Source organism: Argopecten irradians, chromosome 11 (genome assembly GCF_041381155.1).
Source record: "Argopecten irradians isolate NY chromosome 11, Ai_NY, whole genome shotgun sequence".
Classification (NCBI taxonomy): Eukaryota; Metazoa; Mollusca; class Bivalvia; order Pectinida; family Pectinidae; genus Argopecten; species Argopecten irradians.
In genome coordinates this window covers 14,790,582-14,923,174 of record NC_091144.1, presented here as the reverse complement: position 1 = coordinate 14,923,174, position 132,593 = coordinate 14,790,582, and the positions used below count along the sequence as shown (strand labels likewise).

The window sequence follows — 132,593 nt, the reverse complement described above, 5'->3', positions numbered from 1 at the left end:
ATTACAAAAACATATATAATTGATAAATGGGTACATTTATTTTGTCATATAATGTAATCACAATTGGTACGTTACGTCTGTCTAAATTGTCTTCATGATTACATTGATTAACGTTAAGCCTGCATTATGTATGGGATATGATTACCATGCAATAACTTACTACAAATAACACGGTAAATCTCAACGTCCGGCACGTGCAGTGCATCTCTGATATATAAATGCTGCTAAAGCGTATCGATTGTGATACCTGTGTATTGTTTGATCTTAACATGGGCCATTTTTACCCATTATTGCACAGAGAACACATATTTCTTTCTGTTATTACAGCTAGGCGTCCGCCATATTGTTTCTTGGTTTCTATGACAGATCATGATCAGCGTCGATAAAATGTTTTAATACAAGGGAGGCAACTCGTATAAAGATTTCTAAAATTCTGAAAAATATGTTATGGCTTCATATCGGTTTGAAAAGTTGTGTCCAATCCACGTGTGTATAGAATAAATTGCATTACAGTAAGATATCAAGATAAGATATATAACGTTATAGACAGTGGAGATGAATGATACATTTTAATGCCCTGAAATTAGAAATATTGAAAGAAAGAATTTAATTGCAATGCCACCTGCATGTAATTTGATTTCAAGACAGCGTGATCTCAATTTAAAAAAATCATAATGTCTAAAAAAGTATAATTTCTCAAAAAGTAATCTGCATTTATCAGAAAAAATATCATCCATTTTGATATAAACATGTATTAAGTTAATATATATATATCATTTATACATCTATGATACTTCATCTCCATGTTACTATTAAGCACATGTTTGTATTTTAATTTTGTCATCCATCATGTACTCATATAACAGGTTTTCTCTCATGCTTCCGGTGTAATAGTGGTTGGTCTAGGGCAATTATATATATAGCTACCCATGCAATACAGCCTTTTGATGTCACAGCGTCAACAAAATTATCATAATCCAGCTGTAAATAAAATTTTAACATCTTGTTCAGAAACTGGACTGGTTTTACAAATTTGTAACAAATAAAATTTTGGCTACATTTTTAAGACAGAAAAGGATGAAATTTTGCAAATGATTTCCCCACTTCCAGTTTGAGCGCACCAAAAATATTTTCTAAAAAGTTATACTTTACCTACATATTTGTGATAATAAAATGTGATTATTTATACTCTTCAGAAAATAATACAGTTTTATGACATAAAACATTATTTTGATACCTTTTTGGATAAAAAAGGGAACCCTGTCATACACCTCTACTGCGCAACTTTAATAATTTGGCCACAGCGCAGGCCCTTATGACCTTTTGAATTTTTAAACGTTTTTCAAGGGTTTGCATTAATATTGCTACATGTAACATTTAATTTTACATTGTAATTATCTTCATAAATATTTGCTTTTTGAAAATTATAATTGACACCCTGATATCCATATTGCTCGAGTTTTTTTTTAAGATTTATTCTGATACCTGATTATTAAATACTCTGAATTTTTATGTTGTACAATTTATATTTTGGTTGCATGATTTTTAAAGCTGAACTAAAGAGTTCTACACACAAGGGCTCGCCATGCCTCACCCCACATTGCACTTATTATTGAAGGTTCAAAATCATGAAAACGTAGAGAGTCAAATATAAAATAGAAATCCAGGGAATAAAAAAAAAAAAAAAAAAAATCAAAATCAATCAATTAAAGTAGTCCAGGAATATTATCTATTCAATCTGCCATTAATCTAATACAATTTCTAATTTATCTTCCTTTTTGTGTATCACACTATATAGTGTTGTTTTATTTGATTTTTTTTAAAATCAACATATGGGCCTCCAATTCCATATATATAATCTGGATTTTCCTTCATTAGGAATACTTGTAATCATACAACGTCTTTGTGAAATTGTAAATTGACCATCTGTATGTGCCTGATTTATAGAACGTATAAAAAGTGTGAATATCTACTCTTTTTTTTTTCTTTGCAAAATTCTACAGTACATGTATAACAATCTATACCAGGTGACTCATCATCTTTCGTATTTTTAATTGTGAAAAGACACTCACAGTATTTCAGTTGACTTTCTTATTGTTGACTTTGTGCATCTGATAATTTGTTTGTAAATGGATATGTTTATTCAAAGAAAGTATGCAGATATTATTACTATGTGTAGAGGTTTTCATAATAAAGTTTTTGTTTGTGTGACATATCTGCAAAATCAGTAACCTCTTCACTATTTTCTTTGATATGTTTAGGAATAAGTTCTTTTGAAAGTGTCTTTTCTCTAGATTACCAAAGTATTTGGTACCTTCTACTTTCCATCTTTGATTTGGCTTTAAAAATAATGCCACCAATTTTAATTTGTTCCACTTACCTATGTTCTGCTTTTTGTAGTTTCTCTACTTTTGTTTCTAGCTGTTAATTTTTCTTCCATCTCACTAACTTTCCGAGCTAAATAAGCAGTTAAGTCATTCCCCTTACAGTAAATTTTACAGTTTCCCAAAACAAAGACTCACTCATTCTAAAAGTTAAGAAGTTTCTGTCTTCTACTCCAGAGTTTCTGCATACTGATATATTATCCCTTTACTAAATCTTAGATATATATATATATATATATATATATATATATATTTAAAAATCTTAGATATATATATATATATATATATATATATATATATATGGAAACTTATAAATTAAGCTCATTGAAAATATTTGGTTGGAAATACATTAAATGAGCTGATATCAATTAACACCGTTACTGAAGATAGGAAGTTAGAATTGTACCTACTGTCCAGCTATTTGGAATATTAATTTCGTGGCTACCTAGATAAAACATGCTATTTTTAATCATTTCAAAGCTTTAGCTTGTATTTTTTTTTTAATTTGTCATTATTTACATCGTAGGGTCATATTTGCTGAGTCACTTACAGAAATCGTGTCACATTCAATTAATGGTATCATCTGTCAACTAAGTACATGTACCTTCCAAGCTTAAGCAATTTTTAATCTGTTTATGTTTGTTTAATGAGAAAAGCTTAAAAAATGTCTATACTGCAACTATGATTCTAAAATTGTGCCTGCTGCCGTTTGCATGATCGTAAAATGCGACTCAATCTTGGATCTCAATTCTAGTGGCTACCTAGATAACAATATATTTGGTTTTTGTCTCGGAGAGAGTTTCTTTCTCAGGAGGACTCTCATGTCACTACGGACCAATTATTTTCAAGATAATTCCCCCCTCTTACAGTCAACATGGTATTGTTTGCCAGAGATAAGCTCATGAAACAAACAGAGGATGCTTAGTGATCAGATAATAAAGTTCATTGAATATGACCTTGGGTATGCAAGTGGCCTAGCCAGTAAGACCCTAGGGTGTAATCATCTTAGGCAGGACAAGTAAAGATCAAAATACAATACTAAACATCAACTTCAAGCTAAAAAACCTGAGTTATTATCTTAATTAACTAAAACAGAACAAAAGTTTAACTAGGTCACTGTGACCAACTTATTTCATTTTTCATCAGTTTTTCTGAACTGAAGTTACAAACCAAGATTTGCAGGCAAAAATGCAAAAAATAGTATCTCTATTCTAACATTTCATTAATTAGAACTTATACAATAAAAAAATAATGTTCACCCTTTGACCTCTAAAATTACCATAAGACTAGAAAAAATCGAATGTTCTGATTTGCATTATATGCAGCTGACCCTAATGTATTATCATGCAAAATGTTTTGCTTATTACTGAGTGGCCGTAAAACGGCCCAAAAATGACACCCCTCTTTTTGTTTGTAAACTGGTTGAATCCCCGTAGCGCATTCTCACAAACGTGTGCAAACAAATTTATTTCACAACACGACGATAAAAACATAATGACATCAAGTGAACAATATGCACCCGGTTGTCTTACAATCTAAAGTATGGAGGTCGACAACTTCGCTAGCCAAGGGTTATTCAGCACGATACTCTCACTTCTCATGTCAAAACTGAAGTTCCCGCACTGCGTCTTTTACTGCTGAAAAAATTGCAGCACCCTTTGAAATAGACATGTGACAGATTCAAAATACCAAAGATTATATGTAAGTCACTTTTCCTTTCTTTTTGGAGATCAACATATATTCAAATACTTCATTTAGCTGGTCTAAACATTTAATAATTGTCTAAATAGTAAATATGACTTCACTAGATGCTGTTTTGACAGACATGGCCTGTCGCCGCAATGGTCACTGTCGTCAGTTCGGTTCAATTTGTTGCCATATGAAAACTGCATTTCCATTGGTTTGTTGAGCATAGGCGCATCCAATCAGAATTTGAAAGCATAAACTTTTGTTTTGACGTTTTGACGTAATATCTGCCAAGGATTCCAGGAGAGGGATATATCCTACTGAATACCAGTGGCTGGAGAATGGAGGTGTTTTTTTTTTTTTTTTTTTTTTGAAATTTCCATGATGGCGTCTAAGACGGCTACCTAGGTCAATCAGAAATGAAAAAAACTGAAACACTATTATCTCATTTTGAGCTTTCTAGAATACAACTGGTAATAAAGGAAGTACAATTTGTTCATGTAAAATGCAGCATATAATCATTACTGCAAAACGATTAAAAATATTTTACTTTCATAAAATACAAGTCTATACAAACTGAATACCAAGCGCAATGTTTAACTAATATAGTGATATGATTATCCCTTATATCTTTTGTAGATAATCTGAAATATTTATCGATTCAAGATCGCGGACCAAAATGGCCGCTAAAAACATTTTTGAATTACTGTATTTAAATAGAGCCCTGACGCCAACTTACATTGAATTTATTATTTTCAAAATATGTAACATACCATCCATATATTACTTTAACCTTAGTGTTTGACATTCAACCCGCGTAGACTTATATTTTAAGGTAATGTTCATTTTTAATCGATTTTTAGTAATTGGCACTATGCTGTCCACCACTTTGGAATTTCGGTTTAGCAAATATACAGTGTATGCTGTTTCTGTTATAACGAGTCGTGCCCTAGAAATCTTTAAGATCAGAACAATAAAAAAAAAACATAAATGTTGGTCTAATGTGCTTTTTTGGAGCAATTTTTGAAATAATTCAATATTTGGCGACCATTTTGAAAAACCATCTTGAAAATCTCAAAACGCTCAAACACCCGCATGGATCTTATAATAGAAATATACCAATAATTTATTATCAGCTGTATAAGTAAGTGTCCTTTTTCAAGTTGTTTTGTCTCGTATTGTGTGAGAAGTACATGATAGATCTCTCATGGATATTAAAATGTAGTTCAATGTAAGGTCTCTCTACCTCTACATAATGGACGACATCCTCGATTTCCAAAAGTTATCTCTAAACCTCTTAGTCTGGGGCCTTAGGGAAATCCGTGTGCATTTTCTGATGAAAGTGAGCGACTATGTGCTATCTATTTTACATGTGTCAGTATTGCAGAAAATGTATGCCTTGTCTCCGAACCCCGCGACGGTTAGATTTTTGTGACCTCATCAACATTTAACAGGTGAATCTGATACAAAATTTTGCATTAACTACTAAAAAATGATAAATATGATATTTAATGACAACATAATTATTGAACAATTTGTGTCACAGGAACCCTAAATATTAAATTTAGTGATGCTTAAAAGAACATTAAGGGACAAATTAGCATAAAAAAGTCATTTCTGCACTTCAGAATTGATTTGTGTGTTTTTTGCAAAAATGCTCTCAAATGAGTAAAAATATATATTTTTTCCCATTACGTTCTGTTTTTAACACATCCATCTGATGTATGTGAAGAAATTGGGTCAAACTTTGTGACCAAAGTGACCAAATTATAACTTTAAGTTTTTGAAAATCAAAAAATCTTTGCCCTACCCCCAAAAGTCTGTCTCCGATGATGTCCATCGTCTGTCATGCAACGTAAACCATTTATGTTATACTCTTAGCTTCTTCAAAACCACTGAAGTAAATTCTATGTATTTTCACAGACCTTTTACAGCCTAAAGCTCATCAAAGACCTTGTTAAACTATATGGTTCAAATTCCCCAGGGAGCGGAGCAGAGCTGAATGGGAGTGGGGGTGGGGGGGGGGGGGGGGGGAAATGGTAAGTAAGGAAGTAGTCAAATTCTTGAAAAGACGAAATTTAAGGTTTGTAATTTTCGTCTTTTCGGGGCTAAAAGACGAAAAGACGAAAAAAAAGACGAGATTTTTTGAAGGCGGAAAAGACGAAAATTAAAGGCGCTAATTAGCGTGCTTCAATTTCGTCTTTTCGTGTTTGACTTTTTCGTCTTTTCATCTTTTCGCCGCGAAAAAGACGAAATTTAAATTTGTTAATTTTCGTCTTTTTCGGGGCGAAAAGACGAAAAGACGAGAATTAAGATATTTAATTTTCGTCTTTTCGGGGCGAAAAGACGAAATGGCATAAAATCAGCCACCGTACTAATTAGCGTGTATCACTTTCGTCTTTTCGTGTTTGACTTTTCGTCTTTCGTCTTTTCGCCGCGGAAAAGACGAAATTTAAATTTGGTTAAATTTCGTCTTTTCGGGGCGAAAAGACGAAAAGACGAAAAGACGAAAATTAAGGTTTACTTAATTCTCGTCTTTTCGGGGCGAAAAGACGAAAAGACGAATTGGCACAAAATCAGCCACCGTAGGGAAAGAAAAAAAATATGCACTGCATCGATGGGATTAAATGGTGTACCATAGGGGAGAGAGAACTGTACACATTTTGGCACATAAAAGAATAGACTGGTTCCCTTCCCTTAGTTCTCTACTCTCCGCCAGGCTGCGCTCCGCTCACTAGGGACCGGTTAGCGGGTAACCATGATGATTTTTTTGATTGGTCAATCTACATATCCGGTTCGCTGGGTACCACTTTTTTTAGACGTGGGGAAACCCCTTACGCACGAAGCGGCCGGATCTTAACGTGAAAGAATAATTTAATCTATCTTGATACAATATATATAAACAAAATTAAATAAGATCTTAAGTGTTTGAAATCATTATCTGGGTTGCTAACAGAGTTAAGAGTGTTTCATGAGGAAGGGGGGACGACGTTTAATGACGTTATTATTCTCGTTAACGTGAAGTAGCCGTCTCCATGATGACATAACATTCTCAGAAATGATGCGTACTACTCTGGAGTTGGCATTCCCACTTCGAAGATGGCTACCCCAACCGGTCCTCAGTGGAAGCGTAACGCAAGGTAGGTAACAGAGGCGGGCACCTTCAGAATAAAAGAAAAATATGAATTTTTAAGGATGTTTGTAAAGATCATATATCTGTCCGAAAGTCTGGTCCGTGCCGTATATGAGAAGTGGTCCGTAATAAAAAAAGGGTAGATATAAAAAACAGTAATTTTAAACTATTACAACAAATGTTAAATTCGTAGGTTAGAAAAAGAGATGAAAAACAAGTTAATATTTTTTATAGTATATTTTAAATTTAAATATTTTTTTCGGCATCTTTTACGGGTAGTCCATGCCGCAAACCGGCGCAGCAGTCAAGCAATGTAAAACACAGGCCGAGAGAGATCAAGAGAACGCGTCGCTTGATATTTTGTAAACGAATGAACCGCCCTACACTCATGCAAGGGAAAGAGTAAGATTGAAGTCTGGGCTTAAAACTCGAGAAACAATTGAAAAAGGCCTTGCGTATGAGGGTTATCGAGGGTGCCAAATTACGTTTATTGATAAGGAACCCGTGTCCGGAAGCAGACGACGATCACAAAACGACTATCGACTCCATGAAAACAGTGAGCCACATCGTACAGACTGTTACGTGTAGGACATTTGGGGGATGGTTCAAGAAGAAATATCCAGTTTTGGAGACATGGGAGACGAGTATTGGTCGTAGCTACGGGTATTTTTGTGCCGCAGGCTTGTCCAGCATTCAAGAATTGGTGCTATCAGCCACTTCATCTATTTGAATACCACCACCATTTAACACTATATGGCCCTATCTGCTTAAACTGGATGAAGTAGCAACCATGTGTACATAGTACACATAATATCGGTTCTTAAACTAAAATTTCCGCTTCCACATTGAAAAATTAGTTAAGATTTCAGTCCGAATACCCCCTCATAATATAAGGTCTTATACTTGTAGAAACTAGATGAACTACATCAGTATTTGTATCATAGGATTTATAATAAGTCTCATAATACGTCCTTGCTTTTATCCTTGATAATTTTTATAATATTGACCCATTGATTGCAGAACTGCCCAAAAAAATGTACAGCTGGTAAAGTGAACGAAAAATGTAAAAGTGTTAAAATCAAACTTATTAGCGGTTGAGTAGGATAACTATTTTCCAAGTAAAAAAAGGTATAATATTTATTTCTTCATATTTTGTTTTCATATCCAATAGGTACTAATGCACCGTCTATGTCAATTCATAAATTGAACAATATCCCGGACATGAAAAACACCAAGTGAAGGAATCCCAGGTATGCTAACACAAAACATGCATCAGGTATTAAAATACATCCGAAATTATAGCAAATACTAAACAAATATGCTATATAAAATGACAGTTACAAGCAATATTCCCTGTATACATGTATCGAGATGAATATGTACAATACAATATGCGAAATACAGTCCATGCAGGTATTGATTCTACAGTGTTGTCCATGGCATGTACATTCGGGAACATTTATACATGTATATCAGCGCAAAAAAAACATAAAGCAGTGTCTGTATCTCAAGATTCCGGTTTGTGGCCCATTATGAGTGATATTAGATTTTAAGACACTAAAAAAAATCCCCCCGACCCAAAATATTTTGCCAATGTAACACTAAACAGACATTTTTTTTTTGGCCTAGATCTATCATTATGCATGTAACAGTGTAAGATTTTTACATAATTCTGTATGGTCTGTGTCGATAAAAAGTCTTTTGTCCACATATTTGTGCACAGTTAATTTATTCCCAACTGAGATTCGATCTGCAGAGAAATGATGTGTGTTTTCGGACTTTAATTTGCCACGATTTAAGATTTTGGTTATAAAATCTTGGCTGCTGAAAAATAACTCCAAGGTGAGGAATTTTTTGGTTTATTGGTTATTTTAAACATTGTTTTTGACCATTGATTATTAAGAAATACTTTTTGATGAACTCACGTTCATAATCATTTATAAATACAATGTCAAAGAATATGAACTACACACAGAACTAATAATAATAAACTATGTTTCCTTTTCCAGCAATGATTTAATGCTGTGGTGTAGGAGGAAAGACAGATTAAAAGTATTCTTTACGTCACTCAACATACCACCCGTATAGTGAACCAACGTAAAGATCCCGACAAAAAGAAATTGGACCAGTAAATTGTGGACTTGTAGTGGCAGGAGAAATTCCTTAGAAAATTCTACTCCAGAAGAGATCAGATTGACAGAGTATGTTGGAAGATATAACAATATCTTTTTCCTGCCCTGTATAAGCCAGTTGATTTATCCAACTATAATTAATATTAGTAAGTTGATCATTGCGCTTGATATCCAAGGTCAAACTGTACATGTTAAACTTGGGGCTGATAAATATCATTGCACGCAAATGCAAAAAAAAAAAATAAGCGCGAGCAGGAGATTAACCTTCAGGAAGATAAAATATTCCCATAATATTATATGTCAGAGGGTTTGTTTGTTTTATCTGAAAATAAAATTTTGTTAGAAAAATAGAAAATGTATGTTGACACATTCCATGAAATACAAACATCATATTTACGATGAGTGTATACATTATATTGCTTGGGACTAAACTTGTATACTATATATATACTCCCTCATTAGGTACAACTGTACCATAGTATAAGGATAAATGGTGGCATACTAATTGAGCTGAGGTAACGTGATAAATTGTAACAATCAAGATGATTTGTCCTACGAGGGGAGAACATTGGTGATGGAAGGCCTTACAGACAGTGTGGATTGAGCTTCGGCTAAAGAGATGAAGTGGTAGTTCCGTTGTGACGATTTTATTCAGGTTTGTAAATATAATGCCATTTTTAAAAGTTTTTTTAAAGCAATTTGTTGAGTGTTGTCTATTTTTAGGGGTGGAGGGTGGAGAAATATCTCTATCATTGCGCGAGGACACTGTTAAAAAATAAAAGAGATATAAATGATTGGTAGGAAGTGGGGGGGTGTACATTGTGGGAGGAGGGGTTTGGGTTTTTCTTTGTGTTGGGGGGGGGGGGGGGGTGGGAGTAAATTAAAATTTTATTATTAATGTTATTTATCAGAAAAATCTGAAGGGATTCTGTCCTCAGATTTCAGATGTAGGATTCCCTATGGACGCTTAAGTTTGGGCAATGTGGGCATATTGGGACTGGATCTATCAACAAGATGCCCGAAAGTGCAGCCCCATCCTTAGCGAGATATGATATTTTAAAGTTCTTTGGTGGTTGCCAAGATCCCTCAAAGATAGCTTTTTTATGTTAAATTATTGTAATAAAACCAAACAAAGCTGATTGGTACCCCAAATAAAGCATAAAGGTGTTTAATAACAAATGAAGCGTGTTTATTTTAAACATAAAACATTATATGGGTCTGTATATAAACATATAGATACCCTAAGTATCTGTATGAAACGTGTAGTATAATTTCCATTAAGTAACCTTAACCCATCAGCAGTGGGCAGTCCCATCAGTCCTATAAACTCCTAGCAGCTTATTTTGTACTTTACAAAATAAACGTGGTCAGCTATACACAGGAGATTGACTGTTAAAATGGGCAGTCCTGTAATCGACGACAATAAATTCTTTATTCGTTATAAATAGAATGAAAAATCACCATCAAAGATAGTTAGTATAAAGATGTAAATATAAGCAATGATCGTCTTTCAGTTGGCCTTCATAGCCAAAATGAATTCTAACTGGACAGAGGCAAATTCAACATGAAGAGTTGGCAAGGCGCGCACCAAGAATTTCCCTCTGTGCATTTATATAGCCTATAGTAATTGCCAACTGGAAAGACGCTCAATGCTTAATTATAAGAGTCTCCACGTAAGCATTAGTGATGTCATAATGATCACATGTTTGATTAACATTAATCTATAAATCAGAATAACTTAAATATTCAGGGTCACTGTTCAATGATTGGTGCACAAATCTGGCTACACCATACTTTTCAGACAAAAGAGCTGAAAGTTTCAATTAAAATACAAGCATTAACATGACTCAAAGTTATCTATCAAAACTATTACCTCCCTTCAGTAGGCTATATAATAATCCTTAATTTTAAGAAGCAATGAAAACTTACTTCTTCCCTTACTTTTAAGAATGTGGGGAAAGAAAGCTTAATACTTTACATACTTAATTAAGACATCAGTGTAGTTTTCTCAAAGATGACCATTTCCGTGAACATTTGGCACCAGATTCTATTTGAATAAACTGGTGGCTACCTTTGTGAAAATGCTAACCATTTCTGTTTTGAATGTCAGATTTATGCTACTGCGAACAAATATGCTCCAATTTTAAATGACCTCAATATAAAGTAAATTTGAATTTATTACCTTATGGAAATGAAAACTTGGCTTTAGAAGTACATGTTAATTGTCATGTATTAACTTGTGCAACCATTTATAAAGTCCAGCAGAAGATTTTAAACACAATATAATTGTTTATCTTGTACGTTATATATTAATTTTCACATATGTCATTACCTGTAAATATTTCATGCTGATAGAACTACATGTATTTTGCAGGTTCCTGGGCTTACCGGAGTGCATTTGCTACCTATAGTATAAACAATGATGAACATGTGTGATGTCTATTGTTTACTCAACCGTTTATTTTGCCTAACTACATATAAGCATATTATATGTAGCTTACAGAATACGATAAATAATAGGAACGTTTTACAAGTTAATGCAATCTGATTAAAATCATATCTTCGATTACGTACTGGAGCGTAGAGTATCAGAGCGTAATCGAAGATATGATTTTAATCAGATTGAAGTTAATGAAACATGGCCTTGCCTAATATGTACACATTAGATCTAAGGCAACGTTTCGGTAGTGCATATGTATGAAACAGAAATAGGGGTAGGGTGTGTGCATGTAGGAATATACAAGTGTATGAATGTGTGAACAAAGGAAATATAACAGGATGTTGTAAAACATGACTTAATGTCTTCCTTTAAATTAAAATCACTTTTATGAAGACAGCAACTGGACATATTTGTCTGAGGATGGCGATTCTTTAAGATAACTTTATCGCTAACTTTTTCTATTATTTTATTTTTTGCTTACAAAAATGACATAGAATTACTACTTTCGTTTTTCGGAAACATCTTATTGCCGCCTGTGGCAAATATTACTAAAAATAATGTCTCTTGGTGGAAAAACCAACGAAAGCAAGCTTTTTATTAACGTTTTTGAATTTTGAATAGCATTTTCATTGGCAATCAAATTACGTTAGAACAGGTGAAAGGAAGCTGGTACATCTTGATGTTAATACAAAGTTGTCGGCTATGTAAGAAATTTACATGTAAAAGAAATTGATGCTACTCATAAATATCATGCATACAGTTTCCTTAGCTATGCTATATTCTTGATAGATTATAGCTCTTAATATTCAAATTCATTTTGCGACTTGTAAAATCACAAATATACAGTTAGTTAGCGTCAAAAACATACGTTCAGCAGTCATATCATAAGAATTTGACGTCATGTCCATAATATATATTGAAGCATATGAACATACACTTCTATACTAATGTAAATGCTATTATTGAGAGAGCATCAAAGGAGATTTTCCAGTAGGACAGGTTTGTGACGAGCCCCTTAGTTAGATTCCTATATTCTGAACGCCTTGTCAGAAATGGAATATCGTATTCTACTCATGATTGTTTATTGCTTATACATTGTTGAAACAGTAGAACAAAATATATACTAATAATGGAAACTATCAAAACCACATGAAACTGTCACATTTGTCCAAATATATACCGCTAACAACTTGACCGGACGTCTAGAATGGCACGAAAATGACTTAAAGGAAATGGTCGCCGGATCCGGAAACAATAAAGCTCGATAATGTCTACTTCAAACAAAAAATATTTAAAAATCGGTTTTATGTCCAACATGTATTTTTATGATTTTGATATGTTTGGATGTCATCAATGGTCTGTATTATAAATTAAAAACATCATAAAGTGCTTTATCTTTTGAATATAGTGGAAATATATTACCATCACTTTATTTTGAGCAAGGAGTCGGACATTATTATTATGACGTCATACTGACCACTGGTCGCGTCTCCAAGGAAAAAGGCATTGTTTTTCTGATGCCCACGAATGTTTGTTATATTTTTATAAAGTTTTTTTTCTACTGAAATTAATAAAGAATTCTCTATGTGTTTCGTACAGTAATTATTAATTTTTCACCGTGCGAATTTGACGGAATTAGTTTCTTTAATTATTTAATTACAAACCATCTGCTGATATTTAATCCCATCTGCATTTGGCATCAGGAAGTTGCAAAATATAACTTATTAATATATAATTCATATATTTGATATAGCTCATTAATCTTAGAATATGCTAGAGTAACTTTTATTGTCTTTTCTGCCGGTGCATATATATGGTAGTGCACCAGGTGCGGGCTTAGCTTATTACTAGTCTTTGTAGATACGCCTAAGATATGATAACATTATCCAAATAGTAGTTACCAAAAATATTTGTTTTGATAAGTTCATACTATTGTTTTTGTTTACAGAAAATTATTGTCAGCACAGTACATTGGAGGATTTTAAAAAGAATACTAGATTCTAAATATTTGTTGGGATACAAATATATATATCCGCGCGTTCTATTTAGTGCTTTTGTTATATTTTGTTTTACTGTATTATTTACTTATCCAGTCATATATATAAAACTAATATGATCGATATTTCAAACTTGTATACCATGTACCTTACAACAGAGCTGGGTTATCCTTAATCCTCTACATGTAAAGTTGAGTAGGGTATCGATATTTGGAATGGACCGCGAAGCGGTCCATGAAACAAATATCGATACCCTTCTCAACTTTATCCTTCGATAGAACCACCAGAAAGAGACTTTAATCCTTATATTTACAGTCTGAACTATTATTTTCATAGCTCAAAAATTTACCCTTAATAGTGTTTATGGCATTTATAAGACTAAAATTGAATTATATCGTTTGGTTCCGACAGGCATTTGGAACAGCCACTTGAAGTGGCGGAAATTCCCCGCCAATTTATCAATGAAACATACCAATAAAATGAGTTCCGTCTGATGAAGCATATATCTGGGGTTTTCCCGGTATGGAAACTATAAATCATTTTATTTATCTGTTGTTAAAAAACACCATGGTGCAAAGCAGTTTGGTTTTTAATCTTTTGCTTCGTATGATTTCACACGCTTACACAATTCATGACGTGGCAGGATATTTAACGTAGTTGTGACGCGGTGTCCGATTCAAACCGCCTGTGTCAAGGAGGTGTGACAAACAGAGAGTTTCTTCAATTTTGTGATCACTTGAGTTCTACTTAATCAGTTTCACGTTTGAAATTTCTTGAATACACGGATGTTTACATAGTTTCATGTCATTATTTCCGGATTTTTGGAGATTTTCAAATGTATCGGACGTCGTTTCGAGGAACATGTACAAACACAGGTAGGCCCACTACTGTAAACGTTTACTGTACCGCTCTCAAAATGTTAACTATATTCATATTGTTGTTTCAAACACTTCAATAAATATTAGAGGTATCTATTACAATGTATTGTAAAGCTACAATTGTAGGATTCCGTTTCATTGATATTTCGAAACACCCAAACGTACCTACCATCGCCGATTCACAGTAGATTCTAGATAACGTACAGGACTTGTCTGTCCGCCGAGGTGAACAAAAATGCTTTGTCGTGCTAGGTCGTTTTGGTTAAACTTATCCACCTCAAATACTGATGTTGTTTCTGACATATCTTATCCATTTCGCGTACAACCAAAGATGTTAAAAATACGAATAGAATGAAGAATCTAGGCTACATGTGGTAGAGAACAACACAGACTCACCGACACACAACATGTAATACATTGCGACGTCATCGGAATGTGCAAAACTGTACATTGTACAACATTGTTTATTTATCATACGCACGGAAGCATTGGTAAAGAGGTACGTAGTAACATAAACATGTAACTTTTTCTACATTTGTATTTACACACGTACATGTATATGTGTTAAAACCTATTTTGATACATGTACCATGTTCATCGAACGTAACGTTCGGTTACTGAAAATATACCAAAAGTTTCTGATTTGGACCATAAATTCATCCGCGCGGCTCAAATTGCGCGTGAAAACGTCGTGACATACTCAATCTATCGAGAAATAAAGTTGAGTAGCCTTTGGTTGAAATCAACAGGGTTTATATACTATCAATTCACCACTGACTGTAAATTGGTTTCATCCGTCTTAAGAATTGATGTTCTCCTATTACATATCATTTCTTTGCCCCCCCCCCCCCCATGTACTTTTCCCTTCACTGTTGTCTCAAACTTTCATCTGTCACCCTTACTCCCCTTTTCTCATGCAGGCAATCAATTACCTCAATACCTCTGACCAATATAAGTATAACTGGTAAAAATTCCCAAAAAATCCCATAAGGGGAAAGTGGTTAATTTTACCTATTTATAAAGCCATCTACACCGCCGGTAAATGTGTCCCGTATGGGCCGCCGTAGATAGGAAGAGTTCCACAAAGGAGGCGGAAAAGAGCTACAATGTTGGCATGAGTGGACACATAACAATTCACATAAACAAAAGCGCTGATTATTGACAATCGTGCATCATTAGCAGATTTATGATAGTGTGAGCTAAGTTCATGATTATTTTAAGTAGTATTATACATAGTACCATGTACTTCACAGATGTCTATAAGTGTTGAAATGGTTAGCGATCGGTGACGGTAACCTACCCGACGGAAGTACAATTTGACGACGACATAATATTGTATTTATGTTAAATAAAACATATCTGAATTTCGATATTTTGTCAGTGTATGCTTTAATTTATCTTTAATGAGTAATGGTTCTGTCATTACGATGTATTTAAGTTTTAAAAGTTTGCCAGTTTTGATAACCCTGTTTCATTGACGAAAAAAGTATGGAAGCCTGTTTGTACTAGCGCGATATTGATCAAAATTTCCATTTTACACATACATTTTGTATTTCCGATAAAATTCAATATTTCATACTTATTCCGAAGAGTGGTTTGGATTTTTGTGACCTCATTATTGTTTTTGTTTTGAACTGTGTATTTTATATGTACTATTTTCTTTTATTTTTGTAATTATTTTACTTTATTGCCATTTCATTTCTTAATACGTGTCATAGCTCTACATATAACAGATACTAATGGTCAGTTAGTTCCATGTATTTATTTATCTGGGGCCAGTTGTTCAAACGTCTATTAAAAGTTAATCGAGGATTAAACCTTCATTAAACCGTCATTAACTTGATGACGTCATTTCCAGAAAATATGATGTTGCACAAACGTCCATTAAAGTTAACGGAGCATAAAGCTCTAATTAAGCTTTATTAAAATCTGCGACATTTAATGGACCTATGGGGCTCCTTTAAACCACAATTAAATATTAATTTGTAATGGTAAAACTTTTGTATAAACTCTTTTAGCGGAGTTCGGTTACCAAATTCACAAAGACGGTAAAACAATGTCCAATCAGAGCATTTATATATTTGAGGAAATATTTAGAAATGAAACTGGAAGAAGCAGAATTAAAAAGTGAACTTGCCGGGTTGGGGATGTACATGTATGTTTCCAATTAATCTATGTATATGATAATCAACTTCTACATGTTCTTTATGGATACATATTGAAAAATGACTTTACAGTGAAAACTAGTCATCATGTTATAGACTTTTACACCTTCTTATTAATAACAGAAACAACAATATCAAGCAAATGAAATAAATATTGTAACAAACAAATGTCAAAGGGCATATAAATGTAGCTCTGAATAAGTAGCAAATACACACAGTGATGAATAAAGTCAATATACAGTAAAACTTCCTTAACTGAGACGAATTTGCTTGATACGCATTTTTATTTATTACGGAGTAAATTCAAATCTTGGGTTTATGGCTCCTCTTTATTTATACTTCTTTGAGAAATGTATAGCGGATTTCCTTATAACGAATTATCTTTTGATAGGAGTGATATCGTGGTCCCTTCAAGAAAATGTTTGCTCTATAACAATTTTTTCCCAGAAAGTGTTGGATGTAGCATTGTTTAAAGTGAAACTTGGGGTTTAAAGAGGGAGTTAATTTATAGAAAATCAAATACGATCAAACAAGTGTACAATTAATTGTCGATAATGGAAAATCTGTCAAAGAAGACATTGTTGCTGGCTTCGGAATTAGTGAGTTAGCTTGATAACTATGTTGATCCGGGGTGCAATCGGCCTATGACTTTAACTAACTTATAGTTTCAGAAACTCTATATCAAATTTTTGTTATAACGAATTATTTCCTCTGGTCCCAAGTCTGATTGTAATAAGATTTGGATTAAAGTTTATTTTAAAGTATAGATGAAAATTGAACTTCGCTTTTCTACACACATGTATATATGGAAGTCAACGTATAATGTAACCAGTGGGTTCCCGCCAAAAATATAAACTGTTCTTATTTTTTTTAGAATATCACTTTATACAACGTCAACGTAATGTTGTAGACCACAACCAATCCCCATGACACAAACCATAATATACATGCATATATGAGGCTGTATTATTTGAAGGTAAGCTATTGGTACAAGGACAATACTGCCACATCACTCCGCTAATTACATTTTAAACAATTTGACGTCATATATAGGTTCCACTTCTTAATCATTTTAGTTCTTTATATACATGCTGTATTCGCCGTAATTGGCGCCCCCTCCCCTCTTCTGGAGGAATTGATTTGTTTGTCTGTTTGTTTGTTTGCTTGCTTGTTTGTTTTATTAAATTAACGTCCTATTAACAGCTAAGATCATGTAGGGATGACCTCCCATGTATGCTGTGTGTTGTGTGTATGAAGAAAGAGCATGGTGGCACGCTTTGGGAGACAAAAAATTTAGACTTGTAAATTCCGTTTTCCACTACGATACTCTACGTTACGCTTCAATACATAAATCGAAGTATGACGTCATTGCCAATTTTTCATTGGACTTCAAATCTAGGCCAGGGGTCCATGCTGAGGTGACCCCGAACGGCGGTATCGTTAGATCTTGTATTGAAGCGTAAACGTAGAGTATCGTAGTGGGAGCGGAATTACAAGTCTAATTTTAATTAGATTGCTTTGGGAGACTGTTGTATATTCGTGTTGTATAGTGGAAGTCTTGGCCTTTTTATAGTGCTATATCACTGAAGCATTCCGCCGAAGACATTATACTGACGGGTGAACCAGTCGTCCCACTCCCTTAATGCTGAAGTTAATATAAATGCCCCCATCATCCAATGAATTTAACGATGTGATTGGTAGTTTGAACGATCCGAAAAGCAATTCTGGACGCTTGAACGCAGTTCACTGTACAACTGTGTGATGCTTACAGGCATCGTATTCCATGAACTTGTGAGTCTTCCACATGTGAATCATTACGTACTAATGCGTAATCAAAGGAAAGAAGGCGTATGTATGTTTACTGTGACAGATTAATGTGCCATGAGTGTGGAAAGAGTAAAAATGGGCGCTAATTACAGTGGATATGGTCATTAATAAATAGATATTCTGTAGTTGATGTTCATTTTTATGTGATTTTAGTTATCACGCCACTGAGGTCAATTATTATAAACAATGACAACACAAAGATGTTCGAAGTTTATGTGCGAAAGGCTGGGAAAGATACAACCTTGGTATTAGACTACATTCATCAACGAAATGCCTTTGGCCAAAGTATAAAATATAGCAATGTCATTATGTAATTTAACCTTTTGGTCCATTGAGCCTTTTGAAATTATCAAAATCCAGCATTTCCCTCTTTAAGTCATTGTCCATATACCACAATTATAAACCAAAATTATTGCAGAAATAAATGTCAGTTCTGACATATGACAGTATTACATCACTTGCACCAAAACCTTAACCTGCCTACTTCGGCCAATTGGGCCTCTTGAAATTATCCAAATCCAGCATTGTCCTTCTTTAAATGCTTGTCCATACTTATCATAACAATTTTAATCCAAGTATATTGTAGAAATTAATGTCAGTTGTTAAAAATAGCAGTATATATTACAACACATAACCAAAACCTTAACATGGGATTTCTAACACCGACGCCGACACTGACACCAAAGTGATTCCGTAAGCTCCGAGTAGCGAGCTAACAATGTAATGGGACATTATATAGTTGCCATGGTTATATTTTGTAGTGTGTTTGAATTTATTTTTTTTGTGCAAAGATGAAAATGGTATAAGTGATATAAATGCATTATAAACCTACAAGAGAGTAAATCTGAAAGCACTGCTGGTTTTTCATCATTTTTTCACCAATTCGTCAGTTTTGACCTTTATTTGACCTTCATAATAAAATGATTTTTACAGAAACAAATATCATAACAAAGTTTAATCTATCTTTATTGTAATATTGCAAGTATATACTGTATACATATAAATACTTTCCATGAAAGAATAATTTTATTACCCTACCCCCTTAATCTACAGTGCTTATCTGCGAGGCTATATAGGTCTTAGAAAAGCTGATATTTTTCAATTTTCCCCTTTTGGGATTATTTGGGAATTTTAATACATCATTTACTACATATCAGGGAGTAAGAAAAATGCATAGTTGGTGTATTTTATTGCAATACTCATTGTTATTGTATAAACAATATGTTAATTAAAAAAGTCATTCACACCTTTTATTGAAAACTACTGTATATTCTAGTATGCTTTTCGCTTATCTAAGTTGTATGCAAGCCGTGTATCCCAAACATAATGTTACTACTTTATTATTGCTGAAATTCCTCATTGCTTTGTGATATATGCCAATCACCCGACTCAAATGTGAACACAAATGCAAACATTTTTCATAGTACATGTATGGTGGCAAATTATGGTTACATTATAAAAATGATAAGTTTACTAAGTGAACTTATACTTTCTTTCTTCCATAACTCCGAGTTTTCTTTTATTTTCTTGTTGCTTTTATTAACCCATATGGATATTGAGTCAAACCCTGGCCCGGGCTTTGGCGCGCTTTCAATATTTCATCTGAATATTAAAAGTATTAGAAATAAGTTGAATTATATTGAAGATATAGCAGGAGAATATGATGTTCTATGTTTTACTGAAAGTCATTTAGATGAAAATGTCCGTTCCGATGATATTCTTATAACGGGTTTCCATGCACCCTTTAGACGTGACAGAACCTCTTCGGGATGTGGCGTCATTGTGTATGTTAACAAATTGTTGAAAGTAAGCAGTCTAAAAAACCTAGAATTCCATGGAGATGAAGTAATTTGCATACAAATCACTTTGCAGCAGGTCACTTTTATTATTTTTTACTGTATATAGATCGGAAAATTATGTGTCGCCGTTTTGGGATAATCTGCTATTTTCTATACAAAATGCTCTCGATTTGTCATCGAACCTTATGTTGACAGGCGATTTTAATGTAGATTTGCTAACAGTTGCTCCAAACCATGTTTTCTTGGATATTATGAGTTATTTTAGTCTAACAAACGTAATAGTTGAACCTACACGTATCGGTCATACTAGATCTATTTTGCTTGACCCAGTTATTCTTAGTGAGTCTATATCCTACATTGACTCTTCTGTAATAAATATTGATAGATCAGTTAGTGATCACGAAGGTTGTATTGTTTGTATTACATTACCATGTGTTTTTAAATCCGTTTATAGGCGGAAAGTCTGGTTTTATAAAAGAGCCGATTTAGCAAAGTTGAATAATCTTATATCGCAATACGACTGGAATGACTCTTTGCTAAGTAGTGGTTCTGTAGACAATGCTTGTGAAACTTTTACAAATGTTTTTTAGACTTTGTTCCATCGTGTATACTATCAAAAACTGTTATTATTAGGCCCTGCGACAAACTATATGACTTCTGAACTAAGGAGAAACATTCGAATTCGAGACAAGTTACATACGATAGCTAGAAAATCAAACCGTCCTGAAGACATTCAAAATTTTAAAAGACAACGAAATAAAGTTAATTATATGAAAAAGTACAGTCGGTTAGTTTTTTATGAAAATATTCACGGTATCATTGATAATTACTTCTCTTCCGACCCAAAGGCTTACTGGAAGTTAATTAAACGTCTTCTAAACTCTAGTGGAACATCACAGTCCATACCAACTCTAGTAGACCCAGTCACTGAAAATATAATAACAAGTGATGATGATAAATCAAATTTATTAAACGATTATTTCTGTAGCATTACTAGGCTTGAGGAAAACAACACTCCTATACCTATTATTGATCAAAGAACAAATAAACATGCTTGTATTGTCTTTTGTGATATTTCAAACGCATTTGATCGGGTGTGGCATAACGGGTTGTTCGTAAAGTTAAAATCCTATGGTTAAAGCACTATTTATATCAAAGGAAGCAAAAAGTTTGTGTAAATGAGTCGTTTTCGAGATTAGGTACCATTGATGCTGGGGTTCCACAAGGGTCTATTCTAGGTCCTTTATTGTTTTTGATATATATAAACGATATTGCAGATGTCTTTGTGTCTGCGTCCCGCCTTTTTGCAGATGATACTTCTCTTCAATGCTCATCTTCTTCCTGTCTTGAAATTCAGACCATCTTAAACAATGACCTAGAATCTTTGAACATTTGGGCAAACATTTGGTTGGTATCTTTAAATCCCGATAAAACTGATGTTCTTTTTATCTCTAACAGTAATTATATTGACGAAATTGTAGAATAGAATTAGAATTTGATGGAAATAATATGGATTTTACAGATCAGCATAAGCATTTGGGTGTTATTATCAGCTCTAGTGTCAAGTGGGGGATCATGTGGAAGCAATATATATGTCGGTAATGAAGAAAATAAATGTTATGAGAAAATTGAAATTTTTATAAAACCGAGATGCTTTGTTACTATCGTACTTTCATCTTACCTGTATTAGAATATGCATGCGAGTTATGGGATGGCTGCTCAAATTCTAAGTCAGAAAAGTTAGAAAAAGCTCAACGCGAAGCTGCTAGAATTATAACGGGTCTTCCATCTTACTCTAGTATAGATTCTTTAAATTTTGAAACTGGTTTAGAATCCGTATCTTCCAGACGGAAAAGAAAACAAACTCCATCTTCTTTACAAAATGCACACACTTCAGACTCCAGACCATCTTTCTTCTTTACTTCCTTCCACTGTAAATGAGCAGGCTGGCTATCAGTTGAGAAACAGAGATGACGACTACAGAATACCCTTTTTCAGACTTCCATCAACCATTTCTTCCTTTCTACACTTCGTTCTTGGAATGACCTTGACAGTACTATAAAGTCATCAGTCTCGCTAGGTATCTTTAAAAATTCACTGAAACCTGAGGTTGTATCTTCTCCTTCTTACTTTGGCTTTGGGGATCGCAAATTAAATATTATACATACGAAGCTTAGACACCAGTGCAGTGCTCTTAATTATGACTTATTCCGGGTAAACCTTGTGAAAACCCCATGCTGTAGTTGTGGGCATATTTGCGAAAATGTTTATCACTTCTTTTTCAAATGTAGTCGATGTAGTATAGAGAAAAATATACTTTTGGAACGCCTAAATGACATGAATTTAGATGTAGCTTGCGACTTAGATCTGCTTTTATTTGGAAATGAAAATTTATCAAGCCACTCAAACTCTGAAATATTTCTACAGGTGCAAAATTTCATTAAAAGATTTTGAAACCAAGTCTACTGCAAAATATACGTAACTTTAATTTCATTTTGTTCGATATCTCATAAAAAATGATTTATGCTTGTATTATTGTAATTCTGAACCAATGTTAATGTTATAAAAGTTTTAATATAGAGGTGGCCCAGTTGGTACTAAGAGGAATGTTTATGGAAACATGGAAGGACCGGTGTGACAAAGACAGAAGGATAATCAGGAACGAGACGAACATTTTGTAATGTGAGACAGACACGAATGAGACTACAGTCAAATTGTGGCCACTTTTATTTTTCATCTTTTATATTTTATAGTTCCATTCTCAGTCATGTATTGTTGATTTACTTAATTGTGTAATACTTATATACTAGTATTGATAGCATAAGTTACAACCCTCTCCCCCTCCCCACCTCTCTCTCTCTCTCCTCCTTCTCCCTTCTCTTTCTCGCTCTCTCTCTGGACAAATTGCGTATACTTTTATATTTTGTACCATATTGTGGAAAGGGTATGTATATAAGTTGTAATAACTTGTACCCAATCCGTTTGTTAATTAATGCAATAAAATATATTTAAACTAACTAAACTAACTAAAAGTTTGCCTTTACCGACAGGACCCAGTTTCACAAACATTCTTTGATTTAAGAAAACTTATGGGAATTTCAAGACAAATTGTCGAATCTGGACCAGACATGTATTGCTTCAGTGATGCCCAGAATTCGTGTTTGTATGATAATGGTAGTATTCACGAAGCTTGAAAGACAAAATAGGGCACGTGTGCTGTGTTGATTTCCTCTGGTGGTTTGGTGCAGTTGAAGGTTCAAAATAGATACGTAGATCATAGTGTAGAACATCAATTGTTCCTGTGTAGATTGTGTCATGGTTTAGAGTTTTCAAAAAACTATTTCGTGGATTAATAGAATCTTTTCCCTACCTTGAGGGTAGGGCAGGGAAATCTCTACCATCGGAGGAGATACACGACTGTCTAACCCGAGGCTTGCCGAGGTTTATACCGCCGTGAATCTCCTCTGATGGTAGAGACTTCCCAGTCCTACTCTCTAGGTGGGGAATGATCCTTTTTCTACCCCTGTAACTTCCCCAAAAATGTTAAAATCTACAAATGCGCGATTTAAAAAGATGTAAACAAATAGATCAACTTGCAGATTTCTATTTTACTTTATCAAAAACGTTATAAACTTGTTTCACTGTAAAAACAACAATGTAAATCATTCCATCAACGAAAATATGTGAAGGTAGGTGGAATTCCGATAATCATTAGGTTAAAGTTCAATACGCACGTTAACTACGAGTTCAAGTTCGAATGTGATATTGATTGTTCAAATGGACTGCACATGTTAGTTGTTATTTGCATATAACGTTTTACAACTTCCGGTTTATCACATGAATATGTTCTACTCGTGCAGACTATCTTGCCCTGAGTAAGACAGAGAAATCTTACCCCCACCGGGAGTGCACATATCTCTGTCCGATGGGTTAGAAAAAAAACCTGTTGTCTTACCCAAGGCTTGCCGAGAATTTTACAATATTTTCCCCGAAAGTAGAAAGTCCCTATCATTCGTAACCACATGAAAGAGTATATTTCTCTCATATCGTGACGTTTTGTAACAGAAATGACATCCAATCATTTTGAAAAATGTTCGAAGAAAACCGCGACTGTCAGTCATTTCTCTATGATATATGCATATGGCGTGAAATCTTTAATACGGATCTCCTTGTCTGTCTTCTTTATAGTAAAAGAACCTCGGTTCTGAAAATAACGTTGAAATGGTACCGAGAAAATATTAATTTTGTTGAATCTGTGACGTTAGGAGGATCTACTGTATTCGTAGCTAAGTAATACAGTCTCATACGACACGATTGTATTTCATGGAATAAACCAGTATTACACACAGGTATGAAAGCAATACAATACAAACGAAATACACTAAATCCTTTCACAAAGGTTTCTTGCAAATAACTTACATGTACACGACTATGAGTGTTCATTTTATATAAGATTTTATAAAACAAGTCTATTAAGAAGATTTCATTTTTGCGAGACTTGGCTAGCATAACTGAAAATTCCGACACGAATTTCATAAAATTTCATATGAAATGAACACAAATCTAAGATACTTTTTTCACTCAACCACAACAACCTACATTTCAAAGAACTCAAACGTCACAATGTGCTGCAAAATCCAACGGATGCGGCAATTTTGTCCCGCTGTCCTCGAATCATGACGTCGCAGTGGATTTCCTGTCCAGCACGAAAAATGAAAATCGCTCCAGGTTATATAACACTAGTAACATATGCAGCAATATTACAGGGGCGAAGTCACTAGATGATTAAGTGATCAAACAAATTGTTATAAGAAGAAAGTGTTTGCATATTAGGCATTATAAAACTATAAATTAACACTTGATTTTACTACCATTAGCATTACATACAAAGGAAATTAATATTTCTAGCATCTAAGAACAAGGTTATTTTAAATATTTCAAAGGCATTCATTTTGTGTTAAGTGTGGGCTACTGCATCTGCATGCGTCAAAGTTTGAGATATCTTTATCCATTACCATTTGTTCCTATTATGATATGAGGTAACGATCTTACCATATTGTACATTTTCAAAATTACGTGTACGTACAGGTAACCTCATCTTGAATAATACTAAGGCATACTGACTTACAAAATGTATCATCAATAGAAAACTATGAGCTATGAGTTGTACATATTTTTTTCGTTTGTCAAAACAAAGCTTTTTGTGGAACGAAAATACCCAAAAGGAGAAATCAACACGATAAGACGGGTGTGCATGTAGATAAGCAAAGGCTGTAGTAATCATTTAATTAACAATAGTTCGATTCCGTGTTACGTTTGCGACATTAACTGATTAAGGCTTACTTGAAATGCTCAGCAGTCCCTATAAAAGACGTACTTCATATTACTCATAGTCATTCATCCTTAATTTGATTTTGTAAGCATCATTTAATGAGAGTTTTTTTCTGCCAACATCTGGCTTGAATATTGTTGTCGACATTGCAGAAATGTTGTCCCTATATAGTTATTAAACGAATATGTATTGGCTTATATTGCAGATTAATCTGCAAATTCAGATAACGTGGCCAGAAGGCGAGTAAGTCTTTCACATGGTGAGGTATCATTCGTCTGTAGTCCTTTAACATTCTTTGGAAACATATTTTGTAACAATACTGTAGTGATCTTCCACGGCCAGGAGGGACAGTGATCTCCATAGTAAATGTAAAAGTTTTTAATTAATTTAGCCAATGAAAACATTGTCAGAAAGAGGGCACGCTTTGCATAATGATTGACCAAGACCGTCTAGAATATAGAATGGACGTATCGATTTCAGTTTACTATTACCAATGCGAAGTTATCGATGCATTACGTACTGTGTTGCTTTGTAGCTAACCAAAAGACAATCGACATAATGTTGAAGAATGTAAAATTATTTTCTATTTGACATAAATATGGGATCTTAAATAGTGTTCAATTCATATGGGAGTTTATGAAACGAATCTAAAAAGTTTTTACTTTGCGATCCTTGGCGAGCAAAAATTAAAATTTTCGAGGGGAGTTTCATAAAATCGCATATGAAATGAACACAAATCTAAGATTATTTTTATCAATAACTACAACAACCTACATTTCGAAAAATCTCATGTCAAAATGTATTGCGAAAATCAAGCGGAGACCACCATTCGTCCCGCCGTCCTTGAAATCTTGACGTCATTTAATTGTTTCTGTCTTGACGTCACAATGAATTTCCAGCCAATGAAAACCGCGGAGAGGTCATATTACACTAGTGACATATGCAATCATATTACACGGGCAAAATTACTGGGAATCAGGCGGATCATGTGATAATATACATATGTAATATTGCCACATTGTCAAACAAGAATTGTTTCTTGATTATTGGAAGCATTTTATTACCTTTATTATTTAAAGAAGAATGCAAAACAATATGTAATATTGAAGTTCGATTTATTTTATTCAACAAGTAGATAAAAGTAACGTTGTTTACATGAAAGACATGATAATATACCATGAACATAAATATTTACAGCAAATAATACACTATGTACAAACAAGATCTATCAACCTCTGAATTGGGTTTATACATAATATCCACAAAGTATACACATGTAGTTATTTGTCCTTTGAAGGCTGAAGTAATGTAAATGGAGATTACAATTCCTTTTTAATTGAAAGCCCATTAATGGTGCTGTCAACACTACAACCAAACCACGTATTTTGCAGTCTACAATGTCTAACAGAGTCCAAGATAATCTCATAGTTGTAGAAAACTGTTAACAACAGTTACAAACAGATATTCTTTCATTACCAGCATCGTCATCACAGTACTTTGTACACGAAGATGAGCCCGCTCTTTTTAAATGCGTAGTTGGGGACGACGCGCCTTTCGACCTTGGTCCACTTTCCTGCTGCCTCCAGTTTATCCATGAGTGGCTCTAGTCTGTCTTTATACTCGGGTACGTTGTAGATGTATTCCTCCCTCATTACGATCACCACACAACCACCTGTAGAACACAAAGAAGACCTTTGTTAGCCATATTTTTTGAATTCACGAAATTATAGATATTATCGAAGCATTGTAAGTTTCCCATATAGACGTTCGTAGAACTTAAAAACTTTAATTTGGTGGCGGTGATTCACTTGCGCATACATGTACCGCTGTTTTTATGCTCGTTTTGTAAACTATTTTGAGGCTTAACTTTAATAATTTTCTAATGTTATGACGAATAACGTGTACTCTAAATAATAATCATATTTCAGTCTGCATTCCATTGATGACCATTGATGATATTTTCTATGCGATCGTTATGCCATTGTATCAGCTAACGTTACAAACGCCGACGTCATGTTTTCCGTTATTGGCAGGTAAACATATATCTAAGACAATGGGAATACCCGTTACAAACGACAATAAATTATTTACATATAATTATTAATGTATGTACATATGCCACCTGGATTTAATAAAACACATGCTTATTATAATTTCTGCTATTGTTTCTGTAGAGACATGTGTGTAGCCTTATGAATCAAAATCTCACCTGGTTTTACGATACGGATGATTTCATAGAGCGCCTCACAAGGGATATGGCCATCACCCATTCCGCCTGATGACGTGACGCAGTTGTAATAACCTAGATATCATATAAAATGTTAAGATTATCTATTTATGTAATTACGGGATATTGTCAATGCCTATTTAAATCTGCACGCAAGCAAGGAAATGAAGGAGTTAGAAACTAAATCCTTGCCATGTCTGAGTGTTACCAGGAAGTATCTCTCAGACGCAGAATAGCGAAAGAGATATCAGTTGGACTTTTTGTTCGTAAATTTGTATAGTAATTACTATAAACTTGTACCATAATTACAATAAACGTGTACCTAAACTTGTACCGTAATTACAATAAATTTGTATCGTAATTACAATAAACTTGTACCGTAATTACAATAAACGTGTACCGTAATTACAATAAACGTGTACTGTAATTACAAGAAACTTGTACCGTAATTACAATTAACTTGTACCATAATAACAATATTAACTTGTAGCGTAATTACAATAAACTGGTACCGAAATTACAATAAATTTTGTAATTTAATAACTTTAAATAATGTGCATACCGTCTTCGACTGGGAGTTTCTCTTCTGAGAGGTATTCACAAAGAAATCTGGTGTATATATTCTTTGACTTTGCTACTTCTAACATTCCCTCCGATGGGTCCAGTGCGTGGATATCATTAAAGCCCTTTTTATAAAGCTACAAAGGAAATTATACTGTGATAGTTTTATCTTCTCAACATTTAAAGACAGTGAACACGATATGAAAATAGAATACCTCAGATGTCATGATATTGAGTCGAAACTGTTTTTACCACTTTGTTAGGATTCAATTTGAACTGTAAACCTGAAAACAGGCATATGTGAAGTGTTTTTTAAATATCGCATTATAAATGTATCGTATATGTCTTTTCTAATAATGATTATATATATAAATTTTAAATCCGTTTAGACATGAATGTGAAAATTGGCGTCTCTCCATTTAACTATCTAAAAGGATATTAATAAACCAAGCAGATGAAATGTATTTTCACCACGGCGATAGAAGCACCGACTGAATCATTAACGCGTTTAGACATGGATGTTAAAAAAATGAAGTTTATTGGATGTTGTGTAAAAGATAATATATGGGTTGATGCAATATTAATTAAAATTTTATAATGAACGTTTTAATTTTCATGCCATACAATAAAGCCTCAGGCGGCGTGAGTGTATTGCCCTAGACCAGCCAGTATTACACCCGTAGGTATGAAAGAAATCTTTATCCATTACCATTTGTTCCTATTATGATACGAGGTAACGATCTTACCATACTGAGTTATCATCAATAGAAAACTACATAGCTTTGAGTTATACATATTATTTTCGTTTGTCAAAACAAAGCTTTTTGTGGAACGAAAATACACAAAAGGAGAAATCAACACGATAAGACGGGTGTGCATGTAGATAAGTAAAGGCAGTAGTCATCATTTAATTAACAATAGTTCGATTCCGTGTTACGTTTGCGACTTTAACTGATTAAGGGTTACTTAAAATTGACGTTTCTCCATTTAACTATCTAAAAGGATATTAATAAACCAAGCAGATGAAATGTATTTTCACCACGGCGATAGAAGCACCGACTGAATCATAAACGCGTTTAGACATGGATGTTAAAAAAATGAAGTTTATTGGATGTTGTGTAAAAGATAATATATGGGTTGATGCAATATTAATTAAAATTTTATAATGAACGTTTTAATTTTCTCCATATGTATTATATTAACCAGCTGTGACTGAGCCACTGATTTTGAATTTTGATGAAGAAACTTGTTATTGGTTTTCTCTCATTCCTTTACTATTGACATCTATTAAGATTCTCTATCTCATTATCCCCGTGATTTTACTCAGCCTTGACACATAAAAATAAGAGATTTCCCAGATACAAAGATCATGTTATGGAAAATATTTGTACAGTGAGGACATGAATACCTATAAAGTTGAAAGGAACTACTTACAAGTATATGGTTAATCGTATACAGAGTTCACAAATATAGGTGACAGTATAAAAAAACATCGTGTATTTATGTAAAAAAATGTATATGTGACATTAAATACTAGCCAATACCATCTGATGAAAACAAAACATTTTTATATGCCATGCACAGCCTGGTATCAATATTAAAAGTATTGTTTGAATGGCAATTTCTAATTTCTTTGTGGTAAACATTTTTAATAACACGTACCTGCTCTCCTACTGTTCCAGTTCCGGCTGCAACGTCGAGAATGCGGACATTTTGTCTGTCTGTTTCATTAAAACAGTGTGAGCATGTCTCTGCGGCCATCATGGGACCGTTGTATCTTCCAGGAGCCAGGTCCTAAATTTAGAATAATCAGTTCGTATAGCTATAGAGACGAAAGTGTTTTATTTGATAGGTTTTACATTCTGGTGCTATGGAAACACATACATAGTTTTCACATAATGTTGATCAATTGACTTTATTTTTTTATTTTTAAGTCAATGACAGTTAATTTAACGATGTCGTTAACTGCTGTTGAAAATAATACTTAACGACTTTCTAATTAATCGTTAACTTTAATCACTTGAGAACCCTGGATTAAGTATTTAACGAGTCGTCAAATATGGCCGCAAGGATGGTGGTGCCTCCTCTAACACGAAAATGTTAAATGGGAAATCGTATTCAACTCAATAGAGTCTAAGATCTACTAAATATTTATTCTGTTCTTTTAATCTGCCATTTCAAACTTAAAAGAACTACATTTTCACTACCATTAGTTTCATGTTTAAAGAAATTAACCTATTAACAAAATTAGTAAAATTGAGAAAAAATATATATGTGTGTTTCGACAGAAATAATTTTGTGAATTTCAACTATATGTCTTACCTTTTCATACTGATGTGCCCACTTGGAGTAGTACTCCTTGATTTCATGTTTCTCCATGTTGCCATTGAAAACCTTGGCGTTGGTGTGGTAGGCTGTGTGATCGTCTGAGCTTAGGGTCTCCATTTCGTTCTACAAGGTAGTGAGTGTGTAGATTTAGGAACAGGATTACGTCTGCAAACATATAAAAGTTTACATATTGTAGTAATGCATTACTTATGTTGCATTTTATAAGCTACCGTATGCAACGCGCTTCTATCAACTGCTATTAGCAACAGGTATGGATGTTCCTGATTTGAATTTGTCTATACCTTGCAATATTATGAAGGTTATGTACTGTTCACTATGAAATTTTGAACCTTATTAATACATTTGCAGTTAAAATGTACAGCCTAATAATCGATATTATTGAATATGTACGAAACAATAGCTTTCATCTCGAAATAAAAAAATAAAACTATCAAAGCATGCTCATGAAGATTCTTTAAAGTGAATAGTCGGGCAAAGAAAACCAGGCTAAATGCGTTCATTGGCCTTCCAAAAGTTCTCGCATATTAACACGACGGTCAAGTTCTGCTTACCTTTCCCAGTTCTGACCATTGAAATAAAGAAAAGTTGAAAGCATTGAAAGCGAGACTGCGTGGAAATGTAACCACGGACATAGTCAGCCGGGAGGAAATTTTAGTATTTAGTATTAATTAATTTCTTCGCACGCAGACATATTTTGACGAGAAGTTTTATTTTTCTATTTCATAAGAAATTATACTGGATACATTCACACCATTTTTACCGACTTGCCCGACTGTTCACTTTAATTAAACTTACGTCTGAACATCTCAACATATCGGTCAAAATTAAAAAATAATAATTAAAAGAAAACAAATCAATTCTAAAATAAAAATATAGGAAAAGTTAATCATTTTTGAAAATCAAACATGAAAGCTTGAGAAATGAATCAACAACATGCATCTAGCATTGAACTTAAAATTTCCTAAATCAATACCTGAAGTTTAAAGGTTGAAAGCGACTGATGAAAACTGAGCCAACAGGTGTCGTCTGCTGTAAAGTTGCTAGGATGTGTTCAGCTTGGTATCTACTGGATCTTGTGAAGACAAACCAAACCTGTCGCCTTTTTATAGTCCAACTAAAATCCGGTTTCAACCGGACTCGAACCTTTTATCTCAAACGACCCAAATTATGCAAAAGGAGCGTTTCAAAATGTATTTTGAGGAATACTCATTAGCTAATTTTTATATTTGAACTAAAGTGTTTAAATGAAAAAGAATTAATTAAAAGATGAAATAATACCTAAAGAAATATTAATTCTAAAATACTTTAAGCAAAACTTTGAATGAACAGTGAAACTGTTGTCATCATTAGTATCTTTTCGTTTTTTATGATTTAATTCTTAATTAGTATTTATATGATATGTTTTAATTGATTTTCGCCATTTAGTATTTATTTTATAGTTTTGATAGAAATTAAATATATCTATTTACACCTATCTTTCTATTCATTGTATCGTAGATAATACAATCTAGATCACCACAGCCTGTACGCCTATACGATAGAGAGTACAATGATATGAGCACAGTCATTCATAAACAAGCCGTAAGTAGACAATAACAGACAAAATGCTATGAAAGTACAACATTTGACGTATAATGATACATGAACTTTTGACCGCTACGAACTCTCTTGTCAGTCTAACACCTTAATATGTCTGTATTGATTTCTCTGTCAGTACCCGTATGTCGTAACAGTCACCCTTTTATTCTAGATATTTGAAGTTTTTGTGGTCACTGCGAACATGTAATCAGAATGATTCTATTTAAGACCTAGTTATTTCTATTAAATGGTATATATATTTCACCTTCCGATACCAGGAAAAGAAAATAACTTTAACTCAATGTTAATTGTGAAGGATCTTACCTAATACAGTGATATGTATCCTTCCGAATCTGTAATCTTCTAAAACACAAGTTAGGCAGTCACCTTGTTATTTATTAACACTGTAAACATCTGTTGCATGTATTGACCAATCAAATTGCAGAAAATTGCCCAACCCATTTTACCACGTGTGAGGCTAGTATGGTGAAATAACAACACTTTGTTGTCAGAATATACCCTGTAAGTAGTGTATATATATTTCACGTTAGCTGCTTGTCACACAAATACATATATTTAGAGTTATTTAATATATGCAATATGAGTTGGAAATGGAAATGGATGGAAATCTTAATTTTCGGATTTTTAATCATCGATTGTTTTCGTTTTTCTTCTTAAATGTGTTAAACGCATTTGATTAATTTTAGTTTTGTCAATATTAGGTTTAAGTCGACTATCAGTTTTAGCTTTAAGTATTAGACGAAGGACGAAACAGCAGAATGATGCAATTCGAATTTTAAAAACGCGAGCAACAACATGAAATTCTTGTTGATTTAGTCAATATACCTTTAAACCAATAAAATGAAATGAAATGTCCCCACTGTCATATTAGATATATTTGATATATTCATATTCAATACATGGTAATGTAACGCTATTAAAGTCAACACTACTGATGGCGATCATATGCACTATAAATTAAAGGTTGATATTTGGATATGACTTTGAGCATGTGGAATAGTGTGTATTTTATGTTGGGAGATTCTTGTTGTTATGAACTAATGATTTGATTTTCTTATTACGCAATATCCTAAGAGAGCATATCACCTATATACCGTATAGCATTACAGAATCATACATACATTCGTGGTCAAGATGGTTAAAAGTATTTTTTATATAAGTTTTCATTGTTAGCTGATTAGACAGTGTTTCCAGTAATATATACGATAATGTATATTTATGGTTTTACAACACGGAAACAACGACTGTGTCTACACAATTAATAGTTTATGTTATTTTGTTTGTCGAAGACCAACTGAATTCTAATCAAGTTGGACAAACTCTCATATTTCTTACATAACAATTTAATGTGGTATGCTGAAATCAGATTGAAAGCTATTTTATATTATATAGCAGTTTGAGTAATGTCTGTAAACACAAATTATGCAAAATCACAGTTGAGGAACCATACCACGATAGAGGGTAAAATACGTAACTTCTCCTTTTAATCCTCTTTCAGAGTCTATTTAAATAATGTCCGCTTTTATCTTGACGATAAAGCTATGCCCCTTTCATTCAAAAACGTAAAGTCATGCATCATGTCGGTAAAGGTTAACTTACTCATTAAGCACTTACCCAGTGACATAACAATCTGTGTATCTTGACAGAGCAGAAAAATAGGTATGGTGGCCTGTATTACTGTATATTCATCGTTTTCACTACGTTTACTGAAATTAATCATATTTGATAACAATCGAATAGTATTTTGTATACTTATGTGTTTATGTGCAATATTCCCAAAAAGTATTAAATTGAAATTTGAAAACAAATTGTATGATAATAGATTATGTGTTTTTCTAGATATCATTTTTGTAATTTAAAAAATGAAATTGTCCTCATTAATTTCAGTCAGACTGTACTGACAAAGATCAACTGATCATGCATCACCAGTAAAAATTATGACATTCATAATTTAAGAAATGGTAAAAACAAATGTATTTGAATTACAATGTCACTTGTCTAAACTGGATGTAACCAGAGCCAGCGTATATAGCCAGTATCAACAGGTTTCCGGATTATACAGGTTTTAATTACTACAAACTAAAAAGAAAAATGCCAAATTATTGATCCGGAATACACAGAGACTGGTTAAGAAAAATGATAGTTTTGACAAGTTATGCTGTATTGGTCAAAACTTTTAGTTCAGAAGGGTAAGCGATGGACTAGTAATGGAGTGTACATCCTCGAAACTCCAGGGCTTCTGATCTCTTACGATATCTACCCCCTGGACTACTTCATAGTAAAATGGGAGACAACAGAACAGAACAGGTAATTTGGTCCTTTGGTGCACATCAACAGAGCCGTATAACGGTACACTATGGTTGGCTCTGTGGCTTTGATGTTAGGCGTCACTCTCTCTGTAGTCTTCAAAGGAAATCTTTGCGGGCCTGTGATTGGTTCAGCTGTTTTCCGCTGAGGTGCCTCTAATTTTACTATGAGATAATCCAGAGGTGTAGAGATCGTAAGTGATCGGCACCCCTAGAGTATCGAGGATGTAGAGTGTGATGCATTGGTACACTTCCAATGAATGTTTTTTAAAGAAAATCGCATCTGACAATCATGCAACATTGATAGCAGGTACTCTTTCACCAATCACACCACTATCCTTAAAGATGCTCCACCGCTGACAAATGGTATTTTTAAAAACAGGACCAGACGAATTAGTATTTTTCTTCAGTTATAAAAGTTACTTACTTTGCACCATTACCACCCTTGAAAAGTTGGAGCTTCTAATTTTACTTCAAGTTAAAAATATGAAAAATAATTAATTGCATCCCGAAAAAATTTCGTGGCACTATATCCTAAATGGAAGGAAGTAATGTTTACGCATGCATCAAAGGCGAAGTAAATTATCTTATGTTATTTTTTGTGTTAATTAGGCATATATATACACGATTAAACACCAATTATTGTTCAAATGATTAATACCATTTATGCTCTGTCGGTGGTGGAGCATCTTTAATCGAAACGCAATACCATACTCACCTTTGCATCGCTCTGTTTGGTAAATCCAAAACCCACATTGTTGGCTTTAGAACTGTCCAGTATTTTCTACATAAAACTTTTTCGGGAGGTGTACCATCAAAACGAATGTTATCTATATCCATTGTCTTTTGGTACCCAGATCTCCAAATTTTTCCAGTTGCTGAAATGAAAATTGATTTTGAATTTGATTAATAAACATGAATTAGCATTTCCACCTCTATACATACATTCCTTGATAAAATAACGGTGTCTAGGTTGTTATAGTAACGGGCATAAGTAAAACCCTGACCCTCATTAAGATCTTTCAGTAAACGTATGTTACATATAACGAGTAAAACATGAAAATACTGCATGTGAAACATCACCATATTATTCATTATCAACATTTTTTTGTTTGTTTATGAATAAACGCATCTGTTATATTGATGTCTCTGAACCTGCGATGACTAATTAATGCCTTATAGGTTTGTTTTGTTACATAATAAATGTTTTAACTTTTGATTATAAATAGTGGTTTCAAAATACTGATCCACTTGAAATTTATTCTGCCAATCGATTCTTATTGATGGCGGTCCTACAGGTAGGACGTTGGAATCGTACTTGTATCCCCTAATGCATGATCGTAAAAGGCGACTAAATTTGGTAGGTAAGCCCAGTCAACCAATTCACAATTATTGTCTTCTGGGGTTTGAAGTTGGTTCGCTTAGGTGTATATAAAACAGGCCAGAATATAAATAACGAACCCTAATATCATCAGCCTGATAAAACATAACGTCAGAATTCGGCACATGTCATCAAATGGCCATACACAAATACAAAAAATGTAGCATAGTTCTATACCGAGTGGGTATGTTGATACAATGTATTTCTTCACGAATTAGAAATATCTTTATCATAAGTTAATGTTAAAGATGAAGCAATACATGTAACACTTATAGAATATGCCATAATATTACTATCCCTTCCTACAAAATTCAGCCATACTTTATACTGCAGTAAAACACGTTTATAATAAACACACTTATAACAAACTCATGGTTTAAAAAATCCAATTTTCATTCCCCGGAAAGGTGACTGTAATATATTTGTACATAACGAAATATGTTTATAACGAAGTGATTTCGTTGGTTTCTAGAGGTTCGTTATAAACATGTTTTACTTGACTATGTTTATCCAATCATATATTTAAGGAATAGGTTTTGAGGTTATTGGGGTTGATAATGGTTAAATTATGTACCTCGGCGAACAAAAACCTCAACAAAATAAACATCTATTCCTTATATTTACAGTTTCAAGTAAATTATTATTATTAATTCCACGGCAGTTGCATATTTTTTATTAAAATACACATATTTTTTTCTCTCCCGTCATCGTCAACGAATTCGATTGAACAGCTGATTGGAATCGAGTCATTCATATGTTCCCGCCAAAAGTGGGGTCATGATCCCACGTTGCTACGCCATCGACTATTCACGTAACAATAGAATCGCCGCGCGTGTTGTGCTAACATTATACACTGATAATGATAATACTAGAAAGCATGGTTATTGAGTCCATGTCAGTGCAAAATGTAAATATTGAAAGTTAAGTCCGTTATCTGCATTGTACTCCTGAACACTGATTATTTCACGTATACTCTCCACCTGACCAACCTATCGCCCCATTGTTTATTGAATTCATATTTTTTGTTTATTTTCTTTTTATTTCATAACTGGCATTTTAAAACTTTTCAAAATTTTATATTTGTAAAGGTTTATTTATTTTTTTGTTTTTCATTTTTGTCGCCTTTTGTTCAATTTGGATTTGACTTAGATCTTGTTTGTGACGCAATTCAGATATCTTGATAAACAACATCACTGGGCATTTCTAATTAACTTTTTTCAAGTGATTATCAACTTTAATGAGATCATTTTGTCTTTTGAGATGGACCCTTAGTGGTCATCGTTATCAATATACGTAGGTTCCTTTATGGGACTGTTGGGTCACATGGCATATGCTTTCGTAATCGTGTCCTCTATATGTTAAAGCGAGGTTAAGATTACCGAATTTAGACTGCCGTAAAACAAATAATAGATTATACTGTACACACTTACTCATAGTTATCTCATTTGACCTTAATCTAATTTTCATTAAAGTTTTCGTAAATATGACTCTTATTTACAAAATTAGTTCTGTTAATGTAGAACTGCATTTAGAGTCAGAACATTATTCTATTATTTCTTAACAAAAATGTCAGATTTAAAACTGACACATGTTTTAATTCTAATTAGACAATGTTGTATTTATAGATGTCCGAGAATACATTACAAGCAATGATACTAGATATAGGTTTTAGACAAATATTCTATTCCTTTTTCAACTTTAAATTAATTTCGATTTAATGTGTTTGATATCAGATCCTGTTTTAATTAGATAGCCATAGTGATTGGAATTTTAGTTATCTACCACAGACGCCTTTCTAATTTTCTTTCTGTCACTTTTTGTTGTGGGTAATTAATTATGATAATTTCTTTTAATTCCACACTTAGCATGATGTCCAATAGATGATAGAATAACGACATCAACAGTGGAAAGGTCTCAGCAATAATTATACTACTACTCTAGTATACTTGAACGGGACATTTTGCACAAAATTTTAGTTAATTTTCATTTCAATTTTATTTTATAGAACAATGAATAGTGTTTTCATTTTCGGGACAAGATCTTAAAATAGCCATAGCCTTGACATAGAAAACATGACTTAAAATCTTGGCTCTGATCCAAAAACCTTCATTCGAGTACAATCTGTCAGCAAAAATACCTGACCGTATTTATGGTTTGATAGCACATCGTACCACACAACTTTGAAGCGGCGAAGGAAGGAATTGGACAACAAATATGACAGTATTGCATCATAATCGTAACAACAAAGACTTATAGAAGATTAATTGAATATATATATATATAAAGAAGTAGCGTAGCAGCTGTCAAACTGCTAAGCGTTTTCAAGATAAGTCAGGTATAAAATATCTGAAAGGTCTTGTGTGAAAGGGATTTAGAGTATAGAGTTGGCTGCGAAATGAAATAATAATAGTAATCAATATCCCCATACAGTAGGTAGTATTTTATAACGAAAAATCGTTTAGTTTTTTGCTTTCATGATATATTTTCATGATTCTATGTCTTTTCCCTTCTATATGGACGTGAATATAAATGTATACGTTATATTTTATGACATGATAAGTGCCCTTAACAATATCACTACAATGTAAGAAGAAAGCAAACATGTTTTATTTGTCCCATACTCAACCTATGTTATCTGAGAGAGAGACAGAGTTGTACGTCATCCGAGATTATATACCTAACACACTTACGCCACCTATCGGAAAGGCTAAGAACGATAAATGTGACTGACCGGCCGCAGGTAGTTTCAGTCTCAATGGACACAAGGTTGTGTTAGAGTCGGACATGTGCACTTAATCTGTGTTTGTCTGATAGAAGGTTAGAAGATTGTATACTCAGCGATTTTTAGATTTAGTCTTAACCTTGATGTATTTTTCATCCTAGATAGGATGCACATTTTAAGGTCAGATAAGTAATTATGAAAACAATTATTAAGTTGAATATTCTTTATGAAAAGTAGTACCAGCAAAACCTCTACGAGGACATGATATCTATTTTATTCTATACTTAACATAATCTGATCAAAATGATACATTTCAGTACTGACAAAGGTTTTCTCTATGTTTAGTACCACATATTTACGAATGTGACATGCTGATTTTAAATTTCAAGGTTAAACGTTGACCTGAGCTAATCCTAGCCGAATCCAGCCATATCAAAACATAGTAGTCAACTCAAAGTCTTATTTGCAATTCGAAATCTATCTTTAAATTGCCCAAAATTGCTAAAAAGCGTAAGGGTTACGTATTATGTTTATGTTGTGCCATTTACCACCATAGCTTTAGAATCGAATCGTTGTCAGTTCTTGAGAACTATCAACAAATTTTAAGTAGCATTATCAAACTCGTCCTCTTAAAGGTCCTTAATCTGTAAAGTCTCAAGACAATATTCACTGATACGTTTGTTCCGGAAAAAGCACGCATTTGCGAAACTTCCTGCGACAATCCCTGCATACTGCATGAGAAATTGCTTGTGACATGAGAATCCAGATGCATCCTTATATTATAATTTTTACCAATATGATACTGGATTGTGTAAAACATGAAATCATTAACTACCACAACGGTACAGGCCTTTCTTGGAATGGTTTTATAGAGTGATGTATCTGGATTCTATATGCAAAAATATTTACTGCGTTGAACACTCTGTGAAAAGTAAATAAGCAGTATGACTGGACATAGGATCCATAGTATCAAAAGACCAATTTATCGATAGTACTTATTTCTACCAAAGTGTCCTTAACACGCAGTCGTTATTTTTGCATACTATGATAACCCAATATAATTGCACAGTATATCATAATCACATACCTACCTGAATTAGCCGACTCCCCGTTCATCCCCAAAATATTTCAAATTTAGCCTTCTCTGTTTTATTTCAAATTTCGAAATGTAATCTCGTTCGTAGGTTTTTGAGTTCCAATTATGAGATTGTAATTTGTAAATTTCTATTTTTTACCAATAATGTTAAAACTATTTTTGTGTTCGTAATATCAATGAAATATGTTCCGATGAACTTATAATGATATAAAAACTTAACTAAAGAAACAGAACATAGAACGATATCATAAAATCAGAATCCTTTTATAATCAGCTTGTTGCTCGATACGTGTGTGTCGAGCACAAGCTATTGTATGAAAAGGAAGATAACGAATTGTTCACTGTATTTATAGACGATACTCACAGCGCCATCTATCAGATTAAGATAGTAACGCGGTCAGATACATTACAGTACATACAGGCCTATAGATAAAAAAATTAACGCATATACACGTATTCATCCGGAGTTGTTGTACTTGTAAGGACACCACACAAACATCGAGCAATCCTTCATAATTATGTGTTGTTACTGGGCCACACCCTATACATAGAAAGATCGGTTGGTGCCTGGCCTTATTTTTACAAGGCCAGCTTGGCGTTATTTTCGCTTACCTTTGCTAAAAAAATAAAGAAATTTCAAATAATATTTCCTTATGATAATACATCTATTAAATAAACGGCATCCCGTTTTTATCAGGGGTATGCCAAGATTTAAGATCCTATTGTTTAATTTGTATTTCATAGAAATCTGAGCAAACACAGCTGCCTTACTGATTTGAATGTTCACATGTATATAACTTTAATCTTTAGCAGGACAAAAAGGTAGGTGTGTGATGACTGAGGAGTATAAAAAATATCTGAACCGGGGAGATAGCAAAATTTTGTTGACATTAGGAATGCAATTTCATAACTAACCACCAAAACCTATCTGCCACGATAGATATAGAAGTGCATTGACAAACTTTGAGGACGAATTCAACTTTATCTGTAATATTATATAGTGAATATTAAATGGTATTTTAGCAAATCAATTCATTACCGTAACATGATTCAGAAACTTGTTTAAAGAAAAATATTAAAATTGTTTTGATTTTTAAATTATTATACTTGCTTTCTGACAATCACAGTTACAATTATCAATAATTTTTTACACGTGTATTTGCATTCTTTGTCAATTAAAAGAGTTTAGAAATGAAGGATTTTAGTCAAAATCGAGTGATGTTTCGTTATAACCATTCAATATTTGAACATTACCGCAATCAAACTAAATCATGCATCAAATTATCCGTATAAGCTCATTATGTTCAGATACAAAAATGAACTAGTGTTTTATGTTCTAGGAAATAAAAGGGACAATGTAATATATTGCAAACGATGTAATGGTTACTATTCAATTCATTTGAATTTTGGTCACTGTTTAAATTGTACTATACCTAAGTATGTTTTTGGTAATGTCATTATTCCAACGAGGCATATGTCACTGAGACCTTAAGTCTATATGAATGTTATTATCGGGGTCAAAGAAGTAATATTAACAGGATATCCAGATGACACGTGATCCAACCAAACGTAAGTCTGTTGGATACGAATTACTTCAAATGAAATATGGGACAAAGTAATTCAAAACGTTTGGACAAAAATGTCAAATTTACGAGGCGATCTGCCCCTTTATCAAGACACACAGAACGAACACGATTACATAATATGATACGAACTGTAATTTGGGAAAATGAAAATAGACAAATATTTTGCAGCACAATGGGGTGCAATTAACCCTTCGGCGAGTGACAGCCTGTAGTGTACATTTATAGTTCAATATGTGCTGTCACTACACCATGGTTAACGTTGTTGTCCGCTTTAAGTGTTACGTCCGGAACTCCGTATTCGGTTTTCGGGTTTTACTGTTAGAATAAATTAGTTGTTAGATCACCGCCATTTGCATGAGTTGTGTTTTGAGTGTCGACGGAACCCAAGACATTACACAGCCGAAGGCCAGATCTACCAACATGTAGCCATGATCTTCGACATAACACTAAGATGTGCGATGACTAGAAAATGTGCCATGTGTGACGTTAAATTTGTAGCGAAATTTATATGTAGTGCATTTAATTATCGGTAACATATGTTTTTCTTACATAAATTTGTGTCTGTTTACTACTGAATTTCATCGTGAAACACATATATACGGTATTGTGCATATCATATGATATTTGAGTCTCAACACATTAGATCATATTACAATATTACAATAACAACCTACATTACGAAGTATCTCAACATCAAAATGCATTATAAAAATCCAGCAGAGGGCGCCTAACGTCACGTCATTAAGAAATAAAAACATTCGACACTAGAGGTAATCCAAACCTCTAACCATAATGATATCAGTCACTTATTTTGATTCAAATTCGTAACTTTATAGCAACAATACCACTCAAATGGCATGACATTAAATTTTACAACCAGCATTAGAGGATGACAGTGGCTAGTGTCACCCCGAGGATATTACTGTCACCCGAGGGTGACAGTGATATTCCGAGGGGTGACCCTAGACACTGTCACCATCTGATGCAGGTAGTTTTTATTTCATTATACCAAAAGTCTAGTATCAAAACTAGTTTTTAAGTATTTACAATCTATTGAAACACTTTAACTTATTTTAGCAAAAGTCAAAAACTCGCGGTCGGCATGGAAATAGCATATCAGCTTCTACTCAGTAGCGCTTATTACAATTGTATTGTAAAATAGAATACTCACAATAGGCATTCAGTAAGATAATCTTGTTTTCTTGTCTCTTGCGTTTGTTAAAACATTAACGTTTTTGTAAATTTAAAAGAATTTGTGTGTCTCCCCTCGTGTGTTGTCATTATTAACAACGTCACGAAAACGCTTGTAATCGTGTGTCTTCCGTTCACCTAATCACCGACGGGATTATTAAAAATCAACATATATCACTTGGACGGTAAGCGAAAATTTGTAAACGGAAAGCTCCGTACTTATCTTATTAAAAAAGAGATATTGATAAACATAATAAGTTGGCAAAACTATTAATGAACAGCTTCAGATAAATTTTGAAGCGTCGCTTCAAAAAATAAAGATGGCGTCGAATAAAGGATAGAGTGCGCATCTTTATCTTTACCAAATATTTCTCGACCAATCATAATGCAGAATTCTCACTTGAGGTATTATAAAATGTTATAACCATGGTTACTATATCACGATTTCAATATATGTCATTTGCATGATAATTCATTTTGGAGTTTGAAAACTCAAAAAACTGTAAGTAGGGAGAGGGCTTCATATAAGTTGGAAAACTTGCGCCCAATCCCATTGTATATAAAATTACACAATAAAATATGTTAAAATCTAAAATTTGGAGTTTGAAGATATCGGTAACGATAACAAAAAGTAAAAAAAAAGTAATGTATTGTTGCATATATTTTGATATATACTACACCAATAAAACTCGACAATCTGTTCTTTATCAATATATGCAAACCGTGCAAATCTATATCCAGTAAAAGTTTCATTATTAATATTCAATATTTGAACAATACCGCCATCAAACTAAATCATGCATCAGCTCATTTTGTTCGGGCACAAAATTGAAATTGTGTTTTATGTGTTCTAGGAAATAAAAGGGCCAATGTTATATATATTGCAAACGATGTGATGCTTGATATTCCATTCATTTGAATTTGGGTCACTGTTTAAATTGTACTATACCTAACTATGTTTCTGTTTCTGTCATTATTCCAACGAGACATGTCACTGAGACCTTGAGTCTATATGCGTGTAATTTCCGGGGTTAAAGAAATTATATCAACAGGAATATATGGGATAGAGAAGTAATTCTAACCGTGTGGATAAAAAATGTCAAATTTTCGAGACACTGCCCTTTATCAAGACAAACAGAACGAAAACGATTACATGATATTATACGAACAGTTATATGGGTCAATAACAATAGACAAATATTTAGCAGCACAATGGAGTGCAATTGACCCTTCAACCAGTGGCAGTCGAAGGCAGGATCTACCAACATGTAGCTATGATGTTCGGCAGAACACTACGACATGTGCGGTGACTAGAAAATGTGACACGCGTAACGTGATATATAGTGCATGTAATTATCGGTAACATATGTATGTCTTACATGATTGGTGTCTGTTCACTGCTCAATTTCTGCGTTAAATACATATATACAATAGTGTTCATACATGTATTATATGATAATTGAGTCTCAACACATTAGATTCTATTACAACAACAACCTACATTACGAAGAATCTCAACATCAAAATACGTTACAAACAAATCCAGCAGAGGGCCACTGACACCACGTCATTAAAAAAGTTCTAATCAAGAAGTTATCAAAACCTTAAACTATAATGATATCAGTCACTATTCCTTTTTATTTTGATTCAAATTCGTAACTTTAAAGCAACAATACCACTTAAATGCCTTGACATTAAATTTTATACTATATGGTGACAGTGCCTAGTGTCACTCCGAGGATGTCACCGTCATCCGAGGTGTAGGTCATACTACATCCTGCGTTTGTGAAAGCTCGATTAAATTTGGTTTTGTCCCGTCGTCTGTTTACAACATAAGCAACGTCATGAAGACGCTTATAATCGCATGTCTTCTGTTCACCTAATCACCGACGGGTTCATAAATACCAATAAATAACGCCTGGACGGTAAGCGAAAAGGTGTAAACGGAAAGCTCCGTACTTAAATTCTGAAGTGTCGTATAAAAAAAACAAAGATGGCGTCCAAAAAAGAAAACGACTTTTTTTAATGGTTAATATTATGCATTATTATATGGCTGTATGCTTTGCTCGCTCCTGATTGGCTGAAACTACCCTTTCCCGCCACGATACAACACGATATCCACCAGAAAATTCCGAACTACGCATTGTGACATCATCCCAGGTTGATAATATAATTTTAGGCAAAGACTATCTGAGAGCGCATCAGTTAATCCATTCTTTCGTTTGTTGTATTTTTAAATGTGCAATTAAATAGAAATATGTCTGGTAGATCTAAATAAAGGATTTCCAACGGCGAAAGAGTAATCTCCCCTGACCCATCAGTCTTATCGATATTGACATGTGTTTTATTTTTATAGCTTATTGGCTACGCTGAATAACTGTACTGCTTGAAACCATTTATAGAACTATTACTTATTAGAATAATAGCTTTGCTGAATTACTGGTATTGAGTTTATAACAAGAAAAACAATATTGAACATAGAAAACTTCTACTTTCACTTTCTGAAAAAATACGTAACTGCGGTTACAAACTAAATAACGTATATTGCGCGATGCTGGATCTTCTGTTGACTTCCTGTTTCCGGTTTTTGAGAAAGTTTTCCAACTCTCCATATATTGGATGATTTACATAGAATAACGTTACCGAGACACCTCTATCATAGGAGATCGCTGCGCCTTCTATAAGATTTAACCCCCAGGTCGTACCCAAATATAGAAATCTTGTATTGTGACATTATGTAAAATGACGTCACTATCACTTCACATATTGATATAAGATTCCAATGGGTCCAGGTCGTACTCTAATATAGCGTAAAAAAATCCGTGACGTCAAATATCTATTGTGACGTCATCATGCAGCGAGATGTGTCGATGAGCTGCAGGTTTACTGGAATCAATGTGAGCCTTCCAATATTTGTGAGTACATTTTTGTCAGATTTTTCAAATAATAAGTAAAATGTAAAACGCGCAGTTTTCTCTTTTCTATTGATATTATTAACCTTCACTTTTCTCTTCGAAATTATTCAAGAAGACTATTGAGTATCGGGAAAGGGGTTGCTAAATATCATGAAGAGGAAATACATGTTCAAATACATGACTAATTTGGCAAAACTGTTACTAAATAGCTCCAGATAAATTTTGAAGCGTCGCTTCAAAAAACAAAGATGGCGTCGAAAAAAGAAAAGAGTGCGCAACTTTTTCAGGCCGTTAATATTTTGCACTGTCTCGACCAATCAGAATGCAGGATTCTCACTTGAGGTATAATGATATATAAATACTACCTGCATTAGAGGGTGACACTAGGCACTGTCATCCTCTAATGCAGGTAGTATTTATTTTATTATACCAAAAGTCTAGCAACAAAACTAGTTTTCAAATGTTTGCAATCTATTGAAACATTGTAACTGATTTTAGCAAAAGTCGAACAGTCACCGGCGGCAGTAGAAAAGCATATCAGCTTCTACTCAGTAGCGCTAACTATCATTGCATTATAAAAAAAGAATACTCACAATAAGCATTTAGTGAAAATTCTTGTTGTATTGTTTCTTGCGGTTGTTCAAATCTTCACTTTTTTGTAAATCTCAATAAATTTTGGTTTCATCCCATCGTCTGTTTACAACATTAGCAACGTCACGAAGACGCTTGAAATCGCATGTCTTCCGTTCACCTAATCACCGACGGGTTCTTAAAAACCCACATATAGCGCTGGACGGTAAGCGAAAAGGTGTAAACGGAAAGCTCCGTCCTTAATATGATAAAAATATATTGATAAATAGACTAATTTGGCAAAACTATTGCTAAATAGCTCTAGATAAATTTTGAAGTGTCGCTTCAAAAAACAAAGATGGCGTCGAAAAAAGAAACGAGTGCGCATCTTTTTCGGACGGTTAATATTTTGCACTGTCAAAAATACACTATCACCCGTTGCTATGGGGTTGCTGCGAACGTGTCTATTGTTTCCTATTGTTCTAATGTTACCCGCCGTGTGATAGTGTAAAATTCCTAATATCATAATGCTCGGGTGTGACACCGAATTTTCAGTTATCTATGTCGACATCTAAACTAAAATATGTCGAAATCTGGTCTTGAAAGTGGAAATCAAAGGCACCTCTTTCATGGAGCACTGTGCATATGCAGCAAGCCACCATGCAGCAGAGATCGACGTTGATTTTGTTATTGAGGTAAGTTTTTTTTTTATTTCAAAAATTAAGAATTGTGCTAAATATTTTGAATATTAACTTGATATAGTGTTGGACCTAAAAAGTGAACCCTGTTGTACACCTCGGTATGGCAACATTAAATCCTCCCTAGCACAGGCCCCTGGGGCCTTTTGAAGTTTTTAAAGGTATCTTACAGGTTCTCTGTCATAGTACTGGGTTTTGTTAAATTGGTTCGTGGGCAAAATTCAATGGTTAGTGTAACAGGTCCTTTACGAAAATTGGGACCTAGGACCTAAATCGGTATACTTCTAAGTTTTCTGTACGAAACATGCTTGAATGATACTGGCTGATAAATAGTATATGATTTTGTTCTTAAGAAATACTCTTCATATATTGAAAGGTCTCAAGGCTTAATTTCATGGCCCTGGGGTCTGAATTTTCCCTAGAAGAGAGAGTCAAATTTTCCATAGCTTATACAGGGAAACACGTTCAAGAGCATTATTTGCTCAATTTTCATAGGAAATAAAACTGATGTAATGGAATCAAATAATCATTGATTAAAAGGTTAAATTGAAATCATCTCTGATTGATTTCAACGGCATTGTAGGCCAATATATATATGCTTATTTATGTCTTTGTTTAAGGGCAATGGGCTTCTTGTTTTACGATAACGTCATTTATAAATATTTTAATACATTGTTCTGATAACTGGTTAATAATAGTCTATCTAATAATCCAAAATGTTATAGTCGTTTTGTTTCTGTTTCAGTTTACACATTTTGAGAATTGACAAAAACATAGAAAAAAAATCAAATAGCAATTTTATTAGTGGTTTCGTCCATCGTTGTTTACAACATTAGTATAACGTCACGAAGACGCTTTTATGTATGTTTCACCTCACTGACGAACATTGATAAAGCAAACAATTGTAAACGGAAAGCTCCTTACTGGTAAAAAAACAAAGTTCCTTTTGTATAGTTTACTGAGTTTCTCGTATTGATAAATAATCGCGTGATGTACGCCCCATCTCGCCTAGAATATCTAGAGTGCCAGGTCGATACAATATCATCACTTTCGGCTTGTGTAATTTCCTACTGTAGCAGTAATAAGCCGAACGAAAAGGTTATTTAATTTTACAGTAAAAGCACAATATACATACATGATATGTACACACCTATTACGAGCTCATTGATCTAATGAATGTATAAACGAGGTACAATTTGACTTTTTATTTTATGTTTCGAGTTCAAAAACTAAAGCACAAATCAAACAACAAGATTGCAATAAATTTTTTTACAACTTAACAATGACATGTTGAACCCTCACCAGAAGACACATTAGTGACACTAATACATGTAGTAGTAAATGAAAGAATAAAATGTGTAGGCTAAGGCTGAATCAGGATGGACATAGAATTGGTGAAGAATGTTAACGAGAATATTGTATTTTCTCTAGTACTTTTTATGTGTTTTTGCCATCGTCGGAGGTCCGCAGTTCATACTACGCTACGCTTCATGTATCACCGATAGATGCAGTAGCTAAGTGCAGAATACCGTGTGTTACCAACAGTGGGTTTTTTATGGAAGACAGAGCGACTTTCAAGAAGTAAAATATTTATGCTTAACCTGCGTCAAACGCGCAATGAAGTTGCAATACATGATAATATATACCTTGAAATGAATATAAAAACAAGGAACGTTATTGAAGTCATATGCCATAAACAAAGCTCCTAATTGCGAAATATACGGTATACTAAGCCGCTTTAACCAACATTTGACTTGTGTTACTAGGCATGCAAGCTTAGTCCTATACACTTTGTCCTATACACTCTTTCAGTTAGTTATCCTTTTCGAATAGGGCTGTGGAAAGGGGCTTGCTATGAAACATGTGGTATTACAACACCACTTCTACATGTATCATATTATTATATTTAAAGTTTACAAATACAAGCAGTGTTCGACACGTCAGAGATTATATCTGATGAAAAGTACTTTGTTTTGCATATAATGTTGTTTAAGCTAACGAAATAGTACCATGCCAAATCAAAATGTGGAAACAATTTGTCCTGTGGAAAATTTTCTACCATTTTCTTCTTTTCCCCGCACCTCTTCTTCTATAATCCTTCTCTGCCCTTTTTCTGTTGTCAAAAATAGGGCAATACTTTCTATTTAAAACCACTTACTTGTGAATGTGTGGATAGATGTGTATGACGCTATCTCTATTGTAAAAGTTTAATTGTTATATAGTACATGTATTGCTATGAAATGTCTCTGAAAATAAAATAAATATAAATAAAAAAAATCCTGTAGGTACTTATTACTAGGTCTGTAAGGCAACGAACGAGGATTCGAATAGGTCAAACATCTGTCACAAATAGCTCTTTGAAAAAAGTATATGTTGAATAGAATATCAATAGCCTCTACATGATTGCTGCTCCACCTTCTTCAATATGTGTTGGTTCATTGAACGGGTAGTTTTTGCTTTTTCTCGCGCTGGAATAAAAAAAATTGTTGTAAAACAAAATCAATACGTCGATTTATATGATTTGGTATTTGTTACACCAATGAAACTCGGCAATTTGTTCTTTATCAATATACAGAAATCGTTAAAATCCATATCCAGTAAAAGTGGCTGGAAAAACCACATTTGTGAAAAATAAATTACCCCTCAAATCCATAGGCTTTCTGGCTTTTATTCAGTGCAGCTATGTCCTCCATATTTTTTGCAGTAAGGGAAAAGTCAAATATCTGAAATAATCACTGCATAAAGTTATACACAGTAAAACACGTTTATAACGAACATGCTAACAACAAAACTAATAATGTTAAGATTTCTTTGGTCTCCAGAGGTTCATTATAACAGGGCGTAACTGTGTTATACTATTGTAACAGAGAAGGGTGCCGCCAGCCGTGCTCGAACCCGCGACCACGGAATTACTGGTCCGCCGCTCTGCCGTCTGAGCTAAAGCTAGAAGGCGATCATATCACTATTTACAATTAAAACCTGTTACACTGTAAATGGTTTCAGTAGCAGTAATGCAATAGATAATCAATGGTGTGAACCTAAAAGCAACGAATTTAAAACCCGACAACAATCTTTTAGACTAACAACATAAGCCAATGGGAGGTGTCGAGGTATACAGAGATATTAAATGGCTTTCTTCGCCTTAGACACAATAAGATAATGCCTCCTAAATAATTCGAAAATCCTGCTACTTCATTTTTTTCATTTCCAATTGCATACAACTTTCATCGTTCGTTAGCTTTAAGACATATTACATCTAGTAGTTTATTGCATATATTTGAGAACATAAATAAATTGGTGATTGTTTTAAGAATAGACGAATGTTGAATATATATGGTACGTCAACCTCGATTCTCCAGGAATTCCGATCACGTACAATCTCTACACCCCTGGACTATCTCATAGTAAAACTGGAGGCAACAGAACAGGTAATATACAAAATGTAGTCATTTGATGTACATCAAAAGAGCCGTATAACGATACACTGTGTTCGAATGTGTGGTTTTGATGTAGAGCGATTTGTTCCCCTGTTTTACTTTGAGATAGTCCAGTGGTATGGGTTATCGTAAGTGATAAGGTCCCCTGCAATATCGAGGATGATGGTACGTGTATTATATTTATCTCATTACTAACGTGTAGATTGTCAGCCAATCTCTTGGGGTTTGAACTTTTCGGTATGACAGCGTAACCTCTCTGCACTCCCCAGCGTAGCACAACCTGTGTAAAAGAATACAGATGTTACAGTTGTATTTTAATATCTATGCAGCTATACAATGCATTATATCAACGCCGCGTTTCATTATGTTATTCCGTCGTTTTGTAGACAGATAAGAAGGGGATGTAAATTACAGTCAATCAGATTGTAAAAACGAGTATAAATACCTGCGCTGGCGTCCGCTGATGCATTTTGCCTATCTGTTTCACAATGTCCTCCTCTAGAAGTACAGGGTCCCCCTTTTGTACCCTGCAATTACGAGTTATATATACATAATATATCATTGTCACCTCTAGAAGTACAGGGTCCCCCTTTTGTACCCTGCAATTAAGGGTTATATATACATAATATATCATTGTCACCTCTAGAAGTACAGGGTCCCCCTTTTGTACCCTGCAATTAAGGGTTATATATACATAATATGTCATTGTCACCTCTAGAAGTACAGGGTCCCCCTTTTGTACCCTGCAATTACGGGTTATATATACATAATATATCATTGTCACCTCTAGAAGTACAGGGTCCCCCTTTTGTACCCTGCAATTACGGGTTATATTTACATAATATATCATTGTCACCTCTAGGTATACAGGGTCCCCTTTTTGTACCCTGCAATTACGGGTTATATTTACATAATATATCATTGTCACCTCTAGGTATACAGGGTCCCCCTTTTGTACCCTGCAATTACGGGTTATATATACATTATACATCATTGTCACCTCTAGAAGTACAGGGCCCCACTTTTGTACCCTGCAATTACGGGTTATATATACATAATATATCATTGTCACCTCTAGAAGTACAGGGCCCCACTTTTGTACCCTGCAATTACGGGTTATATATACATAATATATCATTGTCACCTCTAGAAGTACAGGGCCCCACTTTTGTACCCTGCAATTACGGGTTATATTTACATGATATATCATTGACATCTATAGTTTTGGTTGTGTGATGTTTACAGACAAAGATATAGTGTTTTTCAGTATGAGCAACAGTAGATGTATTAAGAGCAAATTATTGTTTTCAAAGTAAATGATCCTGTCAAAGAACGATTGCTGAGATTTGCGTTGGTCCTATTCTAACTGCAAATTATACGGAATATTTTCTCATTATGCATACTGAAGATATTCAAGATAATGCGACAAGTCGGGTCGCAATTCACTTAGCAATATTACTTTGACGGCATAATTGACTTTGAAAAAACAATTTGTTTAAGGATTAACTCGATTGGATTTTTATGTTCTCGAGATAAAACACAACTCTGAACTCTAGAAAAAAAACCGGTTATGACGAGAATGTAGTGTTTTATGAGGAGAGTACATTGAGTTAGGTGTTACACTGTACTTACATTACGTAAACACAAAATCCGTGAGTGACGCATATATTTGAATAATTGCGGCAGTGTATCTGTCTGTCTGAGATATCACAAACGGCAATGTCCTATATTTATATTTTTAACGACCGATAAAGCATTTAACAAATAAGAATTTAGGACTGTTAAAAAGCATCGAATGTAATAAAATATAGTCTCAAGTCGTATATTATAACACAATAAAATAACGCACCGTTTATATAACTTCCATATATTTATTACTCATTTTTGGAGACAATTTTTTCATCGTACTTGTGTATAAAATCTAGGTCTGTTATGTATCGTTAGATGTTTGATTGATTATGACCAGTGGATTAAGATAATTATTTGCGAAAATATTGAACAGGATACAAATGAACAAACATGTGCATATTTCTAATGCAAAACGAGTCTAAAAATTCAAACTTCAGGTCCAGAATCGATAGATGTTACAGGCTCATTATTGATAACTCCATTATTTTATGGAAATTCGCAAAATCTAGACAGTAATGCAAATAAAGTCATATATGCTCTGATTTCCCACTATTTGTATTGGCTACTGCATTGTCACGTGACGTTCAATATACATAATATGGCATCGGTTTTTCCATTTTCAGAAACGCCGAGTCAATATTCCTTTGCGAACTTCATTGTCCAAACGGCGCTTTCTTCAGGATTGTTCTTCTTGTGATAAATATTCACATGAGATATTGTTTTTGACATTTGTTAAGAAACGTAATATAAAAATTAAGGACCTTTGTCTCGGTACATATGGTGTTATATTAACCAAGGATTATGTCCTTGTATTACACCCTCGGCCATTGTTTATTCTACTAGGGCGATTATTATACAATTATCGACCTATTTTCAGGTGGATACGGGTTATCAACCCGAGTAAGTGATATTTCCCGAGGTCAGAGGCCGAGGGTTATATCATTTTCCTCATTGAATGAAGGAAACTCCCGTTACTAGACTCGCCAGAGGTATCTGGACTGAGTCCAGTAACCTCGCGTGCTTTTTGCCGCCGATTTCGGGGTTGATATCGCAGTTGATGAATACTTCTGAGAAACGTTTGGCCAGTCAAAATACAGCAAAAGCACCAGTCATATAATTATACAATCAACAAAGGTCCAAAATTGATATATAAAGTATAAAATAGCTAAGTACTCTATCAAATAGATATATAATGCGATACTTACCAGGGTCTAGCCGGCGCTCCGAGAGGGGCGTACGCCACCACAGGTGTATCCCTTCTTTGACAGTATTGGATTAACTTCTCATTGACATAATAGGGAGACACCTCGACCTAAACGTCATAAAAATAAAAAAAAAATATTCTATTTCATTTGAGGCTTAGAATACACTGTAAAGTCATAATAACACTATAGGAGTATGTGTCACAAAATCATAATAGATTGCACATGGATACTGACTTGCGGAATGAAACGGTGCGAAGCCTTCAACGTAAAGGTTTTTTATAGCATACTAATAAATCGTATTTATTTATAAATTGTATTCTTATTGGTAGCTTCACATTTGTAAAACAATCTATACAATCTTTCTTATACATATGTATAGTGTTTTATTTTTTAATTGCATACGTTTTCGTTAGTTGTGTGCATATATTTAGTACAATACTTCTTACTTATATTGATTATTACTATACATCAACACATTTGTGTAATGTGCCTCTTTTATGAACTTGCATAATTGAAATAATGGAAAATCGACGTTGATTTTATTACGAAATTTTTCATCGGCCTACCCATCCATCCAATCAGAACGTACCTGATTACACACAGGTCGGTACCGCAGTCCAGGTGTATCCAGTAATCTCTGTAGCTGTTCACAGTTAAAGTTTGACACACCAATATACCTTACGGATCCCTCGTCAACAAACGACTCTAATTTCTGTAAAAAACATCATGAACATTTCAAGATTTACTTGAATATATTATTATATGCTATGACGATATGATGAGGGTACATTCTGCATATTGCGTTTTAAGCTCCATATCATAAAAATCTGTTTCATATTAATCCTTATTAAAATTACAAATATCATTCTGAACGTTTTCTATGACGTCATTCTGCCGTTGTTTCTGTGAATCACAGATAGATGGCGTTACAAACCCCGACGTCATGTTTACGTTAATACGTAATAACATATTTCTAAGCCAGTGAAAATGTTCGTTTCAATCAAAATTGAATTATTAACATATACAGAAAACACTAACATCATATACAAGAGATTCTGATACAATTACATATATAATGTTTTGATGACTGAGTAGTGTATACAAGTTATTTATAAATCAAGATTTTAGACGATCTTAGATGAAAACTTGGTATACCGATCATACAGGTTTATGTTATGCAATATTTGGGATAAATGATATCTTTACCTTCCAAGTGTCTACGTAATCTACATCTGATAAACAAAATGTCCCATCCTCTTCTTTTGGGAAATGCTCATCTGATTCCTAGAAAAATAAGTTGATCCTAGCTATTAGTTAGCTTTCTATCTCCAAGTACTTACATGACATTCTGTGTTTGAAAAGTAAATAGGTTTACATTGATTGTGACGTCACGTGTTTGCAAATTTGACGTAATACTTTTCGGAGAAATTGAAGCGAGTTTCGCTGACAAATTCATGACGTCACAATGGATATCTACCCACAAGTGGGATGGAAAAGATGGAAAGGCGGAGCAATTAAATTCGTTTCTATTCACTTCATGCCTGAATCAAAACTATAACCTATATTTTGCCACGAAATTTAGGGAAGTTGCGCGAGAAGAAATTACAAGCAAAGAAATATGTTTTTCGAGAGAAAAGATTATCTTTGTATCTAATTTCTGAATGGTCTGAAAATCTAGCTTCAGCGTACTGAGAACTTCACTTCCAAATCTGGTACGCAAATGATTTACCTTAAGTCCAAACGGCACCTGTATAAGTAGGAGGTCAAGGTACTCCAGGCCAAGATCAGCTAATGTATTGTCTAAAGATTCCTTCGTTTTATCTGGATGTAAGTTTGTTCCCCAAATCTTAAAAATAAACAAATAAAATCAAGAGTTGTACAGTGTATATGCACACGTTTGTTATTTAACCACTTGGTTTATTGTTATATCTTCGCATTGACATATAGGTATATTGTTTTCGCTACTGAAAAATATTTCTTTAATGTAATGTGTAGATATAATCATATAGTGCATAGCTGATTCAGATGTAATATGTTTGATGCGGAAGTGAGTAATATTTACAATGCATGCATGATTGTATATCTGAATATTACATACCTTGTATGACAGATGCTTGTTTAGCTATATAAATATGTTAAAACAATGCATGTCTGTTACATATATACAAACATACTTTTGATGTGATAAAGAAATCATCTCGATCTATTGTCCCCGTGCCGATGGTTGTCTTCTCTCTCAAAACGTCGCCGATTTCCTTTTCATTTTTGTGTAGAGCTGCACAGTCAATGTGACGATAGCCTATATCGATAGCTTCTCTGAGTGCAGGTCCAATTTCATCTGGGTTCTACAAGGTGCAACCAAGATAGGAAAAGACATATATTGTTATTGTCTGCCGAATTGTTAACTTCCACAATATTTTTGTGAACTAAATGAGCCAAACAGTCTTTAGATATACTTTACAATATTGCAGCAGCTTAGCTGTGATATAAAAACTTGGTATGACCTTAACGTTGTTATATGGATAGCTTAGCATTATTGCAATAATCTTTTAATATTAAGTAGTTTAACATATTACTGTTGAAATTGGTCATTTTGTTTTTTCAATTGTTTTATTTTTAGTAATCATGTACAGTGTATATAGAAATATAGAATTAACTTTGATTTTAGGGTTACTGCGACCAGTTCGACTAATGCAATGATATCGATCCCTATCGAGTGCGTTAAATCTAACAAAGGGTATAACTTGCGTTAAATCTAACAAAGGGTATAGACCTAAATAACAACAAACTCATCATATGCAGTTAGATGCTCGGTCTCTAAAGGATATCTGAAAATATTTACTTTTGCCACAGCGACTCCCATTGCTATAATGAAAATCGTAATCTGCAATATGATCCAATAAATGCAGCATAGACTTGGTGTAGTAATATCAACATTAATGGATGCGAGTGTTGTTTACTGACAACCATGTAAGTCCGCGCGGGAAAATTGACATTGTGGTTGAATGAACCAGTTTGGTTATGAAACTTAAAAATAAATCTTTTAAATTTCTTGTAAGTATTTGAAAGCAAACTTAAAAGCTATTGATAAACATAGAAATTTTGTTGTTTTTTTTTTTAATTTTTTTGTAGGGACTATTTTTTATAACATTGAACTTGGCTGTTGAGGTTAAATGGCTGAAGCGGTAAATTCAAATGCTCACTCGCATTTAAATTATGTTTTACTTTGAACTAGAAAGCAAAATGTAAATATAACAAGTAAATGATTGTTAGATTGCATTTATTGGAGATATAAATGCAATCTGAGTGGTAAATCTCCAATAGAAGCATTCTAACAATTCTTTAATTGTTAAACAAAACACTTGTCATTGTTTATTTATTCTATCTAGCACAAACTTTGGGGATTGTGAAAGAGTGTTGATTCCCAATCGTACATACAGTAATTACATTTTAATGCAAACTTCATCAGATTACACGCATCTGTAAAAATTTTAGGCTACACTTTTGTGTTTAATCAATGATTTTTGGTGCAATTCTCATGCTGGTATTCTTGTACCACTGATGAACCAAATGCTTCAAAGTAATAAAGAACTGAGCTCATGCACCGTAAAACACATAATTGCCCCACTCAATGATTTATAAGTTCCTTGTAAATCCTTGGTCCCACTGTGTCGTATTTTGTTTTAAGATGGATTTTAGGTAATAATCGCCTTTTGTTAAGTTGTCACTTGTACATTCAGTTATTTCATACTTATTCCTATTTTTTGTTTATCAACTCTTTATGTTTTTTGGTTTGTGTAAACATACATGTATGAAAGAATGATAGCGTGAAACAGATGGAGTGAGAGTCAGGATAAATGTTTTGTTGATGTTGAATATGTAAGTTATGTACTTGAGAATGAAAGGGTTGAGAGTTGTTTAGGTGTTTAGGTGGGAATGAATGTGTGTGTGATGATTGAGAGCCCTCGTGTGTGGGGACATTTGTTTGTAAGGAGGCTGACCCCAGGGCCCCAACCCTGGCAGTTTCTATGATAGAATAGTCTGGTCAATAAAAAAAAAATTTCCACCTAAAAAAAAAAAAAGTTGTCACTTGTAGATACTTTTTATACGTCCTACGAAGTAAAGGAATAGTAGAGTATACATATCTATACTAGGTATTCCAACGCCAGCCTCGGTGTCATCACTTCAATACCTAATGTAGTGTAGTGCATTATGTAGATATACCCGTAATAATGGTATATCGTCAGAGCCTTACCGTGGACAATCTGTGAGTTACCAAACTAGATTGTTAATATATCTATAGAAGATCATGCCATTTGTTTTAGATTCATAGATTAAAACGATGAGAAAACGTCCCATAGCATACACAGATCTTCTATATATATCAGAGATTTGACGGTTAGGATAATAAAACTCAAGGGTATTGATAGCCAACACGATAGTTCAGTGCTTGCTGTATGGTCCTATATCAGAAGGTATTGTTCGAGATAACTACATTTCCGTATGGTTAGCTAAGCACCATTGAGTTACCCTGATACACAGTGTACTAACATATTATATCAATAAAACTTAGATTAGTACTTTAGTGAATTTGGTATTATCACTTAAGATAAGGAACAAATGATTGAGAGATAAAAGACGTAATTTCAAGCAGTCGTGGGTTTTGAATAGTACGGGGAAACTAGTATTTACAGCTTTGTCTGCAGTAAGGAATTTGAAATGAGAGAGGAAGAATCGAGCGGGGCGTAACTGTGGGATCACATATGTTAACGTTGCTTACTGCTACTATGGTGATTTGTATTTAACATGGTAAAGCATGTCGTGCTGGTGTCTTCATAGTTTCAAAAGATAGACATGTATCTCTTGGTAACTATTCTTTAAATGGCAATCGTATATATCTATTTTCTTGTGAGTTTTGGAACGAAAGTTTAAATTTCAAATAATCTTATTACAAAGGATGTTTAATATTTGATGTCCTTATGTATTACTCTGTACCCTGATGTTGTATCACTGAACGTTAAAACATGCTACATACACAATGTAATTTCAACACGACATGTCGGTTATTTAAGATCAAGGTGACAAATCATTTCACAAAAGGCGGCAGTCTTTATGCATTTAAATAACCGTTTCGGGTGAGTAGGGTTCATTGAAGTAGGAAATAGTTATAGCTACCGACATAGTTCTGACAACACATACAGACTTGGTAGATTATTATCTACATCTATTATTATTTTGTTTTTCGTGAAATTTTATATAGGTCTTTTTAAATAGAAAACCCGCTTTAGCTTTTTAATAAATGACAAGACAAGTGATTAAGAGATATTCTTTACTCTATTTGAACATTTTTCTTCTCTTATAGTCAACAATTTACCTCTCCATGTAATAAAGGAATCGTTTGGCTTAGATCTGTTTATGAATGTAATAATTATTGTAATTTATCTGTTTTCCGTAAATGGTTGTAGGAGATATTCGTTTCATATAATCGCAGCAATGTTGAGCAGTTAAGGTAAATATATTTGAAACTCTAAATCTGTATAACCACAATCCTTAACGACTTGCTCAGAGTGAAGAATTCAATAATCATATGATTAAAATGTATGTGTATAAATATGAATGTTATACACAAACATTCATTTTTGTGTATATAAAATATCTTGCATTAAAATGTAATTAAAAGTATTTAAATCTAAATGATAATTTTCCATATTTAAGATAAATTTAAGTAGTGTTCTAATCAAGCAAAAACATAAAGACGGGCATACTTTATCGTTCCTTGTTGTTTAAAAGTATCAATAGGTTACTGAATTACTATGTTTGTAGTTATACGATACACTAAAGCAGATGAAAAAGAAACTTACCTGCACCGTTCCTAAACCAACATAATGGCAGAAGTCATGACCATTCAGAAACCGCATCCGAGGAGATCTGTATTTGGCGGCAGCCATGTTGACTACCTTCTCATTAGTTCTCAGTACGCATGGGGTCTGTTAGGTGTTTAATGCGTGAATTATTTCATGTTACGTGTATCAATTAGTCGTAACGAAGACTGAATAAGCAAAGCGTTCATTTGTCCATGACTTAAAATCTTTATTGTTTATTGTTACTGGGCTTTATCTCAGTGCTATTAATTGTTTGCTATGAGTTTAAAGTTTAAAGGTTGATTAATCTCTGGCACATAAAACATAAAGTGAGTGGGACTACTGGTTTGTCTGTTGTCAGTGTAATGTGACTGGGTAAGTAATGCTTGTTCGGTGTCTTCGGCGGCATACTTCAGTGAGATAACGCTATAATATAAACAGGGTTCCACTATTATAAGGAGATATAACAAGAAAATACCGCCTTCTCCTTAACCATACAGGCATTCACACAATGCAGCCCATATGTAGGACCGTCCTTAAATTACCCTGATTGCCAGTAATATGATGTGAAAGCTATAATAAAACAAACAAAATAAATATACCAGAGTTTGTACTCACGGGGTGAAATGGAGGGAAGAAACCCTGGTATATCTGAATGAGGCTACGATGAGGCTAACTGAATATCATAACAAAACATGCTTAAACGCTGCCTGGATCGTATATAAGGTGCATAATTGATTTCCAAAAAACATAATTTCATATCTATACTGTAATAATTAGAGATACATAAGTATATCTAAATATTTAAAGATTATCTACGAGCAGTGACCTGTGAGAATATTTAAAATAAGAGCAATGCTGGGAGCTCAGAGGATAAAGCATTGCTATTTTAAAATAAATGCTAATTTTCGTAGATATTTTGATAATGTTTTCGTGAATAGCCTTTGCGAAGTCTTCACATTCATAAGATCCATGGTATATATATCAATAGATATACAATTAAAAAATAAAAGGTATACGTTAGTAATATAACGATACGGAGAGATATTTAATTTTTGAAATTTCCAAAGTGATCTCCTTCTTTATTAGAAGTATAATGGTTAAGTGTGTTTAATATATACTAGAGTTATCTCCCTTCAGACAGGAAGGAATACTAGGAATACAATAAATTGTAGCTCGGATTCAATTTTTAATTTACATTATGTAGGTCAAACATACTTTATCACTTTACGATTATGTCAATAAAATCTCAGGGTAAATAAAACAAATAAAATATCTAGATTTCATTTTTCATCTGGGAATAATTTAACTGGGGCTTTACTTTCATGGTAGATCCGGAATTGTGATAAAGAAAGTTAAACCAGTACTTTTCTTGGTATTAGGATGTGCGAGGAAGGATGTGCGAGGACATGATTAGATGAGGAGGTGAAGGTCATCACAACGGCGATAATAGATGAAATCGATCAGGCCAAAGAAAGGTTGGACTCCGTACGTGACACTCTTATATCTGACGTTAAACAAAGATACGAGACAGAAAAACAGAAATTACAACGCCAGCAAAAACGAATCCAATCATTCCAAAAGGAAGTAAAGAACTGCAGTAAGGTCATGACGTCAATCACTAACACAGGGACACGCCGCCAAGTGTTTGTCGCGTCCCAAAAGATGAAATCCCAACTTGTCAGTCATTACCAACAACTGAAATCAGAACTGGCAAATGACGTGGACACCAACCTCAAATTCAACCCGGGAACCATTCTTACGACGCTCGTCACTGCTGCGTAGGTGAGGTCGAGGCGGCGAAGATTCCCTCTAGGAAAACGTCAGATATCATTACCCAGATGGATAGACATCTAGATAAACTCGTGCATTATTTGAGTCCTATCTACTCGATGGACTATGAAGGCGAACATCAGGCTAGTAAAGGTTGTCACGAGAAACAACATTGGTCTTGGTGAAGTAGATCTCGCTGGCGGAACATTTTTACAAGATGGACGGCTACTGATTGCTGACTATTCTAATGAAAGTCATGTTTGATGGGAGATTTAAGGTTGCCGACACTCTCCTTGTTACGGGAAAACCAACTGGTGTCGCGTTAGGCATTAAAATCGCGGATATCCTTGTGTGTATGAATCAACAAGAAATTGTTCAGTATTCAATGCGAATGGGAAGCGAACTTGTTAAGGAAAACAAGTTATCTGTCTCCCATCCAGTTTGGTCTGTAGCAGCTTTCGACAATGTTATGATAGTAGGAGGGGATAACTGTATTAGTCGAATATCGTTAGGGGGTAAAAAATAGATACATTTGACATTAATGGCAATTGGTCTGATGTCGTGCACGGACGACGCAAACCAGACGTACTTTTTCAGTGATGGGCAAAGTATAGTTTGCAAGAGGCTTGAAGGGAAAGAGATGTTTAGGCACGATACAGAGACATCTGTTGCTGGAACAGCTGTGGACCAGGATGGGAATGTCTATGTCGGATATCTGAATGATAGAGAAAAAAAACATCTGGGGTGTATACCAGATATCACGTGATGGTAAACGGTCGCGAATATTGGTTGAAGCTCTGAAACGTATCACCAAGCCGTATACTGTGATATTCCATAAAACAAAGCCTCTCTTTGTGGTGGTATCAAACGATGAGGATACAGTTTTGGAGGTGTACGAGTTTGTCACAGAGACGTTTTCTCAAAGTTCCTTTCCGACTTTATTGTATGAAGAATGTATGAATAAAAATGTAACGCATTAAAAATTGTTTTTCTTTTACCTTTACACTAACGAAATGTTCGTATTCTGATAATGTATATAATATTTCCAACTGAGATATTATAAATATAGATGTAACACGGGTTACGGAAAATACACCTTGATGACGAGGGGTCATCATTGCCGAATCGTTAATATTTCCAGACGTATTGCTTCAAACCCTCCACCTATAATATGGGTCGTGAGTTCCAAACGCATATTGGGCAGTTACTACAATGTAGGTCCTGACTGCAGGGCGGTGGTATGTTTCCGAGTACTCCGGCTTGATAATCGTCTTACGGTTGATATCAATTAAGTTTTTATACAATGGGTATTTGAATATGGAAACGATATTCTAAATATGCGATTCAGACAAAGGAAATCGAAATGATCACCTCTATTTCATAACCATGTATTATTGGTAATCATAAGCAGTAATGAAAGTGGTGCATCATATGCAATATCATAAAAGCAGGAAAGAACATCTTAATTTAATATATCTGTACATGTATATGGTATTGCTTTGTTTGATAAAAAAACAATACATTTTCCAATATGCAAACCATTCTCTTTTGATTGTTTACTCTGAATAGCTAATATGATATTAAATGTTTTCATTATTCGTCTGATGAATATTCCAATCGACATGTATTGCTTCCATGAAATAATTCATTGGCACATTTTATAATAGAACAATATAATTTTCTGATTATAAAAGCTAAATGGATCAACATTGTCGCATTGTATTTTATTCTGCAGGCCTGTGTACATATAGACAATCAATGGATGAGTCACTGGTGAGCGTGATATCCTAAAACTCTCCATGGAAGGGATAGCAGGGGTTGTGATAGGCTCTGAAACACATTAATTAAAAGTGTGTTGTTATTGTGACGTGCCATTGCCAAAACGCCGCGTTCTTCAGGGTAATATCACTCTTTTAGTGAACATGCATACTAAATAATGCTATCAACTTCATATCTTATTTGACCATTTATTAAATCGGTATTATTCTGCCAGAGCGATATTTTACAATTATCAGGTGGATACGGTGAGTTATCAACCCGAGTAATTAATATATCCCGAGGCCGGAGGCCGAGGTTTATATCATTTTCGAGGGTTGATAACTCACCGTATCCACCTGAAAATAGGTCGATAACTATTTTATTATATGACTTTTACAGGATATTAACCCGGTTCTTCAAAAAGACTTTACTACAACAAACAGGATGATATTTGCAAATACTGTGTTTCTTTTATAAAAGTAGTTTATTTGTTACATGTAGTATATGGTAAATGTCCAAATGCTTGAATGCAAATGTATAAGACTAGTAAAACCGGAATATTTTATCGCTGCATCAACTTCCCGTCTGACATTCTTGAACGTTTTTCATAAATTGAAGTTTGCAGTTGATCACCGTTGATCGCAGTAAACTTGCTGCCTTCCGCCATATATGTTGCCGACTATGTATAATGACGTCACAATAGATTAATCCTACGTTATTGAATAAGGAAACTCCCGTTACGCTATATTTGGATAAGACTCCACGTCAAAAGTGATTATGACGTCACCTCTAAAGGGAGATTTCCTCGATCTATATTTGACACAGGTTACTGGACTCGCGAGAGGTATCTGGACTGAGTCCAGTAAACTCGCGTGCTTTTCGCCGCCGATTTCGGGGTTGATATCGCAGTTGATGAATACTTCTGAGTATCGGCCAATCAAATACAGCAAAAACACCAGTCATATAATAAACCACCAGCTTAACTTCAACAATGGTCTATAATTATTAGCTTTTGTAAAAACGACTTCAGATTATTGAACATGTTCTTTATCAAAGTTTTAAAGTCTTTTATAAAGATATTAATTTAGGCAATATATTTTTCTATTTTTTTTTTTAATTTTATATTTCCATTTTTTGCATATAACACATTTACAAATACATGGGACATCAACATACACTTGACATTACATAATTATACATTACATTTCTATCAGAAGGAAAAAAAAGCACATAAGAAACATAAAATAGCATGCTGAGTAAGATTTTTTGCTATCATTATCTTAATTTTTTTTAATTGTACTAAAAGTAAACGAAAGCACAGAATATAGCACAGATATGTTATTTCTTAAGTTAAGTTATAAACATTGTGCTGTTTAGTGCTACCTTTCATATCATAAAAGTGAAACGAAACCAGCAGGTCGAAGGACTAGTATCAGATTTCACAACTACTCATACCAATTAATTTAGTATATTTGGATAACTACTATAAAACAATTTTTATTTGTTTCGGGGGTTTCCTTTTGTTTTATGGTACCCATACTTCGAAGTTTTGTTTTTGTCTCGCTTCGGAAACGCTCTTTGGTATGACAATATATCCTCACTGTACACCCCATCGAAGTATAACCTGGAATGGTAACAACGGCCATTAGAACAACTTTAAAACAAATGGTTTATAAAGTGACTCATCAACTAAGCTGACTGTTTCTGTTTTATAATATTTCAATATCAAATTAATCTTCAGAATGAATGTTCAGAAATTTGGGGATGATGCAAAATATAAATGAGAGGCACTGACTTGTCATAAGAAACAATTATAATTTATGTGTTGAGTGATGTCTGTATTAGTTATCGTATTGATCCAGACCTGTCCCGCTGATTTCTTATGTCGAGTTGTTATTGTCAATATAATATTGCTGGCTCTTCTAGAAGCACGGGGTCGTCTGGTTTAGCCCTTAGTGAACAAGAGGCCCAGAGGGCCTGTATCGCTCACCTGGTTTGTAATGCCAAATAATGTTTTGAATACAGCTTCATTGTTTCTTTCCTGAAGGAATTTTAATATTAACCTCTAAATCCCCTATTGGGCCCCACCCCTCCTGCCCCCAGGGGGTCAGAGCCAAAATTTATACAAGTTCTGTTCCCCTTCCCCAAAGGATGTTTATGGCCAAATTTGGTCAAAATCCAAGCAAAACGCTAGGACAAGTAGCGATTTATAGGATTTACCTCTATTTCCCCTATTGGGCCCCACCCGTTCTGCCCCGGGGGGCCAAAGCCAAAATTTATACAAGTTCTGTCCCCCTTCCCCCAAGGATGTTTCTGGCCAAATTTGGTTACATTCCATGCAGAACTCTATGACTAGTAGCGATTTAAAGGATTTACCTCTATTTCCCCTATTGGGCGCCCCCCCCCCTCTCTCCTGCCCCCGGAGGGTCAGAGCCAAAATTTATACAACTTCTGTTCTCTTACCCCCAAGGATGTTTATGGCCAAATTTGGTTACAATCCATGTAGAACTCTAGGACAAGTACCGATTTATAGGATTTACCTATAATTCCCCTATAGGGCCCCGCCCCTCCTGCCCCCCGGGACCAGAGTCATAATTTATACAAACTCAGTTCTTATTCTCCCAAGAATATTTCTGGCCAAATTTGGTTACATTCCATGCAGAACTCTATGACTAGTAGCGATTTAAAGGATTTACCTCTATTTCCCCTTTTTGGCCCCACCCCTCCAACCCCCGAGGGGCCAGAGCCAAATTTTATACAAGTTCTGTTCCCCTTCCCCCAAGGATGTTTCTGGCCAAATTTGGTTACAATCCATGTAGAACTCTATGACTAGTAGCGATTTAAAGGATTTACCTCTATTTCCCCTATTGGGCCCCACCCCTCCTGCCCCCGGGGGGTCAGAGCCAAAATTTATACAAGTTGTGTTCCCCTTCCTCCAAGGATGTTTGTAGCCAAATTTGGTTACAATTCATGTTGAACTCTATGACTAGTAGCGATTTAAAGGATTTACCTCTATTTCCCCTATTGGGCGCCCCCCCCCCCCCCCTCTCCTGCCCCCGGAGGGTCAGAGCCAAAATTTATACAAGTTCTGTTCTCCTACCCCCAAGGATGTTTATGGCCAAATTTGGTTACAATCCATGTAGAACTCTAGGACAAGTACCGATTTATAGGATTTACCTATAATTCCCCTATAGGGCCCCGCCCCTCCTGCCCCCCGGGACCAGAGTCATAATTTATACAAACTCAGTTCTTATTCTCCCAAGAATATTTCTGGCCAAATTTGGTTACATTCCATGCAGAACTCTATGACTAGTAGCGATTTAAAGGATTTACCTCTATTTCCCCTTTTTGGCCCCACCCCTCCAACCCCCGAGGGGCCAGAGCCAAATTTTATACAAGTTCTGTTCCCCTTCCCCCAAGGATGTTTCTGGCCAAATTTGGTTACAATCCATGTAGAACTCTATGACTAGTAGCGATTTAAAGGATTTACCTCTATTTCCCCTATTGGGCCCCACCCCTCCTGCCCCCGGGGGGTCAGAGCCAAAATTTATACAAGTTGTGTTCCCCTTCCTCCAAGGATGTTTGTAGCCAAATTTGGTTACAATTCATGTTGAACTCTATGACTAGTAGCGATTTAAAGGATTTACCTCTATTTCCCCTATTGGGCCTCGCCCCTCCTGCCCCTGGGGGATCAGAGCCAAAATTTATACAAGTTCTGTTCCCCCTCCCCCAAGGATGTTTGTGGCCAAATTTGGTTACCTTCCATTCAGAACTCTATGACTAGTAGCAATTTAAAGGATTTACCTCTATTTCCCCTATTGGGCCCCGCCCCTCCTGCCCCTGGGGGATCAGAGCCAAAATTTATACAAGTTCTGTTCCCCCTCCCCCAAGGATGTTTGTGGCCAAATTTGGTTACAATCCATGCAGAACTCTAAGACAAGTAGCGATTTATAGGATTTACCTCTATTTCCCCTATTGGGCCCCGCCCCTCCTGCCCCTGGGGGACCAGAGCCAAAATTTATACAAGTTCTGTTCCCCCTCCCCCAAGGATGCTTGTGGCCAAATTTGGTTACAATCCATGCAGAACTCTATGACTAGTAACGATTTAAAGGAAATGTTGACGGACAGACGGACGACGGACGGACGGACGGACGGACGGACGACGGACGACGGACGACGGACGCCGCGCCATGACATAAGCTCACCGGCCCTTCGGGCCAGGTGAGCTAAAAATAAATGAATATAATGACATAATTTATAGTATTTTATACACATGGGGAAATTATTATACAACAAATATCTAGGCCAATTTTCAATTAGAGCTAAGTCCCCTTACCGATCACATGCATAATTTAGCCAAATCACAAAAATCTAATTAGTTGTAGTTACGCCAAAAGGTGTAAGGTTTGACAGGCAGTAACAAACGATATTTGGCAATGGCCACTTGACTTGTACATAAATGTAATGTTGACTACTGAATTCACAATGTGTATAACTATTTCCTCCCATACATCACAAGGATATCCCGTGGTTGCTAGGGAAAAGATAACTCTATCTTACACAGGGGGGTGTAAGACAGCTCACACGCGCTAGACAATAACGTGATGTCATCAATACATGCAGCAAAGCCGCGGCGTGCATTGTCGATGATGTCATCAGTTTTGACGCATGACGACTTTCCTTTGATCATGACGCGTTGAAAATGCTGGAAAGCAACGGGTTTTTCATATTTTTTTCAAATAAGTATGGGAGAAAAAGAATCAAACATGGGTTTGTCCCCATGTAAGATTTTATTAATCTCATACGCAAATGATAGGAAAATCATTCTTGATAAAAACTCGTTTACCATTGCCGATCAGCAGACCCCAGAGGGGAATGCGCAACAACACCGATGTCTTTAGATTTACAGAATTGAAGTAGTTTTTCGTTGGAAAAGTAGGGTGATATTTCGACCTAGAAATAAAATACACAAATAAACAAAACAATATATAGGTAGGATCAATACACGAAGAAGTTAAAGGTGGTCTCAGTACAGACTGAACAGATTTAAGATTTTCAAACAAGATTATAATTGGAGGTAACTCGACTATACATACCTGGTTATTGTAAGAACAGCCGTCCTTATCTGGTCAGCGTACGCAAATGTAATGTTGTCTTGTCTGGTTTCATAGATTTAATAACCTCGATATGTATACACCAATGCTGAACTAAGTTCATTCATTCGCACATACCTGGTTACAGGAGATGGGATGTTTCAGACCCAGATCTATCAGTCTTTGTATTTGTTTGGAGTTGAAGTTTGATACCCCAATAGACCTACATAGTCCCTGGTTGACCAGGTCCTGCATAGTCTGTCACAAAAATGAAATATGTTATATAGTGAGCATGTTCCCCCGGGAAAAAAGAAGTAGTTTGTGCTAACATAGACATAACGATAGATACCCACCGGTACTGAGATAACTCTGTAAAATGCAAAATCGTGTGATTCGATTCTGATATCATTTCTTAAACATTTAGTATTTTCCTCTTTATAAATGTTTATAAAATACTGACAGGCCCTACCGGAAAAAATGAAGAGAAATTAAAATAGATTCAACCAGATAAATAATCAACAAAAGTATGGAGTTGTCCTAAAACTCCAGAAATGGCTTATGCAATATATTAAGGTGTTATTGTGATGTAAGCGATTTAATTCAACTATATGGGTCAAGCCGTTATTAGGGTGAAAAGAGATAACGGGCCCGAACGCACTAACTAATTGTGTCTTTATATCCAAATATACACTTCGATCTCAATGTCGACCACAAAGCTTTTCAAAAAAATTCATTGTTACTACCTCGGGAACAGTAGGTATAGTCTGATTTATCAGCAATAAAAATGCGCAGAATGATATTTTTCTGCATGTAATAACTTTCTGTTGATATCAAGGCCACTTAAAAAGGAGGAAAACACCTCTTCCCGCTCATCATGAATTATCGATTGCCAAACATTACAATACTAGTAAGTTAAAACAAGTTTGTGTGTCATTCTTACTTAATCCACGAGCATCATCCCTAGTTACTCACCGTCCATGTTTCAGTGTAGTCGATGTCTATAACATCGGTTAGCCCATCTTCAGTCATAGGAAACAGTCCAGCGTTTTCCTAAAAGAAAGCTCGAGACCTACATTGTCTGTAAACACTCTAGGTTTACAACACATACACCCCTGGATAATATATACGAATGCTCTAAATTAGAATTTTTATTAATATGTCTTCCGCATATTAACCAATCCGAATGAGTTACATAACAACATGCTAAAGAGAACATGTATATTTGGCCTAATCTGCCATCTCTCTGTGATTCACAGGAAACTTATTACTAACTGTACATTTATGACATTCATTGTTACTGATGGTTAAACTAGAGACCAAAAGTCGAAGGCTCAGCAATTGAATTATTTTCAATGATAAGTTCCCAAAAATCAGCATTCCTTCCAAAACTGTTTCTTACAAAGTTTGGCTTTGTAAAACTCATTTGAGAAAATTGTCCAAAATTGAAACAAGTAGGTCGCTATTACGTAGTGAGGTATTTATACAATGTGGCAGTTAAACGCTTCAACTGAAAGTCTCTTTTTTCCTGCCTTGCAATTGTTTGGAATAAATGTTTGAAAACCATATTATTCCGTTATATACCATCAGAAGAATGTCGGAGCTTAAATATACACATAATCGCTTATTTCGCAATCGTTTCCAGGAAATAGTAGTTTAAAATTCCACAATCAGTATATTAAATCTGCTATGTATCTCTATTTCTTGACGATCGCCGTTTAACATTATTCAAATCAATAGTCCACAGATGTTACAACACATAATTGTTAAAGTTATGTGCTTAACTGGGCATAAATTTTGACATGTCATATTTTCTTTCAGTAATCTATCAAAAACGATAATGTATACATGTAATTGAATTACGCTGTGAAAATCATTCATATAGACAGAAAATCGTGTATGATACCTCATAAACATAAGTTTCAACACGGATATTACGCACTGTAAAATTCTGGGTTTTTATGCCTAATGTATGTTAAGATGAAAACTATGACTTTACAATTACTAATAACACTGTAATAATATGAAATGAAATTGTAGACCACAACTTGACTTCATGGACTGTAGATGTACATTGTAAATGGAATGATATTTGGCAGTACTGCCAATAATCATTTTCAGCTCTTATGTGTACTTGTAAAATTAAAAATCTATGTATTCAAAATATTGTTATTTTAACAATGTTGGTAACTTTTGGTGGTGAACAAAATACATAACGTAGTAAAAGCTCTACTGGATTCGAGAGTATGAAAAATACGGTACATATAACTTTAACATGTGCAAACAGATTGATACATTGTCATGCTATTATCTATAAATTATAATTTATTCCTATCAGTAGAGTTGTAACAAGAGAGGAGAAAATGTAGCGACCCGACCGGGGCTCGAACCTGGGAGCTTCGAACACTAGCTGGATGCTTTATCGATTGAACTACCTGGTCGCCGATGTTTGACTCAGTCTAGATCTAGTCTCGCTGCACAACTGATAAGCATTAGTCGTACATATAACCCATTAAAGACCATGGATGTGTTCTGTTCTGTTTGTATAAAGGAAAACCACAACAAAATCTCCATGTTCTTGAAGTAAATTATGTCATTTGTTACTAAATTAAATGAGGGAAATATAAGCAATATTCTTTACTTCTCATAAAGACCTGTTTGTTATATAACTGTATTAAAAGGAGTAAAGACAATCCCTTATACAAATAAGGCTGTACTTGAGGATAAGTGTTAACTTATCCTCAAGTATATATGATCACAATAAATACTAGATAACGATTACTTAACCTCAGAGGTAATGGCCAGTGTATGAGATACAGATCGATATAATCGGGACCTATGTTATATAACGACTCTGTGGTAGGTGTTCCATACCTGGAATAGTAAAGAAACACACCAGCAGGATTCCGTTTTATTGTGATTCATATCTATCTCATGCAAATCTATATCATGGAAAAAAAATATTTTGCAAACTGTGTAAATCCGCGTTGCGGATTCTCACACAAGTTTGCAAACAAAATTTATTTCATAACCCCATGAAGTTAAAAAAATATTTTTTCAGACAACATGATGACAAAAAATGCGTTTAAACATACTACTCAATTGATTTTCCAAAGGAATATTTTTTTCTAAATCAATACGCAACGTTATCGTCTCTATTATGACGTCATGATAACGTCGATGTTCACGCTATTTTTTCTTAATAGAAGTATGAAAAAGAGTACCTAACATTCAAGAAGTCAGTTTAGAATGAAGAACATATAACAATTAATTACATCGCTTTGTTGTGATAAAAATGTCCTCAAGTTTGACATGTCTTTCATTACATATATATATACCTTCGTTGTGATAAAAAGGTCCTCACGTTTGACAAGTCCTTCATCGATACATTCCTTGATTGCCTTTCCAATCTCCTTTTCATTCCCATACACTAGTGCACAATCAAGATGGTGGTATCCAAGCCTTACTGTGGATTTCACTGCTGCTCCAACCTCCTCGGGCTTTGCCTGGAATGCAATGTTACATACCACACAGTGTTAAAGTAATGTATGCGTTTTCAAAGACGTCAAAATAGAAGTTCGTCAATTGACTATGCATAGCTTTTTTCTATACTTAAATAAACAAAATATCAATGTATATTCGGACTTAGCCACAGGCTTTATTACTGCATGTATGTAATACAATCATTACATAATATTCAAGTAAGGATATAAGGTTTATATAAAAATAAAAAGACAAACGATAAATTTTCTGCTTATATAATATATTCTCTCAACATTGAATTTTAAGGGGAAAAATGAAAATTAGGTAATGAAGGATTGCGACTTGTAAACCACTGAACTTTATATTATTGCCAATAAAAGTTCGTAGGGAAGCTGAATAACCAAATACGCTGAAATAATTAAAATTTGTCTCATATATGAATTTGTTATCGTACCACCAACCTTCCAGGTTCCGAGCCCCACACACGGTATTTTGTAGCCGCTGGCAAAGGTTTGCTCCGGGACAGCCGACATGGTGACTTGGCAGTAGGTATAGTAGTATTTAGATAGATGGACAAGATGTCGTCCCGCTAAGTGCTTGTATGGATTACTGTACGTACTACACGACACAAACGAGTCTTAGCGGGGTAACAGATCGATAGTGATTCTGATCGAGATGATATACGAACACGATAGAAATCTTACAATACCATCAATTTGAAACTTAACGATGATGTCATACGATCTATCAATGAATTATCATATGTGTAATAGTATGGGCATTGATGAACAGTTCAGGTATGTAATGTCAGGCATGCATACAAACTTGGATAATCAGCTTTATTTGATTAATAATAATTTTGTAGTCTTTGATGGGATAGGTGTAATCATCGATAGGGTGCGCCTTCCCCATACCACTTACTTTATTTCTCCCAAACAGACGCTGTGACCTACATTGTAGGTCAATCAAAACAGTTCCCTCAGATAAAAGCACTGTTGGGTCAATTTAAATACTGACTACATAATTAAGGTATACTATTTCCAACAGACTGTCGTAGTTAAATTTAAAAGCTTTGAATTGCCAGAACAGTAATGATTCTGAAGTTTACTGCGTTTAATCATAACATCAGATATATTTCCTGAATAATTGAGAGTGGTAAACATTCTGGATTTTGAATTTAACTGGGAATCATTAACCATCATCAAATCTGTTACAATGTATATGCTCTAAAACATGTTTAAACATGAATCAGTGAAACTTATAGCAGGTAATCGGAACCAGATGTTTCGGAACAATAAGTGTTCTCCGTGGACATCATATGTTGCAAAAATCTAGTTGTGTGACATTCATTTTCTAATTATGGTTATGATTTCGATTTAATTGTAAATTCGTAAATTAAGCGGCCGACCATTTTATGCTAAATTTTACATAAATATCTACACAAAGACACAAAAACAAATAAAACGACTGTTTGCTTTTTTTAAATAAAAAATAAAGTTGAAAACAAAATCGACTGAAAGGGGCCATGGTCAAAAGTGTTCCTGAAAGGGGTCATTGTAAAAAGTGTTCAAGGACAAATATTGCCTTTCTGATAAGTATTATCTTAACAATTATTTCATTCAAGTTATTAAGGAATCTGAAAAATCACTTAGCTTCTAAGTGATGGCATTTGAAAAGATTGTGGCACTGTTAAGAAGTAGTTCCTCAGACTTCATGGAGAGAAATTATGTGTGCATTTAATTTGCTTGATTTCAAACATATTGTTTGAAACATTTCGATTACATTTTGCATAATACGCATAGGAGAAACACCTCAAACTGTAATTTAGTCAAGATAATGGACAATGCGAGGCCCGAAGGGCCGAGCATTGTTCATTATCTTGACAAATCTACAGTTTGAGGTGTTTCTCTTACTTAAAACATGGCACTCTGATGTACAATGCTAACTATGGCCATTGTGTAACTAATCTACAGCTACAGGTAAGGCCTTCAACCATCTTTGACAATGAACATGCTAGCACTTTAACTGTTGTAATATGTCTACTCTGTCGTGCATGCATTGCATGAATCTTTCATGAAATTCCATACCAATGCTATAACCAGATAATTTTTTGTGAGTTTTAGTTCTCTTCATTCTGAGTGGAGCAGTACAAGAGGCAACATGGCAGACATTGCAGATCAGATCTTTACGAAGTCAAACTATCTAAAATGATTATCAAATTTCCAATAAGAGAGTTTATTTTGTGACATGTTAATTTAACTGGTCTTTATGTCAGAGGCAGGCAATTCATTTGGATATAACTTGTCGGAAATTCACAAGATATGGAGGATTACCATGGAAACGTATTAATTTTGAATATACAGCTCTACGTTATGAAATGAAGAATATGATTGGTCCTAAAACATAATATCAAGATTTAGTGGATTCTAAAGGAAACTACATTGAAATTCAGTGAAAACGGCAAAGTGATGAAAAAAAAGTTTAAAATTTCAAATTTGTTCAGTAGGCTTTGTGGGATTCTTGGATGAGGAATTATATCGAAATTATTCAATTTGGGAAACGTGGATTTATGTGTTACGTGTATGTATTCAAGAAATGAAGGAACTAACAGTGGAATTATTGGGAAATATACCGAAAGCATTCATTCAATTTTCAAAGAAAGAAAGTACACATATCTATCTAAAATTAAAACATCATTGTAGGAATGCCTGTGCTGTCGAAATACTAAAGAGTCTTGATTTTCAACACAAGGAGTAATTTTATGCGTTGTGGTTGATGTGATTGGATTTATGCCGATGTCTACGAATCAAAATATAAAACAGAAAATATATATTATTGAAGTTTTCTATTACATTTATGTTGAATTTGATTACATTTATTTGTTATTTATCTGTCCAATTTTGCAATGCTGCATGTAATGTCACTCTCTACCTTTCATTGTACATTAGTTTACCTGGAACTGTAGGTTAGTTGAAACTAATCTACAGCTACAGGTAAACTAATGTACAGTGAAAGGTGTACTAATCTACAGACAGAACAAGTACTTGAACAATAGTCTAAATAAAGTACTAGGGACAACAAAAGATGACATCATAGCCATGTTTTAAATATTGATGAGAACTCAAAGTTGTTTGCGGTAGAGCCTGATACCATGGTGAATCAGTCATTCAGTCCTTTTAAATATTCTTGCTAATTCTCGAACATGTACAATAGCGATTCCCGAGAGAACAATGACCCTAACACACAACACACACACTACACAGGTATCTAAAACAGTTACTGTAAAAAAAAAACTAATTAAAACGAGATAATCAACGCGGTAAAACACAGGGACCTGGCACGAAAATTTTAACCAACAGTATACATATATATATATATTAAAATTACAATATATATATATTTATGCTGTTAGTTAAAAAAAATCGTGCCAGGTCCCTGTGCGGTAAAACGAGGAAATTATTATGTTGCCATTGCACAATTTGACCCAGAATATAGGTAAAAGTTAATAATGTTAACAAACTTGATACATGCTACAGGCCAAATATTAGGCCTCTAGGCCTTTTAGATCTTCACAAGAAGTAATTTTAAAATATTTTTAGTATTTTTTGGCAATATGTTACTTTGAATGAAGGTCAAGGTCATAGGTATTTACCAACTTGGTAGTCATGTTAATTATCATAGCAGTCATTTATATGTCAGCATGCTACCTGTCTAATATTAGGTATCTAGGCCTTCCAGACTTCCACAAAAAGTATTTAAATATTTTATTTTTTTGCCCCTGTGACGAATCCGGAAATTGTAAGATAATTTTATGTTTAATGATTATCGTTGTTGTGAAAATATATCTATAAACAAATATATATTATGATTTCCTCTACTTCATAACCATGTATTATTGGTAGTCATAAGCAGTAATGAAAGTGGTGCATCATATGCAAAATCATAAAAGCAGGAAAGAACATCTTAATTTCATATAAGGTGTAGTTTTAATGGATTAGAAAAAAATAATACATTACACAATATACAAAACAATTTCTTTTGATTGGTTACTCTGAATAATATGGTTTCAAATGTTTTCATTATACAATACCTCTGATGAGCATCTCTATCGAAATGTAGATGCATTGATTCAATGAAATGATTCATTAGCACAATTTGAAAAAGAAAACATTTCACTTTTTTCAATATAATTTTCTGATTATCAAATCTAAATAGATCAACATAGTCACACTGTATAGACAACGAATAAATGAGTCACTGGTAAGCGTGATATCCTAAAACTCTTCATGGAATGGATAGTATGGGCTGTGATAGGCTCTGAAACACATACAAATGTATTGTATAATTAAGTCTTCATTTTTAAAACTAAAATTGGCGGTTTTAGAATATGCTGAGATTCCCCGGTGATCTCGTTGGATAATACATGATCAAATGAATGTCGATATTTAGAATATCGACTCGCTCGATGTTCCCATTACTAAAACATCGAATCGACATAGTTATTGTGACGTCACATTGTCAAAGTTTCTCCGAAGAATTAGTACCAACATGCTCCCCCGGAATATCATTATATTTATTCTTTAAAGGGACAATTAAGTCTGGATATCAGAACAAAAATAGTTTGTTTAGGGTAAACACACAGAACAGCATGTATCATAAGAATGCTATTCCTGATTTAACAATGACAGGCACGTGTTTAATACCATCAGTTATATCTGGAATGTTACTGTTAATATCTTGTAATGTGCCTTACCCAGCTCTGTTCCAGACACAAACGCGGAAGTTCCTGTTCATTCCGTGTATCACGTTCATTTCCTCGTCATCCAACGTAAAATCAAAAATCTAAAAAAAGCACAATATGTAGGTAATGCTTCCACAGGAAATGTGAGTTTATAATTAGCCATTTCTATACGGGATTTTGGTAGGTAGATTGTCTAACTATAATTTGTATTTCATTGTATTGAAGCCAAAAGAGGGGAGAGAGTACATCATATCTTATCTTATTTACATTATCAATAAGGATGTTATTTCTAAGTATTAAACATTATACAGTTATCTTTCACATAATAAAAGTAAAAAAAGGGCAAAGCCATATCAATTTGCACAACTACTCAATTCAATTCATTTATTATTTTTGGATAACTACTATAAACTCTTTATTTGTTTCGGGGCTTTCCTGTTGCTTTATGGAACCCATACTTCGAAGTTTTGTTTTTGTCTTGCTTCGGAAACGCTCTTTGGTATGACAATATATCCTCGTTGTACGCCCCATCGCAGTATAACCTGGAATGGTTATAACGGTCATTAGAACAACGTTTAAAACACACATTCTGTTTTCACACTAATCTGAATGTTTCAGCATTATACTACTTTAAATAAAGCAAACAAATCTTTATAAATCCGGTAAATTTGGCGAGGATAATGCAAACTATTAACGAGAGGCATTGACATGTTATTAGACAAAATTATCCTAATTAATGTGATGTTTATATGAGTTATCGTATTGACCCAGACCTGTCCCGCTGATTTCTTATGTCGAGCTGCTATTTTCAGTATTGCTGGCTCTTCTAGTAGCACGGGGTCGTCTGGTTTAGCCCTTAATAAAATAATTAAGTATAATGTCATCAATTGATATACATGGTTAAATCTATATACAAGAATTATTTGAGCTCGATGACAATCTACAATTTGAGTTATGGCCCCTTACGCTTTACACGCATATTTGAGTAACAAAATAATCAGATTAACATATATATATAATGTAGCTAAATCACAAAAATCTAACAAGTTGTAGTTTATCTCTCTCTCTTTAGTCTCAATTTTTGACAGGCAGAAAAAACAGCTATATGGAATCAGTATTAGCTATATTTGTCAATGGTCACTAGATTTGTGCATACATTTATTGTGGACTGCTGAATTAATATTGTGAATAACTCAATACCTAATATACAAAAGAAAGAAACAAAAACAAACAAAAAAGTGTTTACCATGGCCGATCAGCTGACCCCAGAGGGGAATAAGCAACAACCGTGATATCTTTAGATTTACAGAATTGAAGTAACTTTTCGTTGGAAATGTAAGGTGATATTTCGACCTGAAAATACAGTACACAAACATGCAAAATAATTTATCTACATTACCACTACACAGTACCTAAATGTTGCTACTAAGCCCAATGTATGTTATCTTCCAATAATCATCAACTAAGTACAATTTCAACAGGAAATTCAAATTAAACCATTATACCCCTGTTATGCATTTGCATTAGTTAAATATATATTTACTGGGGAGAGTAGTACCGGAGCAATGCATAACCTCCCGATATGTATGAAAAAATGGCGCTGCAAACTGTTCAAGCTATCAGAGTGTAGGATTGAATTTTGAAGATTGTGTTATTTCTTATATTTTCGTGTATCTGTTACCTTAGAAGTGCTTCGCACTTCTTTCCCTTCGTGCCCCTCGTGCCTTATTAATATGAAATTAACATTTGAAACGGATTGAAGTGTTGCATTTATCTTTGTATATATGGTTTATCGATAGGACTATTTCATCTACTTCTATTGTTTAGTCGGAAAACAGACCGGAAGTCAGTGCCACGCAGTATATTCCGCTAAATCTTTGGCTGTTCAATCCACTGATATTTTTCTCTATACAGAGGTTCAAGTTTTGTTTTCATGCTTTATTTCTTATCCATTTTCTTTTTTAAATTATAAATTATACTTTAAATGTAAATCTAAGCATTGGGTGTCATATGTTTGACATGCATTGGTATATAACATACATTTGGTGTTCTACTTTAGCATATATATCATGGTGACCTAACGCGAACAACTGGACATGCTAGTGTAAAATAAACCAAATGTAAGTTTCACACCGAATGATGTAACCAATGTTTAAAGTTATATGTGCCGTAACTGGCCGAAAATTTGGACATTTTATTTTTTCCTCAATTATCTATTCAAAACCATAAGTTTTAATGAATAAAGCTGTGAAAATCAATCAAATGGACAGACAAACATATATAATGCATTATAAACGTTAGTTGGAACATATAGGTTATGCACTGTGAAATTTTTTTTTTTATGCCTTATACACGTTTAGAAATCACTTTGCAATTACTAATATACTGCAAAAATGTGCAATGAAATTGTGGACAACAATTAAGCGTCATGGTCTGACCGTATGAACTCCTTTCACTACACTGAAGATGTTAATATAATGATTTTTGGCAGTACTGCCAAAAATCATTTTCAGCTCTCTTTTGTACTTGTAAAATTAAAACCTATACATTGAAAGTATTGTAATTCTCAAAATGTTGGTAACTTTTGGAGTGGAATAACATATTAAAAGCCCTTCTTGATTCGTGACTATGAAAAATACGGCACATATAACTTTAAACCTTATAGTTCACTTCAAAATATGAAAAAAAAGATTTTTTTAATTATGTCTGTACAAACCTCAATATGTTTGAATCAAATTAAGGATAAGAATTGAAGTTGAACGAAGTTCATTTATTCGCACATACCTGGTTACAGGAGATGGGATGTTTCAGACCCAGATCTATCAGTCTTTGTATTTGTTTAGAGTTGAAGTTTGATACGCCTATAGACCTACATAGTCCCTGGTCGACCAGGTCCTGCATAGCCTGTCACAAAAAAAGAGATATAATGTTATACACAGTATTTCTTTTTGCGTATTACAGAGTTATCTATCCTTTCCGGTACACTTTTGTATTGTTACATCATGCATTTGTGAACGTAACGTCATATTTCAGATAAAACGACGTAATTTGTGCTCAGAAAGTAATAACGTTACGATAGATACTCACCCAAACCGAGATAACTTTGTATTATGCAAAATCGGAATACAACTGAGGAATTCATTTCTTACTAATGACAAAAGATACTCATTAGAAATAATTTTGTTAATTACTACCTAATAATAAATGTCATGCTTTCATGTGATTCGACTCTGATATCATTTATTTTCCTTTTTTTTCTTCTTTTTAAAATGGTAATTCATACTGATCGGCTTTATCGCAAAGAAAATGAAGTGAAATTAAAATAGATGCAACTAGATAAATAATCAACAAAAGTATGGAGCGATAACGAGACCAAACCAACTGTAACTTGATATCCAAATATATATTTCCAAAAGTCCTCATTGATACTACGTGTACCTCAACGACAGTAGGTATAATCTGATTTATCAGCAATACGAATCCACGGAATGGTATTTTTGATGCATGAAACTTTAATTTGATATCAAGGCCATTAATATAGATGAAATCACCTCTTCCTACTCATCATGAATTAGTCAAACTTTTCAATACTAGTAAGTTAAAACAAGTTTCTTACTTAATCCACGAGCATCATCCCTAGTTACTCACCGTCCATGTTTCAGTGAAGTCGATGTCTATAACATCGGTTAGCCCGTCTTCAGTCAAAGGAAACAGTCCAGCGTTTTCCTAAAATTAAAAGAAAGCAAGAGTCCTACATTGTCTGTAAAACACTGTCTACAAACCCACCTGGATAATAAATACGAATTTTTAAAAAGAGAATTATTGAATTGTTATTATTATTTCTTCTGTATATTAACCAATCCTAATTGGTGCATGCATTAAAAAAACATGCTAGAGAGAATATGTCGCTGTGGCCTAGTCTGCCGTTGCTCTGTGAAAAACTTGTTTCGCTGGGGACTAACTACCTTCAGTATATTGTGTGACAATCATTATTACCTATGGTAAATCCAGTGACTAAAAGTCGGAGGCTAGACAATTACATTTTGTTATTTCTCAAATATCAGCGTTCCTTCGAAAATATGTTTCTTGAAAGTTTGGCTTTGTAAAACTCATTTGCGAAAATTGAAACAAATAGGTCGCAATTACCTAGTGAGGTATTTGTACAATTTGGCAGCTAAACGCATCAACTGAAAGTCTCTGTTTACCTGCCATGCCATTGTTTGGAATGAATGTTTGAAAAACATCATATCCGTTATATACCATCAAAAACAAGGTGAATTAAATATACACCTAATCGCCCATTTCGCAATCGTTTCATTTAACGACAATTTTTTTTCAAAATTCCACAATCAGTATATTGAATCTGTTATGTATTTTTATTTTGTGACGATCGCCGTTTAACACGAGTTCAATCAATAGTCAACAGATGTTACATCGCATAATTGTTAGGATATGCAAACAGATTAATACATAGTCATATGATTATCTGTAAATCATTATTCATTCCTATCAGTAGAGTTGCAACAGCAGAGGAGAAAATATGTCGACTCGACCGGGGCTCGAAGAAAAAAGATAGTTGTTCTATTGATTAATCTACCTAGTTGCCGATGTTCTACCCAGTTTAGTCACGCAATAAAACTAATAAATAAGAAAAGTCATCACTGATAAACATTAACAATGATATAATATAATAAATATATACTTGAGAATGACAGTTAAATGCCCACTACCTCTCCGAACGGTTTTCAATTTTTCAAAAAGGAATGCAAAACGAGATTGATAATTTTGTTGAGTCACAAAATTTATTAAATTACCATAAATACTACGCGTATCACCACCTACTTAATAATTTAATTAACACAACTTAAATGTTAATTTTTATAACGCGGGTCGTCTTATGTTCCCGCCGTCGCCCTAATCACCGCGCGTTAGATGACTATTACTGTATGAGACGTAGCAGTTAGAATCGTATGCAAATCACGCCATCTTGCAGGATAGCCATGTAGCAAGAACGCTTGAATCAGAGGATGTTCGGCGTGTTACAAGCTCTGCCTGTTGAAGTAGTATTAAAACGAATGACGGAAACAGACTTGAATATGTCCGGGCTTTGGGCGCCATCTTCCTGATAAATCGTGATCACGCAGGGTTTGCATCTAGCGAGCTTTTAGTGTAGAACAAGCATTCATGGTATATCTATCTTGAAAACGAATGGCTGTTATAGTCTGGCGGATTTTCTAGCAAGTTATCAGACATTTTAATAATTTCCAATGAAATATCATGATAAATATACTGTTGCAGTGAATACATTTAGTTTCATAAGCATCTCTTTTTAAAGTAATATTAAAACGAATTACGGAAACGGACTTGAATCTGTCCGAATTCGGACGCCATATTCCTGATAAAGCATGGTCACATAGCATCGGTGTCCGTTCAGATTTAAATGTAGAATAAGCATTAGTGGTAAAAGTATTCTGAATAAGGATTTTCTAGAAATTAACCGGGCATTTTAAATGAAATATGGTTCCATTTACAGATGGAACAAATATATCTGTAGTAGTATCCCATGTTCGAAACATTACTCTTATATTTCTTATTTAATTTAATGTTAGATCACCATCGTCTAACAATAATAATCACACAATGCGTAGATGCTAAATAACGGGACACGGGACATACTAATATGCGGAATGACAGTACATACTAAAAGCGGAATAAAAACGGAACATAGAGAGAAACAGAAAAAAATATGAGATTAAGTTCATTATTTTCTTTGCCTTTTCTCTGAGCTTAGCAATCTCTGCATACAACCCTCTTTGTTTCGTTTCGCTAGTAGCAAAAGTATTATAAAACTGTTCGTCTGTACTAGACCTGGCAACCTTGCACTAACCCAAGCCCACAAATTATAAAATGGCTTTCAACAGAACAATTAAAATTGTAAAACAATATCATCATATCATTATTTAATTTCTATACTCTGTCCAATCAAAAGGTAAAGCTTCCGCGTAGCCTACTTAGCTTTTTGGGAAGCTAATACTTGGTTGACTATTACTGTACGAGACGGTAATACAGCGAAATTAGCATAGATAACGTAGGGAATTTTGCATTTGTTTGAGGTTGTAACGTCATCTAAGACCACTGATATACATTTTATTATGTTGTTGTTGATTTTAAGAAAATTTTAATTTGTGGTTTGGAAAGGTAGTGGGCCTTTATCTTATCCTCACCTTACTCTCAATAAATACTAGATAACGATTACTTACCCTCAGAGGTAATGGCCAGTGTATGAGGTACAGATCGATATAATCGAGACCTAGGTTATCTAACGACTCCTGACACCCCTCCGCCACTCGGGCCGCTCTGTGGTAGGTGTTCCATAGCTGGAATGGTATAGAAATATTCCTCACACGCTAGCAAGATTTTGTTTTATTTCAATTCGTATCTATCTCATGCAAATCTATATCATGTGTGTTGAATGCAGCATAACCCCTCCCTTTATGAGAGGACATTGGTTTATATTTGCAAGGCTGGACATTAGAAAATTATATGCATGTTTAAAAACGTGTGACACCTGAATAAAAATTGCATCAATTGATAGAAAAAAATATGTGCAGATGTATTGATACTGATAAAATTATCATACGTAATGTATTTTGATTTGCCATTTTTCTGTTTTATTGCAATTATTGAATAAACAAAGAACGGAAACGTCATAGTGACAGTAATAAAAACAAAACATTTGTTTGGATTATATTTGTTTCCCATACATAGCAAAACATATTACCAGATGTTGCTGAATGCGGTTATGTTATAGATAGGTAGCTGATAAAAACAATGTTAAACTTCGACAATCGAGAAAAATAATGATTGAATGTACAGCCAACATAAGATAGGCAGCATACAGATAAGATATGAGAGATACAAGGTGAGCTTACATAATTTAGACTTAAAATTTGATGAAGCTCTTAACGCCTATCTTTGTTGTGATAAAAAAGGCCCCGAGGCTTGACAAGTACGCCATTTATACACACATTTGTTGTAACGAATGGTTCCTTACCTTTGTTCAGTCCTTCATTAATACATACCTTTGTTGTGATAAAAAGGTCCTCACGTTTGACAAGTCCTTCATCGATACATTCCTTGATTGCCTGTCCAATCTCCTTTTCATTCCCATACACTAGTGCACAATCAAGATGGCGATATCCGATTCTTATTGCAGATTTCACTGCTGCTCCAACCTCCCCAGGCTTTGACTGGAATATAATAATACATGACATACGGTGTTAAAGTAATGCATGCGTTTCAAAAGACATCAAAATAGAAATTCGTCTTTTTTATTTGTGCGGATATTTCCTTTACCTAAAGTCCCCTTACGTTTTCGTAATATAACTACTCGTAAAAATTACCACATTTCGTCAACTGATAGGGTTGATATCCTTATGGCGATATTTCTTAATCAAAAATGTCGTAGTTATTCAGGATTGTAGCAAGATTGGGGAATACCAAGAGATTCCGTTGTCATCATCTCTTGGTGCCATAATCTACGTGGTTAACATCACATATGAGGACCGCTTTGCATAACCTTTGACCCAAGGTATGTTTGTCGACTGATAGATATTGACAGACGACGCTAATGTACATGTATTGTCATCTTATTTTCGTCGTTTTCATAAATGAGTCCCTTTAAATATTACATGTAATTGAAATCCTACTTAAAATCTTTAAATCTTTTAAAAACTATTATCAGAGATTGGTCTTATGAAAACAATTGGAGAGTTAAGCATGGAAAGTGAATTACTAGGGAACAAGTACATTGTAAGTATTAAGCGAACAAGCAGTTTTAAATGAGACCATACAATGCACTGTACACATGTGAGAGCGAAGCAGGTACACGGGCTCGATAGAGATGCAACTGAGGGATATTCTCTATCTAGTGATACTTATGTACTTCGCTCTTTTGTATTTTTTGCTTACATGTTTAAAGTCGTCAGAAATGAGTATTTAGTTCTACTGAAGTATTGTGTTTTTTGGAAAGAACAATAAGTTTTATAAGGATGAACATTGTGAAACATTGAATAAATCTAAACATGTTCTAAATTTCCCCGTGGTGCCGTTGGGATATACCTGGTGATCATCCGGGTACGTACAGGCACATATGTTCTTTTCAGACATACACATTTACGTGTTCTTTTTATATTTATTTCTAATATGCACTTTTGTCGAAACTGTACATATTTGAACAAAATTAAGTAAAGATAAATTCATGAGGATCATCGATGTGTAGTTTGTAGAGCATTCATAAAAAAACATATTACACGACAAATTATCAATGTATATTTGAACCAAGTCACAGGCTTTATCAGTAAATGTATGTATTGGTAAATGTGACGATAGATTATTCATTACAAAATATTCAAGTAAGGATAAGGGATTTATATAAAAATAAAAAGTCCAACGATAAATTTTCCTCTTTGAGATATATTCTCTCAACTTTGAGACTTAAGGAAACAGTGTAATGTAAATGAGCTAATTAAGGATTGAGACATGTTGTAAACCGCTGAACTATATATCATTGCCAATAAATGTTCGTAGGGAAGCTGAATAACCAAATACGTTAAAATAATTAAAATTTGTCTCATAGATGAGTTTGTTATCGTACCACCAACCTTCCAGGTTCCGAGCCCCACACACGGTATTTTGTAGCCGCTGGCAAAGGTTTGCTCCGGGAAAGCCGACATGGTGACTTGGCAGTAGGTAGTAGTATGTAGATCGATGGACAAGATGTCGTCCCGCTAAGTGTTTGTATGGATGACCTCACGTACTACACGACACAAACTAGTCTTAGCTGAGTATCAGATCGATAGTGATACCTATTGAAATCATATACGAACATGGAATAGAGATTGAAATGCCATCAATTTGAAACCTAACGATGAAAGTCCGACCCCTAGGGGCTGAATGGTGGGGCCTCAAAAGGGCAAATTTTCTTAATTTTAGCTTTAAAAACCTACTCCTCCTTCATCCTTGGATGGATTTCATCCATATTTGGTGTGAAACATCATTTGGGATGGACAATCATATTTTATATGAATGAGCCTGGTCCGACCAATAGGGGCTGAGGGGTAGGGCCCCAAAAAGGCAAATTTTCTTAATTTTAGCTTTAAAATCCTACTTCTTTATCCTTGGATGGATTTCATCCATATTTGGTGTGAAACATTATTTGGGACGGACAATCATATTTTATATAAATGAGCGTGGTCCAACCCCTAGGGGCTGAGGGGTGGGGCCCCCAAAGGGCAAATTTTCTTAATTTTAGCTTTAAAATCCTACTCCTCCTTCATCCTTGGATGGATTTCATCTATATTTAGTGTAAAACATTATTGGGGAAGGATAATCATATTTGATGTAAATGAGCGTGGTCCAACCCCTAGGGGCTGAGGGGTGGGGCCCCAAATGGGCAAATTTTCTTAATTTTAGCTTTAAAATCCTACTCCTCCTTCATCCTTGGATGGATTTCATCCATATTTGATGTGAAACATCATTGGGGACGGACAATCATATTTGATATAAATGAGCCTGGTCCAACCCCTAGGGGCTGAGAGGTGGGGCCCCAAATGGGGAAATTTTCTTAATTTTAGCTTTAAAATTCTTCTCCTCCTTCATCCTTGGATGGATTTCATCCATATTTGTTGTGAAACATCATTGGGGAAGGACAATCATATTACAAATGAGCCTGGTCCGACCCCTAGGGGCTGAGGGGTGGGGCCCCAAATGGGGAAATTTTCTTAATTTTAGCTTTAAAGTCCTACTCCTCCTCCATCCTTGGATGAATTTTATCCATATTTGGTGTGAAGCATCATTGGGGAAACACAATTATATTTTATATAAATGAGTCTGGTCTGAACCCTAGGAACTGAGGGGTGGGGCCCCAAAAGGGCAAATTTTCTTAATTTTAGCTGGCTCACTTCTCTGTTTTAAGGTTTCAGTCTCCGATCTCAATAAAAATTGGTCTATAGGGGTTTTAATTGATGCCGAACAACATGCAAACATTTTCGTAAAGATTTTGGTATTCCAAGATGGCCGCTGGCCCACTTCCTGTTTTAAGGTTTCAGTCTCCGATCTCAATGAAAATTGGTCTATAGGGGTTTTAATTGATGCCGAACAACATGCAAACATTTTCGTAAAGATTTTGGTATTCCAAGATGGCCGCTGGCCCACTTCCTGTTTTAAGGTTTCAGTCTCCGATCTCAATGAAAATTGGTCTATAGTGGTTTTAATTGATGCTGAACAACATGCAAACATTTTCGTAAAGATTTTGGTATTCCGAGATGGTCGCTGGCCCACTTCCTGTTTTAAGGTTTCAGTCTCCGATCTCAATGAAAATTGGTCTATAGGGGTTTTAATTGATGCCGAACAATATGCAAACATTTTCGTAAAGATTTTGGTATTCCGAGATGGTCGCTGGCCCACTTCCTGTTTTAAGGTTTCAGTCTCCGATCTCAATGAAAATTGGTCTATAGGGGTTTTAATTGATGCCGAACAACATGCAAACATTTTCGTAAAGATTTTGGTATTCCAAGATGGCCGCTGGCCCACTTCCTGTTTTAAGGTTTCAGTCTCCGATCTCAATGAAAATTGGTCTATAGTGGTTTTAATTGATTCAGAAGGGGGAACTTTAGGTAAGGACAATCATATTTTATAAAGGACCGAGGTAAGACCCATGGGGATAGTATGACCGAGGTCCAAAATGGGAGCTTTGCTGAAATGGCTTTAAAATCTGACTCCTCCTTATATTAATCCTTGAATGGGTTTCAACCATATTTGGATGAAGGGCTAAAATGTATTTATCGGTAAAACAATTTCACATCATCATTCAGGGGAGGTCACTCTTACTTGTCAAATTAGGCTCTGTGGAGATTGGAGGAACTTTTTGTGACAGCACCCGTCACAATTAGATCTTGTTGCTTTGTGTTTCAATATTAATCTTCGCATTGAGCATGTGAAAATGAGTCATTATCAGAAATGTTCCAAATCCAACATAAAGAAAACTGAAAAACTCGCCTCCATAAATGGATAACTTTAATTCAGAAACTTAGAGAAAGATCATTGTAGATATCAAAAACAACATTGGTAATTATTGATAAGCTCCCAATTATGACAGAAACATATATATATATTTAGATCACATGTCAAGGTCAAATGTCCATAGTGTTACCATACTTAAATACCATAATATCCTGTTTTAAAATCTATTAATGTAATTAATAACTGTTCATTTCATTTTAAACTAATTAGTCAAAAATAATAGCTCATGATTTATTAATAAATTTTAATATGCATACTCCGTAATCAGTTGACAAATATATCTCACCAGTCAACATACTTGTACTTTTATAGCATACAGGTACCTATTATATAAAACATGATTCTAAGAATTCATAATTCTTTACATCTTGAAAAACAATTTTTAATTTGAGTAGTTTTGACATTCCCAAAAGTGTTCTTAACTTCTTTTCGGGTCAATCCAAATCCCAAATGCTTTAACACAGTCACCATTTAGGTCATACAAGGCTTTTCTAATGGGCGATTGAACATTTCACATACATTTGACTGCAGTGGGCTTTTCTGACATATCACAGTAAAACCAACTAATCTAATTTCCATTAGAACTGTTTGTTTCCGAAATATGTGCAAGTTTTTAATGAAGTCTTAAAACGAATTGTCCCTTTAAATACCATAATATCCTGTTTTAAAGTCTGTTAATGTAATTAATAACTGTTCAATTCATTTTAAACTAATTCGTCAAAGTAATAGCTCATGATAAATTATATTACTTTAATATACATACTCCATAATCAGTTGACAATATATATCAGAGCAGTCAACAGACTTGTACTGTTATAGCATACAGGTACTTATTACATAAAATGATTCTAAAACATAATTCTTTTGAGACAAAGATTTTATTTTTGTCTTTCAATAATTTGAATTTTTTCTACCAAATTCCAAGATGGCCGCCACAGCCGCCATCTTGAATACACATTTTGAACTTCTCAAGTTCTACTAGTGCAATATGCCAATTTAGCTGAAACTTGCATGAAGTGATCCTGACATAGTCCCAACCAAGTGTTCTTATTTTTCGGGTCAATCCAAATTCCAAGATGGCTGGCACAGCCGCCATCTTGAAAACAGATTTTGAACTTTTTCAAGTTAAACCGGTGCAATTTGGCTGAAACTTGCCTGAAGTGATCGTGATATGATCTTGACAAAGTGTTGTTATGTCTCTGGTTGATCCCAAATCGAAGATGGCACCATGACTTTTGCCAATTTGAAGTCAGGTGACCGTTAAGGCCCTTGGGCCTCTTGTGTTTGTTATCATCTTGAACTTATTATTTTGCAATATTTTTGTCCTAGTAATACTGTGGACATTGATTGTAAACCGCTGAGAAAGGTAACACAACAGACATTTGTCCATGGTGTTAACCGATTGAAAAGTTTTGAATGGTTTGCATTATCTTGATCATCATAATGATATTCATTAGAGATTAAAAATGGACTAGATAGAGAAAATACTATGATTACAAAGAGTTTGAAATATATCTAATGTTACAAAAGGAGTAAAAAATCAGTATTTCTTTGTCCTTGTCTGTGGTGTTACTATGTTTTTCCATACTGTTATCAAGACTAAATATGGTGGTACTGTTGCCGATTGTATTTGTGATTCATGTGATTATTTTTTTGAAATATGTATTTTATCACATAAATGAAAAATGTGTGTTAAGACTCTTTTATATACACTTTTTGGTAACAAATATTCAATAAACAATCAACCATGCATAAAATGTGTGTTAAAATTTCGTTCTTGTGTATAATTTTTTGACTCTTTATTTTGGTAATTTAATAAATGTTTAAGATAAATGGTATTTACTTGTGAGTAAATGCAGTTTATGAAGATGTTTTATTTATCCTTAAATAATGCGTTAGCTATTTGAGGTCACTGTATTAAAGTTTAATCTAAGTCATTTGAGGTATGTAAAATTAATTAAAGTGTAAACTTAAGTAGATATGAGGTGTTTCAAAACAAAATGTCATAAAAAAATTGTATGGTTATATCTAGTTAATGTGTTAATTAGGGATGATCTGTTTATAGATTGTTAAAATCATCATGCATTGGTTTGTCAGAGAATTGGCAATTTAAAGGTTTAATAAGAAAAAAACAGTTTTGTCAATTCTGGGGTCAAGCCTGTGGTTTTCAGTAGGTGGCCTTAGGGGTTGACTTCTCTGGGGTCACCATGAACTTATATATATGTAAATTTTAGTGTGGCGTTGCGAGCTAGAGCAGTAGCAAGAGTCAAGAGCAGGAAGAGCAGTAAGAGCCGAGAGTTAGATCACGTGAATTGGAGACCATAGTGATATACAAAACAGAAGATATATACATCAAATATTATAACAATCAAATGAAAATGTGTGTTAAATTTCTTCTTGTGTGACTCTTTTATTTCTGTGGTATTACCAAACTTTGTCAGTGCTGTTACTATTTTATTACTATTTGGTACAAGTAACACCAAGGACAGTAACACCACAGAAGTTTTCTTCAATTTTTAAAGATTTTTAATTTTTACTCTTCATCATAGTATAAACTGTAACATCTTAATTTGAACTAACCTAGTAGTTCCTTTAAATAGAACGTATCATTGCATGTGTATCCGAGACAAGCTAATTGTTTGGAATATGACGCACATGTATCAAGTTCTGTGCTTTATATAGGGGGTTGGTCAGTGAATGTATCTCAGCAGAGCAAAAAGAAAAATGGCTGCCACTTCCTTGGATACGACACTGTCATAACTGGGGAATGTCTCAGAAGCAATTTTTGAAAAAAAAAAGAATTCATTGTTTTTCTTAAATTTCAAATTCACGCTTTTTAACTTGGTAAAGTCAGTTTTAAGCCTCATATACAAACCTTTTCCTATCAAAATATTTCTAAAAAGACAATATATAGAGAAGACAGCAATTTGGAACTTTTCTGAGAATGACTCGAATACAGATGTCTTAAATTGAAATAGAGATACCTGTATTTCAAATATTCTCTAACTCAATTGAAGATATCTATATTTTCATATTATTTTGATTTTTATTCAAAATTCTATTTTCAATTGGACAAGGATTTGAAAGTGATAACCCTTTATTTAAAATAGGGATATCTTTATTTAAATAGAGATTTCTTTAATTAAATAGAGATATTTAAATATTGATGCATATAATCATATAACAAGGATACCAGTCTCTGTCATCAATCAGCTTTGTATATGATGGAAAGTGTACAATTTTTTTATCACTTCCCCAGAAATTGTGCCATGCATATTGATCATCTTTAGCGGTCATAAATGTCAGACCACAAGCGTTTGGCTCTCTACAGTATATATTTTTGTCATTTTAATATATGTATACTGTATTACATATACACACACACATGGTTATCTTGGAGAAAAATGAAAATAACATGTCAGTGTCTGTACTGTTGAGCCAGATATAAGAGAAAATTACCTTTTCATATATGGAAAGGAAGAATTATATGACTTTTTCATCTGTGTATTAGCCTGAGATACTCTAGCCCTGACACCAGACTTAGACTTTATGACACCCGTTTGGTAACGGCCAGGTCATCTCCGATTCAGACTGCTTACAAAATGTTACCACGAAGAGTCGCCACTTACCTTGGTCTTTTTAACAAATGAATAATTTATCTACTCATAGTCATCCATTTTATAACACATGCACATTCTTTTGTGTCAACACAGTTAAGTTTCTTTTCCAAAACTTTAAATTTCTCTCATTGCCGTTACCATTTTCTGAAAGTATGCCAATCGCCTTTAATCTTGACGAATAACTATATTTAGGTAAATATAAATTATTCATTTGTTGAATAGACTAAGGTTATAGTGGTGCTTCTCGGTGGTCATTCTGAATTGGAGATGACCTTGGCCCGATACCAAACAGTATCGCCTTATTCCACGTTTTGATATAGCAGTGCGCTCTGGCCCTAAACCAGACATCTATCTGTCATAATGTTTAAGTCTGGTGCCAGGGCCAGAGTATTTCGAGCTACTGTGTATATGAATGATAGTGATATTCTACCCTCTGGATCACAAAATATAATTCATAATAATGTAAACATTTAAAATATGACCCTAAGGTAGATAATTCCCAATTTCTCTATTCACTTAGTCTTCTTTTACTGATATCAATTAATCTTATCCACATGAACATACTTGATCAATTCGTTCGACCAGGTTCTTACTTAAATAATTGCAGAATATTGTGTGTTGTTTATTTGATTACTGAACTTCTGTTGCTCTTGTTCTTGTAGGCTGTGTCCTTCCGTGGCCTTAGCCTGGTGAGCCGAGCAGCAACTTCGCTTGCTGTTGCGGTTAGCCAACGTCTGTCTCTGTCGGAGGCCGTGGTAAGATGTTACATTTTAACGCTAAGTGTAGAATACAATATTCTCTACTGTGAAAGTAGTTCTCTGGTAACTGTAATATTGTAGCTCGAAAGACTTCTAGACAGATAATGGTGTTATCTTAAAGCATACATGTGGTCAGGCTGGGTACATACATGTAAATTTACATATACAGTTTTCTCTGTATTTCAATTTCAGACCAATACGATTAAAATACGTACATATCCTTATTACATGTACCACTCCATTCGATAAGGATCTGGCAACATCCTATTAGGGGTCACGTTCTGGTTACCAGTCAAATTGTCCAGTCAAATTGCTGCTTCCAGAATCTGGGAAGTGAATTTTTTCTATTGCTATGTAACGGAGTGATTATAAGGATCTGTATTTTAATTAGATTTATTTGACACCAATCTGATATTATTGTAAAGTAGGCAATCAGTTGGATTCATGTTTAAAACATAACAAAATTTTCATGTTTGGAGAATTTATTTTGAGTCATGGTTTTCTTAGAAAATGTCATAATATTTATGTACTGTAAAAAATAACACCAATCGAGGTACAATAGAAATGATACCTTTTCATATACACTGTACTGTAGGGATACATGAAGAATAGGGATATTCTAAACTCGGGATCACAAAATATCTGTATTGTTATACATTGGGATATGCAAATAAATAAAAATTATATTTTTTGCCTTCCCTATCCTTCATGTCTACATATTCATATAGTGATATCAGTAACCATGTGCACATAAACATATCTGTTCATTGCTTAGGCCAGATTATCACTTGAATATCTACCAAATATTGTGTATTATGCACCTTTATTTGTTTACTGAAATGCAGGTTGTGTACTTCACTGCTTCGTTTGATTGTCGAGGAGAGGATAGCCCTAGCCTTGCAGACGATGAGCCAGCTACACTACCCGCTCCAGCCCCTGTGTCTGTCCGAAGGTCTGGCCGTGTGAGGAGGGCACCAGCCTGGCACAAGGATTACGTCATGTGATGTCAAAATCAAATGTACTGTAATATCCTTGTAAAGTCCATGGACTGTTGTTGCTTGAGGATGTGGTAACCCCTCTATAATCGTCCCAACCCCAATCCCTCACCCAAAATTGTACACTCTTTTTTAAACACATGCAGTGATACAACTATGAGGTTGTTTGAGGTAAACATTATCTGTAAGGGTTTTGAGTGATTATCCAGAAACTTGAAACTTGACAGGCATACTCGTGGGAGTGTGCATAAAGGGTTTATAGAGATAGAAATTCCAAGATGGCTGCCAGGGTCCTTTTTCTGGTATAAATTGGTAAATGGGGTTTAAAGGGATGCCGAACAGCATGACTATACTTTCGGATAGATCGGCCGCCAGGGTGATATACAGAGGCCTCTGATTGGTTGACATTTATACATGTACGTTGCTGAAAAAAAGACAAAAAATTGGTACTTAAGGTTTTGAGGGACAATGAACACATTTAGTGATACAACTGTGGTGTTATTTGAGGTACATACATTGTGTATGCAATGGTTCCCATTACAACTTGTGTTCAATGCTATAATTTTGACTCAACTGAAGTGTACAGAAAGTAGTCAATAGGTTATTTTTTTTTTGTCCCTGTCCCTAACAATACTCACATTACCCTGCCCATATACCCTAGCACAAACACAGCACGTATCTATCTTTAACATTCTAACAACTACTTTCTACATGTACACTCTCAGTTGACGTATTCAAAAACAGTGTAAAGAATTGATTTGATTAGTTTTATGTCTTATTAACAGCCAGGGTCATTTATGTACATGCCAGTGTCAAAGGGTGGGAAGATATCGCTGACCAGAGGTCAGAACCTGGCAACTGCCCCAAAATTGAATGGAACCTAATTAATGGTCATTGACAATCTTGGCACCAGTGACATGGGAAAGATATAAATAAAAAGTTTTTTAAAATGGTGACTTTTGTGCCCATCCTTGAAACTCTAAATGTGTTTTTAAGAACACTTGGTTGAGACTATGGCAGGATTATTTCAGACTTATTTTAGCTTAATTGTATTGATAGAACTTGAGAAGAAGTTCAAAGTTTGCTAATAAAATGGTGGTCATTTAAAATATGTTCCATTTGCCCTTCCAACCCCTGTCTCGCCCCGCCCCTCCCCACCCCACTAAAGGTATTGTGATATCCTTTAATAATTATATGCCCCACCCTGCCTCGCCCCGCCCCACTCCGCCCCATTTAAGGAAATGTGATATCCTTAAATAATTATCTGCCCCACCCCGCCTCGCCCCGCCCCACCCCGCCCCATTTAAGGAAATGTGATTTCCTTAAATAATCAACCGCCCCACCCCACCTCGCCCCGCCCTACTTAAGGAAATGTGATATCCTTAAATAATTATCTGCCCCGCCCTGCCCCACCCCACTTAAGGAAATGTTATATCCTTAAATAATTACCTGCATTCCCTGCTCCACCCTGCCCCGCCCCATTTAAGGAAATGTGATATCCTTAAATAATTACCCGTCCCGCCCCGCATCGCTCAACCTCCCAATTCCACCACATGCCATCAAAATCCAGGACGGCAGGTAGAGACAGAATTTGTAGAATTGAATTGTATGTAAAAAAGGAGTGAAAGGAAGTATAAAAGTGCAGCATGTATTTAAATACATGATGAAAGAAAGAAAATAAGAAAGAGAGAAAGTGAAAGAAAGAAGAAAGAAACAAGAAAGAAAGAAAATGAAAAGAAAGTAAGAAAGATAAAAAGAAAGAAAGAAAGAGAAAGAAGAAACAAGAAAGAAAACAGAAAGAGAGAGAAAGAGGAAAGAAAGAAGAGAAAGAAAGAAAGAGAGAGAGAAAGTCTCTAATGTCAATGTGTGTTGAATGAAAGCCCCCCTGCGAGGGACATCTGTTTATAGAAAGAAATAGAGAAAGAAAGAAGAAAGAAAGAAGAAAGAGAAAGAAAGACAGAAAGAGAGAAAGTCTCTAATGTCAATGTGTGATGAATGAAAGCCCCCCTGCGAGGGGACATCTGTTTATAGAAAGAAAGAAGAAAGAAAGAAAGAAAGAAAGAGGAAGAAAGAAAGAGAGAAAGAAGAAAGAAAGAAAGAAAGAAGAAAGAAAGAAAGAAAGAAAGAAAGAAGAGAGAGAAAGAAAGAAAGAAAGAAAGAAAGAAAGAAAGAAAGAGAGAAAGTCTCTAATGTCAATGTGTGTTGAATGAAAGCCCCCCTGCGAGGGGACATCTGTTTATAGAAAGAAAAAGAGAAAGAAAGAAGAAAGAAGAAAGAAAGACAGAAAGAGAGAAAGTCTCTAATGTCAATGTGTGATGAATGAAAGCCCCCCTGCGAGGGGACATCTGTTTATAGAAAGAAAGAGGAAGAAAGAAAGAGAGAAAGAAGAAAGAAAGAGGAAGAATGAAAGAGAGAAAGAAAGAAGAAAGAGAAAGAAAGACAGAAAGAGAGAAAGTCTCTAATGTCAATGTGTGATGAATGAAAGCCCCCCTGCGAGGGGACATCTGTTTATAGAAAGAAAGTGAAAGAAAGAAAGAAAGAAAGAAAGAAAGAAAGAGAGAAAGAGAGAAAGGAAGAAAGGAAGAAAGAAAGAGGAAGAATGAAAGAGAGAAAGAAAGAAGAAAGAAAGAAGAAAGAAAGAAAAGGAAGACAGAAAGAGAGAAAGTCTCTAATGTCAATGTGTGATGAATGAAAGCCCCCCTGCGAGGGGACATCTGTTTATATTTAAAAGGCTGACCCCAAGGCCCCAACCTTGGCAGTCTTCAAATGTTCTGGGATATTAAAAAATTTTATGAAAAAAAGAAAAAAAAAAACAAAAAAAAAATATATAAAAAAAAAAAAAAAAAAAAAAAAAAAAAAAAAAAAAAAAAAAAAAAAAAAAAAAAAAAAAAAAAAAAAAAAATGTGTAAAAAAAAAAAAAAAAAAGCATGTAATAATTGTTTCAAATATTTTCATATTTTCAGGATAGCGATACCATGAAGAAAGTGACAGTGACACCCGATAGCAGACATTCCATGATAGCGACCATTAGTAATTAGCAGAGCTTAATTAAGGTATATTCCCTATAAAACTATCATTACCAAAATTGTAAAATTAATTTCAGTTCTATTGCAAATGTGCATGTTTTGAAAACCATCATCAGTTAGTCTCTGTTCAATTTGCTTTTCATCTGTGGTCAAGCGTTTGTCAGTCCTTTTGTCCATTAACAATTATTGTTAATGTTAATCTCAAAAAGAAGACAAGGATTTTAATAGTAACTGCAAATTTGATAGGAACTATTACAATAAAAAATGTAATCCCCGGTTTAAATCAGCATATATGTTTTCCACCATACTGATTGTTTTCACTATTTCTCCCCAATGGCAGCTCAAGCATGTGGACCAGCATATAAACATCTCGGAAGAATGTCTCCATCAGGTTAGTGACAACTTAAAAAATAGTGACAACCATCAAGATAGTCAGTCATCAGTGACACTATCAGGATAGTGACAACCGATGGCAGTCATTCCTTGATAGGGCCCATTTGTGTTAAGCAGACCGTATTCACTTTAAACTCATGAAAAGTTTTATTTTAAATAAAAAGTTCTATAGGGGAAAACACGATCGATATAGGTTATCCTGACCTAATAAAGTATCATGTTAAATTATTTTAAATATTTTTCATTTGCCCTTCCAACATCCCTACCTCCATTCCCAATCCCAACCAGTGCCATCTAAATCCAGGACAACAGGAGAGATGTTGTAGAATCTTTTGTAAGAAAAATAACCATTATCAAAATATATAGAATATTTAGTTTGCAATTAGGTCTTAAATACTGGAAAGAGGAGGATAGGTTTTGGTGAAATATTTGAAAAAAAATCTTCGACAGGGTTTTAACTACACTAGTTTTACTGATTTTGAATTAAAGATATTGGGCGGAGTTGACGGGGGATATACAAATGGGTTCCGTCCGTCCGTACGAATGGTTTCCGGAGCATAACTCTAAAACCAGTAGAGATATATCCACGAAACTTCATACACACATTGGTCTTATGGTCTAGTAGTGCCTTTTGCTATTTTAAGGTTTTCACTTTTTTTACTTTTTTCTGTAACCATGGAAACATTGCTGAAAATGGCAGATTTTTGTGTAAGAATCGTTTCCGGAGCACAACACTAAAACCAGCAGAGATATTTCCATGAAACTTCATAGACACATTGTTCTTATGGTCTAGTAGTGCCTTTTGCTATTTTTAGGTTTTCATTTTTTGCACTTTATTTTTTGCACTTTTTCCGTAACCATGGAAACATTGCTGAAAATATCATATTTTTGTACCAGGTTCGTTTCCGCAGCATAACTGGAAAACCGGTTGAGATATATGCACGGAACTCCATAGGCACATTAGTCTTATGGTCTAGTAGTGCCTTTTGCTATTTTAAGGTTTTCACTTTTTGTACTTTTTTCTGTAACCATGGAAACATTGCTGAAAATGGCAGATTTTTGTGTAAGAATCGTTTCCGGAGCACAACTCTAAAACCAGCAGAGATATTTCCATGAAACTTCATAGACACATTGTTCTTATGGTCTAGTAGTGCCTTTTGCTATTTTTAGGTTTCACTTTTTGTGCTTTTTTCTGTAACCATAGAAACATTGCTGAAAATATCATATTTTTGTAGCAGGTTCATTTCCGGAGCGTAACTCTAAAACCAGCAGAGATATTTCCACTTCATAGACACATTCATTTTTTGGTCTAGTAGTACCTTTTGCTATTTTTAGGTTTTCATTTTTTGCACTTTTTCCTGTTTTTTTTTTCATACACATAAGTCTCCACAATCAAACTTATATCAGCTTTGATATCTTCATTGGCGGGGGATCTGAATGACTATGTCCTTGTTTTCATAGCGACTATGAATAGCAGAATATTTATTATATCATATGTTTACAACCATACTAATGATATCACTATTTTGACCCAAATAACAGCTCGAGCATCTGGACCTTTTGATCCATCAGGATAGAGACAACCATCAGGATTTGATTGAAGAATGGTTCTATGACAATCGCAATCAATTTCATTGTTTTTGTCTCTAACAGCGGCGCTCGCTCCAAAAGGATAAACGTACAATACTAGAGTGTTCTGATATAGGGCGGGATTACTTTTCTAGACGGAAAGACAGAAAATAGGTAATTTGTCCCCGTAATTATCGGTAACCTTTCCGACTTATAGTTAACGTAGACACTTTAAAGGGTAGTGCTGTGCTGTTGGGGACAACTGCATTGAACTGACTGTGTGATTGCTGCAGAACCTTTGTCCTTCAATCAGAAAATGGAACTGTCATCACAAAAAGACCGCCTGGACTACCATTGGGGCACCTGTGACCAAAATCCACAAGTCAAGGCTTGAAAGTCGGCTTCCAGTGCCAAATGAAGCGGAAAATTCAGATACAAAAATTGCAACACAACATTTACTCAATAAGTATCTACTGAGCAAGAAGATGGTTTGCAAAAAAGACAAGCCTGTAGCCTATAACAATGGAGAACACATGAAGACTTGAGGGAAGAAAAAATAACGAACACGAATCCTTTGATACCAAAATGAGGTAGGTCAGATCTTGCTAATGAGGAGGAATGGGTTAGGAAATGTGAAAATTACATTAACGAAGGAATGTCAATAAACAAAGCACAGGTGCAAATGGAGGGAAAATGAAACTTGTTGAAATGAATATGTTTGACACAAAGGTTTGGTCCAGTTATCAAATACATTATTCAGTTAAAAATAATGTGACAGAAGTCATTGATGTTAGAATCAGTATAATGAATATTGGAATTAAGAATTGAAGATCTTTAAGTTTCAGTTGTCATTCGAAGCCAATATGAATGCCGACTGGACAGAGACAAATTCCATGAAGAGTGTACTTAACGTTTCATGTTGAATTGTCTAGGATTGTCTCCCCCTTGATTAATATCAATATTCCCTGTTTCTGGTCAAAGAGATTATCAAATATACACTCGATATTAAACAAAAAACTGATCAATACCATTTCAATAATTGATATATATGATAATTGCAGTAAATCCATTACATTGTCAATTCACTATTTTCTTTTTTCATAGTTTGACATCGAGTCCTGAAGAATCTGGTTAACTGATCAAGTCCATAATTACAGGTACATTTCTAGGATATATCCATTTCCATGTGGTGTATTTTTCTTCTGACAGGTAAATAAACTGAATTATCATTTTCTGTTAATTACAGTAAGATTTGGTGAACAAAATCTGTTACTTTTTTCAGTCTCTGCTTTCTTTCTAATCATCACTTTTAATGTGGTCATTTAAGATATGATTCTATTTCTAAATATATAGAATATGTTACTATAATTACAGGATTTTAACACACAACATGTGTTTCTCTCCAAGCTGAACATTGACCATAATCTCTATCAGCATTTCCTTTCCTCAATACCTGTGCACTTAATGTTTCTTAGTGCATGTGTACTTACTGTTTCCTCTGCAATTAGTTTATATATTGTAACAGACAGGCTCTGTAAAACCTGTTTCAGGTTAAACCTGTTTCAGAGCCTGCTGACTGGATATTCAAAGTGTATCAGTTTCATATGTTTATTGTGTATGTTGGGCAATACATGATGATGTAAATTATGTAAAGAAATTTAAAAATTCGTTTGTGACATGGGGAGGTAATCAAGGTTAGAATTTTATGAAAATTTTGGCCAATTTTTGGTGGGGAATTCTACACAAGTTGGCGCCCACTACCTAAAAGTTTAGCAAGATTATACATCTTAAAAATTTTTATTCACAGATATGTGAGATGACCTTCTTAAAAATCAGTGATGGGTGACCAGATTTGAGAACTTCATTGAACCTGGGAAGTTGCAAACATTAACATGATTGACTGTAGAAAATCATTTGGTTCTGCAGTCTCTTTAGGATGACAACCAGATATATCGTTTTCTCTATTGGATCAGTGGATCTTAACTACAAGAAAACATTTCATGGAGGTATTTTGGCAAAATTTAGAGCAGAAATTAGTTTCAAGAGAACAGGATGTGGGAAACAGACACCGGTGTAGACTGTGGAGAGGAGCTTTGGACCAAAGTGGTTACAAATGGACATAGGATGACCAAGCAAGTGCATCATGTGGCTCATGATGGTCACGTACAGATGGTTTAAGAACAATTTCGAGCAAAAGGTCATTGACGGCAACATTTGAGAGGTCAGTCATCACTGCCACAAGATGCTATGTTTTAATACTCAACATATAGTTATCAAGACCCACGAGGCAAACCAGGCCAGAAATCATTGTCAGCTTCAAAACCAGTGTTCAGGTTGTCATCGTCCTATATATGTACCGAGATCAGCAGGTAGGTGTAACAAAGAATGCGTTTTGATGTGACGGTTACATCATACACTTTTCCTTAGACTTTATCTATGTTTTTCTTGAGATGCAAACACCTTTGTTTATTTGTAAACAAAAGGGCTGTGGAGGTTCCCTCCATGCAACACTAAATATTTCTATATTTTTATTAAGGTTGACTCTGTTTCTGTCTGGAATTGTCTCCCCTTGATTAATATCAATATCCTCTGTTTCTTTCTGATCAGAGAGATTACCAAATATATATTCAATATAAAACAAAAACTGATCAATACCATTTCAGTAATTAATATATGATAATTACCAAAAATCAATTTCATTGTCAATTCACTGTTCATCTTTTTTCTTCAGTTTGTCCATGGCTTGATGTTTGAGGCTGATATTTAAGTTCAGAAGAATTTGGTAAACAGATAAAGTTCATAATTACAGGTAGGATATATCTATCTAGTGTACTTTACTTCTGAGGTAAATACTGAATTATCATTTTCTTCTAATTACAGTAAGATTTGATGAACATATCCTTTCTTGTAAAATCTATAATTTTCTTCAGTCTCTACTTTCTTTCTGATTATCACTTGTAATGCGATCATTTAAAACATGATTCTATTTCTTATTATGTAGAATGTTGCTATAATTACAAGCTTTATACTATTTATCTGTGGTCCAGGTTCGTCCTTTTGTCCATTAACAATAAATGTAATTATTGTTCATGTTATTTCTCAAAAAGAAGACAGGAATTTAAAGATGCTCCACCGCTGACAAATGGTATTTTTTCACTTTCAAAAACAGGAACAGACGATTTTGTATTTTTCTTCAGTTACAAAAATTACTTATTTTACACCATTACCACCATTGAAAAGTTTGAGCTTCTAATTTTACTTCAAGTTAAAAATATGAAAAATAATTAATTGCATCCCGAAAAAATTCTGTGGCACTATATCTTATATAGAATGAAGTAATGATTTCGCATGCACCAAAGGCGAAATAGATTATTCTATGTTATTTTTTGTGTTAATTAGGCATATATATACACGATTCAACACCAATTATTGTTCAAATGATGAATATCATTATTGCTCTGTCGGCGATGGAGCATCTTTAATAGTAACTGTGAATTTTGATAGAAACTACAATGATAAACAACGTATTCACCGGTTTAAATCAACATATATGTTTTCCACCATACTGATTGTTTTCACTATTTCTCCCCAATGGCAGCTCCAGCATATGGACCTCTTTTGTTGGCCTGTGAGGATCTTGACTAAGCTTTAGTTTGGAGACTTTCGCTGGCAATCCAAAATGGTAAATATCTCAAAAGGATGTCTCCATCAGATTAGTGACAACTTGAAAAATAGTGACAACCATCAGGATAATGAGTCCGTGACATTATCAGTATAGCAACAACCGATGGCAATCATTCCTCGATAGGGACCATTTGTTGTATATGAATTGTAAAGTTCTATCGGGAAAAATATGATCAATATAGTTTATCCTGACCAAATAAAGTATCATGTTAAATAATTTTGAATATTTTTCATTTGCCCTTCCAACATCCCTACCCCCATTCCCAATCCCAACCAGTGCAATCTAAATCCAGGACGTTAGAAGAGATGTTGTAGAATGGAAAATGTCTTTTTATAAGAAAAATATCCATTATAAAAAAATATAGAATATTTATGAATAGGAAGAATAGGTTTCAGTGAAGTATTTGAAAAAAACCCAAATTTGACGAGGTTAACTACATAATAAGAATGGATTGACTGGTTTTATTGATTTTGAATTATAATTATTGTGATGGCTATGGACAATCATTTAAAGGAGCAAAATGCTGGATTTTGAGAATTTCAAGAGGCCCAATGGGCTGAAATAGCAAGGCTAAGGCTTTGGTGCAAGTATTGTACACTTCTATAATGACTTCTTATTATAACAATGATTTTGAATTATAATTGTATAAATGGAACCTGAATTAAAATTAACAAGCGTCCAGAGGCGAGCTTTTTTATGATATTGTTATAATAATGATTAAAATAATTTTATTTTTTAATTAATTTGTTTTATTTATTATACTATATTTTTTTCATCGTAATAAGCAGGATAGTGGCAACCAGCAGGATAGTGGCAGCCGGCAGGATAGACACAAACACCAAGATAGTGACAACCACCAGCATAGTGACAACCGATGGCAGACGTTCCTTGATTGTGGCTATTAGTGATAAACAGAGCTCCATTCAGGTAATAATAATAGTCTTTATTTCCTCCAAACTGAAGATTACAACATCACATTATAATAATGTTATGTAAATAAAGGCATAATATGCTATATTAAAATTATGAGAAAAATGTTTTGCAAAACAATTTGTTAATAAACATGTAGTAGTAAGTACATCTGTTTTATGTTACATTCAGTCAGATTATAGAGTTATTGACAAATGAATATTCAAGTAATTGGTGAATAAATAACTGTGTTAATAATATACAATTACAATTTAATAGATTAGTTATTGTAGACAGAAAACATGTTGTAGATATTTATTACACAGACAAAATTTTAGGAGGCTGCAGTATGTTAAGAGTTGTGCCATTTAGTAACTTTTTATAGTGCTATCTCACTGGAACATCTCACTAAAGATACCAAACAAACACACCCAACCTTTTACATTATACTGACAAAGGCAAACCAGTCCTACCACTCTCTTTACCACTTTATAGACTATGGTGTCTTGGCCAGGGGTCAAAAAAGGGATTGCGTCAAGGGAGACTCGGAAGAAGCATTAATGTAGCACATTTATTCATTCAAAAGAAGAAAACCTACTTTTTCATCAAAACAGAAACCTCCATAATTTAAAAATAATGTTTAGTTTTATAATATAATCATATTAATATTGCAGAAGATAAAATTCTAAATTCTTTTCTCTGCTTTTATTTTCCAATTATACAATTACATGTAGTAGTATTTTCCAAATAATGAAGGATTTTAGATTATAACAATAAAGACATGTTTGTTAATGTGATGTTTCAATCTATAAGAGCCAGTAGGATCATCTTTAGCTCTTGCATTAACCAGTATATTTTTGAAAATCATTCTTGTAATGAATAATCTTCCAAATGTCCTGCATAATCTATCTTATGCAAAGTTTGAAGATAGCCATTGTAGTAAACAAACTATCTGATATCATGTCTTGTTTTTTGAGTACCTGTAACTTGTTTTCCAAATTTTGTTTTATAGAATATAGAAAAGTGAAGTTCTCTAATCCTTATACTAACTCTACAAGACATTGACAAAAAACCTCCCAACTGACAGGACACAAATGACTAGACGGGACTGACATGGGAGGCGCGTACGAACTGACCCTATCATTAAAACTACTAATTCACATTCTCACTACAAAGGACTTCTTTCCTATATTCTATAGTTAATAATATAACCATAAATTTCAAAATTGTATATATTATTGTTTAGTGATTAATTTGTTAGTTTAATGAAATAAAGTGAGTTAATTGAAAACAAAAAATAATAAATTGAAAATATTTGATTGGAAATAAGTGTTAATTTCAAATTTTATTCTTCTACAAATACTGGTTTGAGCTAATTTGACCATCTGTCTTGTAGACCAGAAAATATATTCTTGTTTTTTTATGCTAAAATAAATTTTCCCAAGAAAATCATGGTAATGCAATAATCATTGAATTTTCAACATGATTGGAATTTTGACAGAAGTCCAAGATGTAGCAAGAATTATAACATTATGTCATTGATAACGATCTTTAATTAAGTAGTTATCTTCCTTTTAAATATAACCTAGATATCAATATTTTCAATCCTAAATTTATAACAGCATTTAATCAATATAGTGAACAAAAAAAATAAAATTTAGATTATGGAGGTTATAACTGTTATTTTGAAATAAGTGTATTTAATTTATGAATAATTTCAAAAGATGCACCCTGTTCAGCATAATTACATGTGTCATTTAAGAGTTTGCAGAGCTTGAGGCATCTGTCAATAATCAAGCGTCTACACAAAACAAACCATAAGTTGTCTCCCTTATCATAAGTTGTCTCCCTTATCATGAAGTTAAGACATGAACCTGCCATCTTAAGAAATCAACTTTATTTGTTTTCAATATTCTTTGGAGCGAGACCGTATCATGGTAGTTTAATGTGCAATTAGTGATCATTTTGAGGCAGGTTCCATACAGTACTAGAACAGTATCTGAAATAGGAATTTCAGTGGTACATATTCACTGGGTCTCTTGATAATTAAATATTTTGTATAATTGTGGTACTGGCTCCACAATATTATTATACAAATCTAAACATTCTAAATTAGAAAATATTTTGTCGAAGTACTGTCCCACAATCTATAAAGCTTATTATTTTGTTCAAAAACTATTGGGTTTTCATTTTTACATTTTAATGAAGCTAAAAATAATTATAATTTTTTAGCAAAATAGCTGAAAAAATTACAGTTTTATCGTCTTAAAAAATCAAGCACACTGACCCTCTATTTTCATGATTGTTATATAAACAGCAACTTGTTTGCTTTTGAACTGCACTTTTTAGCTCACCTGGCCCGAAGGGCCGATGAGCTTATGTCATGGCGCGGCGTCCGTCGTCCGTCCGTCCGTCCGTCAACATTTCCTTTAAATCGCTTCTAGTCATAGAGTTCAGCATGGATTGTAACCAAATTTGGCCACAAACATCCTTGGGGGAGGGGAAACAGAACTTGTATAAATTTTGGCTCTGACCCCCCGGGGGCAGGAGCGGCGGGGCCCAATAGGGGAAATAGAGGTAAATCCTATAAATCGCTACTTGTCCTAGAGTTCTGCATGGATTGTAACCAAATTTGGCCACAAACATCCTTTTTGGAAGGGGAACAGATCTTGTGTAAATTTTGGCTCTGGCCCCCCGGGGGCAGGAGCGGCAGGGCCCAATAGGGGAAATAGAGGTAAATCCTATAAATCGCTACTTGTCCTAGAGTTCTGCATGGATTGTAACCAAACTTGGCCACAAACATCCTTGGGGGAGGGGAAACTTGTATAAATTTTGGCTCAGACCCCCGGGGGCAGGAGCGGCGGGGCCCAATAGGGGAAATAGAGGTAATTAAATCCTTTAAATCGCTACTTGTCCTAGAGTTCTGCATGGATTGTAACCAAAATTAGCCACAAACGTCCTTTCGGGAAGGGGAACAGAACTTGTATAAATTTTGGCTCTGATCCCCCAGGGGCAGGAGGGGCAGGGCCCCATAGGGGAAATAGAGGTAAATCCTTTAATTCGCTACTAGTCATAGAGTTCTGCATGGAATGTAAACAAATTTGGCCACAAACATCCTTTTTGGAAGGGTAACAGATCTTGTGTAAATTTTGGCTCTGGCCCCCTGGGGGCAGGACGGGTGGGGCCCAATAGGGGAAATAGAGGTAAATCCTATAAATTGCTACTTGTCTTAGAGTTTTGCTTGGATTGTGACCAAATTTGGCCATAAACATCCTTGGGGGAAGGGGAACAGAAGTTGTATAAATTTTGGCTCTGGCCCCCTGGGGGCAGGATGAGTGGGGCCCAATAGGGGATTCAGAGGTTAATATTAAAATTCCTTCAGAAAAGAAACAATGAACCTGTATTCAGAACATTTTTTGGCATTACAAACCAGGTGAGCGATACAGGCCCTCTGGGCCTCTTGTTTTTGTGAAGCACTGAATCTGTGAAAATTGTAAAAAAAAAAAAAAAAAAAAAAACAACAAAAAAAACCTTTTCATCTTCACAATTTAGCAGATATAGGGGCAATATATATACAAGTTCAAATTCTATATTCTTTTCCTGTTTTAGGATTGTATAAGTTCTGCAAAATTTAACATGCTTAGTTTTTCAAAATAGTATTTCAGTATAGAATGAGCTTTAATGCCACCGCCACAATTCGCATCAAATAAGTATCTGATTCATACAATGTAAAAGCTAAAATCAAGCACACTATCATATTCCTTTTATTCCATTGTCAACTTTGATATGAACTCCTTTTTCCAAAAATCTTTATTAGAAAAACAGTTAAGTCATCAGAAAAAAAAATTCACCAGAGCATCCTTAAAAGCTTTAAAATATTTCTATACAATATACCTTATTATCAGATCATGGTCAGATTAGAATGACAGTGGTCTGAAGTCTCTGAGAAATATGGCTTGTTGATTGACATTCGGACAAATGGCAAATTTCTGGATTTCTATAATTCCAGATGTAATGTATGTATGGTGTGATATCTATTTCTATATATACAGTCATTATAATTTAATCATGAGAATGTTTGTTTTATTGGATGTTGCAAGTGTTCGAGTTCAATTTCAAACAATTTTATTGACAAATATCAGAGATTTAAATATGGAAATGATTAGACAGCATGCAGGCATTGTCTATATTTGTGCAGGAACTAATGATGTTTTCTCTGTTGTAGAATTTGGAATGATTTCTGTGTATATAAGTTGCAATGTTCAAGACTTGGTGTAGGATCCTAGAGGACCAGCATACATTGGACCTAACTTTACGAGATGTCCTATTTTGGAGGTTACAGTGTTTATACCGTGTCTACAGATGTTTCTTAGATGTCCACTGGATGTTTATTCCTTTTAAGACTGTTTAATGAAGACTGTCTTATTCGTTAATATTTGATTAAAACTATCTTATTCGGTCATGTAAAATAAGGACTATCTTATTTGGTCATATTTTTGTTTCGCAGCCTTCTTAAATCCAGCATTTGAAATCTTAAGCATTGAGTGCTGGTGCACCTCCTGCTAACCTGCACTGCAGGATTTTTCAGGTTGGGTGGCTCGCTTGGTTTCACTCATATATACATTTTACACGTCCAATAATACCAATCCAGCAGCCTAATACAACGTTTAAAAGAATGTCAGTCTTGTGTTCTTATTTCAATTAAAATATTTAGAAATGACATAATTTGTATTCGGATAAGGTACGAAGCAGAACATACATATCTTGTCTACACTGTCGGAGTAACTTCAAAATGAATTTGGATCTTAAAGACATTTGTTTCTAAGTATCCAGTGTAGTCTTGATCCTTATAAACGAATGCAGTGTGTAATCCGTGTTAACAGTTCATCTCCCTATTTAACTATCTGATGCAGTGAGAGTAAACTCGCGCGCTAATTAGGACGACGGCGGGAAGCATAAGACGACCCGCGTTATGAAAATCAACATTTATTTTAACTTCGAAACAAAATTTGTCACATCAATTTTAAAGTAAATAGTCTGGCAAAGGAAAACTAAAGTCTGTAATATTAGTGCTAATATATCCAGTATAATTTCTTAAGAAATAGAAAAATAAAATTTCCATCAAAATTCATCTGCACATGAAGAAATTAAATTACATTATAGGAATCCTAAAACGTCCTATGTCTGTGTCGACATTTTCACACAGTTAGCAGTTTATTTTTGTTACTGTGCTCAATTTACACAGTGCTTTTTCATAAATTCAATGGTCAACACTTAACAGGTATTTACTGTTATTTTGATATACTACATGTATAAAATGACTTTTGGAAGGCCAATGATTGCATTTAGACTGGTTTTCTTTGTCCGACTATTCACTTTAGATGTGGGGTTCTTTCAAATTTTGCAGTGTTAATAAAGGTCTAGGTATATTTCTCCTTGATGTGCAATTTTCATCTATTTCGCCTTTTTTAAAAAGGAAGAAAGGACCTAAAATGATAATTTCTAACAATATTCTGGGGTTTGTGTCAAAGGGACTCCTTGTATCCACCATTTGAACATAATTTTGATTTTTTGAATATATTTGCTAATGAAAAAGAATTTATTCTTTATTATGTCATGCGAAACGCGTTCAAACACTTTTTGGGACCAATTACAACTTTCCAATTGCCCCTCCCCCCCCTTCCTACGCCCCTTACTGACGCTAATACAACAATTTCAACCGACTGACATTATAGACACTCTTAAATCCTTATCGTTCAATAAACTAGTAGGACGCGACAGTCAGCCATGATGGCTGACTGTCAGCCATAACATGCTAAAACACACAGCATCTTCTATTGCATTACCCTTATTTCTAATATTCAGATCTTCCTTGGATACTGGTATCTTCCCAAAACAATGGAAATTAGCTGTAGTTATGCCACCCTTTAAAAAGGCAGATAAACATAATTCTACTTACTATAGACCTATATCTCTTTTAAGTATAATAAGAAAAGCTTTTGAAAGATTTGTAGTCAAATATCTAAACAATTACTTCATACTTCACTAATTTATAAATATCAGTCAGGTTTTCAACCTGGACATTCATCATCTCACCAACCTATTGAAATATACCATTCCCTATGTGGAAATATTGAAAAAATGCACTCAATATGTTTAGTTTTCTGTGATATTTCGAAAGCATTCGATCGGAAAATTGCTAAATTGGTTAAAAAATACATCAGTAATCGGAAACAGCATGTTTTTGTAGGAGAAAGTAAATCCTCCATCAGATCTACACATTCTGGTGTTCCCCAAGGTTCAGTATTAGGTCCGTTCCTTTTTATATTGTATATTATGATATTTCTGACATCCTCGAAAGTCTGTCTAAATTATTTGCTGATTTGGAATTAGAAACTAAAATTAACAACGACCTTATGAAAATTCAAGATTGGGCAAATTTTTCGGTCTTCACTCTGAATATAATGTAACACGCTGAGTTTTTGGTTACTATTCTGAATATAACATGAACACACTGAATATAATAATAATCGTGACACGCTGATAAACTCGAGAGTTGTTGGTTAAAACTACCCAAAAACGAGGAAATTCAGAGTTTTATATTCACCAGTGATAGTTTACAGTTCACAAATCATTTATAATTACGTGTATGCAGGTACAGTGAATACCTGTATCCCAAGGTACATATGTACACTTTTGTACCAATTACATTTATATATTGGGTAGACTACTCATGTACATGTACATCTACGTATACGTACATATAGTAAGATATCGTATTTTATATGTATGTGTAAACACTAAAACAGATCTACATGTACATGTATGATTAAAATGTCTCTTGACAACATGTGTCATATATGACACTTCACATTATTATATGTTCATGTCATCACTTTTAGTTAATAATCTTCTAATAAATATACACACCTTAATACAGATTTCGTATACAGTGAAACCTCACCTTACGACCACCTCAGAATTAAGACCACCCCGCTATTACGGGCACTTGTTTTCAGTCCCGTTATTTTCCCCTCTATATCTTTGTACTGGTCGTCTCAGTATTACGACCACCCCGCTATTCCGTATTACGACCAGCCCAGGCAGTCCCAACGACCACTGATCAACGGTAATTGACCCCATAATTACGACCATTCACCTGTGACAGTTTACCTTGTTTTCCTTCAGACCAGTAGCCAACACTAATTGCCCCCTTCATTACGACCATTCACCCGTGTCCGTCAATCGCTTGTCAAGTGACAGACCGTTACCTGTACGGTCGGTTGTGTACTAAGCGGGGTATTGGAGTGACGGAATCGAGGTCAATTATAATCAAATTAATTACCCGATACATACGCATAATAAATGTGACCAAAAGAAAGCATAGGGTTTTTGATGGTCCCCATTATTTAGCCAAGACGACCACGTGTGTATGTGTGGATTTCGATCTTTTGTTTACCGATACGGGTCGTCGCCCTTGTCACCTGTTGACCTAGCAGCTAGGTGGCGCTTTGAAAGTGAAACTAGACCAATTATCGGATCATTTGAAAGAGCGCGTGTAGCAATCGATCTTTTGTTTACTAATCAAAACATTAACCTGGGCTCTAATGATTTTACAGTAGCAGTATTTAAAGCCCTATCTTCACGGGTGAGTAAAATAAACATCGTGGATCTAAGGCGTTTCGTTCTGATTGTGAAATTAATCCGGTAAGAATGTCGCCGTATTTTTGTTTTGACAAAACTTCAATTAAATTTCCATACAAACACGATAACTTTCAAACATTTGTATGTAATATTTCCACCTCCTTTAAATTTATATGCAATTTAAATCAAGAAGGGTACACCACGTAAACGAATAAGAAAGTTGAACTCCTTATATAACTGTAGAAAAAGCCGTAGTCAACTCGCCGAACAAGATTGGCATCGGTAAAACACAAGCGCAGTCGATATTGAAGAGAAAGGCGGAAATCTATGTGTGTATGTTATGTGAATTAAAATTTATTAGAATTTATTAATTAGATTATTTAATAAAAAAACAAAAATATCTTCTTTATTTTCTTTTATGCTTATTCAACTAAATAAAAATATACACGTCTATTATGTTACTGTATACATATAAGACATACATTGTATATACATGTACAGTACATGTTTATATACTATTTTTAATCATAATGTGCAGAGTTACGGTTCTTACTGATTAGAAGTCAATCCGATGCACCTCGGTATTAAGACCACCCCGCTATTAAGACCACTTTCACTCAGACCCTCAAGTGGTCTTAATAGAGAGGTTTTACTGTATATCACTAAAAGAGGCCGCGGTGGCCGAGAGTGGTTAAGATGTCCCGACATATTACCACAAACCCTCCACCTCTGGGATGCGGGTTCGAATCCCATGTGGGGCAGTTGCCAGGTACTGACCGCTGACCGGTGGTTTTTCTCCGGGTACTCCGGCTTTCCTCCACCAACAAACCTGGCACGTCCTTACATGACCCTGGCTGTTAATAGGACGTAAAACTAAACAAACCAAACCAAAAATATCACTAAAATGACAATGACAGTACAAGCAAATTACACTCCTCAACACGGTCCGTTTATGGAATGATTTCGCAAATTAAATTTAATTGACCGATCGTCCCGATCGCATAGCTGTGCGCAGGATGTGCGCATGACGTTTTTGGAACGTTGTGCGGTCACACAACTGTATTTTTTCTCTTCTTGCTAACGCACCTTTGTCTTCCTAATCCTTTACACTGCCTTACCCTCTGATTATACCGCAGCCAATCAAAACATCTAGAACACAAATGGGCTTGTGTATTGTATGGTAAATATATGGTTTCTGAGAATACGTTTTGATTTAGGGATTATTTATTATAAATTGAAGAGATAAATTATTATTGATAAGATAATGAGAAGATTAATAGGCAAGGATTATAATTTTCTAGTTCTTTGGTTAACATTGGAATTTTGTGATTACCGGAAGTGATTCAAAAATACATTTCAGTATTTGGTCTTGAATGAGTTATGAAGGTTAAAGTAATGATAGTTATTTGTTATTTTTTAACTTCATCGGGGTATGAAGAGAATTTTTTTGTTTGCAAACTGTGAATGTGCGTAGCGGATTTTCAAAAAATTTGCGAACAAAATTTATTTCATACGCCGATGAAGTTAAAAAATAGTGACATCTATGCTTCAATTTTCAGACTACTTGATAACATAAAATATTTTTAAACGTACGATTCCATTGATTTTCCAATGGATTATTTTTTCTAAATCAATACGCAACATCGACGTCTCGATTGGGACGTCATATACATGATAACAGCGGCCGTTTTCGATTATACGGTTTGACTGGTTGGACCTAGTTGTTCGTTTATTAATTAAAGACGGACCTGGTGAATTGATATTGTTTTCAGACGAGCCGTGACAAAGCCCTCACAGGCCTGTATTAAAAACTGCAGGTCCGTCTGGATTTATACTTGAAATAATGACTTTTAACTAACGGTCGAACCGGTTGTTCCGAATAAACGAAAACGGCCATGGGGTTTTAGCGCCATTCTCGGATTTTTTCTTCATAGTATATGAAGAAGAAAAAATTAGCCAATCAGACAGTCTGTTTCGTATGAAAGCAAATAAAAATTAATTATAAGAAAATGGCAGACTATAGTTACTATCTCTTTCTCTCTGAGTGATCATGTTCGAGTTATCTTTCTTGTGACAGCTGAGACTAAGCAAATGATCTAGTTAGCAATAAAGAGCGTCGTCTATTTCATTATTTTTATAAATGTAATAATATATTTATGCAGTAATTGCACAATGATTTATGTTTTGATGTAATCATTTCTGTTTATGAAATCAAAAGAATAATGGAACTCGGTGGACAAGACAGCGTTTACCATAAGGAACGGTTTTTGTCAAATATGAAATGATTATTTTTCAAATGAAGCAAAGTACATAAAAGTAAGTATATGGAGAGGTAAACGAGATGAAACATAACTGTTATAAGTAAAGCAAACAATATAAATGTCAAACTCAGACTAAATAAATAAATAGATATATTTTTATTTAACAATACAAGAAATATTCAAACTTTATTATCAAACATGTATACGATTTACAATGTGTACAATTTATTTTTAATAATGGATGAAACACCAAACAGAGTAATATCAACTAAATCAATAGGATACAATGAAATGACTTTAGAAATAAAATAAATAAGGTCGCAATTTTAGTCGCCTTTTAACATTCCTAAACGAGTTGTCGTTCTTATTACACTCGTATCACCGTATGACTGTAAATAGCACAGGGACTTGTAACGTAGGTTGTGAGAAAGTCTGTTGTGTATACATGTGTACTAGGCCTATATACTATATAAAGTATATAACCTTAGGCCTAGTACACATGAATACACAACAGACTTTCTCACAACCTACGTTACAAGTCCCTGTGGTAAATAGTGTTAATTACATTTCACTATTACAGGGAGAAACAATACACATACCGCAGATTCCCAAAACATTGGTGAGATTAGTTGTTAATGGAAAGTTTAGATCAACTAACCAATCAAATTATCAATGCTACATTGACAGAGGCCTTGGAATATCAAAAATCGAGTTTGGTAAGTTTACAGAGTATCGAACGTTTTAAGTTTGCACTGAGTACCACATAAAAGGCGGCGTTATCATTTTCTCGCAGTATAGTACATACATGTATCTGATTATTAATTTTATATAAAACTGGATAATTTTACAGTCATTTTATATTATAATATCCATTATCACACATATACGCATGCACACACGCTTGATTTGTTATGAGAGTATCATAAATGTATATATAATAGCTGGAATTAATGTGTTATGTTATTTGCTGATATATTAACAGAAAATTATTGTAGGATACGTCTAATGCTTCCCCATATCCGCCTGGTCTTTTTTGCTGCATTTGGGGTTACCATATATGTGGAGTATAGTTCAATTTTTTATAGGTTTTGATAACGACTTTCCATGATTACTGATCGGGTCCAAATAGGAAAAAAACAAAACAGGTTTCCTTTCTATGATAATATCATATTGTTATGCAACTACAATATAAGTTAATGGGACTTGTCCACAAAGACATTCTACATGTTCAAGTAGTTTACGCTTTAATAACGTAGAGTGTGTAAAGAAAATTCTGTGATCAATTCTATATTGTAAGCTTTGCAATTTCGAATTATGTGTTGCAATAAACAGTAACGTGTAAATCTCTTCCCACAGATCGTAAGGAAATGTCCAAAATAACATGACATCTCTCCTGGGACATTACAGGATTTTTTTGTAATATTGAAAAAGGTCGAAAAGGTTTTTCGTTTTTTTATAACGAAAAAAATAAGTTTTCATATACAAACAGATTCAATATTTTTTTTCCATAATTATGCAGTAATTATTCCCTTCCACTCTTTAGGTATAGCTCTTATGAGACTAATGAAGTTCATAAAATTAAAATGAATTCGATATTTTTATTCAAATGTATCAAATAAAAAAAATCCCATAACGGTCTATAAAATCCTTAATATAAAAATATACCTTCTTGACAGTTATTTGAAGAATATTGCTTTTCTTTCAATTTTCATCATATTGTTGAACAATAAGGACTGAGATAGAATACATTATGGGGCTGTGAGGAGGTCTTCATTGAGATATCCCCATATTTGAAAAAATTCTGCCCAAAACTACCAATATTTTGCTTCTTTTTAATTTCCAAAAACACCCATTTTTGGTTAACGTCCAATTTTATCACCACCGAAACTTTCTTTATCATCAATTAGAAGGTTTTTTTCCAACCTGCTTGATTATGAACATTTAAACATTTTTTAATCCGTATAAGCGTAAATGTTTTACAGTAAGTAAAGACATCGGGAACATTCAGTTCTCCCTCTTTATATTCACTGTTTAAAAGGTTTCTTTTTATCAACTTTATTATTCCACATAAAATTGTAAAATAGGGTTTCAAATTGTTTTAATATCTTTCGTGGAAGGCTAGGGAGGACTTTTTGAACTATGATTTGAAACGCCGTCCCTATTATGGAGAAGTTTCTAAAAGACCAATGAGATAGAGAAGCTTCAATTGGCTGATATTTTTGAGTAAAAAAAAATCTTTAGGAAGTCTTTGATAAATCATGCGAGATTTCTAGAAGCTTGAACTTACCACGGTGATTCCAGGAAATGTTTTGCCTCTGTCACATACATGTAGTTATTTGAAAACAAATACTATTACTTAGTGTTTATTACCGTCAAAGAAACATCCTTAGTGTGCGAGAGTCTCAATCTTTCTTGTACCGCATGTATGTCCATATTTCATCCAATTGAAGTTTTTTATGTCCACATTTTATGTAGTATAATTGCATTGTATGTCAGTAAAAGGCAAGCCAACACTGATATCATTAGGCAGCATAACGGTGCAATTACCAAAATGACATTTCGATTATATATAATATTTCGAAAGAGGGTTTCGGCGACGGTTTAGGGACGTGTTTGCTATGGGCCTGTCGGACAAGTGTCAAGTGTTGTGTTTACTATGCACAATGGATTTAACTAGTTTTAAAACCTTATCCGCCAAAACATTGAGTTCGATCCGATATTTAATCCACTACAACGGTGAAATCACTCGCCGTGATTCTACCTGTATGGTAAAACCAGTCGTTTTAATTCACTGAAGAATATAAACCAGTCTTAGGAAAATTAAATATTTGATCAAAATTATATATTTGCTGTGAGGCCTGTACTTGTACATATCACCATCTATTGCGAGGGAAAATAGGTTACGTGATATATCTATATTTTTAATGCATTGCGGTTTCAATAACTTCCAAAATTTCACAAAGTTGCGTCCTTGAAGTTCACGTTACCACACGTAATTTCAGTTTTGAAATAGGTCATGTAAGTATGTGAGCCTGAAAGTGTTGAAGGACACAAACACTCTTTGATGAGGTGCTGCAGCCTTGTATTGACTCGCACCCCCAAAAACCGGGTGCACTTGGAAGGGAAACACTAGTTTTTGTACACATAATCCATTTATTTTTTCCTTATCCTTGCCGCAACGTACTAGTATCATTAACAAAATTGATGGACGGTTCATTCTGATTTATCCGCCAGCGACTATGCGTTTGATGAGTATGTTCGTGTTGCGGGAGTTCTGTTGGTGTTCTATTTCGTAGAAATAACTCTTGCATTACTTTGTACGTGCAACTTCACCTGACTAAGAAAGCAATATTCGGGGGACACCATGAATGAATTCTGTTCAGGCGTAGACTATGGGGATAATGGGAAGACAAATTACACTTCTGTTTCAACAAAGAGTAGAAAACCACTCTTTATACACCCAAAATCTATCTGACGATTGCAAACGCTTCCCTCGAGTTATACTGAGGTTATGCAAATGGAGACATTAGGAAGAAGAAAGAGGCAGTTCTAGCTGCAATATTGTAGCTCAAAAGACTATTAGAAAATGGTGTCGTCTTTAGAGCTACAATTGGTGCCTATTACTGCTAATGGAGCAAAGTAATGATTATGCAAACCATTATAAACGTTTGTTTGCATTTAATCGTACTTATTTGATATCGCTTGCCTACTAGGCATTAAAACTGAACCACATTTAATATCAAATATTTATCGAGGTATTATTTTTTTACATAATACATATGAAGATTCTTCTGCAGAGAATTTAAACGGCAAGTCTACAAATTGTGAACTTGACGTCTTGTGAGCGGTACGGTAGATATAAAGAATGGTAGTTATGTTTTGGACAAAAATAATATGTAAATGAATGTATACGCATAAAATAATTGGAAACCTACGAAAAAGTATAGAAAACTGTGGCCGAGTGATTTTCGGAGGCAGTGCTCCACTACGACACATAGGGACCAATTCGTACCTGACCGAAAGGTATAGTAGGCCGGGTTCGTATATTCGTTCTAAGGCAGTTCCAAACATGCACTTTATACTCGATCAGTAGTGCGATAGTACCACAGCTTCTTCCTTCAATCGACCAGCTAGCAAAATCGATAGTTTAGTCACGAAAATGACAGTAGGTTAAAGTAAATCAAAGCAAATCACTGAGCAATATTCAACATGATTCAAACATATTGGAATATCTGTGGATCCTATTACTCTGTTGGTTTATATGTTGTGTCACTATGGTGCTTTTTGTTGTCTTTGATGTTACGTCGGTAGCATAGGTAGTTTCATTGGTGTCATTAAATATAACATTTTATATTCAATGTTAAAGTCACACAGTTCGTTCTTTTTCAACAGCCTTTTTCTTATTCAGAGATTGTTTAGCATTTTTTGTCGTCAACGTTCATTGTATATCTTGAACGATATTTAGTTGATGTTAAGATTGCATTTCAACGAAATCCCACTTGAATTAATTAGGCTTCAACACACATTTTTAACTATTTTGTTTTTCTTGTACTTTCTCAATGATTTCAAAATACTTTGTTTATTTGATTTCTTACAGCACCCACGGGGAAAGTGGTCGCTGCTAGCCAGGCAATGCTATTTATGATGTGTTCTATAAACAAAGAAATGCTAGCCAGAAATAATTGTAGAAGTCATTTGGGGGAAGTACATAGATATTGTTGTAACGGTGAATACTCTCGACCACGACAGAAGTGGGTCTATTGTAGAAAGAGTTAAAGTCTTAAGTCACTTACCGTCACAGACAGTTCCGATTCTGTGATCACGTGATCTCGTTTCCGCGGGAAACACATTGCGATACATTAGGGAAATTGGATCCCTGGTCATGTTTGAGAGAATAAAGGGAGAAATGGATGAAACAATCCCATCACATTACATCCGATACGGAGGAATGAGGAGCCACAGGAGAGACAAGTATCGCCCATTAGTGGACGCTTTTCTTTCCAGAGACATTTGACACATCCTTTAGGTTGCGTCTATGTAATGTAGTGTAATCTATGTCACCTCGACACTTACAGGGGCAACTAGACTCTTCGATATATCTATATAAAAGAATGGAAATCTATCAAACACTATTAGAACCTTCACAATGCCGAGTCCTATCTCTTAGTGTGTCGTCGCCGAATATTCCTTTATCGAAAGTATGTAATATCGTATGTATGCATTAAACATGTTTGTGTTGAAAGCATTTGGAGTTCAAACACTTTCTGTTTTGTAATTAAGGGTAATTCATCTCTCAGAGGATATTTAATGCATTTTGTACGATATTTGATATTTCTTTACGTCATTTCAATAGCTTTCTTCGTGTTCAAACTTTCATTTAAAACATGTTGTGTAGGATTCCCAGAGAAACTTCTAATGTAAATTGGAATAACCATTGATATCAAACATTCGTTGACGGTTTTCCTAAATAAACCTGCGAAATATTATTTCAGTGACTATTTCCCGATTACAAACTCAAACACTACATACAATGTATATAGAAGTGAAGTAAGTTCTGATCATTCTACTTAGAATTAAAATTCAATTGTAAACATTTGCTTTTATGCAGTTAAGTGATTTTTTTAATAATAGTGATTTATGCATACAGAGTGAAGTAAATACAGTAAATAAAGTATACTTGAATCTAAAAAGACACCTTCCCGTGTCTTTATAAACCCATTAGTTAGCTGGACAGGGATAAACAGCCATCTGCCTAATGCAACCAATGTTAACAGTATCTTGGATGACCGTTCAAGAAGAAGTTCAATAATTTCCTTTTTAAAGACGTCCTATGGAATCCAATTGAAGTCCAATTTCTGAGGGCGATATTAAATCGAGAACATTAAGAGATTAACTGGAGAATTTCTACCTGATAATTAGATTCAGTCATCACCGAGATATCAATAATTTTGGTTAAACGCCTCCGTTAATCATTCGTGATTTCTAATGTAGATACGGGAACAGGTGTCCGTACTGGGTTATCGAATCATCTAGATTGTCTGATATCGTAATTGTCAATCTCTTCTCCAAAGGCATGCAAAGAAACGGGACAATGTTTTATAGCTCATATAGGCATACTTGCATGCGCCAAAATCTGTCTATTTTAGTGCGCCTAAGACTAACATCATTACAGGACCACATCAAGGTATACGAAAATGTTTCGATATTAAATTATTTTTGGCAATTCAAGCTACGATTAATTGCTATCTTTATTATAAAAAAAGGTACTTCCAAGTTTTTGATGACGACTAACATTTGACTTTATCAAAATTGTTTTGCCCTTTTTATTGAATGATAATAAGGCACTCAATATGAGTTTTGGGAGAGCACATCTAAACTGATCACTAGATCCAGTGTAATACAAAAACACCAGTGAAGTTGCGAAGAATACTTTTAGTATTTTAGACCTTTGCTACATCGAAATACTGCTAGATAAACACAGATGGATGAGTCGATCAATGAAGCAAAGTGGTACATGTAGATGTGTACACTCATTTGTTTAATTATCCATCAGGGTCGCATGTCTGTTTGTTGCTGTGAAGTGACCAGGACACTGGGGTCGTTCTATCAATAGGTCCCTGTTTTAGGACCGTAGTAATTAGGATTATTGCTTCACCACAAATATCCGATCTCAGCAGGATCCCTAGGGGTTGGATAGGGTTTTATCTGTCCCATTGAACTAGTGTCCTATTACAATTCTATTGCTACATTATTTTTCTCAATGTACTAACTCCCAGTGGATCCGAATCATATGACTGCACAATATTCCTCTATAGGAATGGCATTAGTCACGTGATCTGGTAATTATCCAATCGCTTTGAACATTGTCTACTGAATCTGAAGCAATAAAATAACTAGCATTTGTATCAGGAATGCATTTTGGTACCTGGACATTACTTGATAAAATTATAAAATAAGCTTGAGGTGACATTGACTTTACATAAATTTATATTGAGCGTTTGGCCCTGTTAAATTATGTTAAAATGGTAAGATTAATTTTTTTTAATTTGGTTTGAGTATTTGATGCAACACTTCTGGTCCTCATGCGATTTTATATTTTTCCTGCAAACATTTGTGTATTTGCATATTTTGGCATGATTCAAACGTATCTTGACGAAGACATTTCTGCACGTCACGCACAAGGCGTATATTTAGTTATGTTAATACATATACTTGATTTTTAATTTTTGTTGAACTGCACAAGAGCTGTGATTTATAAACTTACCAAAACAAACAACCGTCATATCACATGAGACATTATACAATAACATGTTTTGAAATCATATTAAGGAACTAGAAATTTTATCCAATCGTTTGTGTATCATAAGTAGATATGGACTCTTCCAAATCTTACCTTGAAGCATCATTTGCAGCGTCCCAAAATGCTTATAAGATAAATTTTGTCTACAAGAGGTCTTCAATTATTGCAGATACAAATGTTTAGTGTTAAAGTCTCCTCAGACAATTCCAGAATTGGGAGATATGTGCCGCACTACGTAATATCGCTGTATTTTACAATCATTTCCGCCTATCTAACTCTTAATAAGTTGCGTGATCACTGCATCTGTTGACGTAATTATCGTCTGCTCATGGTCATACAGACGCTTAAATATGGCAGTTCTATTATCTGGAAGTTGATTTAGATCGTTAATAGCGGGGGCTGACACTAAAATTTGTTCAAGGCCGCTCCCGTATAATATCAATTAGAAATAAAGAAGAACTGGTGGTGACAGAGTTATGTAACAACGTGACTACGATTTGTAATTTAGTTGGAAACCACATGGTAAACGACACACGAAATTCAACCATGAATCGCCAATCAGCATATGTCATTACCATTGTTGACAAGGCTGCAGTTGTTTTTTGATTGGATCTAATTAAACACTTTAATTAATGTAAAAAGAGTTCTAACCACGATGTCCTTTATTAGCAGAGAAACAAAGAACGATAACTCAAAGACCTAGAATTACATTGAATACCAAACAGGGATATGGATATTTATCCTTCAACTGTCCCACATACTGACCGATAACTACTGCCGGATAAACTTATCCGTCAATACGAAATGCTTTATCCGTCAATACGGTCACGTGAATTTGTTACATATCTAACAGACCTTTTTCTAACTTGACCCAGAACTTGAACCTTCCGGTGAATGAAACGTCATTCAGTCCTGCTAAAACGTGACGTCACATTCATCGGAATGACGTCATTTTTACGATATCGAAAATCTCGAATGGCGGTGTCGTCTTTTCTTGGTTCATGGCAAAGGTATGTATTGTAAAGTAATTCTTTAATGGGTATTTATTGTTTTTTGAGTATTTTCTTTTCTTTTCAGTGATATATCACGCTGAATAGAATTACGGGTACTGTTTGCGAATGCGCTTATTTATTTCCCGCGGCAGTAAAAAGGAATACACTCTCATTCGATTTAGTGAATGAATCTTTACCTCCGCATCAAAGAAGTGTCTCGCTTCGAACGAAACCAAGTAAATAACTGTCAATTTGCTTTCGTTTAAATGCCATAATGGTTGCAGGATAAACAGAATACACGGTTTGTATCTTACAATATAAGGTTTATTTTGGTGCTCGACACGGAAAGCCGAGTTGACTCGGCAAAGCCTCGTCATCTCGGCTTTCCTAAGTCTCGCACCAAAATAAACCTTGTATTGTAAGATACTAACCATGTATTCTCTATTTATTACAATTTCACTGGGAAATATAAATTTTATGGTGAAAATATAAGTAATATTTTCACTGGAGTGAAAATGTCACTTTTGATGTTTTCACTCGCTGTTGACCAATCGAAATGCTGCATTGACAGTGAAAGTATCATTTTGATGGTTACGTCATTAGTTTGTTCACAAAATATCGTCATATCTTTGTGTAGAAATATGACGTTATGCTCACAAAAATACGACGTAATAATCGCAAGGGGCAAATAACTCTGTAAAATACAATGACGGCATAACCTTTTGCGGAACTAGTAGTGATGGTCTTCTGTAAATGAAAGCGAGAAAACAAATGTAATAAATAGAATATTCATTGTTTCTTGATGACTACCAGTAATATTTCATCTCCTGGGATGGAAACTTCGCACTCTTGAAAAATATCAAATTTCCCACCTCACTCATACACATATATGTTATGGTAAATTATATCAATGACAGGCCTAAGTAGCGACGCTAAATACTTGTGTAATGCACAATCGATTACTGGTAATAGGAAATTTAAGAAGTAAAAGTTAAAAAAAAACCACCTCCCTTTTGACCTGGTACCGGAATACCATCAGTAGTTAACCTAAGCAAATCATGTGACCCCGAAAGCTGACCCGGCGTGCAATGGAAGGACCATGCTGATCACGGTATCCCTTGTATCAGGTGAGTATCTTGGAGTCAAAGTTGGAGGCCACTGTAGGATCATGAAAGGCGACTAATGTGTAATATTATCTCCTCTTTTTCTTTCTTTTTCCTAACAATTAAGTTGGTGAACGTTCTTCCCCTGTGTTGCGTTCCCTAGCGGAGGTGACACATGTAATTTTATTCAGCAGGTAGGGTTTCGACTGCTGGCTTGCCATTTATATATAAAAGGACTGTTCAGAGAGATACCATTATATCCATTATATTCACGTCAAATATGATAAATGTAGTGGTATCGCTTTGAAGCATGATGTAGACATGCCTCTATAAAGGCATCAGTTCCATTATTAATTATACAGGATGAAACGACAACAACACAGTCTTCCAAAACATTTAGACATTTACACACACATTGTAATAACATACACGTGTATCCTTAAATCACCTTAGTTGATGATATCGTATGTTAAGTCCAATCAAGCAGAGCAATTTCTGAAACCCGAAGACGAGCTTATCAAATCAGGTATGTTGTGACAGTTCTGATTAAATGTGTAGTTGTTGAATGATTAGTTGTTTCTGAAATTATACTTCGTTATGAAGTTTAGTGTAACGAGTGCTGTATGGATAGGAGTCTGCACCAATACTCATGATATCCATGTAGATATCTGTCGACCGTGGGATAGAGTGCTCTAATGATCTGTGGAAATAAGAAAAGAACACAACAAGAACAATCAAACAAACAAACAAACAAACAAAAACCCAAAAAATCAATAAAAAAAACAACAACAAAAAAACAACATAAACAAACACATTATGAATTCCGGAACCAAAATCCCTAATTATAATTTATCTTATTAGAATGAAACACATTTGTCCAAACAAATGATAAAATGTATAATTAATACAGTGCACAGGAGGTTTCGAGACTGCGATCTAATCGTCCTGCGATTCAATTTACTTGTTGCAAAGACGAGATGTATCATTATAATCTCTTTTAATACCGCTAGGGTCTTTGGCTAAGTGTAGAACAAGTTGATACATATTTTTGTTTAAACTGGTGGAGTGATGTGTTTTACCTGTGATTAAAGTTCCGTTAGGATGTTAGTGTTGTTATTGTCTCCTTTCGTACACACCAATAATTACACAATGTTGTACGGATAGTGCCTGTATGATTACTCACGATATCAATGCAGATTTATGAGCACGAAATCGGAAATTAGACAACGCCATTCAAAGAACTAATCGCCGGTCAAGGTCCGGTCCGTGTTTTAATTAAGTAACATCAGCTGTGGAACTCTGTTACGGTTAAATAAACGATATGTGCAACGGTAAAAGAAATGACCGCGTTATCAAATTGCAATTATGTCAAACTATGATTTTAATTAAGAAACCAAACATCATGATAATAACAATACTAATGAAAACTGTTTACGAGAGACTGCAATATAAGAAAAACTAAATAATAACCTTGATGAATTAGCAACACCGGAAAATACCATAACTGCTATGTAATAAATTACTGACTCCAAAACAAATTTTAATCAAAATCCAAATAACGAAATGATTTAAGATTGATGATCTAATAAGGGAAGGAAAGAAAAAAGGTAAGAAGGTTGTCCTTCATTTTCAATGAAATCATGCATTAATTTCACGTTCATTTGTAGATTGCTATGTCATCTGATTGTAAATGATATCATTCAAAACATCTTATATACATGTAAACCAATACTTAGTTAGGATAAATTAAACCAAACAAAAGAATGACGTAACGTCAACAGCACAACGACATGGCGACAGCAACAACCTTAGCCTATAACGTCTAATCAATTGTTTCTTGCAGTCGTTATTACTTTTTTTAGGTAGACCAGATAATTGTTAATACTGACGACGAGCAAATCTTATCAATGCTGTTAGTTATTTGGTAATTCATGTGTTTGTCAAATGAAGTAGTACTTTCCCCTACTGTACACTCGTGGGGTGTCTTAATCTAGCCAACACCTTGCTGCTGTAATGTTAAAACAAAGCTGCTGTAATGTTAAAAAAAACTGCTGTAGTGTTAAAAAAAGCTGCTGTAATGTTAAAACAAAGCTGCTGTAATGATAAAACAAAGCTCCTCTAATGTTAAAACAAAGAACGTGTGTTTGTCCTTCCTGAACGACTTTTACGTTAGGTAACGTTTTAAGATTCGCGTCTTGACGTCCATTCACATGTTCTCTTAGGACAGTTTGGCTATGATTGACGATATTATCTGACATTTATTCATCATTGCATTGTATGTACATAGCGGGGAAGAGAACCATCACACTTATACATCTAATAGCCGACCACTGGTTTATATATCATAATGCGAGGAATATTGGTATTTACAAACGATTGGTGTCTCCTTTCAAGGGCGCTATATACGAATGTGTTGTGGCAAGGTAAACAACGAATCGTCTGACTAAGAGATACACAATCATCGTATGATATATATTTGAAGCCGATTGTCTGTTATCTTCCTTGTTCCTAAAATTGATGTCTATATTCAATGTTTAGATGTTTGTATTGACCTTATCTTAATCATTCCACATTTGTTATGTTACCGACAAATACCGACTGCAAATCAGTGATTCAGAAAATCGTGTCCCACGACCTGTCTCTGTAGAAACTGATTGTCGCGAGATGAACTTCAAACCGAGCGTAGATAAATTTCCCTTTTGTGTATATATATTGCCTTTAATATGGAGTGAGCTAACCTGCAGCATGTTTCTGTCTGGGAAGTACAATAGGCATTTAATCACGATAGATATGTCAGATTTTACAATTCATTTCTAGACATCACGTCGATATTGATGGATTTTTTTGTTTGTCGGGAACTTTAATAATAGGTCCCCACAGAGACATTTTTAAGGATGGTATACTTCAGATTCCATGATTCATTGCAAAATTCCATGTTTAGTATACCATAACAACCAAATAAATCATCTTTACAAATCATTTCTTAAGTTATGGAGAGTAATGTTGATTGATTTCGTGTTTTTCACGAATCTCGAGATTATGTCTTTCCAAAACACTATTAGAAGTTAATAGTCCAGGTCTTACACTTTACAAATAAAACATAACATTTGATGCATCTAATATGAAGTTATCTTTTTCGATGTTCCTTGTTACAGTATACATATTTAATAGATGCATTTGAAAAACAAACTAATGGAAATTGTTGAATTTCGAGCTGAGCTTGTTGTATTAAATTGAAAAGACGAATGATATTCATCTGCCTGTCAAGACCTTTGCCGTGCACGCTATAAATACGCTAGACATACATGCTGGTAAAATGTCATGTGAAAAATACTTTGGTTGCAAACGCAACGGCATTTTATAATTTAATATATGACACTCAAATACCAAATCAAGTGCAAGAATCCAAAATAGATTGATTATGATATATAATTCTAATTTTGAAATTCTCTATTCAACACGACCAAACAAAATAAAAATGGAACTCTGAACTTCCCAATTACTATCCCAATTAATATATGCAGTTTAGATGATCTTGAATGAAATATTTTATTAACTGCATACTTTTTTCTCCTTTGTTGGTGCGAACGCATTGAAATGCCACTTTTAGTGAATAGGAACAAGATTTCGTTTCATTACGACGAATTGAAAACCCATAGTGGAAACTGGCCATCTGATACGCTCATTCACAATCATGCAACTTAGTGGTCATTTAATGAGTACAAATGTACCTGCTGCAATTAACAATCTACGTTTACGCAACTAACATTATCTATAAATTAGACGCAAAATATATGGTTTGGTTCGATTTATTATATTTATATTCCATTAACAAAAAGTGTCATTTAAGGACGACCTCCCGTATATGTGGTGTCTTGCGTGTGTGATGCAAAGTATATCTATTCAGAAAGCTCATATTTTAACATTTCTTGTTTTATCTTGAAAATGGTCGTTTTTCAGTCGAAACGGGCCAATATGTGCGACTTTATGAGATTGTATTAATATCGTTACAGAAATTTCCAAACGGAATGTGTGACAATTTTATCACTTTGTACAATATGCCATGTTTGGTATTTGTTATTGTTTTCAACCTTGTTACAGTCATATTAAAAGTAGTAATTATATCTGAGGTAGAATGCAATCTCCGTTCAATAGCGTTCGTGATGATATATATATGGCTGAAGTAATTGCCTCACTAATAGCTTTGCTTTACGTCGTTTACACAATTTATTTAGAACCTTCAATTGTGTCACACAACTGTTCTATCACTGCGGTATTCCTCGTTAATGCTAAGAGCATCAATAAATAAATCAATATAATTAAATTAATTGATAAAACCTAACCTAGAGATAAGTCAAACAACAGACAAGTGTTCTTATTGGATTATCAAGTTCATTAAAAACAGCTCTGGCTTAATGCTAAAGATACAGGCAGTCGGACGACTGGTTCGCACGTCATAGTTCAGTATAACGTGGCTGCGGAGTGGGATGTGTGTCTTCAGTCAGATAGCACTATAAAAATGACACTTTAACATGCTGACACATCACAAATATACAACATTTCCCCCAAACAATTGGACACAGGGGAGGCCATTCTTAAATGGCCATGGCTGTTAGCCTTATAGCACGTTACATACACAACACATCACACACAGGGGAGACCATTCTTAAATGGCCATGGCTGTTAGCCTAATAGCACGTTACACAAACAACACATCACACACAGGGGAGGCCATCCTAAAATGACCATGGCTGTTAGCCAAATAGCACGTTACATACACAACACATCACACACAGGGGAGGCCATTCTTAAATGGCCATGGCTGTTAGCCTTATAGCACGTTACATACACAACACATCACACACAGGGGAGGCCATCCTAATATATATGACTGTTAGCCTGATAACACGTTACACACATAACACATCACACACAGGGGAGGCCATCCTAAAATGACCATGGCTGTTAGCCTAATGGCACGTTACACACACAACACATCACATACAGGAGAGGTCATCCTCAAATGACCCTGGCTGTAAATAGCACATTACACACACAACACAGCACATATAGGGGAGGCCGTCCTTAAATGACTCTGGCTGTTCATAGGACGTTACACACACAACACATCACATACAGGGGAGGCCGTCCTTAAATGGCCCTGGCTGTTAATATGACGTTACACACACAACACATCACATACAGGGGAGGCCGTCCTTAAATGACCCTGGCTGTTAATAGGACGTTACACACACAACACATCACATACAGGAGAGGCCGTCCTTAAATGGCCCTGGCTGTTAATATGACGTTACACACACACAACACATCACATACAGAGGAGGCCGTCCTTAAATGACCCTCGCTGTTCATAGGACGTTACACACACAACACATCACATACACGGGAGGCCGCCCTGGCCCTGGCTGTTTAAGCTAATAAAAAACCCCAAATAGTATGACAATTTTACACCAGACCTACTGCATATATGTAACACCACTTGTGACATACGATGAGAATGCTTACTATGAATAGCTGTAAAGCTACGTAATTATTAGGCCTTGGATGTACACAACACTCGAGTGTAAGGATATAAACTACGGAAGTACATTTAACAGGACAGCTAACAAACCATGGTAAACCGAACTCTTCTTTAGAACATGTGATAAAATAGTAGCTCTAATCCACACACTGACAGCGCGGAGTGATCTAACCGGGCAACCACGAGCGTTGCGGAATGAGACCAGTTGTAAATAAACACGAGAAAATTAGAACAACCATACCTCATCTAATACGGCCATCTTATCTCACTGTGGGGCATTTAGCCAGGTGTTCCAGCGTAACTTTTCAGTTATTTCAGAATGTTCTGATGTTTGTTTTTTTTCATTTTTTTCAAAATTTTCTATAATAATAATCATATAAATATGAACACAAAGAGTAATAACTGTTAGGTATTGTATATTTTTATCTACACATTCATTTATGCATTTGTTTCATATCCCATCGACATATATTGGTTTCATCCATAGTAATATAAGTTTTAATAATTTCTCTTGAATTCCAATGGCATACGGTATATTTTCTAAACTTTGCTGAATATGAAAAACATCGTGATGTAAATCATCTATCGAATCTATAATAAATTCAGCAAGTATGCTCCAAGGTTTTAGGGTTGAAGATTTACCTTTGCTCACCACCACGCTGCGTAGCTGATTCTCGTCAGAGGTGAGAAGAGTGTGGCGCGGGGTAGTCCGATATTTGGTTCGGTGTAAAAGCCTAACAGCTTTTTGGTGGAGACTAGTTAAATCATCTCTGTCGGTGTGAATTCGACGAATTCTAACACAACATGAAAGACAAATGCCCAAAATTGCCACAGGTTTTTATTCTGTTTATGAGCTGAAGTGTCTTGTACTTTAAAAGTAGAAGTACAAGTCACCGCTACTACTTGTGTAGTTCATATGCGGTCGGCACAACGTCAGTTGAAACCTCCTCAAAATTTCATTTTTACGTTCGATGTTGGGAGCAATATATGTGCATGTCGTTTGTGACCTTGTGTCTCTAACGATACAGTACATAGACAATACAAATTTGATTTTATTCTGTCAGTCAGATGCCTATCGGTAAGATCTATATGACAAGAAACAAGATATCTAAATAGTTATCTTCGCTTTGAATGAATCATAGAATATAATGCATGTGACCAAACAAATTCACTCGGCGAGAGTTGAATGCCGTTAAGGCATGTACTTAGACTTTTCCCTTTGAGTATGGACTTGCTAGGTAGAGCAGCTGTGCGGGGCTTACTTTTGGATTGATTGGTTTCTAAGAGATGGCTTTAGAACACATGGCTTTATTCACTGTTTGACAGTGAACAGGACTAAGCTGTCATTTGAAAGTTATTATACCTAATGCCTCCGGATTTACACAGCAATCAGGATCGGAAAGACGCCCCGAAACCATCATGCTCGTTGGTGCTCGAAATGGCCGCCACCCATTCTAGCAAAACCCACTTGCTTGCTGATTTATGCTGTAGCGTAGAGCTGCATATCGCTCACGAGTATCAACAGAGTAAAATATCGAGTAATAAAAGCTTGCGCCACGCCATTAAGTAACCATCCATGCTGATCCGTGCTTCCTTTTCAGTAGGAAGCACCGCGTTAAACTCCGATATTCTATTGCAGAATGTCCCTACGGTTGTAGGCATTGAAAACAATTTAGCGATATTGAACTTTTTGAACATATTTTTCTTTTTATTCAGTTGTTTTGATTTCGAAACGGTCGGAATCATTTATTTCGTACACTATGTTGTATTCATCATGTTATCCATCTGGTATTCAATTACTTTGTTTATGGTTTTGTATATGTCACCTGTGTGATATAGCCTGGAGCATTTTCCATTTGCTGGGAATGACTTGTGACGTCATGGTATCAGTGAACAAAGACGGTAAATCAGGAATAGAGGAAGGCGTGATAAAATGGGACCTCCACTGGATTTTTACAACACTTTTTGCTGAGATTCTGCGAAATATAGTTTGTTGTAGTTATGTAATATTTTAACCTCGTCTAGAAGTTTTAATATTTGATCTAAGTTCTGATTTTGTATAATTAAAAAGCAAACTGACCAAAATGCATATTTGTTCTGGTGAATTGGGCGATCATATTGTTGCTTCCAGAATCTTGGAAATGAATTTCAAGAGACGAAACAATTTGTAAGAGTTGCGAAGATTTATTTCCGTGTAAGAAGTCACCTCGCACTAAGAGAACAACAAAGCGATATGTATATGTATTCTGGGACGAACTGTTGTTTTCAGTTGATGTAGCTAGGTGTAGAAAATACATTTGATCTGAAGCACAGGTGGAAGAAAGGTCACAAGAACGTGACCCATTATATGATATTGTGAGTAATCATAAGGATATGTATTTAAATCGGGTCCCAGTTATCCATAAAGTGATAAGACTGATAACATTTTAACGAAATTTTCAAATTGAGATGAAATAGTTTTTAAAATACTAACTTGATTCTTTTAAGAATTCTAAGACTATTCTTTGCATACTTGCTGATTTTAGTGACGATGTAATCACATGATTTGCAGCAAATGAGAAATGCAGTGTGATTAAGACCTTTTGCACAGACCTTTTGCACAGCCGGGTCCAGATTGTCTAAAAGAATAATAAGCGCTAGAAAAAACTTAAGTTTGTTACAGTTGATTCAATAGGTAGAGCGTTATAATTATACCCGTTATCTCCAATGAATGACCGTAAAAGGTGCTTAAAGTAAGGATATTATATATACTATATAAGCGTAGAAGTTTGGCTAGTTTCTGGTCCTTCTTAGCGCTCAGGATAAAGGGAGGCGGACGACTGGTGTTGCAGTATAATGTGACTGGTAGAAGTGGCCTTTTGGATGTCTTTCTTTATACTATATCAAATGCTTTAAGTGAAAGACGCGATTCATTGCATTGTAAACGCCATCGTCTCTAAAGAAACAATTCGTTGCACACATATAAGAAAAGCCGTCTTTGAATAGGACATTAATCTAATTAAAAGAATCAGACCAAACTTCGAAATCTGTAAAATACTAATATTATTATTGTTCTTTTTGTCAATAGCGATAAGTTAATTTAAATGTAGTTTTTGCTGGAAATTGATCCTCTGGTCTCCTACTGTTGCTCTTCAGAGGCTTATATTCTTTAAAGTTAAGTCTAAGATATTCCCGAAGTAAGCAGATTTAAATTTTAGACTAATCCTATTATTTGATAAAAATGTGTATAATTGAGATATGGCGTTATTATAACTTGGTTGTCTCATAACCTTGTAACGAAGCGGCAACGACTATCATTACGATGTTTGAAATCCAGATCATTCACAAACTATATGTCCTTTTATCGGGGGATTCCAAGGTGTACCGAGCACAGCAGAACATCCATTGATTTATAGAACCTTGTCGTGGTGCTATAGCGTATACAGTTCCGTTCAATATTGCAAAATCATCGCCTTAAATACAAACAACCGTATAATTTAACACTGATAATGGCCAATTGCCGTGTTGTTGCCGTGCATAATAACAGTGTGTCTTGTGCTGATTGCTGAATGGAATGCTTTAGTTCTCACAGTATATTATACATGGTTTGATCGATGTTTAACTGATATCGGAAACTTAAATAAATCCAAGAATGAAAATTGTTCTGTCAGGGGTTTTGTGTCAGTGAGATGATATTATACAAAGTGCAAGAGTTCTACAAGGTGACTGCTGGGCGCTAAGCAGGAGCATGGCGTATTTCAGTAAGGGAACAGAACTCGGCGCCATCATCAGAGGGGCGAGACCAAACGTGAGGTGGTGTCAATGCCGATGGTAGGAAGAAGACAGCTACAACAACTTGTAGTAGGATGTTATAATTGTACCCGCTGTCGCTATAGCATGATAGTGAAAAATACTTAAATCTATGATATTATCTTGTCACTTCCTAACTGACTTTTTTCCTCCAAACGTCTCCCTTGACACCACCTCACTTTTGGCCTGAAGTCGAGCGCTCGCCACTGTGAGGTAGTCTTTGTGTTCATGATGTTTCCCATATGAACATACAAAAAAGAATTAACGAACTGTATGTATTTGGATTATTTTGTTGCTTGAATTTCAAGTAAAGAAAGTACATGGTGAAAACACCGAACTACGGTCAGTTACATATGTTCTGTCTTCACCACACTTCTACACCAAAACAATAATGACATCAGTACAAATTATCCATTTAGTAACCTTGACTGCGTTCGACAGCTTTTATTGTTTTTCTCCTAAATGAAAACAAATTACACACTGGTAATATTGTTGTTCCTTATCTTTTAGTAAAATAGTCCGCAATCAAATATCTGTTTATTTAATTGAATTAACTTATCAATACTATGTGTGAACTGAATCAGGATTTCTACACATGTACAAATATAGACTGTGTACACCTAAGCGGCCAGCGTGACCTATAACATTATGTGATTATTATATTTTATGTGTCGGAAAATAGCACCCCAAGTAGAGATTAGGACTAGGTTATCCTTTTGGCTGTCATATCATATGAGAAGAATCACCCCCTCGGTACTACTAATAACCATAATCAGGCCTCACTTGAGAACCCTACCTCTTGCTGCGTATTGGCTGTCGGGCACATGGCTTCTAATACTCGGAGTTATTAGCTATACACATGCCTCTCTGTGGACAAATTTTGGTACAGAAGATGAGATCGCGGCAACATCAATGTAATCGTTGTTCATCAAGCTCTGAATCATTGCATCCTCTTGTCGACTAGAATTATGATTTATTGGGCCATGTTCCTGGGCTAATCATTATAAGTACCATACCTATGTCAGGTAGAAAACGCAATGTACTTTGGTACTAAATCGCCCCTCGTATGAAGTACATGTCTTTTTTTGACCTCGTGACACATTACGTGTTGCATCAACCTCTTCAGCGCTACGTGTTCGAACGGACGTAGGACAATAATCAAAATACATTGTACGTCTTCATATATCATAACGAAACCAGGTGTACAGCACAATCAGAGTCAACCTTTAGACTCTAAAACTTGTTAAATAGAAATATTAACGTACATATTAACCTTTTTTTTTCTTATTTTCTGGTTTCATATCCATTATAAAACTAAACAAACCAAAAAATCGAAGTCGTGAAACCAGCAATAACAATAAAGCTCATGATAGCGTTATACAAAACATTGGACACCCTACCTTTTTGGCATACACTGCTCACAAATACTTACAAGTACCTGTACTGATTATAAAGGCAATATTGGCGTGCATGTACGTGACTTGGTTATATATACGTCGTTAAAGATGCTCCGACGCCGACAAGGCATAAATGATACCCATCATTTTAACAATAATTGGTGGTTAATCGTATATATATATGGCTAATTAACATAAAAAATAATTTAAAATAATTTATTTTGCTTTCGGTGCATACGCAATCAGTACTGCATTCCATAGAGGACATAGTGCCAGGGAAGTTTATATATATATATCCGCGGTCAAGCTAAATTCTGCGAACATAAATTTATCGCGAATAAGATATAAAGAATTGCAAACAAGATTACCTGTATATCATATTACTGCGAGAAATGGAAAATATAGTAAGAGTGTCACAGGTAACATCACGACTGGGGTATACAGAATTTTACACCTTCGTCTCCCGATCCTGATATTAGTGTTTATCTCGGATCGTTACTGCCTCCCGAGTGTGGCGACCTGCGGTATCGCTGTGATGTATAGTCTATCTAGCCTTATCATCCACTACAACGGTAAA

At 34.6% G+C, this 132,593-nt stretch overlaps 4 protein-coding genes and 2 long non-coding RNA genes across 15 annotated transcripts; 2 read left to right on the top strand and 4 right to left on the bottom strand.

Annotated features, from left to right (window-relative positions):
* Nucleotides 1-26,871: 26,871 nt before the first annotated feature.
* Nucleotides 26,872-40,317, bottom strand: LOC138334824 (methyltransferase-like protein 27). Of its 6 annotated transcripts, none has more exons than XM_069283586.1 (8): nt 40,006-40,317; nt 35,534-35,693; nt 32,813-34,215; nt 30,884-31,054; nt 30,224-30,355; nt 28,563-28,698; nt 27,983-28,075; nt 26,872-27,445 (listed from the first exon to the last, which is right to left on the bottom strand). In XM_069283586.1, the coding sequence occupies exons 4-8, from the start codon at nt 31,004-31,006 to the stop codon at nt 27,261-27,263; spliced, it is 669 nt and encodes a 222-aa protein (XP_069139687.1). In that variant the 5' UTR covers nt 31,007-31,054; nt 32,813-34,215; nt 35,534-35,693; nt 40,006-40,317; the 3' UTR covers nt 26,872-27,260. The 6 variants fall into 6 exon arrangements, with proteins under 6 accessions (XP_069139687.1, XP_069139685.1, XP_069139690.1 ...); XM_069283584.1 differs by having other exon boundaries at nt 40,010-40,317; XM_069283589.1 differs by having other exon boundaries at nt 34,124-34,215; nt 40,010-40,317.
* A 7,847-nt stretch (nt 40,318-48,164) lies between these two features.
* Nucleotides 48,165-59,636, bottom strand: LOC138334821 (aldo-keto reductase family 1 member B7-like). Its single transcript, XM_069283580.1, has 10 exons — nt 59,107-59,636; nt 55,420-55,590; nt 54,975-55,091; nt 54,452-54,529; nt 53,835-53,957; nt 53,246-53,352; nt 50,857-50,938; nt 50,608-50,691; nt 49,615-49,697; nt 48,165-49,442 (listed from the first exon to the last, which is right to left on the bottom strand). Exons 1-10 carry the CDS (start codon nt 59,191-59,193, stop codon nt 49,370-49,372), a joined length of 1,005 nt encoding a protein of 334 aa, XP_069139681.1. The 5' UTR covers nt 59,194-59,636; the 3' UTR covers nt 48,165-49,369.
* Nucleotides 59,637-63,016: 3,380 nt separating this feature from the next.
* Nucleotides 63,017-73,006, bottom strand: LOC138334823 (aldo-keto reductase family 1 member B1-like). Of its 2 annotated transcripts, none has more exons than XM_069283583.1 (5): nt 71,672-73,004; nt 71,066-71,233; nt 68,703-68,780; nt 67,869-67,988; nt 63,017-64,261 (listed from the first exon to the last, which is right to left on the bottom strand). In XM_069283583.1, the coding sequence occupies exons 1-5, from the start codon at nt 71,741-71,743 to the stop codon at nt 64,235-64,237; spliced, it is 465 nt and encodes a 154-aa protein (XP_069139684.1). In that variant the 5' UTR covers nt 71,744-73,004; the 3' UTR covers nt 63,017-64,234. The 2 variants fall into 2 exon arrangements, with proteins under 2 accessions (XP_069139684.1, XP_069139683.1); XM_069283582.1 differs by lacking the exon at nt 63,017-64,261 and adding an exon at nt 65,676-67,590 and having other exon boundaries at nt 71,672-73,006.
* Nucleotides 73,007-75,189: 2,183 nt separating this feature from the next.
* On the bottom strand, nt 75,190-84,857 carry LOC138334822 (aldo-keto reductase family 1 member B1-like). Its single transcript, XM_069283581.1, has 10 exons — nt 84,615-84,857; nt 83,034-83,201; nt 82,212-82,328; nt 79,600-79,677; nt 78,736-78,855; nt 77,198-77,304; nt 76,725-76,806; nt 76,410-76,493; nt 75,964-76,052; nt 75,190-75,527 (listed from the first exon to the last, which is right to left on the bottom strand). The coding sequence occupies exons 1-10, from the start codon at nt 84,684-84,686 to the stop codon at nt 75,485-75,487; spliced, it is 960 nt and encodes a 319-aa protein (XP_069139682.1). The 5' UTR covers nt 84,687-84,857; the 3' UTR covers nt 75,190-75,484.
* A 5,359-nt stretch (nt 84,858-90,216) lies between these two features.
* LOC138334820 (uncharacterized) lies at nt 90,217-94,469 on the top strand. Its single transcript, XR_011210179.1, has 2 exons — nt 90,217-91,408; nt 92,257-94,469. It is a non-coding gene; the product is annotated as an uncharacterized lncRNA (long non-coding RNA).
* Nucleotides 94,470-95,026: 557 nt separating this feature from the next.
* Nucleotides 95,027-106,664, top strand: LOC138334819 (uncharacterized). Of its 4 annotated transcripts, XR_011210178.1 has the most exons (10): nt 95,027-95,459; nt 95,773-95,823; nt 97,368-97,568; nt 97,708-97,984; nt 98,499-98,551; nt 99,202-99,763; nt 100,126-100,203; nt 100,993-101,076; nt 101,865-102,006; nt 106,214-106,664. It is a non-coding gene; the product is annotated as an uncharacterized lncRNA (long non-coding RNA). The 4 variants fall into 4 exon arrangements; XR_011210177.1 differs by having other exon boundaries at nt 95,028-95,459; nt 97,368-97,984; nt 101,868-102,006; XR_011210175.1 differs by having other exon boundaries at nt 95,028-95,459; nt 97,368-97,984.
* Nucleotides 106,665-132,593: the final 25,929 nt, after the last annotated feature.

Bases quoted from the DNA above. Each gene is read 5' to 3' on its own strand.
- LOC138334824 (XM_069283586.1), bottom strand. From the start codon at position 31,006: ATGGAGACCCTAAGCTCAGACGATCACACAGCCTACCACACCAACGCC. The intron at 30,356-30,883 runs GTAAGACATATA...TTCTAAATTTAG, and splicing joins GGGCACATCAGTATGAAAAG to GACCTGGCTCCTGGAAGATA. The intron at 27,446-27,982 runs GTGAGATTTTGA...TGTGTTCTACAG, and splicing joins CATCCGTATCGTAAAACCAG to GTGGTTGTGTGGTGATCGTA.
- LOC138334821 (XM_069283580.1), bottom strand. From the start codon at position 59,193: ATGGCTGCCGCCAAATACAGATCTCCTCGGATGCGGTTTCTGAATGGT. The intron at 55,591-59,106 runs GTAAGTTTCTTT...TGCACCTTGTAG, and splicing joins TTGGTTTAGGAACGGTGCAG to AACCCAGATGAAATTGGACC. The intron at 50,939-53,245 runs GTAAGTATCGCA...TCGTAATTGCAG, and splicing joins GGAGCGCCGGCTAGACCCTG to GGTACAAAAGGGGGACCCTG.
- LOC138334823 (XM_069283582.1), bottom strand. From the start codon at position 71,743: ATGTCGGCTGTCCCGGAGCAAACCTTTGCCAGCGGCTACAAAATACCG. The intron at 68,781-71,065 runs GTATATATATAT...GCTTTCTTTTAG, and splicing joins ACCTTTTTATCACAACGAAG to GAAAACGCTGGACTGTTTCC. The intron at 67,989-68,702 runs GTGAGTAACTAG...TTTTTGTGACAG, and splicing joins ACTACACTGAAACATGGACG to ACTATGCAGGACCTGGTCAA.
- LOC138334822 (XM_069283581.1), bottom strand. From the start codon at position 84,686: ATGTCGGCTTTCCCGGAGCAAACCTTTGCCAGCGGCTACAAAATACCG. The intron at 76,494-76,724 runs GTCTGGGTCAAT...TAACCATTCCAG, and splicing joins ATAAGAAATCAGCGGGACAG to GTTATACTGCGATGGGGCGT. The intron at 76,053-76,409 runs GTATGGGTTCCA...TGCTTTTTTTAG, and splicing joins GACAAAAACAAAACTTCGAA to ATTTTTGATTTTACGTTGGA.